We start from the raw sequence: 142,500 nt of genomic DNA, 5'->3' as shown, positions 1-142,500 counted from the left end.
ATATTTTAATATTTAGTGTTTTGTGTGTGTGTGTGTGTGTGTGTGTGTGTGTGTGTGTGTGTTTAGAAGTTTGGTTTAATGAAAGACAACTGAAATGTCTTGAATACTTTTGTGTGTGTGTGTGTGTGTGTGTGTATGTCCGCACGTATGCGTGTTGGTATGTATATATATGTTTTTCGTAAATTTTCTTGAAATTCCTCAAAGTTTGAGATTGATAAATGAAACCAAAAATTTTATTAAAGGCAATATGTGATCTCAACTTTGAGACCTAGCCGAACGGGTCTCTAGCCCACCGTCGTAGATGGGTCAGGTTACTCATCCTTATAATAGTGTTATAAATCCTTCTTCATCCTCCTCCCCCTTTGGGATGTCCTTTCCTCTTTAAGACCCTTCATAAGTGATCCCCCTTCCCCAATCTCACGTGTCCCTCCCTCCTTAATGCCCCTCCTCTCCCATTTTATTTAATACAATCTCTCTCCCTCCCCCACGTGAGACTAATTATTGGCTCCGCCTCTTTATACTTAAATACTTTGCCATTCTATACCCCTCCCTTGGCTCCCCTCCCAACTAATTAATTAATATGATTTTTTGAATGTTAGGGGCACCTATTCTTAAATACTTTGCCATTCTATACCACTCCCTTGGCTCCCCTCCCAACTATTATAAATCCTTCTTCATCCTCCTCCCCCTTTGGGATGTACTTTCCTCTTTAATGCCCTTCATAAGTGGTCCCCCTTCCCTAATCTCACATGTCCCTCCCTCCTTAATGCCCCTCGTCCTCCATCTTTCTATTCTTTAAGGACACGTTCCATGTGTCGCCCAAAGGGTTGTGCCACGTGGTGCCTTGGCCTTACCTCCGCTTTGTGGAAGGCATGCCACATGTTGGATGGAGAGATTTGGCAGCACTTGTATGGTTACATTCCTTCCTCTCTCCAAAATTTTAGCAATTTGTATGACCTGGATCTTTCTAAATACAATTGGGTCAAAATCTTTCTAAATACAATTGGGTCAACATCTTCGTTTTTGGCGATGGAATAGATCCATTGAGATTGTTAATATACTTTGTAGATTGTGGAACTACGGGAGCTCCGTAGGAATCTCCCTTAAAACCATTGTTGGATAGATAAGATTGCTAGAGGTTGCTCAGATGACCATGGCTTGGATGTATGCTCCCACTTGGGTTGCAGAGCACAAGGTTTTGTAGGTTTCAAAGGTGCACTAATTGGGGAGGAATATTACCTTCTAGACTCTGGCTATCGAGATGAAGTTGTTGAACGTATACGTATTAGATGGGCAAGATCATTTTGGATGCTCCCAAAGAGTCGGTTGGATGTGAGAAAGAGTTTCAAAATATTCAAGAGCCTACCTAATTAGATGCGAGAAAGAGTTTAAGAAGATTTAAGAGGCTACCTAATTTTGAAGGGATGGTTCGATTGAGGGGATTGCCTAAAATATTGAGCTCTATGAGCAACACCAAGTAGCTAAGCTCTACAAGGATATCTTCTGAAAGCACATTAGAACTTAGATGAAGGATACTAAGATTGGAAAGCGATCCAAGAGCGTGAGATGGTGCTCAAGAGGTTGTATCTCAAATCAACGAGGCTACTAAGATTGGAAAGCAATCTACAAGATGGGGGGATGGTGATGAAGAGATTGTTATAGCTCAAATCTGGTGAGGATAGAGCTGAGCAGCGTGTAAGCTAAGAAGGAATGATGCCTTAGAGGTAATTTTCATGAAGGACGAGGTGAGCGAGAGTAGGAAGGAGGCCCAACTAGGGAGGGATGGGACCTGAGAGATTGTTGAGGGACAAGTTGAGGTGAGCAAGGAGGGGGAGGTTGGCGATGTGGGAGAGATGGAGCTGGAGAGGCAAAATGAGGCCACGTCGAGGGCAAGAGGCAGGAGAGGAGGACGGGTCGCAAGAGATTCTGGACCAAAGGAGTAGAAGAGGAGGAGGTGTTATTCCAGGAGGAGTAAGTTTTCCTCTCAAAAGGAAGCCATTTTCTTGCCCTTCGTTGTGAAGGAGACCATAGTCGTTCGAAGCCACACTTCACTTCTTGATTTTTTATACATTGTCTTGCTACCACGATGACAACAAATCATTTACACCTACTTCAGTGACAAGACTATGATCCCTTTCGTGGAACCCTGACCATGAAGAGAAAAATACAAACTCAACAAGGTTTGAGGAGCCAGCTTTGGTGACAAGGGGATCCCCTACATGCACTACATACAATGGCCACAGGATCAATATCTGCATCCCTTGATTGAAGCTAATGATACAATTAAGATATCAAGTGATACTAGGTTAGTGGTGGAGTTCATAAAGTTCATCATTGTTATGGTCATTAGTCATCATAACAAAGGAAGAGTTGGTGCCATCAAGCATCATGACAAGCATAAGGGAAGTTCGAAATAGTTTATGTGCAAGATGTAGTTGGGCGAGAGTTCACCACACGATGGAGTAACATGTTAATCACGGGATGAAAAATATGTTGAGATTTTTATGTTGGGTGTTAAGCTGCAACATAATGTTGGAACTTGATTGCTTTGGATAGTCTCCAACTTTGGGGTAGAATTTTGCCTTAGCAATAGCCTTTAATCATCATCTTTGAATTCTTTGCAGGTCTCTAGATCCTATCGTCTTAGGAGATTACCCACCAATCATGCATAAGTTGGTGGAGGAGAGAAGAAAGATTCAACATTCAATAGATATCTTGGTTTGTAGACTATGAAGTATACTGTCAAAGAACCCGTGACACATTTGTTCCTAAGAACAAAAGATCACCATGTAACTCAATCTCTTTTACAGCTTTGATGCATCAAATTGAGAACGTCAATGTAAAGAAGCCTAATGAAAGATTCATCAACTCTTATCACATTTCCTCTCCCTTTTCCACCGTGGCTTTGCCACAAGTTGCCACACTAAACATACACACATTTTCACAAAAATGGACACACATGCATATACTAAAATCACATGCACACACAATTACACACACATGCTCAACTATGTGCATACATGTTAAGTGCACATGTGCATGTATATCTGTGTGTGCCTACGTGTGCACACACATGAGAGAGTTTGCATGTACATATGCAGATGCGTATGTTGATTCTTTAGGCATGTGTGAGTGTGTGTATATGGCCTATTATGTGTGAGATACACGTGTTTACAAATGTATGCGTGCACGTATAAACTCAAACACAAACATAAACAGATGCAAATCTGTATGTTGATTCTCTAGACATGTGTGAGTGTGTGAACATTATACACACAAAGATACACATGCATTTACAAATATATTCATGCATGCATAAACACAAACACATGTACATGTCAATAGCAACATACACACTCAAATATGCCCCAAGGATAAACACACATGTGCATGTGCATAGATATGCCATGACACATGGGCACACATAGGCAAGAATTTACATACACATAGGCGCACACATGTACACTTATATGAGCATACATACACTAGAGAGAGAGAGAGAGAAAGATATATATATATATAGAGAGAGAGAGAGGGGGGGGGGGGGAGACAAGGGGATTTTTTATGCAAATGCTTTGCCCCTTGATCTGTTAACATCACATGGCCACTCATCTGCCTAAATCATTGAGTAAACTGAGCATAGAGCCAAGCCAAGCGATGAACAGGTTTTGAAACTTGAAATGAAAGACATTTTAAGAGTTGACCTTGAGACCCAGGAGTGCAGGTCTCTAACCCGTCTATGACGGGTCATACTACTCGTTTTATTTAATTCTCTCTCTCTCCCTCCCCCACGTGAGACACCCCCTTCCCCAATCTCACGTGTCCCTCCCTCCTTAATGCCCCTCCTCCCCCATTTTATTTAATTCAATCTCTCTCCCTCCCCCACGTGTCCCTCCCTCCTTAATGCCCCCCCTCCCCCATTTTATTTAATTCAATCTCTCTCCCTCCCCTCCCCTCCTTAATGCCCCCCTCCCCCATTTTATTTAATTCAATCTCTCTCACTCCCATGTGATTTTATTTAATTCAATCTCTCTCCCTTCCTCCTTAATGCCCCTCCTCCCCCGTCTTATTTAATTCAATCTCTCTCCCTCCCTCCTTAATGCCCCTCCTCCCCCATTTTATTTAATTCAATCTCTCTCCCTCCCCCACATGAGACTAATTATTGACTCACCTCTTTAATTCTCATCTATGCTCCCTACCAATTAATTAGTTTGTTTTGATCCATTAGAGGCTTAATTAAGCTATGTTTATCTAAGGCTTAATTTATTTTTTCTTTGATTAGGTTATGTTTCTCTGTGCGTTAATTTAAGGCATATACTATGTTCAAGGGGGCTTTCCCAAATTTTCAAGAAAAGGATGGAACTCAAAACCTTTCTCCTTTCACATGTGAGCCCTACCACTAAGCTCTAAAGTAATAACATGTAACCTATCCTTATAGTAATATTATACAATGATCCCTCATCCCTCTCCCCTCTTTTGTGAGCCCTACCACTAAGCTCTAAAGTAAAATAACATGTAACCTATCCTTATAGTAATATTATAAAATGATCCCTCATCCCTCTCCCCTCTTTAATGCCCTTCATGTGGTCCCCCCTCTCTCTTTAATACTCCCCCCTTCCCCTCTCATGTAAGCTTCTCTCCCTCCCCCCTCTTTAATGCTCCCCCTCCCCCACCCCCTACCCTTAATTAATACTCCCCCCCTTAAGTTTAATTATTCCTTATGCCCCCTCCCCAACACACACCCGTAACTAATTAATTGATTTTTACTTGGCCAGCACTAGGACGTTTTTTCAAATTTTGAAATCCTGTGCTTCCACATGGCACAATATACACCCTTAGATTTTTTAAATTCTGATTTTTTAAATTCTGAAAGCCCAAAAGCTTTGAAAGCTTTTGAAAAGCTGCGTAAAAAGCCAATTGCGTAAAAAGCCAAGGCAAAACCTTTAAATATAGGCGAAACATAAAAAAACATTGTAATTTCAAGTGTGTTGCTGTTTGTTCATCATCACCATCAGGTTTGCTTCTACTTCCTTACTTGCCTTCAACTCATTTATTAGATCATCAATCGTTGTTTGTGCTTGGATTCAAAGTAGCCAATCGTAAACAGATTTTTAGTGCTTCACTGTTGCAACTTCCCTGATCTCCCACTATTTCTTTAACTCTCTGTGAACGATTCTTCTCTGAGTGCACAACCAACAGACTTCAGCTAACAATTTTTGCTGCCTCTAGCCCAAACTTGAAGCCCTTCCATCTCATTCGCAGTGCCCTTTTTGAACTCCTCAAGCTTCAATGCGAATCCACTTGTTTTCTGGGTTTCATGTCCAGAATTCGTTGCATGTGTGTTCTCGTTGTAGGATGCATGATAATTGATGATGTTGACGAATTGCTAGGTGAGCTTAAGGAAATGGCAGTATCATTTTGTGATGACGAGGGCAAGCTCACGGTATCAGAACGCTGGTCCGGACGAAGTCTTTCATCTAGACCTTCTGAGGTCCTGGACTCGATAGTCAAAACATGCTCATGATGCAAGCATACAGAATCCCGATCCATAAGCAACGGGTATGTGTCAGTATCTTGAACTTCCAAACTTAAACCCCTGCAGCCAGCAGCCATGGACCTACAGAACCCCTCCTTGGGAGTGAAGCCAACTCCACGCAGTTTCACTCCACATTTGCCTTGAAAATTATACCGTCCTTTTCTGTCTAATGTGCTGAAGTACCTTTAGCAAACAAACTTCTGTAACAAATAAGCCTCATTCCCTAGGAAAATTTGCTGTAGCAATCCTAAGCTCGGCTTCGACGCAGTAGGAGCAAAAACTTCATCGCAGTTTGTGAAACGTCGAGGTTTGATAACAGCAGTGCCGTAGAAGAGAATTCAAGTCCTACCAAGAGCCAAACGCGTCGGAAGATTAAAAAAGAAACGAAAAGCCAGACCGGCGGTGATAAATTAGGAAATAAGAAGAAGGAAGAAGCCCTGATCCCCATGGATTGGAGCAATTTCACCTCCATTGTTGGATCTTGTCTAACTGGAAGAAGAGGGCTAAGAGCGAGGTGAATGTAGGGAAGGAAGAGGGGAAAGGAAGGAAGGAAAAGCAGGGAGGGGGAAGGGAGTACCTGAAGGGAAGGGGTGCGATGTCGATGATGAGAGTGGAGATGGAGCTGAGGAAGATAGCTATGGCGATTGAAAGCTTCAGAGCTCCGCCATAGCTCAACAATCAACACAATTACATAAAATTAAACTCTAGCTCCCATTCAACCCCTTCCTAATCCCTCCCTTAACCCCCCCCTCTTTTCTTAATCCCATTTTAATCTCATTTTATCGCCTTTTTACTTGGCCAACTTGCATTTTCTTGGTTCCCACATTGAAAAGTTTGCCTTTGTCTTGGTCCTCTTTCTTCACCTCTTCTCTAAGCCTTGGCTTTATGTCTTTTGTGCCTCCCTCGTTTAGGTTGAGTTGTGGTGGCATGGGAATGGTCTAGCTTTATAATGTCATCAATGCCTTTATGTAAACCTGGGCATGCTAAGTGACCTCACCATCATTAAATGATTGTAATCTTGCAAAGGCAAAAATTGTAACTACAACTGCTCGAAGATGTGTGAAGATGATTACCTTGATGGTTTGAACATCTTTGATCGTTGGATTGTGTATAGCTTTTCTGCTTGAATTTTTCATCTTTAGGAAATTGCACATATGCTAACCAACATATCCAAACATGCAGAACATGAGGAATGCATATTGACTAATGATGATTGTTTTTCAGATTCCAACATTCCAGCAAAGAAATAGGCGACTTCTCGTCGAGCTGTGGACGTCACAAAGGATACTCCACGTAAGTAGAATGTACGGTCATTTCAATTCTGAAATGTTTCTGCACCGTCTGTTGCTCTGGTCCGCATTAATGCGCTACACCTCCAACACTGGAGGTGACTATTCGAAACGGGGGGATGGCACGTTCCCCTATGATATATAATTTTTGGAGAGACATGTGCCGGCTCTCCACCATACATTACGTATGGTTTTTTTTTTTTTACACCTCATCTTGAGCACGCACACTTCTTCGCACATTCTGTTTTCGCAAGGAAACATTACATTTGCTTGGTTCGACCAACATACTAATCATGTCTGCAACACTTCTGTTTTCGAGATGTTTGCAGCCTCCAAACGAGTGTCTTCTCCTAAAGGTACGCACAACAAAATGTATTTGCTTGATTCAAGTTATTTTATCAATTCTTTCACCTTCTAAAGATAGAGGTTCAGTCCATTTTGTTTTTCCTGTTGCGTTTAGACAAAACCACGTGAGTGAAATTGTAGCAAAGTTTCGGATGGTTTTTATTATTAATCCCTGTAGGTGTTTAAACCCGAACATAAGACATCGATTCATGTCACGATGTAGAAATGACCACCGGAAACTCCTTCGAACATGACCATTCGTCAACGCTCAGAGCAGCCAGAGGTCGAGCTATTCAACTTGATATAACATGAAGAAAGATGTCCTTGAGGCCAGCTACGTCATCGTGGTTGACCATCGCAAAAGAGAGAAGTATTCATCAAGAGCCCAGCTGGCCAAGCACTCTAGTTCAAGCTGGGGTCTCCTCCTCGAATTGGTGTGTATTCATAGGTTTGCCGCTCAATCAATTGTACTATTTTAAAATCACTGTCTTAAAATTAATGTGGCGAATTCCGTCAAAGGATCTTCATTGTTTCTCTGTCAGAGCATTCGTAGAGGATAAAGATGTGACGTGAAACGATCCGTGTTTAGTCCTCTGCACCTGTCACTGCATCAGTGATCGACACCTGTCTCCTGCTTGAAATTTTTTATGATACTGCCAGCTTTGCCGATCACGCTACGTACCTTTCACTTCGGGACAAAGAATGTGAAAAAATCGAGAGAAAATAAAGTACAGTAGTAGGACGCTTTGTCAATAACGAGAGCTTTCATGGCTTTCATTCACCCTTTGCTCGTCGTACGCCATCGCTCTGTTAGAACATCTAATCCTAATCCGTTTGCTTATGGACGTTGGTTAATTCCAAAGCCAAGGCCGATATCATCCTGCACTGCGGAGACACGAAAATTCAACTAGTGCACTCCCTCAAAAGCTCTAAGGCAATCTGGGATAAGTTGAAGGCAACCTTACGATCACATTGACATTGCCACACAAGTACATGCGCACAGGCAGACACTGATGCAGTCCCAGACTTTCTAGACCGTTGGCAAGCGCTGCTTGATGAGACGGTAAATGCCAGACTCACCATTCCTATCCTACAGCAAGTAACCATGCTGCTCTCAGCGCTTCCTCCCTCATGGCGCAGCTTTGTTACCACTCAAAGCAACCTTCAGTCCATAACCCTTCCGTCCCTGATAGGAAAAATCTTGCAAGAAGATTCAATGCGCCGCATCTCTGACTTCTCGAGGGCTGCAGCCCCCTCTGCTCAGAGATTCACAAGGACGGACCCCAAGGTTCCCCAGAAAGCAGAGAACCTTCACTCCAACCGGAACGAATACCTTCGCCATCGCAGATGCCACGACAACAAACCTCCGGCCAAGGTCGTCGAGGTCCAAGGTGCAACGAACAAGGTTTCCGACGCCCCAACGGTGGCTCGACACGCCAGCACTTTCCACAATCTAATCTTGCCCAAGTGGAAAACACTCCCCAACCGTTGTGCACCACCGTTGGTAACGGCCACCCATTCGACGTGCCAATTGGTTTCTACACACAGGTGTGACGCGGGACATGACCTTTGACAGATCACAGTTTGTGGATCTGCAGTCATTCTGGAAGCCTCTCCAAGTGTACCTTGGAGATGACACGAAAATGGCTCTGGCAGTGTACACGTCAGGGCCCCTGATGGCTCAGCGTTGTACACGATGTGCTACACCTGCTCAGTCTCAGGGAGAACTTCATCCCAGTGTTCGCACTGACCATCCAAGGCTTCAGTCTTGTGTTCCACCACGATCATTGCTTCATTCAAGCACATGGGTCAACACCCCGTTCCGTTGCAATCAAGTCTATGGCCTCTATGTGTTGACACATGGCAACACCACCGCTCAAGTTGCGCTCAGTGCCACCACGCCCGGGGACGCTCACTTGTGGCATCATCACCTCAACTTCCGTGCTCTTCAGTCTCTCGCCATGTCGCGGTCAGTTGAAGGCTTGCCACATCGCCTACTCACCCGTGATCCCTTCTGTGAACCCTATGCAATGGGTAAACAACACCTAACCACATTCTCAAGACTTCACGGGACCCGTGCCACATACATTCTTCGACTAACATGTGCGGTCCAATGCGCACCTGGTCATTGGGGGTTGCTCTTTACGACCTTTTCTTCATCGATGGCTTCTCAGGCTACATGATCACATACTTCCTCGATAGAAAGAGTCAAACATTTGCCAAGTTCCAAGAGTATCATGCCATGGCAATCACACAAGTCGGCTCCCCTCTCAAAACACTACGAACGGATGGAGGAGGTGAATTCAGTTCACAAGCCTTTGAAGAATACTACCGCATATAAGGGATAATCCATCAGAAGACCATCCCCTAAACTTCTTCACAAAATGGTGTTGTACAAAGAAGCTTCGCACGATCTCCAAGTCCTCTGGATCCAGGCTCTTCGCAGCAGATTTACCACCCACATTCTGGAGTGAGGCTGTAATGACAGCTACCTATGTCCAAAACGACTATTCGAGGACCTGACAGGATCACGCCTTTTGAGGCCTGGGCCCTGGACTGGGGTGAAACCCGTTCTCAGCCACCTTTGAATCTTCGGCTCCAAAGCCTATGCACATGTTCCAGACAAGAAAAGACACAAACTGGAACCCAAATCCCAACTCTGGATTCTGATAGGGTATGGTCAACCCTTTGGCGTCAAAGCCTATCGATTATACAATCTGAAGACTGGTTCAGTGTTATACTCACGCAATGTTCAATTTCGTGAGTCTAAACAGCTCAATCACATAGGAGATCAACGCGAACCCAACTTAGTTCGCACAGTGGATGAAGAGGTGACCTTCACTCCACCCCCAACAGCACCACCACCCCCTTTACCTCAAGTAGTTGCTCCAGCGACGCCGTTTCCAAAAGCGGCCCCTCCTTCCAACAGACCAAGAAATATCACGACAGGCGATCCAGATGCAGGCCCCCACTCGAAGGCTCTCCTTTGACATCACCAACACAAGCGACAATGAAACGGTCAGCCTCAACACTGACGACACCTTCACAAAAGAGTTTCTTGATGCCCTGACAGAAAATCCACCAGAATTGATCGACCCCATCCCCATAGCCGATCCTTAGACTCAACATGAGCAGGTACCTCGACGCTCATCACGGTCACATGGGGTACGTATGGAGAACACTTTCACGATTCAGCCTACTCACTGGCTGCTCAAGTGTCACTCCAACAACAATTCAGGCATTCTTGGTCGATGATCACGTTCCATTGGATCTTGCACTCCATTCTAATGAAGCCCCGTTCTAGCGTAATGCAATGGATGACAGTTTGAGTCTCTGACCTAGAACCGTGCTTGGATCCTGGTCGACCCACCACCCAATCGTGAGATCGTGGGATCCAAATGGCTTTTCAAAAATAAATCCAACTCCGATGGATCTATCTCACAATACAAGGCTCGGCTTGTCGCTAGAGGTTTTTCCCAGTTCCAGGAAGTCTACATTGAAACCTATGCCCCGGTAGTCAAAATAAAATCCTTTCGAGTGATCATCGCCCTGAGCTCCCTGCATGGCCTCTACCTGCATCAGATGGATGTCAAAACGGCTTTTCTTAATGGAGTCCTACCCGACAAAGAACGGGTCTACATGAAGCAGCCACCAGGCTATGTCTCCACAGGCAACGAAGGCAAAGTCTGCCCGTTGCTCAAGAACCTCTACGGCCTTAAACAGTCTCCACGAGTGTGGTATCAAAGGCGTATGAAGTTCGTCCTCGAAATGGGGTTCCGCAGACTGTTTTCTGACTCCAGCGTCTACATTAAGCAATCCAACCTGCAGTTCTGCATAATTGGATTATATGTTGATGACTTACTCCTGGCCTGCAAACAATAACCTTGACTTTCTCACGCAGGTAAAACTTCAGTTGTCCCTTGAATTCTCAATGACAGATAATGGCAATGCCCAGTACTGCCTCGGCATTCAAATTGAACAAGATCTCACCCTCTCTTTCGCTTCACTCCTTCACACCCTCAGCCTGCCACTATGCCTCCTCCGCTCTCTTTCGCTTTAATTTATCCAAACATAACAAGGCAATAATGAAAGCATAAGCAAGAAGTAGAAATGCTTACAAAATTTTCTAATGTGCCCGTCGGAAGACAATATGTGATGTCTCTGAAGTATGAAAGAAAATTGGAAAAACGTTTGTGGAGTATCACTTAAAATGCCCAGACATCCGCCGCCCCCTCTGACGAGACAAGAAACTTTTTTGGTTATGTGATTCATAGCTTTTTCTGTAATGGAAAGAGATGTGGCCATAGCTTGTGGGAAGGCAGCCATGAGCAATAACATCGAAATTTGGCTAGCAGTTGGAAAAGGGAAGACATTCGACTAGTGAATGTAAGCGTCCTGCTTGTAAAGGAAGCAACCATGCCTGAAGATTCAAACAAAATTAAACTTTAAAGGCAGCCCGTGGTCGAAGGCTTGACCTAGTAGGGAACAAGCAACAAGATAACAAGCCATCAAAATAAGGCTGGCCGAAAATAGCCCGTAGGACGGTTTTATAATAAGATTTTGTATATGTCAAAGGTGTGCGACTACACTCTACAACCACAAAGTAAGCAAAATAGTGTAGAAGATTTCTATGTTGATTATCCAAGCGTCCCTTGTACATGATGCTCATTGTTGCTAACCTTGTCGAAAAGCATATGCAAGCTCAATCAGGAATGAAGATGGCTGTAATATCATCTGATGCTCATCACAAACAATTAAGGACAATCTCTTTATCGGTGCATGCGATAAGTCTAGGAAGGTGATGGCAGTCCTGTCACAGAAGAGATGTGGCCATATCTTGTGGGGAAGACAGTGGCCGGAAGTTGAAAAAGGAAAGATATTCAACTAGTGCATGAAGTGGCCTATTTATAAGGGGTTATGTCCATGCGTGAAGATTCGAGCTAAATTGAAGGTAGCCCATGGTTGAAGGCTTGGCCAATGGTTGAAGGCCTACCATGGTTGAAGCTTGGTGAATGGTTGAAGGCATCCCATGGTTGAAGGCTTGGCCTGGTGGGGGAGAAGTGGCAGGCTGATGAGTTAGGAAGAATCCACATAAAACTTTGCAAGCACTTGAACCTTGCTCAGAATAAGGCCTCTACAAAGCATTATACCCATCAAACATACACACACATCAAAGAGCCCACACTAATGCATATTTTCCAAAATGCAAGGTCAAAAACAAGAATATATGCATGCCTAGCCATTCCAAATGATATCAAACCACATAAAACTTTATGAAATGATGAATCTTACTCAAAATAAGGCATCCACAAAGTATGATACCCATCGGATGCACACATATATGGTAGAAGCCCATGGATGCGCATATTTTACATTTATGCATGATCCAATTTGGTCAAGAACAAGGAAATATGCATGCCTAACCATGCAAGAGAGAGAGAGAGAGAGAGAGAGAGAGAGAGAGAGAGAGAGAGGCAATGCGATGAGGGTGGCGAGGGGTGAGAAAGGATGGGGAAGGGAGGAAGGGAGAGTTAGCAAGCTCCAACGCATAAGGGGAGGTGACACAGTAGGACCTGTAGGATAGAGGTAGCCAAGGTAAGGTAGTGGTCGAGACAGTTGTAAGAAGGGCCGAGGGGAATAGTTGAAGCAACCAATACGGGAGCCAAGTTGAGAAGCAGGAAGACAGTGCAAGGAGGAAAAAACACACTATTCAAAATTTTTGGACTTTCCCTCTTGGTTTGGACTTTTTTTTGGAGCATATCCTCTCCACTCAACTTCACTTAGTGAGCTAAAAAATTGGGTTTTTTAGAGCACTAAATGGGTCACTTATATACAAATATGGCCTTATTAAGCTAAAAAGTCAAGTAGTGACCTCTAATTTTAAAAAAAATGGCTCAAGGAAGCTATAATTCCCAAACTCGTGCATGGTGCCCCCATCCAATAACTATAATAATAATAATAGTAGTCTCCTAACTCAAGTTCAATTTTAACACTATGAAGTGAAAATATGACACCATATGAAAAGAGTTTGTTGAATTCAACATATAAGTGGTGTATAGATACACCATTTTTTTTTTTTTAAGAGTTTGTTGAATTCAATATATAAGTGGGGTATAGATACACCCTTTCTTTGAAAAACAAACCATACAATAAATTATTTTATTGGTGGTGTATAGATACACCATTTGTATGGAAAAAAGCATACAAAACATTATCTTATGCATCTGAATCTCGTTCAGAGTCATCAGATTCATGTAATGTATTTGTGCTTGATGGGTCAAGTCTTGCCGAATGATGTTTAATATGGACATGACTTGGATCAGGGATTGTGATACATTTTTCAACATTGTATCCATGCTTCTTTTTAAAACTTCGTGTCCTCGATTTCCAGCAATGAATAATACTAGTGACTTCCACCTCTGTTAATCCCTCATTATTTGGAACCCATTCATGTTTCTTTTGCAAGCATCCCTCATAGAGTTGTTTTATTGTATATCTTCTCGGGAGATTTTTCAATGGCTTTGGTTCATACCATAAAGTTGTAAATGTTATAGGAGTTCCCTTGTCATCCCTTTCTATCTTACCAACCTTTGCAACCCAAATTGGGCCACCTTGGTCATCCAACTCTGAAACTGGATCAGATGCCCAAACTGTAACAAATAGGCCCTCTTCAATCTCATTAGATGGTATAAACTCTAGTAAGGGTTTGTCTCCCTTCCTGCCACAATATTTTCGAGGTAAAAGGCATTCCTCTGCTTCCTCCATATCTACTAACATATTTATATCCAAAGGAAAACTTGGTGACCTAGCTTGTTCCGGCCAAAAGGATTCACAATATTCAATGCTCATTAAGTTCACTTGTCTTTCTAAAGATTGGATAAGTGCTTCAGTTGATTTAATTGTCTCCAAATTCTTAGTTGATTGCTCAGGATATTTCTGCATCATACTTTGAAGATGTTTAATGAAGGCTTTCAAGCCTTTCATTTCATCTATGTCAAGTGATTTGTTTTTTGCAAGAACAAATCTAGTTTCCTCCAATGGAATTATTCATTGTAATAAAGCATAAGACTCACTCCATAAATGATCTCCATCTACTGAGTAGTGCTTCCATTGCATCACTGGAATATTGTTATGCATGTGAAACCGAAAGTAGTGTGGATTTGTGTGTCCTATTAGGGCATCATCTCCTGTTTGTAAATGTGGCTCTATGAATGCTCTCCAATCTACCATCCTCTCTAAGATAGTCACTTCTGATTCTTCCTTGCGAGAACCTCCAATTTTTTCCCCAATTTGAAATAGCATATCCTCCATTGTCAAAACATCCATTGCCTTCAACTCACCAAAGATAACACTGAAGATTTGATGTATGTCTTCATGTGTATGGCCGACAAGAAGAAGCCAACTTCCACTTCTTCAAATATTTTCAAACCAACCAGCATAGAGCATAAAGCAAATATATATTTATTCTTGTTCTCTCTCGAACAATTATCAGCTTGTATTCGCAATAATGTGTTAGGCAAACATCCGTGAGCATCTCTGACCTTTCTTATTGCTTTCATGATTGATGTAACAACCTGGTTACTATCATGGTCATGCAAACTATCAATCCATACATCACAAAAGATTCGGTATCCATGTACTAATACTCCACACAAGTGTGTTTTTAGTCCACGTTTACCCTCCAATGCCAGTGGGATACATCTATATCGTGGCAAAGTGGTTGTATTCTGGTCCATGCCATCAATGGTGATGCACATGGACTTATCGACATGTGAAATAGCTTCCTCTCTCCAAGAAGCATACAACTTCGAGCATCCTGCACATGACGTAAATGGATTGATCGCCATTTAATATATATTCCTCGTTGCTACTCACATTTACTATGTTCAATGGCATTTTTTAATTCATCACATGTCTTACATTTTGACAACCTTTGCTTTGATGGTGTCTTAACATGGCAAAAATCTCTACGTTAAATTTTGTACAAGGTTGATCGTGAAATCATGCTCTCGTCTCTGTCTTGTAAAGTTTTATTGACAGTTTCTAGGACAACCTTCTTTGTCATTCCCAAAGGAAGATGTTGTTGGCATTCGACACGTCCATTTAGCATTGTTTGTTGAAGATGAGGCTACAGTAATGCATGGTCTTCGAGAACTTGCTTTAATGTTCCGGTTGCATTTATAGTGCTTCCATGGCATTTAAGCTTGTAGGTATTTCCATGAATTGTATGAATAACTTTTTCTTTCACCTCTGCCCAGATGGTCCAGTATGTGCCATGTGATAGTCCAGTTAACCATTGATATCCTCGATTGCAAATGGGTCTCCCATTAACCATGAGTTTCAATCTAGGTTTACAGTGTCTTGTGCTCAAATCTTGATTAGTGCCTTGATGAAGAAAGCATGAAAACTCTTGAAGAAGATAGTTATGTCTATTAGGCGATGTCTTACTCCAAATACCAACGCGTATGGCTGCACAATCATCTTTCCCAACTTTTCTAATGCAAAGTCTCTTGCAACAAACTCGCATAAGCATCCTTTCCATATTCTCCTCGGATAGCATCACATGTCTCTTTGGTTCTGGAATTGATGCCATGATTATTCGCCTCTTCACACTCACATTCTTTTTGTAAATAGTGTCTTGTGTTTTCAGTTGTAAGACCATCAAACCTCGAATCCATTTCCCTTGAATCTTCATCTTTATAATCAAATGCCGTGTGGGCTTGAGAATTATTTGATACCTTATAATATCTTGAAAATGGCAATCTAGTAGACATGTTCATTGATGTCAATTTGTTACTAATGCCTCTTGAATTTTGTGGTTGAACTGTTTCTCCTTCGTAACTCAAGATTCTCCCATCTATATTCTCTGGCATGCTAGCAACAATATTACGAACAACATGATAAGTCTCAGATTCTCTGCCCCTTTTGCCTTGTGTTCGAGTGGTAACATCATGATCATTGTCACTAATATCATCAATTTCTATTATTGCATCACTTATCCCATCGATCTTTACATGTATTTTTCTTTGTGGTCCCATCTTATTATTCTCAACACAAGACAAGTCTTCTATATCAATAAGCATGTTTGAGTCACTTGCAGCACAAGACAAGTCTTCTATACCAGTGAGCCTATTCGAGTCACTTGCAATACAGGACAAGTCTTCTATACCAATGAGCCTGTTCGAGTCACTTGCAACACATGACAAGTCTTCTATACCAATGAGCCTGTTCGAGTCACTTGCAACACAAGACAAGTCTTCTATACCAGTGAGTATATTTGAGTCAGTTGCAACACAAGAAACCTTTTCTACATCAACATCTATTACTATAATGTCCTCAAACTTGTGAGCATGCCACTATGATACTCTTGATTACTACTATAGCTTCTTATCAATTTGGATCCCATTTGTGTTATAGTCTTTTTCTTCTGATAATATTCTGTTGTGTCTTCCATGACATTGAAGGAAACTGTCTTGGGCAAACTTGATTTCAAGAAAGCTAACCCCCATTTATAAGTACTATGAACTTGTAGTTGAGACGTAGTATTATGAACGTCTAATTGTGAAGTACTATCCATTGCATTTTGAATGACACCTACACTAGTCAACTTAATTATCTCCACTATATAGAGAAAACTCTGAGCATAGCCCTTAAAGTTGCTAATTGCTAAAACTTCTCTGGAGCAAGATAACATCTCTACTTTTTCCCCCTCAAAATAAGTTTTCTTGATATCTTGCAAGTATGTCTTTGGAATAATTTTGTCTTGGTCCCAGAGTGTTCTGTGTGCTTGCATATCAAATATGTCACATTGTAAGATATCTCCCAATGTTTCAAAGTCTCCATGTGGATATTTTAAATGTACTTCAGGATTTACAACGTTGGTGATTATCACTACACATCTCTAACCACAACATTGGAAATGACACACATTCATACGATCAAGACTATGAATTCGTCCAAAAGCCACCACTTCATTCTTCTTATATAACACCACATCCATACCCTGTGTTAGGGTGAATACCTATTTTATGTACAAAAATAGATTAGCAACTCAAAATGAACATAATAAATAATCATTGAGCTTATTATTACTTAATAACTTCTATATCAAACCTAGCAGACAAGGCATTAAACCTAAACCCTACATCCTAAACTTTAAATAATTAATACCAAAACATCTTAACCACCGTAAATCCTAAACTTTAAACATTTAATTCCTAAACCCTAAACCCTAAATCCGAAACTCCTAAACAATAAATCCTAAACTTAAACCCTAAACTCTAAATCCTAAACCCTAAATCTTAAATCCTAAACCCTAAATCTTAAATCTTAAACCCTAAACCTTAACCCTAAAATACAACAAATTTGTGCAATAGGTTGGATATATCCCCCAACTTGTTGCTTGAGCAACAGGTTGGATATATCAAGCAACAGGTTGGGGGATATATCCAACCTGTTGCACAAATCAAGAATTTTTCTTATTTGTGTAACAATTTGATATACAGTTGGGGAATATATTCAACCTACAACTCAAAAATTTTCTTGATTTGTGCAAGGTTGGATATACCCCCAACCTGTTGCGCGAGCAATAGGTTGGGAGGTATATCCAACCTATTGCACAAATCAAGAATTTTCTTGATTTGTGCAACAAGTTTGGGGTACCCCCCAACCTGTTGCTTGAGCAACAGGTTGGAGACCTGTTGTTGGATATATCCCCCAACCTGTTGCTCAAGCAACAGGTTGGGGGTATATCCAATCTATTGCACAAATCAAGAAAATTCTCAATTTGTGCAACAGGTTGGATATACCCCCCAACCTGTTGCGGATATATCCAATCTGTTGCACAAATCAAGAAAATTCTCGATTTGTGCAACAAGTTGGATATACCCCCCAACCTGTTGCTCAAGCAACAGGTTGGGGGGTATATCCCACCTGTTGCATAAATCAAGAAAATTCCTTGATATTTGGAATAAGTTGAGTGCACCATTAACCTATTCGACTTGCAACAGTTTGGAGGATATATCAAACCTATTGCACAAATTGAAAAAAATCATAAAATTTTGATTGTATTTTAGGGTTAGGGTTTAGGGTTTAGTATCTAGGGTTAAGGATTTAGGGCTTAGGATTTAAGATTTAGTGTTTAGGGTTTCGTGTTTATGATTATGTTTTTAGGGTTTAGGGTTTAGGATTTAGGGTTTAGGGTTTAGGGTTTAAAATCTAGGGTTTAGGGTTTAGGATTTAGCATTTAGGGTTTATGATTATTGTTTTAGGGTTTAGGATTTAGGTTTTAGGCTTTAGGGTTTAGTATATAAGATCGTGAGCTTAGAGTCTAGAATCTAGGGTTTAGAATTGAAAAATTAGGTTTTAGAATTTAAGTTATAGGGGTTAGGGTTTAAGGTTTAGGGATTATAACTGTTATATAAGTTTAAGAGCTTAGATTGTATAACCTAAGATTTAGGGAACTTTAGGATTTAAGATTTAGGGTGTAAGATTTAAGATATATAGACTATATAAAATATGCATTCTAAAGTATTTAGTTTAGATATATATAGACTATATGCTTTCCAAAGTGTTTTGTTTATAGGTACGATCCATTGCAAAGGCTTTACCTAGTCAAAGTAGCACGTAGGCTAAAAGCACACCGATTCATATTTTCTTACATTCATGCTGCATGGTGTATCAAAAGGTACGATCCTTTGCAAAGGCTTTACTTTAAGTAGTTATAAGTCTACCTAGTCAAAGTATCCTACTGATTAGAGACAAGTACATAGGCTAAAAGCACACCGATTCATATCTTCTTACATTCATGCTGCATGGTGTATCAGAAGAAATGAAAAAGTATGTGATAAGAAATATTCAGAAGAAATATGTATTCCATATCATGGATACCATGGATATCTTGTGGTTGCTAAAGTAAAAAAATGATATGGATGCAATGATACTGTAGTCTTCTAGATTCTATGGTTCTAGATTCTATGGTTTTAAATACCTACCTTACAAATACATTATCTAATTTTTCATTCTTCGACTAACTAACAAGTACTATACACATGGAATAAAAGCATACATGCTAAAAGTAAGTGTGTAAAATTTAATATTTTCTTATTTTTTAAATTAATTCAATTCTTTTATTGACTACTTTTTAAAATTGAAAGATTATTAGTATATAATCTACATAATTTTAAATGTTATTAATGTATAATATTAATTATTTATATATTTATTTAAATTTATATAATAATTAATTTATATTTATATTAGTTTCTAAGTTAATAGAATAGCAATATATTCACTAATTCTTCATTGTTTTAAGAGAAAGTATTATATAAAGCACATATGCTAGAAGACCTCCCTTTCAAGTTATATTTTTTAAATATTTATATTTATATATTTATTTATATAATATTTATATTAATTTATAGATTAATAATATATATTTTTAGCAAAATTATATTTTAACATTAGTTAATAAAAATTTATTATATTATGGAGTAAAAATATTATAAATGGATTTCTTATATTAATAAAGTGTCGTGAGAAGAGTTTTTTGGAAAGATTTATGATTAAATTTTGTTTTGAAGTTATTGCATACGCAATAGGTAGGAACGTTTGAGTGATTTTGAGGTTGAGAGAGAAATTTGTAATAAAGTGTCGTGAGAAGAGTTTTTTGGAGAGATTTATGATTAATTTTTGTTTTGAAGTTGTTGCGTACGCAATAGGTAGGGAGGTTTGAGTGGGTTTGAGGTTGAGAGAAAAATGTTTAATAGATTGTTTTTTTTTTTTAAGGAGTTTTTTGGAGAGATTTATGATTAAATTTTGTTTTGAAGTTGTTGTGTATGCAATAGGTAGGGAGGTTTGAGTGGTTTTGAGGCTGAGAGAGAAATTTGTAATAGATTGTTTTTTTTTGTTGATGAGTTTTTTGGAGAGATTTATGATTGAATTTTGTTTTGAAGTTGTTGCGTACGCAATAGGTAGGGTTTTAGTGGTTTTGAGGTTGAGAGAGAAATTTGTAATAGATTGATTTTTTTTTTGGAGGAGTTTTTTGGAGAGATTGATGATTAAATTCTATTTTGAAGTTGTTGTGTACGCAATAGGTAGGGAGGTTTGAGTGGTTTTGAGGTTGAGAGAGAAATTTGTAATAGAATAGGTTAGGAGAGAAATTTCTGAAAATAGGTTGTGAGAGTTTGAGGTAAAGAGGAAAATTTGTGGGAAAAAAGATTTAATGCAAAAACGGTTTTTTAAGTTATTGCGTACACACAAGTTTTTGAGAAAAGAATCGGATCTGAAAAAAATTCAAATTTATAAAAACTTGATTCTTAGAAGTTCTTGTGTACGCAATAGGTTAGAAATGAACTCACCTCTTGCAACATTTTGAAAATTTTTTAGAATCCTGCAACAGGTTGATGAGAGGAGAGAAGCGTGGAGTGTAAACGAATGATCTTTGAATGAAAGAGAGAATGAAGAATGTTCTACTTATAGTGAATCTAAAAGAATTAAAAAAACCTTAAAAACTAAAAAAAACTGACTTGACCTAAAAGCTACCCATTTCCTATAAAACTCTACTTCTCCTCATTCTCTCTCACAACTCTCTTCATTCTCTCTCACAACTTTCCTGGAGCTCCACCACCTCTCCACCCAGGTACTCCCTCCGTCCCTCCCTCTCGTCCCTCCCATTCCATCTTCTCCTGCTTCCTCTCTCCCCTCCCTTCCCCTCTCCTCCCTCCCCTCCCTTGCCCTCCCCTCCCCTCTCCTTCCCCTTCTTCTCCTGCTTCCTCTCTCCCCCTCCCTTCCCCTCTCCTCCCGCTTCTCCCCTCCCTCCTCTGGCTTCCTCTCCTCCCCTCCCTTCCCCTCTCCTCCCCCTTCCCCTCTCCTCCCTTCCCCCTTCCCCTCTCCTCCCTGCCTTCCCTTCCGCTTCCCCTCCTCTCCCTCCCCACCAGCCCTTCCCCCTCCCTTCCTCTCCCTTCGCCTCCTCGTAGGCCCCTCCCTCCCTGCCGTCCCTCCCTTCTCCCCCTCCCCGCGGCCCCTCCCCCACCGCCCCTCCTCGCCCTGCCGCCTTCCCCTGCCCCCGCCCTGCCCCTTCCCCTCCCCCTCCCCCGCGCCCGCCCTCCCCCTGCCCCCGCCCTGCCCCCTTCCCCTCCCCCGCGCCCGCCCTTACCCTCCCCTGCCCCGCCCCGCCCCCTTCCCCTCCTCGGCGCCCCCCCTCCCCCTCCCTCGCCCCCTTCCCCTCCCCCTTCCCCCCCCTCCCCGTCGAGCCGATAGAGAGGGGCGGAGGGGAGGGGCGCGGGGGCGGGGTAGGGGCAAGGGAAGGGGGCGGGGCGAGGGCGGGGGCGGGGGGAGGGGGAGGGGGTGGGGTGGGGGAGGGGAGGGGCAGGGGTAGGGGCAGGGGAGGGGGCGGGGCAGGGGAAGGGGAGGGGGCGGGGGCGGGGCGGGGGCGGGGGAAGGGGAGGGGGAGGGGGCAGGGCAGGGGAGGGGAGGGGGAGCAAGGGGGAACCCCCCACCTATTACGTGCACAACAGGGGGGGCCCCTCCCCTACCCCACCTCCTCTTGCTCCCTGCACCCTCCCCCTCCCCCTGCCCCTTTCCCTCCCCTGCACCCCTCCCCCGTGCCCCTCGCCCTGCCCCCCCTCCCCCACCCCCTTCCCCCCCCCTCTGAGGGGGGGGAGGGGAGGGGCAGGGGGAGGTGGCGGGGTGGGGGCAAGGGCGAGGGTGGGATGGGGGAGGGGAGGGGGAGGGGGGGGATCCCCCCCCCCACCTGTTGCATGCGTAACAGGTGGGGGGCCCCCCCCTCCCCCTCCCGCTCCCCGCGCCCTCCCCCACCCCCCACCCCTTTCCCTCCCTCTCCTCCCGGGGGAGGGGGAGCTAACGGGGAGGGGGGGAGGGGAGGGACGTGGGGGAGGGGGAGGGGGCGGGGAGGGGAGGCGGGGGGCCCCCCCTGTTGCATGCACAACAGGTAGTGGAGGGGGGGAGGGGAGGGGCGCAAGGGAGGGGGAGGGGGCAGGGAGGGGAGGCGGGGGGGAGGGGGGAGGGCGAGGGGCACGGGGAGGTGGAAGGGAGGGGGGCACGGGGAGGGGGAGGCAAGTGTGCTAGGGAGGGGGAGCGGTCGGGGTGGGGAGGAGGGTTAACCCCCCCACCCACCTGTTGTGCACGCAACAGGTGGGGGGGTCCCCCACCTATTGCATGCACAACAGGAGGGAGGGGGGGCGGGGGCGTGGGAGGGGAAGGGGCGAGGAAGGTGGGAGGGGAAAGGGAGGGGAGGGGGTTAATGGGGAAATTCCCCCCCACCCACTTGTTGCGCACGCAATAGGGGGAGGCACGGGAGTGGGAGGGGAAGGGGAGGGGCATGGTGAAGGGGTGAGGGTGGGGGCGGGAAGGTTGGGGGGGAGGGGAGGGGAGGTTGGGGGGTTGGGAAGGGGAGGGGCAGGGGAAGGGGCGGGGATGAGGGAGGGGCACAATGAATAGGTGCAATAACAAGCATTGCATGTGCTAACTAGCATCTGATAGTGGTAGATGAGAGTGCTAATAAGCATTGCATTTGAGCTAACAAGGATTATAGGTGCTAAGAAGCATTGCAGGTGCTAGCAACCACAAGTGGTGCTGGCCAAGAATTATAGGTGCTAACAAGAACTGCATGCGCTAACTAGCATATGGTAGTAGCAGATGAAAGTGCTAATAAGCATTGCAAGTGCTAACAAGGATTGAAGGTGCTAACAAAATCATTGTAGGTGCTAGGAGCTACAGATGGTGCTAGCAAGAATTGTATGTGCTAACAAGCACAAGCATTTCTTACTAGCACATGCCAGCAAGCACATGCAATTCTTATTAGCACATGCCTCTTAAAGCATGTGCTAACAAGAACATGCAATAATAGGCATTGCACATGCTACTAGCATCTGGCAATAGTAGATGAGAGTACTAATAAGCATTCAACTTGTGATAACAAGGATGGAAGGTGCTACTAATAAGCATTGCAGGTGCTAGCAACCACAAGTGGTTTTAGTAAGAATCATAGGTACTAGCAAGCACCGTAGGTGCTAGCTAGCATATGGAAGTGAGTGCTAATAAGAATTGCAAGTGCTAACAAGGATTCAGGGTGCAAGAAACTATAGGTGGTGTTGGAAAGAATTGCATGTGCTAACAAGCACAAGCATTTCTTGCCAGCACATGCTAATAGTATTAGCACATGTAAGTCTTGTTAGCACGTATCTATTATTTGATGTGCTAACAAGCACCTAAAATAGCATGCATTGCATGTGCTAAATAGCATGTAGCAGTGGTAGATGAGAGTGCTAATAAGCATTGCAATTGCTAATAAGGATTGCAAGTGCTAACAAGCATTGTAGGTGCAAGAATTGCATGTGTTAACAAGAGCTGCATGTGCTAATTAGCATATCACATTGGTAGATGAGAGTGCTAATTGCAAGTTCTAACAAAGATTTGATAGTGCTAACAAGCACTACAGGTGCTACAAGAATTGATTGTGGTAACAAGCATTATATGTGCCAAGTAGCCTATGACATTGGTAAAAGAGAGTGCTAATCAAAATATGAAAATTATAACTAGCATATGGCAATGGCCTAAGGTTAGTGGGAAACCATCCCATGATTTTGCTTAATAGCACATGATAGTGGAAATCAACATATCATACTATAACTATCATGTTAGTGGGGTAAGTTACAAAGTAGGCACTATCAATCATGCACTTTAGTAGGTTGTACCTGAGGCTCCTCAAGAAGGTGCACTGGGTGTAATTCCCTTTGTTTCATCAGTGATTGGGCTAGTGCAATGTTGCTTCCAATGTGCAGCCAATGAGAATACCCCATTACCATCATCAACCCATCATAGGCTATGGATCTTGCCTCATACAAGCCATGCCTAGGAACTTGAAGCACTCGAAACCTTTGCTAGGGGAATGCACTGATTGGAGTTCATTAGCATAGTCAATGCACTTTTCTTAAAAAACAACTCATCCTTGGAAGCTGGTTTCTTTACAATGGCCAGTGTATTACAAACATTGTCAATGAGGCATGCTTAAAAGCAATCTTTTTCTCTTGATGAAAGGCCACGAAGGCATTGCACCCAAGGATGTTGTAGAATTAAATTGAAAAGTTCAATCTTGAGTTTTGCACCCATGCTACTCGTCATGTTATCAAAAATTTCATAGTTTTGTTAACAACCCTCTGCTTCTACAAGTCATCAAGTCCATGTATAGTAGCCTCCCTCTTGCATTTGTGTCTTGCATGTTTCTCTCTTTTCTTTCCAGCTTCCAGGGATGTTTTTATCAAAGCTATGCTCATATATTAATATAAAATCTTGGAGAAAGTTTTCAAGCTCCTTTTTTTAGTTTCACAATATCGGTGCAATTCAGTACCTTTTTATATATTTTCTTTTAAAATTTGAAGGAAAAAACATAAATCTAGGAGAAACTTTAAAATTTTTTGCATAAAAGTTTCAAATCTTGGCAAATGTTTCAAACTTTTGTTTTTATTAGAGCATACAAACTTTCGATGCCAATATAAAATTTTAGCTTCTTAATAAAACTAACTTGAAAAAATCATCCATGCTAGCTTCATAATCCCTTATGACATTGTCATGTATACTTGGTTCAATGGATCTTCCCATGTTGCCTTGCATTGGATCACCTCATTGGTAGCTCAAATGTAAACCCCAAACCTACAATTCAGTGCAAGGTGGAACTAAGAAATGCTCTGAACGATGAACAATAGAAACTAAGAATCCACACAATTTTCTATCTCAGCTCCATAATGTGAAGTCTAAAAAAGAAGAAAACAACTGGAAGCATCAAGATCTCATGACTGCGGTGAGCATACTTACAAAAGATTCAAGAAAGCATACTGCATCTCAACAAGCATTCTTAGTGATGGAGAAGGTAGGAGGAAGCCTATGCATGTGTGTGTGTGTGTGAGAGAGAGAGAGATAGTCTAGGTGCTACAATGTCATCTACAATAGCGGCAGAGTGAATGAGATGGAGGACAACAATTCTTGGTAATGGAATAGGCAGGAGGACGACTGCACCTTTGTGAGAGAGAGAGAGAGTTGGTGATGGAGTAGGAAGGAGGAAGGCTGCACCTCTCTATGTGTGTGTGTGATATACATACATACATACGTACATACAAACAAACAAACAAACAAACAAAACCCCCCCCCAAAAAAGAAAAAAAGAAAAAAAAGAAAAAATATATATATGGATAGATAGAGACACAGAGAGAGAGAGAGAGAGAGAGAGAGGGGGGGGGGAAGAGTGAGGGTGTAACCACAGTTCAAATTCAAAATTTGCAGAGTGGGTGAGAGAGACAGCCCACATATGGGCTGAGTGTAACTACCATTCAACATTATGCCCACTTACAAACAAGCCAAAATGTGTTATTCAATGGTGCTTCTTAGCATTGTCCATGGACATGGTTTTTTTAGTAGGTTAACAAGCTTCAACCCTTAACTTGTTAATAATTTAAATAAACAAAAATATTTTCAATCCATGTCAAAAGTGTGTGTGTGTACACACACACACACACACACAATCTTTTCAGTAAAAATTTCCACCACCTCCCTTTTTTCCACATCTATATTGTTTGGTTCTTGTTTTAAAGTTTTGAAAAAAAAATAAAATTATTAATTGCCCCCCCTTCAATTTAGTATCTAATTCCTACTTTTATTTCTTTTTTACATTCTAATTGTTTCTTTTTTTTGCTTTAAAAAAACCCCCCTTTTATTAACTCTTTAGAACTTCAATTATACTTGTAGAACTTTAGAGCTTTTTTCTTATATACTATATATTTATATTTAATTAATTTTACTAGTGACAAGAAGACCCCCCTTACTTTGATTATCCATATACTTTTTTCCCTTTTACCCCCACATTAATTTAATGTTAACTTTTTTCTATTTACTTTCTATATTGGTTGGCTTTTTTTCTTAATGGTTGGCATGTAATTTAATTTATTATCCCTAAATTATTGGCACTTCATCTTTTAAATTAATTTAGTTTTACTTAGCAACCTCATATATGTATATTACACTCTTTTACCTCTCTAAATAATTCTTTTTATCTTCTTTTTAATTGCGATCATTAAAAGCCCTCCTAAACTTCTTCAAACAAACCCTTAAAAACACTAATTACACCCCAAGCACTTAATTAAACCCTAAAAATCCCTCTCGTACCATTGCGCACATTCTTACATGGTGGTTTTTCTTTCTAATGCTCCCCTTACTATTTATCCTACCCTCCCCTACTCCTTTTTCATCTTTGTAAAATGAGAACGTCTTCTGTTGCTTCATTACCTATCTCTGGCACTGCATTCCACCAACCTTTTTTCTTGATTGCCAACCTACTATCATAATCACCTCTAATTCTAAGGACCACCCAAGATCTTTGCAACATTGGTTTTTGCCTTTCTTATGATGTGCTTTTAGCCTGAACTTTTTTACATAATGTGATGCATTCGATTAGTCGACAGCAGTAGGCTCGTTCAATGAACTCCCCTTAGTACTCCTTCTTACCGGCTTGCTCTTAGCAACTCTCTTACTGCACTATGGATGGGTAGCATTTCGATGTGTGCAACGATTCTCTAACTCTTCAGTTCACCACCTTGCAAGACTGCCTCTTTGCTGCTCTTCATCATGACCCATTTCCTTTTCTTATTCTGGCCATCACTTCTCTTTCGCCCTTTTGTTTTGGCTCTTTGTAGAAGGTCAACCAAAAGTTTGCCTCAACAGTCTGCACGCTTGTCCTTGCCAAGTGGGCTCATTGTGTCTGACTACGTTGGCGTCTTGGAGCTTTGTCTCTCTGACCACTTCTGCTATTAGCATAGTCACATGCTTTATGGTTACCCTTTTATATTTCTACTAACTTTCATTGCTCTAAGCCCCTCGCTTGTTCTTTGGGGCACCCGTGCACTTAGAAAAACTTACGTAACAGAATTCCTTACCTACATACAACTTATTTACAACCTCCTTTCCTAGTCGTGGCCAGGAGATGATGCTTGTTGAGATGAAAGCTTTGTTTATATATGGGTGGTTTGCTGTATGAAACAATGGAGGTTTTTCTATAGAAAGCATTCAAACTATTTTGATCGTTTGTGGCTGTGAAGTTTTGCACATGTTGTCTTTACCACCTTTGTGCCTCTTGCTTTAAAGTTTTGACAAAGGAAGGTCTCATTCAGAATATGGTAATGCTATGCATGGCGGCGGCTGACACCTTGCACTCATCTTCTTACAATCAACCTTCATTGATTTATATATATAGTTTTATAAATTTGTTTATATAGATTTATATATATAGTCACTTTGCTTTATTTTCTTAAGTTGGCTCTATGTATTTTAAATTTTTTGGGCCTTTATTTTCAATCACTTTATCTTTATTTACATGTGTGTTATATATATATATATATATATATGTATGTATGTATGTACATACATACATATATATATATATATATAGATATATGTACATATATATATATATATGTATATATATATATATATGTATATATATATATATATATATATGTACATATATATATGTACATATATATATGTACATATGTACATATATATATGTACATATAGATATGTACATATGTACATATCTATATGTACATGTACATATGTACATGTATATATGTACATATATACATGTACATATATGTACATGTACATATATATATATATATGTTTCATTCACTTTTAATTCCCCTTTGTTTGGGATTCTTTCAGTAGCATAAAATATTTGGTCAGTTCTTTGTGATTTTATCTTAGATGCTTTCCTTTTTCATTTATTTGGTACTCATTTATTGAGGTTTCCCCAATTTTTCTTTTTAGTACCTTTTCTCTTGATTTGTTCTTTAGGCTCTTTTATTTTTGTTTTAGTTAATATAAATTTACGTCCTTTTTAATTCTAATGTGTTCATTAAATACCTACAATAAGTAGTTGACTTAATTTCCTTTATGAATTTACAAAAAATCTTCTATGAAAGGATTTGTTGCTTATTTATTTGCAAAATAAAAAGAAAAAACATTAAATAGGCCTAAGATTAAGGTCATCTTATTTTAATAGTAATTTAATGAAATTCTAGGAATTCTTTTTAGGGTTGTATGTCCACCCTTTTTATTGTGTATAGGCCATTGAGTTATACTCTACATAATGTTGTGGGCCATTAGTTAACTATAGTGGGATTATTTCTTTCTTTCTCTTTGGTGCTATAGTTGATTTTCTTATAACTTTCTTAAAATAATTTTTGTTGCTTCAAAGAAGGGTGTGGACAACCCCCCTTTGACTATCCTTTTTTAAGTTAGTTCATGATGGTGTCGACCACCCCCTCATTCCTTCTCATTGTGGGTGCGGAATACCCCCCATGTACAATAAATTCCGGTAATCTATGATAATTTTCTTTCATGTACAAGAGTGTGGTTCACTCCCCTTGTTTGTTTTTATATAGAATTTAACTTCTTCCCTAACTTTTAATGTTTTGACACCCTATTTTGATCATTTTATACTCTTGATAGGTGTCTTACTCCATGGTATAAGCGATAACAAGTTGGGGTTTATAGGAATTACCTATCTTCCCTCACAAAACCATGATGTTCTAACACATTGTTTTGTTTGGATGGTGACAGGTAAGTGGACCTTGGCCTTGGAACCTAGACTACTTGATCGATTCGACATTTTTATACTAATTATTTGCTTAAATTTGCATATTCAATAAAAAGATAAATTATAGTGTCAATTTGGTGGCTTGAGTCCTTTAAAAAAAATTATTTGGATTGCAATATTGTCATAAGTTACTTCAATTTAGTTTTCTTTAAAAAGTTCAATCCATGTATCATATGCAATGTTTTATAATTATCCAAATGATTGAATTAATTCTATGGTTCATTTATTCATGGGATTATTAATTCTACACACACACACACACACACATACACACACACACACACACACACACACACACACACACACACACACTTACTATCCTCTTTTTTCCTCTTGAACATACTAATTACTTTTCTTCCCTTTATAATCCCTTGAAAACCCTTTTATACTGCCTTTCCCCCTTTCTCCCTCCCTCTAGATTTTTCCCTCACTCTCTCTCTACTATTTTCTCCCCTCTCTTTCTCCTAACCCCCCCCCCCAAGCCTCTTAGTTTACCCCACTCTAGCACCTTTTTAAATTTCATAGTTTTCTCCTCATTTATTCTATTCTCCTCTATTTTCCCCTAGTTCTTCCTATTTTTTTTCTAATTTTGCTAATTATTTCCTAATTCTCCCTATTATTTCCATTATTTCTAAATTTATTTACTTTTTAATTCTTTCCTAAATAGTTTTCTAAAATTTTCTTTACTTTTCGAAATTTTCCTAAATAGTTTTTGTTCCCCCTTATTTTCCTAATTTTTCCCTAATCCCCTAATTTTTTCCTTATCCCCCTCCCCCAAAACCCCAACCCCCTCTTCCTATCTTTTCTATCACTTTATCCCAATATTTTCCTTTTTCCAATTCTTTCTAATATTTCCCTTTTATTCAATATTTTTCCTAAAATTTTTCCCTAATTTTTTCCATTATCTCCCTATTTTGTCACTAAAACACACACGCACGCACGTGCGTGCACGCAGACACACACACACACAGATGTAGAGTGGGTGATTCAATGGTGCTTCTTAGCATTGGCCATGGACATGGTTTTTTGAGCAGGTTAAGAAGCTTCAACCCTTAACTTGTTAATAATTTAAATAAACAAATATATTTTAAATCCATGTAAAAACTCTGTGTGTGTGTGTGTACACACACACACACACACACACACACACTTTTTTTCACTTGGTCATCTCTTCACTTACACACACACACACACACACACACATGCCTTTGCATGCATACCTTTCACCCACAAGCACATATAACAAGACATGCACCTATTTCTTAAGAAAGTTTATCCCTTGTGTTTTCACAAACTCACAACTTACAAATCTTTGGCTTGATATAGAATACCATTACTTTGATGGATGAATAACACTAGGCACTTGCCTTGTTGAAACTTGGTTGAATGGCAAAAGATGATTAAGAAACCCAAGTAATTGGTCTTGGTAATGTTGCAGATATTCCATTTGATACTACTTTGCATTATAGGATAGTAACTTGGGCAAGTTGCATAATGTACTGAGGATGGTGAGATGCCGAAGGAGCAAGCATGATCTAAACGTGGTTCTTGACAATATCATCTTCTTATCTAAGTGGATTTTTTATTAACCTCTAAGCCTCCATTTTAAATTAATATTAACCATGTAATTATGTTTTAATTTACTTTAAATTTAGACTTTTGTATGTGGGTACTCTTAGTATAAGTTGGGTGGAAAATAAACTAATCATGCTTTAAAAAATGCAATGTTAACATTGTTAAGAATACTAATTAAGGATCAAATGGTTGGCAAAATGGAAAATGCATAATTATGAAGATGCTCATGCATACATAGGTTGGCAGCAGTGGGATTTAATGCTATAAACGGTGCTTTGTCTATTTGATGGAACAAAAATGGAGCATGCGCTTAGTCATTGGAACGAAAATGGACACACACTTAGCCCTACAATTTCTACAACCCTTATATATATACATATGCTTGAGACAAGCACCCCCCTTATTGTCTCCCTCCCTATTTATATTGCTACTTTAACCCACACCTCATTCCCTAACCCCCTTAAACAATCTCTAACCTTGATTTCTTCTGAACCACCCCCTAACCCCCTATTCATGCTAACCTACTATTCACGTTCTCACTCCTTATTTAGTTCTATACCCTTATTTCCCCCCTACTCACCGCCCAACCCCTAACCACAACTACCTACTCCCCTCATGCACGTCCTTAATCTACACGCTCCTCTTGATAGAGTTTTATGATTTGCCTTCCTACCACTCCCTATTTAGGTGCTCTAGTATCTCTCCACTCACACAGTTATTCTTTTAACACACTATTCAAAATTTTTGGACTTGTGTAAAGTCCAATTTGAGAAATGGACTGAAAAACAGTCCAAAATTTTTGAATATACTAATAATGTTGTTTTTTGAACTAGATTTGCCAACTCAAAACAAAAGATGTGATGATTAAGTACTAAGAACATCAATGCATAACCAAATCTCTTACAAGGGTGTTCTACATAAACATCTTCATAACTTCACAAAAATCTCTTACAAAGTGGTCTACATAAACATCTTCATAACTTCTTGTGAATTGAGCTACTATCACCTAAGAACATCAATAGATGACCAATAATAGATGACCAATTCTCTTAGAAAGGTGGTGTAAATAAACACCTTTATGACCATTTCTTTTAGAAAGGTGGTGTACATAAAGCCCTTAGAAAGGTAGTGTAGATAAATCCTTTTATGTGTAAGTGGTGTACATATACACCACACTTGGTATTAAAAAACACCCTTAACTATAAAAATGCATTTGACATAAAGTTTAAAATACACCATTAAGTATAAAATGGCCCTCATAAACAATCTTTATACACAATAATAAGAGTAAAGAAATAAAAAAAGTAGTAAACTTTTTATTAAATATTCGCTTTACATAGAAGTTCAAAACTTGTGATAACAAAGCCGTCAGCCATCATGTTACTCAGTACCAATGTCCTCAATGCCAGGCCCTTGACTACCAGGGTCCTGACTAATAGGCTGCTCTAAGACTGGAGTCTCAGTAGCAAGGTCCTCAGTAGTTTGCTCTTCAGTTCCAAGCACTTGACTAGTAGGCTACTCTAGAGTCTCATGACCAAGTTCTTGGTGAGTAGGGACCTGGCTACTAGGTTTCTGACTAGTAGGCTGCTCTGGAGTCTGTAAGGTCATGGTTGAAGAACCATCCATGCCTCCTAGTAACTCCTCCTAGTCATGCTTTGCCTCGTCCATACCTTCTTTGAGTAAGGCTTCCTTGCTTGATCCACTTGCCTGTCCTTCACCCAAGATCAAGGGTGCCTTCCTCATTTTTAATTTCAAGGGAAGTGCTTCCACCTTTTTAGCCTTACCTTTTCCTATGATGTGCTGTACTACTGTAACTTCTTACTGCCGCGAGCCTTCCCATATGATGAGTGGAACCTCCTTGACTCTAGTTGACAATTGATCACCCTTATTCTTTGTGCGAATTTCTTCTTGCCGTAAGTCATCGGATGCATAGCTTTCATCCTCATCATCACCTGAGCTAGAATCATCACCCTCAGACTCACTGCCCTTTTCTTTGACATTTTCCTCTTCAAAGAAGGTAGTGCAACTGTAATATGTATCAAAGAACTCAATTTGATGGGGGGTATCAATGACATTTACATTTCTACCTTGGCGTAGCAATTTCTGAGCAGCAAAACCCATTCGATACAATGCTACTTCCCACCCATCATTCAGTAAATTCTTTGTCATCTCTAGTATCACATCAGGATCCATAGGCTTTCTATAATCCACCATTGCTGCATCAAGCATAACCTTATTGTCCTTAAAGTAATGAAGCTCGAGAGTCCTTAAAGGAAATTGGATTAGATTGCCACCACCCCTGGATAAGAAGCACATCAAGAAAGGCTGCAAGACTTGAATGGCAGTGCCTTCCAAGACAGTCATATGATTACATAGGACTATACCATGGTGTACTTTTGAAAGTAAATACCCAAATGCAGATGTCAAACTCACATACAAGGCATCCCTTTGTGATTATGTCATGAATAGGACCAACGTTGATCTTTTCTTATCTACCATAGGACCTATGATAAACTGCACAAGTTCAACTATCCGTGACACTGCAAGGTCTTGCAATTCATCTATGAAAAATACGCATGGCTTCTTCCAAGCATGACCGCTCATTGTTATGAAATGCTATGTATCAATGCCATTGATGTGTGCAAATTTTGTATCATTCTCTGATAGCAGGATATCATAGGAGAAGCTGAATGGAAAACCATCATCTAAACCACCAATTGCTCTACCTTAGGTAGTGGACTGCAAGGCCTTTTTCTTGATGTCCATATATTCTGTCTCAACAACCTTTGGCATTTTAGCTCTTAGATTCTTTGTTGGTGTGGCATCTGCATCCATTGAAGCCAACCACTTTCTAGCCCATGTCTTATCAAGGAGTTGACCTAGGCTAAGTGCTTTCTTCTTATCCACATTAATTGACTTGCCAGCTAACTCATCATCAGATTTTAATAAAAATAGTAGTGCCAAGAGAGCAGCCTCACTTTGCATCATTCGGGTGACCACTTCATCCAAGTTGCTATGCTTGCTCTTCTTTCCAAAGAAGCAGTCACCACTTAGGATCTTCTTGCATACTTCTTCTGTTATTGCATTTGAAACAAACCTTAATGCTCTCCACCAAACAATAGACATCGGTTTCTTTATTTCTTTCCTCTGAGTTGCAATGTGCTCTGGTGCCTCAAAGGATATCTTCCTTGTTTCATATGCTTGGTAAACATCCACGATCCTCTAAAACACTGAGTCCTCGTGGAAGACAATGCAAGTAACATCCCTGTATCTTGCAACGGCAGTGTTCAAATCCTTTGCCTCAACCTTATTACTTGGTATGCCTTGCATATTGCTTACATCACCTTTCAAGTATCTATAGAACCGAGTCCTCTTTGCCATGTACTCAGATGTAGGTCTCCTGCCTTTCACTGTTTGTGGCTTTCCACAGCCCATCCATAACTCCCTTGCCTTTATCAAGATTTCAAAAAGAGAAGAGCTTTTTTTCAACCTAAATGGAGCAGAATTCAGCCTTTCTGATTCTAGAATGTACTTCGAGTCATCGTTAAATATGCATATATGACAAATGACCCGTTGAAACTTTTCCATCCACTCAATCTATGGCAAGTTTCCTTTTCTTCCCTCATCAAGGGCGATCCTACAAGCTTCACAAAACTGTTGCCCATCAATGGGCTCAAACCTGCATCTTTCCAAGAATCTATTCTTTGTCAGCATGTATCTCTTCTCGATGTCAATCCCATATTGGCTTTGGTACAAAACCTCTCCACGAACAAAGTCACTCCTTCTAAAGTTCTCAAAAGCATCGAGAAAGTCCATGCGCTCTCGAAATGTGACATCAGGCAATGTGGGATCATCTTCTTGAAGTCTCTTAAATGCCATAGGATGAAGAGTGATATTAGTGGCAGCTGAAGTTATTGTTTTCCTTGTATCTTCATACAATTTGCATGCAAATGTCTTATCTAGCTTTCTTTGATTCGTCAACAACGAAGCTCGATCAATAAGCATTGTGGCCACGCTGACTTATGAAAATCCCCAAATGTATCCCTCATCCTCTAGAAAGTCTGCCACACTTATAGAAAAGTCTTCGATTCTTGTATCTTCTTCTTGCGAATCCTCCTCTTCATTGCTATCCAATTTTTTGCCTGGTTTTAAATAACCTGCACTTGAACGATCTACATGTGGAGTAGGAGTTATTTTTGCTCTCTTTCTGGGAATAGCTATAGAACTTGAATCTGCTCCACGATCACTCCTTCTTGTTCCTGTAGTTGCAATAGTCGATGCTGTAGGTACACTTGGAGATACTATAGTTACACTTGGAAATGCATCCCACATTTTCTTCAATGCTTCTAAGGCACTAAGTAATTCTTGGGATCCCTCAATTGAATCTGGTAAGGGCTTCAAGAAGTGCTTATAAGTAACTCATAACTTGTAAACCACCTCGTCATTCTTTCCTTTGCACACACCTTCTATCAAATTGTTTTCTTTAATGTTGATGTTTGAGACCATGCCACCATTTCTTACTACCTCTGTAGAATATTTCACACTTGATACATTCTCTAGAATATTTCATGCTTGATTTTCTCTACAGTGATCACCAAAAAATACTTTGATTTGCGCTCCATAAAATACCAAGCATGTTCAAGGTATTTGAAAGGCACCTTGGAACCAAAAGTGGAAGCCATAGTTTTCTGAAAAATAATCAAAAATAAAAAATGAGAATTACAATGATTTTCAAACTCAAAATATTAAATAAATTTCTAATTAAATATTATTTTAAGTTTTATTTATTTTTAGTTTTTAAAATAAAATAAATTAATTTATTTTTTTCTTTTTTAATTATTTTATTTTAATTAATTAGTTTATTTTTATATTTAAAATTTAATTTAATTTATTATTATTTTTTTAAGTTTTATTTATTTTAACTTTTTTATTTTTTTAAATAAATTAAGTTAATTAATTTTTTTCATCCGCCTCCCCTTCTCGCCTCCTCACCCCCGTCCCTTCCCCACGCCCCTCCCCTTCCCCTCCCCTCCCCGCCCCCTTCCCCCTGTTGCATGTGTAATAAGTGGGAGGTTAACCCCGTCATTGATTTGCCGAACATAAAATGATGTAACCTTCCATCGTAGGAAGTGTTTAATGGGTGAGTGCAAGGCTTGTGGCATAAAGAAGTTGGCCTACTACTCCTTGGAGACAACCAAAAAAGGAAAAACCATCATTGTAAAAGTATTTGAATATGTGGATGCTACAGACAAGCATGGAAGCCATAAGGAGAGGAAATGTCTTGTGAACAAATATATGCAGTTTTGGGAGTTTTTAGAGTTGTTAAAAAGTAAAATGAATCACTTTATTAAACACAACTACATAGCCCGATGGTTGCAGGGGCTTCAATTCCGGGAGTGCATTCTCAAAATCCCTAATGATGTGGTTGTCTTAGTTGTAGACTTTGCAAAAAGTTATGCTTTCAAAGAACAGAATGAGATTCAATCCATGCACTGGCATTCAATACAGGTCTCAATTTTTGTGCATAAAATAGTTCATTTCTTCATTTCAGATGATAGGAAGCATGGCACATTATCTGTACAACATTGTTTCATGTTACACGAGATGTGGTTAAAACAAGAGCAAATGACAGATGAACCATGTGGAAATGCATGTTTTTTGCTTGAAAGATAATACAAAATGGTACACATAATAATCTTATGTTTGTAGAAAAGACCTTATGTTTGTAGGTTTTGTACAACACATACACCACAATTATAACATGACCTTATATGACATCCTATTGTTCCTTTGCATCCATTTTATGTTTCTTTGCATCCTTTTTGTCTTCTTAATGATGAATTCATAATTTTGACAATCTCCTCATCATTGAACAGGTTGTGCTCAAACTATGTTGTGTATGCTTGGCGATCCTGGCATTAAAGCCAAACAAAAAATCATGGTTGTACATCCTCCATCAATTACCACTGCATTTATTGATAATCCTATAGCTCAAACTTAGGAAGTATGCACCATGTACCGGAGAGATTTTGGTGAGCCTTGTACAAAGAATCATCCAAAATACTGGTGTTAGCTGCATTTAAGTGCATGTGCCAATCCCATTTTGTTTATAGGTCCTTGAAGAAAATTGGCTTGTCACCCAATGCAAATTTTGCTTTATGACACTATTCTTGAGCCAATATATTAATTTCCTTGTGGCATGACAAACAAGCATGAAGAATTCAATCAACTTTAACTCTTCGAGAAGTGCTCCAAACAAAAACTTTGAGCAAGTAAGACAAAAATATAAACCTACAAGAGCATCTTTCCTATTATATATAGCCTGTCCCTTGGACTCTTAACGATGTTCCATGAGGGATGCATATGGTGGGGGAGATTATCCATGAAAGGACTCTATGATTTTCACCATTCGAATCCAACACAATTGCTCTCCGATCTTTGTGGAGAGGTGTTGGGACAATCTTCGATGGCGTTGCAGGCAAGCATAATGGTTGAGAGTGATCCATCAATGGAATGGATACCAACCTAGATGGATGTGTCTGAAGTCTTGATAAAATTCTCATTTCCCTTCTATGAATTTGCTCCCATCTAGTGTACTTGATTGGTCACAAACACTTTTGGTCGGGCATGAGAGCCAATAACATCAAGTAGACCTATACGAAAAGGTTGGTTCTACAGTGTTTAAAATAAATCTTCATGTACATCATCAAGAGCCATACAGATATATAAAATCAAGATGAGCCATATAGATTCAGAATGAACCATATAAAATAAAAACGAGCCATATAAAATCATGATGAGACATATAAAATCAGTGATATAACATCAAAGATTTAAAATCAGAACGAACCATATAAAATCAAAATGATTCCAAGTATCAAGGGCTTCTTTAAGTCTTCCTCAAAGCATTTACCATAGGTGGGGGTAGCGTATCGAGCTATAAATAGCCCACAATGAGTCATATAAAACTAGACATATAAAATTAGACATATAACATCACATATAAAATCAGCATACAGACCTATAAATATCCCTTCTATTACTTAGCCAAAATGGGTTCGATACAATAGCTATGTATTGTACTCTACACACCCCAGTATATAGCCCAAACAGCTTGGATACAAGTCTATAGGTGGTGAAGGCAAGGCAATGATAGGTGTAGGCATTAGTGAGAGTGTGGGAGAGGGAAAATAATCAATGTCAAAGAATGTAAGATCATGCTAAACCTAGTACAACTTATTGAGTAGAAGACTACGGGGGCTCAAAGCATAGAAGAAACTCCATGAAAGAGATGATGAGCAACTATGAATCAATCCATTCCAAATCTATGCTTTTGCAATACAAGAGATAGGCTTCTTAGAAAGAGAGCCCTTAAAATAGTCAACACATGTGGGATCCTCTGATCCACACCTCTCCTTGTGGATATCCTCAATCCACATCTCCACATCATGTAGTCCACATCCTATGGTGGCTACTTTAATACATTCCTTATCACATACCTTAGCCTCTAATTATGTGCTCATGGCACCACAATTCTCAATACCTCCCCTTGGTGCCATGATCCTTTTGCTACTGCAAGGTGGTCAGATGTGAGTTACAAATCCATCACCTCCCCTTAGTGCATGTATTGCTACTTAAGGTGGTCAAGTGTGGTTTTTACATGTCAATACCTCCCCTGGGTGCTTACATGGCTACTCTCAGGGGGTCAGGTTTGATTTACAAACATATAAGCAAGGTTGGCAAGGTTTTTTTTGTTTCTCAATACATTCCATTGATGTCACCTTTTGGCTCATGGCTTGATGACGATGCTATGTAGTTGACCTATTGGTTCTGCAATCTGCAATATTCTTCCTTGTGTAGCTTCATGCATGATGCTTCCATGTGCCTTGATGCTTTATGTGTGGATGCCATGCTTCATGCTATGGTCATCTCATGCACTTGTGCTTTTGGCCTTATGACAACGATGTGTGCATTCATGCTTGCTTTTGTCATTTGTTGCAAAGGTCTTACCAATTGATTTCTTTCAATATTGGCAGTGTCTAATTGCTAATAATGATTCTGACTTAACAAGTGCATAGAGCTCAAAAAGACGATCACTTTTCCTTTTTGGAGCGTGGCCAAATTCTTCCTGGATTGCAAGTTACGGCGTGTCAAAATTTTGATCGAGAAATGGCTCTTGATGATGTAGCACAGGGATTCACATGCGTAATTCAAACTGTGCTTGACAAGGGGCAATGTGCTTAGGTGGCACTGTTGAATGTGCATATTGATGTGGCATGATTAATCCTAACTCTAACCATGGTCGATTAAGTTAACCAGACCAAGATTGCGTCTTCTCTGCTAGGTGGCAAAACTTTGACCAAGAACATTAAACTAAATTTAAGTTTAACCACGATCTGGTACTGCCACATGGATTTTTGAGAACCTTAGGAAGACTTTGTGGATTTCTAAGGTGATCCAACGTCGAGGAGCAATGGCGATGTGGTTTGCTTGTAGGAGCACTGAAGCTTCTGCCACATTTGTTTGGTTGAAGTCTTCATTGTAGAGCCATCCGGTCATGGCTGGAGCTTGTTAATGGAGAACCTTTCTTCCAACCGCCTCACAGATTAGAGTCTTTTCCTTAAGACAAACACACTCTCTTGAATGAGATTTCTCAAAGGATGAAATGGAATCCTAACAATGAAATCTCAATGCTAATCAAAGAATTTCCTAACTAAGAAAAACATCTCTTTCTCAAAGAACGAAAATCTCTATCTACCTAAGGATTCTTAGATCTATCTCTCAATGACCTTAATCTAATCTAGGCTTAGCTAAACCTACTCTGATACCATGTCAAAGAATGCAAGATCATGCTAAACCTAGTGCAACTTATTGAGCAGAAGACTACGGAGGCTCAAAGCATAACAAAAACTCCATGAAAGAGATGATGAGCAACTATGAATCAGTCCATTCCAAATCTATGCTTTTGCGATACAAGAGATAGGCTTCTTATAAAGAGCGCCCTTAGAATAATCAACACATGTGGGATCCTCTGATCCACACCTCTCCTTGTGGATATCGTCAATCCACATCTCCACATCATGTAGTCCACATCCTAGGGTGGCTACTTTAATACATTCCTTATCACATACCTTAGCCTCTAATTATGTGCTCATGGCACCACAACTCTCAACAATCAGGACAGGCAACAAGTGGTACAACTACTCCTGCAATGGAAAGTACAAAACTAGGAGCGAAGTAAGGTGGGAGAGCACATGCCAGAGTGTGCGATGGATGAACTACAAGGTATGGTGGTTGTGCATGTGGCTAAGGATATGGGGGAGCATGTGCAAGGAAAGGGAGGATGACTACTAGATGTGGAGCATAGAAAGTAAAGTGGAAAGGAGGACATGGAAAGATGGCTTGTGGTGTATGCAGTGGTGTTTGTGGTGGATCAGGCTATGCTTGAGAACAAGTGGAACGGAGCAATATGCATCCCCTTTGCCTTTGAAGGCATGCCATTCATTTTTTATGTACCAACTTGTGCATTTATGGCAAGACCCTCCCACTTCTTATCACAATTGTTGATGTCTTGCTCTATTTGATTGAGATGTCATTTCATCTCTAAGACAAAGCGATGCATGTATTGATCTCTAGACTCTTTGTTGAAGACATCTAGAAAATTTTCACACAAGGCCCTTACTCCATGCTCTATCATGGAGGTCGCAAGATCGCTTTTACCATTTTTGAAAGCCATCTCAATGATGTCCTAGTTGATGGTCATCAAGAATTCAGAATTCTTTTTATTGAGGACCTTCCTCTCAAGTTTACTAAGATCAAGATTTTTGCAATGTCAAAGGAAAAAAAACAACATGTAAACAAACATGCGATAGAATACAATGATGGAGCTACAAATGCAGAGGAGTAATCGATTCTAAATGAAGATCATGCTGGATTTCTTAACATGAGCACAAAGTATGTGTGGGGGTTAAAGGCCACTGTACCTTAACCCCAGTTATATACAATACTCAAACACATATATATATGGATGATGTAGAAGATTAGGGTGTCATGCACCCAACAAAACTTATGTGGCTCTCTCTTCTGGCTCTCCCTCTCTCTCAGCTTCTTCCATTCCACTTCCGTTGTTGAGATCTCTCAACTGGTATCAGAGTGTAGGTGTTCTAGCTGAACCTGGGTGTGAGCCTCGAGCTCAAAGTCAAGTGCTACAGGTCTGTGGGAGGAAGAAGAAGCTCCATTGGGTGACTTTACCTGCATCCTAGTGTGCAAAGTCCTTGCAAAAACCTTTGGAAAGTACTTTGAGTGGTTTCTTGCAAGCCAACAAGTGGTTTTGGAGGTGAAAGACAGTCTATTTTAGACCTTAGTGTAAAGAAAAAATATTTCTCTAGAAGCTGAATATCTCCCTGAGATCAAAATTAGAGTTGTAGAAGACTTTGAGCACTTCATTTTTCACTTTTACATCTCTATCATCAGTGAAAAGATATAGCTCCTGCAAAAAGGGACAAAATTCAATTTCTTGCATGGATTTTGTGTGTTGAATCTCCATATCCAGGCCACCATTTGTAGTTCAGACACTCCCAGTGGATTTAGAGTAGTCCAAAACTTCTACCTATGAAGCTGCTTCCGATTTCGTGAAGTTCTAAAGCTGTGTCTACTCCAACATCTTCGTTTCATCATTCTTGTGTGAGTGGGATCTAAACATCTGAGCCTCCATTTGCAGAGCTGTTTGTGCCATTGGATCCGGGACTACCTGAAACATCTGTCTATAAAGCTACTTGCCATTCCGTGAAGAATTGAGGGAGTTGTGATTCTTTGTGTTTTTTCGTCTCGTCTCTTTGAAAGAAATTTCTCAAAGGTTCCAAGACATTCTCATTGATTGCTATGTGGCAGACAAGGCTACCCCTTATGTTTTAATCTTCCTAAGGTTCACTTTTTGCAAGTAAATGCAACCATTAACTAGCTCTTACTCCATCCTCGGATGAGATTTTGGAGTTCTAGTAGATGAGAGATTTTTGCAGATTGTCTTGTTGCTGAGTCCGATTATGCAGTGACGCCCATGTTTTGAGGCATCCCAAGTAGGGAAGCCAGAAAACTTCTCAAACAAAATGGTAGTTGATTTGGAAGACTCCATGGCTGGAAAGGTGCAGGTACAACAAACTTACAAATAGAAGAGCAATGAATTGATGAAGGTGGAGATCAAGATAGTAACAATAGGCTAGAAACTATCATCCCATGAGCTCAAAGCCTAGATCTTTGCCCAAAACTACCTATAGTCCATAGCTCAACCCAGGAATATGCAGATCTGCCATCAAAGAGAGGAGTAGGCAGCTCGATAGTGAAGCAATGTAGGAGGCAGCAACATAAGGAGAATGGCGAACATGTCACATCAGCACGGGTAGGCTAAAATTGTTCGTACTATATTGAACAGTATGTACATCCTATACAGACATCCTGTACAGACTGTACGATAGGCTATACAATGGTCGGTATGGCGCAACACAAGTAGGAAATAGTCCCAAGGTAGTGCAACTTATTGTTCGAGCTAATGGCGCCGCTTTTGGTGAGGCATTTGGAGCTAAAGGGGTAGTTGATGGCGAGGTAGATTAGCTCCTATTGATGAGGCTTGGGTAGGAGGAGAAGAGAGCTCAAGGTAGGAGAGAAGAGGGTAGCCTTCCAAGAAGGAGGAGGGAGAGTAGCTTCATTGGCCTCCCTCACCTCAACCTCTTGTTAGGGAAAGGGAAAGGGAAAGGGAAAAAGAGAGCAGGACTAGGAACATGGCTTTGATACCACATGAAGGCACATGGCACGGAATGGAAAGGAAATGGAAATACTAAAATGAAGATACAAGTGCAAAGTAATGATAACCAAAGTACTCACATGATAGAAAGCTTGATGTTGACTGATATGAAAAGACTAGACAAGTACAATGCCTTTATAGAATAGGCACACACACTCTAGGTGTCATATGTATATGGGATAAGTCCCATAGTGACATGTGGCACACTAGGATATAAAGTAGTCTAGTACTACTCTAGAACTCAATAAAACACACTAGAAACACTCACTTTGACTTCATGTTCTAACACCAAGAAGTTGGTATAGGAGAATTGACAATTATTTTGCTGATTTGGGATACATCAAATCCAATGCAGATCATACTCTCTACTACAAATATTGTGCAGAAGACATGACCTTTGCCATTTTGTACATAGGTGATCTGATTGTGATTGGTGTTTCATCATCAAGATGAAGCAAGAACTATTTACACAATTTGACATGAAAGATCTTGGATTTAGGCATGGTTGTCTTGGCACTTGTCTTGGCACTGAGTTTTGGAGAGATGGAGACAACACCTATATGACCCAATTAAAATATGTGGATAGCCTTAAAAATAAGTTTCATATGGAATATTGCATGATTGCAAGTCAATCCCATGGAGCAAAATCTAGAACGCATAACGGATCTAGAAAATCCTTAATAAATGGCAAGTTCTATTGATAGCTCATTGGATCTCTTATATATATGATTATCACAAGGCCAGATATTTGTTATGCAGTAATAAGTTCACTAGCACAACCCAAAGAGTCTCATTGGGATGCATGCAAGAGTGTACTAAGATATTGTAGGGATATAACATAGTTTAGAATAGAATATAGACATAGTCATCTAAGGTTGCATGTATGTTATGACTGATTATATATGAGACCATGACACCAAGAAATCCACTCGCAAATATGCATTTTTTATCCAACCATTTCTTTGTCTTTAATAGAAGGAAAATATATCTCTCTCACAACATGCACCTATTATGAGAGCTCTATATGGCTCAGAAGACTATTGCTAGAATCACTTTATAGCTCACAAGACTATGCTAGAAGCTCTATATGGCTCAAAAGCACATTATTTTGATGACCCAAAGCCACCAACCATATCCTACGATAATCAATCAGCTCAAAACTTAACCAAGAGAAATGGTATCACTTGTTCGTGAGATCACATTGCAACATTATGACAACAAATGTAATGTTGTAGCATTGTGATAGCAAATATAATATTGTAGCTTCTTTACAAAACCACTTGGGAAATACTTTTCAAGAAACACCGACAAGCTCTTAGTTTGACTCAAAGGAAGGGGGTGTGATGGAATATAATGTTCATCCCTTATTCATGCCATAGAGTCATCATTTTGAGGGAAGGCCTACTTATGATGTTAATCTTGAGGAAAGGTGTTGAGGATTAATCTCAAAATCATGTTTCATATTGTGAATACATAGTAACACATAATATTCTAAAAAGGGTCCTACCTCCACCCTTTTTCCTATAATAGAGTCCAACTCAAGATACTATTTGTTTTTACTTGAATTTGTGTGAAGTCCTTAGCCATTGTGGACTTTCTATCTTGAACACATCTCTCTCTATGTTTTACATGGTATCAAAGCCTTGGGTTTTCACATAGCACTTTATTCACATAATGCTTTATTTTTTACATGGTAGAAGCCAAGATCACTTTGGTCCTCTTTCTTATAGCAACTTGTACATTAATTTAGCTTTGCTATAGCAAATTGCCTTCTCTATGTTGTAGGGAAATTCTTCGTAATTGAAGTGTCTTCTCTATGTTATAGGGAAATTCTTGGTAATTGAAGAGTCTCTCTCTCTCTCTCTCTCTCTCTCTCTCTCTCTCTCTCTCTCTCTCTCTCTCTCTCCCCCCCCAACATAGTTCCAGTTGATGAATTTTTCTTTCTATTCTTATCAATTTCTCTCCATTTGTTTAAACATGATTCAAGCTACTCTCCTTCCCTCCTCATTCCCTATCCCCACCCTTTTTGGCTTTGACACTCTCCATTCATGAGGTCTATTAGAGCATGAATTGTCATATTTATTATATACCAAACATGGAAAATTTAGCTTGGAACATCATGTCTAATTTGAGGAATAGTTGCTTGATGTTTGTTCTTCCAAAAGCACAATATGCTATTCTAGCCTCCCTACTTAGTTAGCATAACATGGAGGCAAATAGCTAGCAAAGATTTGGAGACGAGAGCAGCTATAGTTGGAGAAATGAGGGTATGTAATGAGGATACCATGCCATCAGCATGGAATGCAAGAAGCATGTACCCCTACATAGGGCCTAATTTGCATTAATTCATGCGAATTTTTTTTAATTTAAAAAAAAAAACAAAAAAGCATGTTTTTGTTTTATTTAAAATGAATTGGACGAATTATCCCATTTCATTCATACAAATAAAAAGTTATCTATACGAACAAAACTTATTTGTACAAATAATTTAGTATTAAAAAAAGTGATGAGATTTTTTTTTCATTATTATATGAATGAATAGAGCTACCTCCTTTCTACCTGCCATCTTGCTTGCCTTCCTTCTTGCCAGCATAGTTGCGTGTCTATCACTTTTTCTTTGAACTTTTCCTCAGTCTAGCACTGATCTCTTTGAGAGTTGTGTGTTGTAGTCGGAGTTATATGTTTGTATGTTTAATATGTTTGCATGTTTAGATAGGTTTACTCTCAATCTAGCACTCATCTCTCTGTTTGTGAGAGTTTTGTGATGCAATCTGGGTTGTATGTTTAGATAGCTTTATATCTCAGTCTAGCACTCATCTCTCTGATGAGAGTTGTGTATGGAAGCAATGCATGGATAAGCTTATGTAAAATAAGATTGGGTTCACAATCATCTGTGAACATGAACCAAAAAGGATTTCCACCAATCTGATTTGAGAGCTGGTTTATCTACTTTTCACACACGGGTGTAGATGGGTGAGGCAAAATCCCACGTGGGCACACTCAATGGACACTTTCTTGCATGGCCTCCCAACACTACACTTGTCTACCTGCAAAAGTATAATGCAATCAATTCATTCCAGCAAGTATTCAAACCATGACATAAGAATCACAGTCCAAATACCCTACCACCAAGCCAACTATGATTAGTGACGCTACATGAGAGCATTTAGTACATATTTTGAACTCGTCCACCTGTTTGTGAATCAAAGGGTGGGCGAATCAGCCCTAAGGTAGCCTATTTGTATAAGGGGTAGTGCATGAGTCTAATCCCCCTTATGGGGATATTAGGGCTGCCCAAGGACATTTTTGTATGATATTATTATGCCCTAATTTGGGAAAGACATTAAGGTAGGTAACGATCCTTTTTTTATTTAATTTTTAGGGTTTTGTAGCCTGGATTTTATTTTATGGTCATGAAGCCCTATGTTAGGTGCAGCTAAGCCTATTGAAGGCTACAATACAACATCCACCACTACAAGGGGGATGATCCTATTAGAGGGCCTTTTATGATCCAACAACAAACTAGTCAGCTATTGTTTAGTTGGCTAGATAGATCAACCCAACCCTAACTAGGTGGGCCTAAAGCAGGTTTAGTAGAGTATTTTAGGGTCTCTTCCAACCCCTATAAATAAGCTTCTAGTTCATCCTCTCTAGACTCATCTTCCCCAAATCTACTGTGGGAGAGGAGAGCACACACAAAGGGATAAGGAGACACCAAAAGTGGAAGAGCAAAAGCTACTCCAGCTTATTCCTCTTTCATATATATATGAGTATACATGGGCACTGTACAAGTGGGTGGGCACACTACCCTTTACCCCAACAACCTCCCACTTAAAGGTAGTGTGCCTTTAAGGGAGTATAGTACACATAATACAATCAACCATAGGCTAAAAAACAAGATGACTAGACCGTCATCCTATGCCCATCGGCACTTTACAATGTGCAAAGTGCATAGAGGATAAGCTGCTAGCAGACGCTGCTAGCAGACATCAGGTTTGCAGGATAGAAAATGACAAGCTGTAGATGCCTATCAACCAAGATCTCATGCTAGATCTCATGCCAGATCTCACTAGGAGAGTGAACTCTCACCACCACGTGCTCCTGTGCTAAGTCCATAGCACTCAAACTGTCACTGTGCAAAGAAAATATCTCTGTACCACCTGTGACCATAAGCACATGCCCTATAATAGACCTCTACCGGTCTACCCAACCTGCATCACCTGCATGCTGCTCCTAGAAGCATAAGGACCTAATGTCCATGACCACTTCCCTACTGCCAAAATCTACCATAATCATGCTACCAACTCCCACTACAACGGAAGCAAGAACCGGAAGTGTAGCCCCAATGGCAAACATGTGAGAACCAAGTCTCAACACAGTCATGGATGCATGAAGTACTATGGCTGCCATATCAACCATAACTTGCTGCTCATCTTATATGTGATCGTCAAACTATTGTGTTTTAAGTATGGAGCCAATACAGGCAATGGAGTACTCAGTAACTTCCCCCTCTCCATACTGAAACAACGAAGTATCTGACAAACATCATCAAGACCATGCAGCTCCCACTGCAAAGCATCCCTGTCCATAAGGAACCATATGGCAAGTAACCTCAGAAGGATAGCAACCTCCTGAATACTGAGACCATAACCTGTCTCATTGCGCATCACATCTTGAGCTCTCATACTGGTATCAAACCTATGAAGCCAAGCTCGAGGGGATTGCTTCTGGCCATGGAGGCACTCACGAAGCAAACATCAATGATTCCTGCCCATGCGCAATATGACCCGAGTCAATAACTGCAAAAACCACATCTGTCCTGGCAAAACCACCCAATGGATCAGACCGAGCATCATTAGCCAAGGTATCCTCCTCACCATGCATAGCCTCATCCTCATTTGCAAGAGACACTCTGCATCCTCGGAGTAAACCGTAACTGTCCATAGAAGGTGCATCAACAATCTCCGTAGGAGTATAAACCTATGGAATACTAGAGACATCTGACCGTCTTTGACCAAAATCAGGAAGTAATCATGGCTGTCCCAACTTTATAACCTGCTCACCATGGGAAAAACCTCCCACTCCAAGGGATATGGGCTGTCCCTGCATAGAATTCGGAGGTATCAGTGCACTTACACCCTCCTGGAACACCACTCTCTTGCTATCCACAGTCCTAGGCTATCCAAACATAGCATCCTCTCTGAAATAGACATTATGGCTGCGTATCAACTCTCTAGTTGAAGAATCCCATAACCTGTAGTCCCTATTGGACTCATTGTATCCAAGGAAGATGCATCTCCTCGATCGGGAACCATGAGCATAAGCCTCGTAGCCAAATACACGTAAATGCTCATAACATGGTGCCCTGCCTGTCAAGAAGTCAAATGGCACTCTACCATTCAGAGATCTCCTGGGTGACCTGTTAAGCAAGTATGCAGCTATCTTTACATGCCTCAGCCTAATAGCATTCGGTAAGACCTGCATATCGTAGCATGCTACCAATCTTGTCTAATAGAATCCGACTTATGCCTTCTGCCAAGGCATCATGAGCAGAAAGATGAGGAGTGGTCAACACCCTCTTGATACCAAGTGTATCACATAGATGCTGAAATCTTGAAGAGGTAAACTCTGCATCACCATCAGTCATCAAGCTCAATAGCTTCTTTCCTGACTGATTTTCAACATTACCCAAGAAGCGCTGAAATGTATCATATACATCATGCTTCTGCCAAATCGGATATACCCATATGTACTTTGTAGCAGCATCAATAAATGTCACAAAGTAAGAGGCGCCACCCAGTGAAACGGTAGGCATAGGCCCACAAACTGCACTATGAACCAACTGCAATGGCTCAACATACCCCTCACTTAATGTCTTCCTCACAAAAGAGGATCCTAACTGCTGATCATCATCACAATCATGACATAAAATTTGAGAGACATCCATAACAGGAATGTATCTCAATATTGTAAGGGCTTCCATACCTGCAGTAGACATATGTCCAAGTCTGGCATACCATAAACTAACTGATGGCTGCTTACTAATCATAAGCATCTTATCCTAGACACCTGATACATGCAATGCATAAGAGAATCCAACCCGTGATCCCCTAGCCATAACCAGATTGCCTCTAGCAATCTTCCATGCATGATCACAAAAAGAGACATGATAACCTGCCTCAACCAACTGTCCAGTATTGATCTTGCTCGTAGCAAGTCCTGGTATATGTCTAACCCTCTATAGAACAAGAATAGAGCCACTAGGCATAATAAGGTGGATATCCCCATAACCATAGACATCCATAGAATGATCAATGCCCATCAAACCACTCTCCACAATGCATTCCTGATATGCACTGAACCATGACCTATGAGGGGTCATATGACATGAAGCACATGGATCTAACATCCAATCACCGAGAATGGGTACATCAGTGGCCAAGAAGGAGGTGTCAAACATAGACAAAAGAATGCCTTCATCACTGCTACTGTCAGTGGAAACCCTAGCATCCACACCTTGAAGCTCAACATGCTTTTTCTCCTTCTTCCTGTCATTCTTAACCTTGCTCTTCTTCTTGCATTTTCTTAGCCATTTCCAGCAGTACTTTTTCATGTGGCCATACTTTCCGCAATAGAAACATCTAACATAAGTCCGAGAGCTAGACTTGCTCTTGGAATTCCCCCTTGAACATGACCTGCTTCTACCAATTGATCTACCTCTGGAGTGCATATCAAGGCTGTATTTCAGCACATTAGGGCATTTCAACCCATCATGCTATAACATAACACTATTGTGGTCATACATCCGGCATATACGAGTATAGAACTCATATGCATGGCAGTCTACACCCATTACACCATCCTGTACCTGCAAGTAGACTGACTTCGAGAGTGATGACGAAATGATAGAGCATGCTTGCTCATCCATGTCATCCCCATCACTCTGTTTAATGCTATTAGGCTTGACACCTTTGCATTGAATGGGCTTATGCTGCCTTTTCTGCACTAACACATCATAAATCTGCTCTTTCCAATACTGAAAGTTTGATCCATCCAACCTCTCAATATCAAAGAGGGCACTACCAGCTGTAGATGCCATATCTGTGGCACAATAACTCACAACCAAAGAGCAGTATAGTGCAATAGGCAACCCAAATGACCAAAAAATATAGTGTTGTCCAGACCAATTAGGTCTCCAAATAAACTGGCTGATCCAATGCTAAAAAACACTCAACCATAAGAGGCATAAACAAGAATATATGTAGCTCAGTAACCTGCCAATGCCTGGCAATCCAAGTAAGAAATGCACTAAACCAAATGAGCAATGCCTGCTCAACCAATGGCAATAGGAGCCCAGCTCAAGTATCCATAAACATCAGTGCGGCATCCACTAATGCAAATCCATAATGCATCGAAATGGCATTTACTGCATCACCTCAAGTGTGCAATCCTTTGGCAACAAAATCAAGCATTCACCACTTGCCAAATGTGCCAAAGTGACTTGCCAAAATGCCAATAATGCCCTTGGATTGAAGTGAGATCCCAATCACTTTTTGTAATTTACTATGAGTTCCCAATCCACTATTGTGCAAAAGAAATTCCTACAACAATACCTCACAGCCACTTTGGGCAAAATAACATGCTGTCCTTGTTTTTGAACAGCGATATCTTTTTACTGAAAGACTGGATGCCAAAGCTGTAAACAGCAAAGTTGTAGCTTGTAAAAAGATCTACAACTTATCAGTTGACCTCGAGCCAAATCCTTGTGGATTCTCAGATATTCTCACCTAAAAAACAGCTTCCTGCACATTGGTCACAAATAGACAGTAGACTACAACTTTTTATGGTTTTGCAGAGGATGTAACGCCTGCATCTTACACCGGATCAACTTACTTCCAAAAGCAAAGTTGTAGTATGTTCTATAAACTACAACTTTCCAGTTTGGCACAAAGTGCAATTCTACACCAGGAAAGAGATATTTAGTCCTGAAAATGATTGTTTTGTCATAAAAACAGCAACAGCAGCAATTGTAATGTCCTGACCAATGGCAAACACAATGCCATAAAATCAGCCCCGAATACGATAACAAATCAGCCCCAAAATGCTAACAAACCAGCCCTGAAACAGCTCCAAACAATGCTAATCTGACAGGATCTCAATACATCATTGTACCACCGTATGTATCCAACATAGGCAAATAACGATGCATCCAACGAACTGTCAATGCATCTCAACCAGGCATGTACCACTGTCAAAGCATGTGTCACTGCATGTACCTGCAAGAAAGATATGCAACCCACTGACTAGAAAGAGAGAGCCGAGCTCTATGATGAGGGAATGAAAGAGGCTTGGGAGATGATTGTATGGTATGAATGCAGGGTGCTCGAAAAGAAGAGTGTCGATGAAGACCATTTGCTGGCCAAAACCACTCAATTCCATAGTATAAGCAGTGCCAAGAGCATCTGAAAACAAATGCATTAGCCTTGCAATCCACTACACTGCATGATCAATGCATACAGCATCCAAACCGGCCCAAAACGACATTAAATTACATCCAAAAAATGCATCAAACGGGGGCTCGAAATGCAACACTTTTGCACTCCGAAAATCAGCAAAAAATTGCTCAAAACAATGCCCGAGATGCCCTTCCTCTTCGCCGAACGTAACAAGTACAACAACCCCAACGATTACTGTAAATTCAACAGCCAAATCTTCACCACTTTCACTTCTTCACTTCACATCGCTGGCCCACACCCTCAACAACCAGCCTGCTCTAGCGGCTCTACACAAGCTTCAACGAATGCCAGATCTATGCCCTAGTCCTTAGCTCAACTCTATAAGGCAACCTCAACAACTGGCAACTCAAACGACTCCACCCACACAGCAAACCACCACACAACTTCAAGTAACAAGCAGCGCACATCTACATAAAAAATGTGCATGCTCCGACACTACATGGCAACGAGCTCCAATTGGCGACTCCAACTAGTAAGGCTCCACAATGCAAAGCTCCTCCGAAATAGCCTAGCAACTCATGTAGCATCCTCCAATGCTAGACTCCTTTGCCAACTCCTCACCTCCATAGCCAACCTCTTGGCCCAAGCCAACAAAGAAGCAAAGCTCCATAAGCAGCTTGCTCAATGAGCTCCTCTTCCAAAACACCATTCAACAAACACGACAAGTAGTGCCTCAACCAAGTAGCACCTCCAAGCTCTCCAAGCCTTCCTCAACAATGGCTCCTACAATAGTGCTAGCCACCCTCATAGCAAACGGCCGACTCCTAGCACCAATAAGCTCCAAAGCTCCATGACCGCGCTTCATAGCGCTAATGCCCTGTGCAAGCTCCTGTGCGACAGCCACTATGCCATCAACGATGGATGTTTCATTTCTCTCCTCCAAGGATCTCTAAGAGTCCATTGCCAAGCAGCACCCATGCCTCACGAGCTTCTCCTTGGCTCTGACACCAGTTGTGGGAGAGGAGAGCACACACAAAGGGATAAGGAGACACCAAAAGTGGTGGAGCAAAAGCTACTCTAGCTTATTCCTCTTTCATATATATATGAGTATACATGGGCACTGTACAAGTGGGTGGGCACACTGCCCTTTACCCCAACATCTACTTCCCATTTTTCCTTCCTTTCTCGCCTACTACTACCTAGTGAAGCTTCTCCTAGGGATACACAGAGTAGAGGTTGACTTGCAATAGCAAACCTTCATCTTGAGGAAATTGTACTAGGATCATGTTCTCATTGAGAGTTGAGATGAGTTTCAATTTTGTGGCACTGTTACACCTTATTCCACTCCACTTCCTTCCTACCAGACTATTAGAAATCAAATTCATGACAAAAGTGAGATAAACTCTATGTTATGAATGAATCCAAAGCCCAATGGTTGGCCCATGTAATATAAAAATTTTGCTCTAGATCTACTCAAATGTATGCTAGTCTTTGCTGCTATGCATGCCTCCTTGTGAGCCTTCCAATGAGGGTTGTGGGTTGCTATATATTACTGTCTATGTGGCCTTTCTCTTGTCGTTTGTTGCTATCCTCCATTTGCCTATCCATGAGGATAGATCTTAGCCCTATGCTAAGTAAAAAATTTCAAATCTATGATTCAAAAAATTGGGATAAATTATTCATAAGAGCTAAAAATTGATGCCACATCACGTTTTATAAGTGATTCATGATGTCATCAACCTGTATTTATTCGTACGAATAGTCATACAAATAAAAAATTGTACGAATAAAATATGAAATATTTATTTGAATATTTACAACTATAAAGGCTAGAAGACGAGCATCATATGCATATCTCACGCTTGGTTCTCTAGCCTAGCAAAAGAGACCAAAGAAGGAAAAGAAAAGAAGGAAGGCCTCATAGGTTACTCTAGCAATCTTGAAGGTCTGAACTAAAATGGAATTTGTTTTTTTGTTTGTGTGTGTTCTAAGGGTCTCTTTTCTAGACTATTTGATCTCTTGTGTGAATTGTGTTTTTTATTCTTGTTTGTGTGTCTAGTTTGTGTGAGTTCTTAAGTCTCTTTAGAGATTCTAAGATCTCGTGTAAATAGGGCTTTTGTAATCTGATAGAGTTCTTAGGATCTAATTTTTGAGTTCTTAAGATCTCTAAGATAGGGTACGTAAATTGTGTTTTTTGTAGTTTGATAGAGTTTTTAAGATATCCTTTTTTTAGTTCCTAAAACCTCTACATGATTATGTTTTTAAATTTTCCTCTTATGTAAGTGTTCAAAAGTATCATCCATAAGTCATTCCCTTATAAATTGTTTAAACTCAAAGAGAGGGGACGGTAATGAAGAGAAAATATACATAATTATTTAAATATCTCCACTCATAGCATCTTGTGATGTCTTGGTATTATTTGACACCAAGTAGAGTTAACAACTCTCTAGCCAATACACTATTTCTCCAAGGACCCAACAAAAGATTTATTCACCAAAGCTCTTCTACCTTACGGGGAGTTTGAGAAATTTAAGATGTATCTTTCTCAATTTTATGTAAAGACCATCCAATAATGAGGAAGTATTGATGTATAGGTCATTGGTTGGTCAAGCACCATGTATACAATGTGTGTGCAATATGTTGTATACATGGGACAAAAATTAGGAGTATGGAAACCCTTGTAGGACCTAAATCAACTACGAACATCAGGTTACCATGCTATTACATTTGCATTTATGCAAAATTCATAGACAACACTTTCAATCACAAATAGCATGAGAATAACATCATGGCATTGGTACCCAAAAAATTTTGATAAACTAGTAATATTACTATCGATACTCTAGCAGTATTGCTCATAATAGTTTCGGTAATATGGCCTATGTTGGCAAGCTTGCAATACATAGCTATTGACAATAGTAATAATACCATCAGTAATATTAATAATATTAGTGGCAATGGTATGACTTAAACCAACAGTGATGTTTCTGGTTTCCCGTTGATTTTTTGCAAACAAAAGCCTTGTGAGAGCAACAAAAGCACCCGTCATTCAACAAGATTATACTGTACCTAACTTGCTAGGATAAGGAGACCACAATTGTCTTATGAGAGCAAAGGGTGAGGAAGAGGGTGTTCATTAGTTGCAGAAGTGGTTGAATACTTCAATATCTAGAATATTAAGGTAAGAGTTACAAGCTAATGAATACAATTAAGATTTATGGAGTACTTATGCATCCCTTAATCAAGGATGAGGTGTACCCTCTTCCTCCACACACGATTCTTCCATTTTGACCACACAACTATAGGTAACTCTTCACATAACATCTTATGAGAGGGATATTCTAATAGTGACTGTCAAATGCACAGCTATCAAGTCTAATGAACTAGTAAACCTAGTGATCCAAGAACAAGATTGAGGGATGGCCATGTTGAAGGCACAATGGTCTCCGAGATGCGCAATATAGGCAAGAAGCCTTAGAGGAATACACAGAAAGGTGAAAATTCTAAGTCCAAGCTTGGACAAAACAAGAATTATCAAAGCCAACAAAGATGATAGTCTTTTGCTAAGCAAAATCCATGTGCGAAGAGCAAAGGCAAAAGCTAGTGGCAAGACGGGCCACATTACTAGAGAATGTTGTAGTAAGCCAAAGGCTATATCTAGCAACAAGGGAAAGAAGGAATGGAGGGCACATGCAATGAAAGTTAAGTATTCTTTTGATGGGTCAAAAAGGGTGATGCCTAAGTGAAAATGTGTTGTGCAAGGACAAGAATGTTGTTTGTCACAGACATGTCATGCGACAATGTATACATCAAGGAAATCAAATTATACACAACATTGAGTGCATCAAATAAAACTAAAAAAGTCATATGGATAGCAAATGTAGGTGCATCACAACACGGGTTGTAGATGTCATTGGTTCAAGACACTTAATCTAGATAGGGGATCTCCAAATGTTTATGAATGCATCCTTCCAATACAAGCTACTTGTCCACATCTTAATAGAACCACCATAGACCAGCTATTTTGCAACTTCCTGTAGTATAAGAATCTCCTACAATATAAAGTCAGACTTCTTCAAGTATTTGTCCTAATAGAACAAACATTCATGCAAATCATGAAGGCCTTCCAAAGCAAGGATACCATCGTATCTCTAGAAAGGTACGTGTCTTTGCGGAGCATTCCTCTTAAAAATTTAGCCAAGGAAAAAGCATCCACACTATGAGCAATTTAAGTCAATACAATAACAAGATTCAAATGGATAGCATAATTACCCAAAGGAATGGCAATTGATTAATTTGGTTTGAAATGCAATTGTATGAAAGTCATGTGGCATGCATGAATCAAGAACACTCTAACAACACACTTGACACTCTAGACACAGTAGAAGACTGATGCACAAAACCCATTGCCAAGGAAGCCCATGACGTAACTCTTCAACAAAGAGAACGTGCAATATTCAAGATTGAATTTGTATGATACACTTGGAGCTCAATAGACATACAATGCAGTCCTCCAATTTTTCAATCAAGACAATAGCCATGTGCACTAATGAAAAGAGCTTAGCCTCATTCCAGAATTACACCAGATACAGGATAGCACAATTGAAGAAACTGCAGTCAAAAACTTTGTTTACATATGCATCCAGGGACAAGTCCCAAGTGACACTAACTGTCCTTCCCTCTGAATACTCAATCTAGCAGCTACCTTTCACTCAGCTGGGCCATTCCAATCCTTGTACCCACTACCAATTTCTGTAGAACCTAACAATCAACAATAGTAATATTTTACAATTCAACAGGACTGTTATTCAACAAAGAGTGTGTACAATACTAGTGTGAACTTCTACCATATACTTTAGAGCTCCACAATACCTACACTGTAATTGTCCAATAGTAACTGTATGCACTTGCTTAGATACTTCAATCAGGTGAGCATGTACTTCAATCCTTCAAGCATGACAACGTAAGTATAGAATATCTTGTAATCCCCCAACATTCATGCAAGAATACTGAAGATCACTTCTCTGCATGTCAAACAAATAAAAACTTTTATCTTATGTTCAAAACTTAAGGTCCTGATGGGCCTTGTCAACACTGCAGTAACACTGTTAAACCTTGCATGGTCAACTTATTCACATTCCGGTGGACTCCCTTGTATACTTTGATATCGCTGCTAGCCTTCACTTCCTATAAAGACTTTTTCAGATGAATCAACTGGACATGCTGAGACTTTTCAATCCTGACCCCCGCATTAATTAAAATTTCCCTTTATGATGTGCTTTAGAAGCCCTTCACGACCTAAAAATGATTCAAAGTCCCCAATCAACAGACTGTACATACGTAAATTCTTACTTAGTGGACTTGACTGCAGTCATCACAGCCCTCAATCACAACATATGCATGCAATTCACTCTCTCAAGAATGAAAACATTACTATGGACCACAAGTAGTTCCCCGGCCTTCCTGAAAAGAAATACACAAACGATCTCTGTATATTAGTGATGCAAAACATGATGCAGTAAGATTTAAGGGTTTAATGAGCAGTGTCAACTCCGAAGTAATTGTGTCACTGCTTGCAGGGTCAGCTTACTCGCATTCAGGTGAACTCATCTGCCTCGAATACTTTGATCTATCCACAAGCCCTTACTTCCTAGCAAGAATTACAGATCAGTCAAGTCCACAAGTTCATTAGCTCAACTGAGCTATTTCAATCGTTACTTTACCAGAAATAAAACTGCACAACGTGCCTTATGGTATGCTTTTGACCCACCGCTTTCAGACCTAAAGTAGCTTCCAAGTTTCCCAATGTCAAACATGAGATTTGTTTACAAGCATGTCTTTCTGTTCCTCCCAAGGCACGATGTCAATCAACCCTGTACTCAGGACTCTGGAACAGAATTTTCCATTTTATACTCTTAAAAAACCTAGTGTTTCTGAGTACTTCCATGAAACTAAGTCCAAAACAATGAGCATGCTATCTGCCACACTAATTTCGCCCCCAAGAGTTTGAGCATTGAGAAAGTATCATTGAAAGAAGGTGCAAAGCATCATAGCAGAACACATGCACTTATAGACACACCCACAAGGGTGGGATGTCATCATACCATATGTGAATTGCTTCATGATCATGAGCAAAAAAACGACAAAAGAGCTGGAGATTACTAGAAGCAACATCACAATCAAACATTTTGCAGCAAGACAAAATTATGCAAATTAAAATCCATTTCAGGTCTTTGCGTAACAATCATTCCTCAAAGCCAAACCCTGAGTTTACAATTTCTGATACAACCGTGACACCATTGCAAATACGAGATGGGTATAACTCACCCCAAAAAAAATCAAGCCTTCCATATGACATAATGAAATGCATGAATCAACCTGCACCACACACCAGCCACAGATCTTAGGTACCAATTATAGACCTCGTATGGATGTATTCCACATGCGCCCGTGCAAAAGCAAGTACATCCGAATGCGTCAATTAGCATGCCCACATGTATAAAAGAAAAGGAAAAGCACAGCCTCTTAATCTTCTCTGTAACTCATAATGATGATGTAAGCTCAGACTCATACATACACAAAACTCCTTTTTTAGTCATTCAACTAATGCCCATTTGTCAGTCATAACAAAGAAAACGAATATTCCACATAAATTAATTTCTTCCCTACATGAAATGGCATGGATTATTTATCTTCCTTGCGCTAATTTTGATGTTATCATTCCAATGACACCAAAAGAAATCATTTTACCTTGTCATTAAGAATACAGCAGTGGAAAATGCAAAGACAACCACTGTAAGTTCCAAGAGCTAAGCTAGTATTTTTGAAATAGGCTGTATATGCCAAAATGGACATGTTCATGTCAGCGACTATGATGAGAGGCATGTAGCACCAAGTAGTGAATGCAATCACTTCATGCACAAAATTGCATGCAAATGCGTGCGACTGGGAATATGTGGGGCACCTATAGGCCTTGCTTCAATGCTCAAGGGTGAGGAAAAGCTATGCGTTGTTCAAAGTATACACAGATACTGTATGAAGAAAGAAAAAAACAGAAAAACAAAGACGACTGGGAATATTGTTTTAGGGTGGGGCACCTATGGGCCTTGCTTCAATGCTCAAGGGTGAGGAAAAGCCATGTGTTGTTCAAAGTATACAACAAGAAAGAAAAGAACAGAAAAACGAAGACATTCTACTTTTAAAATATGGCTTCTACTTTTAGCTCAATCACCCCAAACTCCTTTACTCAGGGGGCTTTGGCAATATTTTCCCTCTTTCAAGCTCAATTTCCCCTAAAAAATTGCGGCTTTTGGGTCTACGCAAGTAGATTGCAAAATATTCTCAGATTTGCAATTTATTTTGCAACATTTGCACACATTGCAGTGACATTTGGCTGCTTTGATCTGAAATTGGGGGGTTTTTCATTGACATTGGCTAGAAATTGCAACACATTGAGTCACATTTGCAAAAAAGCATCAAGTTTGGACCTTTTTTCAATTCGCCCTCTTTTTGGCATTTTTGCCCACTATACATTTGGGGCTTTTGCCAGATTTGCTGTCAATTTGTGTGACATTTGCTTGATTTAGCCAAATTTGGAATTTTCTTACATTTGCCCTTTGATTGCGTAATTTGTCCTTCAAAATTTGGGGCTTTTGTATCATCTGCCCTCCATTTGGCACTCTTGCTTCAGGGATTGCTTTCCAGAACATTCAGCCACTATTTATAGACAGATTCAACTCATATTTGCATTGGACAGATTTGCAGACATTTGCCCTTTGATTTGGACTGGTCACTTTTGTAGGATAGCCTTTTGCAAGCCACTGTTTTCTTGGACAGATTCTTGCAGCAGAAGGAGCAGAGACGTCAAAACAGGGCTGCGTATATTCATGTAGATCATGCATTTGCCATCGATTAACTGGGACATAGGCAAAGGGGGGGAAACTTACAGCAAGCCCGGACCTTCATCTGGAACATCATCGTCTTTTCTTGCTTGTGGGAAGAAGCAGCAGTGCTGTAATTATTGCAAGAAGCGCAGCTATGACATCTATAAATGTCGCAAGCATATTACTTCCGAGAAGAAAAAATAGCAGCAAGTTATAGCAGTTGCAAATGCTCCTGCTGCCCATGATCATCCTCATGAGGCAGCAAACTTCGCTCAGGATGAGTGGGCATTTGTTGTGACCTGCCACTACAATCTGGAGATGCATGCTTCAGCTTTATCTATTTCAAATTCGAAGTCAGCCTGGTATTTGACAACGGTGCTTCTAAGCACATTACCTCCTGCAAATCTCTATTTCAGTCCTTGAGCGATGCTCCACATGGAGGCATTGTCACTTATGCAAACAATGCAGCTTATCCCGTGAAAGGGATTGGTGAGGTGCTGGTCACATCAGTGCCAGGTGATACAGTGACACTGGTGGAAGTTTTGTATGCTCTAAGTATCAAGAATCAACCAATGGCTTCAAAGTTCTTTTCACAGTCATCGTTGTGCCATGTATTATACCCAATATGATAACTGTATTGTACTCACTGGGACACTTGCCATCGGGCTGTATCACCTTGATACCTTTGAAAAGCATGCTGCTATAGAAGCTAATGCCATTGCTGAATCTGTGACTTCCAATACTCGATTATGGCATGAGTGATTGGGGCATCTAAACGTAAATAGTTTGGTGAAGATGCATTCAAAGGATATGGTGGTAGATCTCCCACCCATGCATGCAATCATAAAACATGTTTGTGAGGGCTTCTTATTGAGGAAAATGCATCGGTTCCCATTTCCAAAAGACGAGACCCTTAGTACATCCAAGAACCTCGTACATAGTGATGTATGTGGGACGATGTGGATAGCATCAGTTGGAGGATACTACTACTTTGTTACTTTTGTGGATGACTTCACCAGATTCACTTGGATTTATCCCATGAAATTAACCTAAGATGTCTTCTCTATCTTCAAGCATTTTCTTGCCTTCGTAGAGAATGAGAGTGGGAAACACTCTTGACTACAGGGGGTTAAGTACTTGTCCCGGGAATTTTTTATTTTTTAGCAGCCCGGGATATCATACATCAATGCACAATGCCATACACTCCACAACAAAATGGACTTTCATACTGGAAAAATCGAACAGAAATGGAAACGGGCAAGTGCATGATTAAGGGAAGTCTTTGCCCAATAAATTCTGGTTGGATACTGTTATGTGTGCCAACTATATGCTCAATCGAGCACCCACTCAAGCATTGAAGACCATGACCCCTTATGAAGAGTGGACAGGGCGCTAGCCTGTAATTTCACACATGCAAGTGTTTGGATCTCTTGCATATGCACACGTACCCTCTCAGCTGAGGCATAAGCTTCATGATAAGGCCATCAAATGCATTTTCATTGGCTACAGCTTACAAAGCAAAGGATATAGGTTGTTTCAACCTAGCACATGCAAGATAATTGACAGTAGAGATGTGGTTTTTGCTGAGCATGCCCCTTTACCTTAGCTCATTTGTAGAAACAGCCATCAATAGAAGCCACTGATGTATTTGACGCCATACTGCCCTTCACAGATTCACATGACACTTTGCAAGGTTCGACTCCAAATGCTACTAGCAGCTCACCGCCGCTCCGGTTGCTAATGTTCAGCCTGATTTGCAGCCACATATTGATCATGCTATTGAACAGGCAGTTACAAAGAAACGGGCTGTCATTAGACAGCAAAACGAGTTCCAAGGTGGCTCTTGGATACTCTACCGGACAGCAAGCATGGTGAGCCCTTGGCCACCCACAACAGAGGTGGTCAGAAACAAATGGATGCCAACTTGCTTCATGTTGCTTTGATTGCTACTACCTACAATGAGGAACCTATCTATCATAAGGATGCATTTGATAGCAAAGAATGGATGGATGCCATGAAAGCTGAACTTGATTCCATTCATGCAAAGTCACCCAACCACCAAGCTTTGAGGTTGAAGATTCTGAAAACCAGGTATGCAGGCTGAAGAAGTCCCTCTATGGTTTGAAGCAAGCACCCAGGCATGGTATGCCAAGATACATTCTTTTTGCAATGCCTTGGATTTCAAAACAGCCCTACAAAGGCCACTCTTTATGTCCAGAAAAGTGAATCAGAATTTTTTATTTTAATTCTCTATGTGGATGATGGACCAGACACTCAAAAAATTACAGATTTCAAGGCAGATTTGCAGAAATCATTTGCAATGTCAGATATGGGCTGATTGCACTACTATTTGGGCATTCAGTTTGCTAATGTTGAGGGGGGCATAATGATGAGTCAATCCAAATATATTGGACAGCTCTTGCAGCGCTTCCAATTTGAAGATTGTGAGCCGGTTTCTACTCCATTGGAACTTGGCTTCCGTTTTTCCACCGAAGATGGAACTGCCCCATTTGATGCCACTCTTACTAGCAGGTTGAGGGCTGCCTTATTGCTTATGTCATTCCCGGCCTGATTTCCAATATGTCGTTTCCCAATTATGCAGCTACATGCACAAGCCCAACACATACCATCGGCAGGCAGTGAAGCGAGTCTTTCGTTACTTGAAGGCAACGAAGCATTTGGGTTTGTTTTACAGTGACCAGCCTTCACTGGATATGCATGCATTCATGGACAAGATTGGGCAGGTTGTTATGACACCCGCGTGCCACACCATGGCAATTGTTATATGCTTGGCTCTTCATGCATCCCTTGGTTCAGCAAGAAGCTGCCACTTCTAGTTGTGAGGCTGAGTATAGGCTACAGTAGAGTGTGTTTGGCTCCGTAAGTTACTCTCAGATCTTCATGTCAACCAAGACACTTCTGCGATCACCTACACTGACAATCAGAGTGCTTTGTCTCTTATGTGCAATCCTGTCTTTCATGCACGTACCAAGCACATAGAGCTGCACTACCATTATGCTCGAGGGTACCTGTTAGCTGGAGATATGCAGTTGTCCTACCCTCCCACAGAGGATAGCTTGACAGATCTCTTCATGAAGGCTCTACCACGACCCAAGTTTGAGGCTTTTCGACACGCCTTACACTTGGCACCATTTATTACGTGATGTTGGCCTCCCTGTACTATCATAGGTTGCTATATCCATCTTGGACGAATATGTGCAACCATGATATAATTCAAGGTATACCTGAGATGTATCCAGGATACTTGAGCCATACCATGGAGGGGGATTTGTTAGCACTTAGCCCTAGTATGGCCTTGTAGGCCAGTTAGGATCAGTCAACCCTCAATTTGACTTCATTGGTCAACACTTGTGGTTGACTTTGAGCCTATATTGGCCAACACTTGTACTTTCTCATTATCCATTTGCAAGTACTCGAGTTCTCTCATCTATTGTTTGCCTCCCTTGCATTACATCTCCATTCTATTGCTCCCTACACCCAACAAATGCATTATGTGATCCATTTTCAGAACATGAAAAGAAAGATTCTCGTCATATTGCAAAAGAACCGCAAGTACGCTACAATCCCAAGCCTTAAGTAGTAAATTTCATCACATAAGAGTGGTTACTTCCCACCATAGGCAAGTCCAACTCCTACACCAGAGACATGTCAACAGATGAGCACTTACATTATCAAAGAGAACATTGACTTGCCGTCCCTATATGAATCCATGCATCAATATAAGATCAAGTGGTACAAACGTCAAGGAAAAGAGATCACAACTATCACAAATCATGCAAAAGTACACAATTCAATACTGAAAATTTCAGCAAACATACACAGCATACAAACTTCAGCCACATGAACCACTTTACCTTTAAGCCATTCATTATTTTCCTCGGGGGCCACAAAGGGGTACAATCCTTGGCAATATGACCCGACTTGTGACACTTGAAGCATAGGAGTTGCTTCCTATCCTTTACAAAGTAAATCCTTTTATTGCTGCTTTTAAGGAAAGTTTGCAGCAGTAGTATTGGTACAGGGACTCTTTGGTCCGATTTTCTTCTTTCGACGACGACCTTTAGAACCACCCTGTGACAACCACCAAGTGCATCTTTGTCGCACGACAGTATCGTCTTAGGTCTTCGCGGCGGCGAGGATGTAAGTTTATTGTGGCAAATCTCCTTTTAATGGTCTCATGGGAGACCACTATAATAGAATAATCGTCACACCTGGTCAGAAAAAGATGGAAACTTGGATTGCGACAAAATGAAGTCCTCATTATATGCTTCCAAAGTTTTTCCCATCATGACTTGTCTTTGAGTTTAAAGAAATTTTCAAACTCATCATGTTCCTTTGAGAACTTCTCTATGAAGTTTACCTTGAACACAGCCCAAGAAGGAAGTGCTTCTGATATCATCTTTGAATCTTAGAACCAAATACTTACATTATCATGCAAGTAAGCCTCCACAATAGTAACACAATGAACTTCCGAATAGCTCGTGTGCATCCCAATGAGTAAGCCAGGATTGCATATACTCAGTCTTTGTTTCCTTCTTTTCCCAAGAAAAGGAATCACGAGAAAACGGTGGATGCCCCTATGGCACAAAGGGCATCGCAATCTATTGTAGACGATGTTGCTGCTGTTGCAAATAAGCAAACCAGTGGCTCAGATAGTTTATCTAACCATTAGTTGACTCCGGCAAAGGTAGTTGAGGAGGGGGTAACTCATTACACTGCACGGCTCACATGCCTTTACCACAAAAAGTGGGGGCTGTTTTTAGCTTGGAGGTCTAAAATCAACTCCACAATTGAGTAAAGTAAAGCAAAGTGCCAGAAGTAAAACCCAGCCCAAAAGCGACTGCATGCAGTCCCTATGCACACGCATGGCTGCCTGCAAACTTACAGCACACGCATGTAACCATGCACACTTCATCTGCAGTCCAGATACTACTGCACATAGACCTCATGCATGCCCAAAATGGGTGGACGCTAGGAATCATGTATTGTTAATACTTTCAGATGCGTGGCTTTCCAGCCTAGGCAGGCTCACACACACATTTTACTATACACGCGACATCAGACCAGAATCAGTATAGGATTACAAATCAAGACAAAAGCCTGCACGCAACCAATCATCAGCATTCAAAAGTGCACAACATGCACTTGCATCTATTTCCAGCACATGCAAACTTCGCACCTGTGCTTCTTTCCAAAATCTCTCTGGTCGTTCAGAACAGCAGCCTACTGCCTTGCTGAACCGCAACACCTTCCTTGATCTGCACATCTGAACCTTTCTAGTCTTGTCACAACCTCCAGAAACAAAGCAAGCAGTCCAGGGATGAAGAATCTACAAATTCACACCTTCCTCATCCTGTTCAAGCTTGCAAAATAGCCTTCACAGCCAATGATTCTGTTCAGCCTGACAAAAGAGGACTGAGCTCACAAATTGACTACAGCTCAATTCGCACTGCTTCACAAACGTTAAGACAACCTTCAGCTGCCATGATCACAAACAGTTCACAACCAGTGAGCGAACTCAAAATGTCCCTTCGCCATCAGGCTCCCTTCGGGAAACTCAAATCGCAATTCTTCTATCCAGATATAAATCTGCAATTTCATCAAATCCACGACCTAGAATTCTGTCAAATCCATGACCTGAAGCAAAGAGGGACTTGTACATTCCTGTACCAAATCAAAACCTCCACAATCTGCTTCGACACGCTTCATCCAGTAGAACAGATCTCCACAAAATGAGCTCAGAATCTTTAGAGAAGCCTTTGGCAACCAGGATTTAGAGAATACAATGCAATGGTGGACTTGGACCTGTGTTACAAGCCATCCCGCTGAAGAACGATGCTGCATTCTGGCTGCACGCTTAGAGAATAAGCAAGGACAATAGTCCTACGTAAATGTTCGCTTCATTCAACGTGTTTCTTATGTTTTAGTATGGGATGGCTTTGTTCACCTTTTTGATTGTATAGTGTGCAGGTTCATGTGAGCCAGGAAGCCCACAATTCGTCAAAGGGGCATAGGCAGAGACTTTGGCAAGGTAGTGCTGTAACTGTTATGTGCTATACATGGTAGTACTAAGTAATGATATAGCACTGTTATAACTACAACCGATCCTTAATAAAGAAAGATTTCAGATCTCACAATAAAAACTTGAATGCCAACTCACTCCATGTGCTTGTAGAGAGAACACTTCGGTACGGACACACACATATTCAGCCAAACAAATCTCATAAATAGAGGTGATGCCCAAGTACAAAATATAGCCAATATTATTGACAAAACCATAAGCAAACATATGCTGAGGTAAGCCACCAAAAACAGGCTCTATTTGCTGATGTTAACTGTTGTAGACCTCTCCTAGATCATTGTGTGTCCTCCATAGACTTCAGTGGCTACTCTAGGTGAGTCTGCTACTACTCTTCCTATGCACCGCAGTCCGTCTCTCCTACGATGGATAACTGTGGACTCCTGCAGAATGACTACTGTGAGAACTTCTGTTGCTGCAAAAAGCTAAGTATTGCACACATGCTCACAGTGGCGACACAAAGAGTTAATATTTTCTGAGTTTCTTTGAATTGCCAGCCAAGGAAAGAGTGTGTCTTTCTTTGGAAAACATCTTTGATCCAGTGGAGTGTATGATCAGCCTCAACTGGCTGAAAGAAAGTGTTCTAGAATGGAAGGACTCACTCTGCAGATCAAATTCTACGGCTTCAAGCAAGCAGACAGGGTCTTAGCAGCCAAGATCTGTGATGCTGTGTGCGATAACGTGGGAATTGGATGTGATCGGCATGAAGAACAGTTACAATCTTCCTCAACAACTCTCCTTTGCTCTCCAATAGTATGCTGGTCTGTACCAAGGACAAGGCTGAAACGCCTACATGGCCGACCAGCATGCCGAGATGACCAACCAACCCACAGACTGGGCCAATCCAGTCTGTACCTGCTGTACCTGTTGCTCTTGCTGTACCTGCTGCTGCTGTTGCCGTACCTCCTGCAGTACCTCCTCCACCACCCAGGTACCTGCCCAGTCCTTTTTTTGCCCTATGGACTGCCATGTGTCTTCTGAGTGCTGCTTATGTGGCAGCCTGTTTGCTGCCCACATAGCAGTCCTCTCAATATTCCTGTAAGTGTCAAGCCCCTTTGCACTCCTCTATGGGGGCTCCTCTATTCATGGAATAGGGTTTGATTTCGTATAGTCATTTTCTTTAGTATCCTATATATAATCCACACATTCTCAAAAGACACATCTTTCTTCAAAGATATTAGTGAAGAAAAAGGTGAATTCCTAGGCCGAATCAAACCATGTCCAAGCAACTCCTGAACTCATCCTGAAGTCCTGCCTCTGAATATCATCCTATTGGATATTATTCACACAGTAAGTAGGCCTATCAGGTTGTGTACTTCCACGAATTAAACCTATGGGTAGGTCTACGAGTCTCCCAGGTGGTACATTCGCAGGAACGTCTTGTAGGAACACACTGCTTAAACTGCTCCAAGAACTGCCTCCTACCCATAGAAAAACTATCCTTGTTTTCCATTTTGTCCAGCTCACATACAAAGATCAAATAAGAGCAAAGTGCATTCTTTCAAACTTTTACCTGAATATGACTGTTACATAAGGATCAAACTCCTTAATGCTCTTACCTAGATGGTAACATTGTGATCACACAGTCGCAATAAACCTATCTTTGCATAAGGCTGTATCTCATCGAATATCACATCAATCTTTGCAAATGGCCCCACAATATAAAGCCCTTGTGGTCTAACTAGGCCACATATGAACTCAAAACTTGCTACTGAAAGCAAATAAGAACTGAGAGTATGAATGAAGCTCCCGAAGCACTCCTCGCTTGATCTATGTCTGGTACTACACTGACAGACGTGACAACAGCGGTGAATCAAAGAGAGAGAAGCCTGTCTTAACATGTCCCCATATGCCTTGACAAGAACATGAGCTGGATTATCCTCATCTATCATTAACTGTATCTTTGTTGTTCCATTTTTAGCCACTGGTTTCACCAGTTTTTGCCCCTTTTTTCCCAAGCAAGATAAGGACACTCTTACAACGGTACATAATCACTCCATTCCAGTATGACAAGGATCTTTGTTTCAAGACACTCTGACCATTCACATGCAGATTCCAGAATCTTTCAGCATATGTGTGATATGGGTATTAGAATGCATGAGTAAGGTGAGCTGAGACATTATGTCTTAAGACCTAAGCCTGTGGTATCACTTAAGCCCATGTGAGAACTTGCTAACTCTTCAGTAGACTGGAAGAGTTAGGACAAAAACGAAATTCAAAGCACAAGAAAATAATTGGACATGCAAGGACTTACATAGACAGTTAACCAGGTTTGGAATGCACTGCAAGAATGTGATTGAAACAGAACATTCCAGTATGACAAGGATCTTTGTTTCAAGACACTCTGACCATTCACATGCAGATTCCAGAATCTTTCAGCATATGTGTGATATGGGTATTAGAATGCATGAGTAAGGTGAGCTGAGACATTATGTCTTAAGACCTAAGCCTGTGGTATCACTTAAGCCCATGTGAGAACTTGCTAACTCTTCAGTAGACTGGAAGAGTTAGGACAAAAACGAAATTCAAAGCACAAGAAAATAATTGGACATGCAAGGACTTACATAGACAGTTAACCAGGTTTGGAATGCACTGCAAGAATGTGATTGAAACAGAACAGCAAGAGGCGGTATCAACTTATCTCCCTCGCACCTCCAAAAGCCCAGATCTGCAAAAATAAAATAAAAATAAGTCACACAATAACTTGATCTTTCAAGGCAGGTGATTTCTTTCCAAAAGAATGATCATAAATATATACACATGAACAAAATAGACATAGAAGCTGAACCAACCTTGAGACTTCTGTCCCAACTTCCAGTGCATAGCGCACTTCCATCCGAGGACAAACCAAGGCAGCTTACGCGACTTGTATGTGACATTGGTAGGGTTTTTAGATTAGCAACCACCTGCATTCTCAAAGCCATACAGGATAACAAGAACATTAAACCCTTCAACCTTCAGACCCTTAGATATTTAATGTAATACTGTTAAGTAGGTGTATGCTAAGTCAAGCATGTAACAGAGGTTGTGCTCGTCCAGTGTGAACTAATCAATGAAGCTGTGTTGACATGCAAGTTCAGCATACTACAGTAAAGATGGCCATAAATGGGATAACCTTCACTTGACAGTAAAAATAAGTTATCACATATTCTGTTTTTTTTTTTTTTTACAGTCCACATGTCCATTAGAGGATGCTAAAGATCGCATCAAAGACTAGCAGTCTGTTGAAAGCTTGTCAACCACAATAAAAACCATTCCAGAGATAATTGCTTCTTGTCTTTCTTATCACCTAAATCATCCTTTGAAGAAGGTTTAAAGGATGCCTTTGCATCCTCGGCCTTACATGTCTTTTTATGCCCCATGTCCAAAGAAGTCAGCCCCATAATTGTAGGCCATCTTTTGGTGGTTCTAGTGATGCCCTATAGGCCACGTGGTATGTGTTGGAAATAAGTGTCCCACTAGGAGTCCTATAGAGGGCCCTAAGTGAGTTAGAATAGAATAGGCTTTACGTGTGAGTGCCATGTGGCACCTAGGGGATTATCCCATATAGATTTGTCTTTTGTACCTTGTACCTGGCCCTATATATTCAAGGGTCACATCATGAATAGTACTTCAGCTTGCTTCATTCCTCTTGCATTCTTCCCCATGTCTTAGTTTTAGTATGATACCATGCTAGATTTCTAACATGGTATCAGAGCCATGTTTCCACCTCTTCCTCTCAGCTCTCTCCTAGTTAGCCTCTTCTCTTTCATCTACCTTCTCCATCTTCAGCCTTAGTCTAGTCTAGTTCTAGTTCTATCTTAGATCTAGCTCTCTTTATCCTAAGTCATCTCTGCTCCTCATCGAAATAGCTGTCAGTACCTTTGTTCCTGGTGCGCCTCAAGCTACTAGCTGCGATTTCTCCTCCAGGGCTGTGCCCCCTTTCCTTCTTGATCGTTTTTCTGTTTCAAATCTATGAGTTGGCTGCTGGTACAAGGATCACGTGCTGCCCACAATATGGTCTCTACTATCCAGCTCGTCATTCTTTGGTGGAGGTGTCTGTTGCTGATCTATACGCCTATGTTTACTTCTGCGCACACTTGTTCCAGGCAGCGACCCCATTCCCTGCGTACCCCTATCGATTCTATGTTGCGCGTCTTGGAATCTTCATCGCCCTAGTTCGCTGATATTTTGGAGCAGCCCGTCACTCTTTCCTATCGCTATGCTATGTCTATCTACAGTCAGGCTGCGCCTCTTCCTCCCACCATGTTCTCGGCAGAATTTCGACATGCTACTCTATTGCTGGCTGGTGCCCTTATTCTGCCGCATATTTTTTCTGGTCTTCGACATCAGATGTGAGATACGTGCTACAACTTTCTGGCTGCCCACTTTCTTACTCTCCTTGGGCTGTCTATCGCCTCTTGACGAGTCTGCTGGTCGCTTCTATCTCTGATCGAGATCAGCTCGACATAGTTCTACTTCACCTTGGCCAGGCATCTCCCTAATCTGCTGCGCGACCAGATTCAGCCCAGGCAGTTTTTACCATGTTGACCGTCATCTTCAGACAGCTGCACTTCTTCCTACGCCATGTTCTGTTGCAGCTTCAGGTTATATTTCTGCCCCAGCTCCTCGTCACCGAGCTGGATGTCTCACCAGAGCAGCCCCTATTATATTAGGCTTGGCGCACAACAGCATGTTAGTAATCTGATTTATGGTGCCTTTCTTCTCGCGATATATGCTCTTCCAGGCCGTCTTATTCTCAGCATGAACATCTACCTCTGTATCACGATATGGCTGTTGCTGCTCGATTTCAGCTTCTTTCATTGATGAACATACAACTCGTTTCTAAAGAGAAGTGTCGAGCCATCTCTTTCCCGACTCGATATGATTTTTTATTGTCTTCTCCCATAATATTCTCATGGCATCCCATCATCTATTCAGTTTTCATTCTCATCATATCATCTGAACTGAATTTCAATTTTGTAAGGGATTAGACACTGCCCTTAACCGGGTAAGACCATCCCATCTCTCATTTATGGACTTGCTCTTTTTGTTCCTACCCTTGGGCACCCCCATTATGAGGAGAGCTTGCCCTTGAGGAGGGTTATGTCACAAGGTCCATCTCATTATTTTTCAGTGCATTGTCTATTGTGGTCCAACCACCACTTGTTTTATGGCACCTTCAACAGCCTTCTATCAGGAATGTCTAACAACTTCCTGAATCTCTTGGCTGTCTATCTGTCTCATCTATGTGCCTATCTTTTTGTGGTTTAGCAGCCACATGTCTTTGGCACTATCTGTCTGTTTGATCACCTCCTCTTCTGTCTGTTCTTTCCCTTCATATCTGTTAAGACTCTCCATCTGATCTGGGAGATAGTCTTTTTGAGGGATTGTCTTTGAGGAGGGATCCTATCTGTCTGATCATCTGTTTATCTTCAGATCCATTTTTGTCTCTACCCTTGAGAACCCATATGAGGATATCTCTTGAGGAGGGGTTTTGGATCGTGTCTATCTGTCATCTGTCACTATTTGTTTCTTTTGTCTCCTCCTAGTGTTCCACTTAAGGAGGGTGTTGGAAATAAGTGTCCCACTAGGAGTCCTATAGAGGGCCCTAAGTGAGTTAGAATAGAATAGGCTTTACGTGTGAGTGCCATGTGGCACCTAGGGGATTATCCCATATAGATTTGTCTTTTGTACCTTGTACCTGGCCCTATATATTCAAGGGTCACATCATGAATAGTACTTCAGCTTGCTTCATTCCTCTTGCATTCTTCCCCATGTCTTAGTTTTAGTATGATACCATGCTAGATTTCTAACAGTATGTGCCTTGTAGGCATAAGTGTAGGCACTTATAGTGTTAGTGTCTTTTAGGCCACATAGGACACTTAGTCCTATGTGACACCTAGGACACTTAGTCCTAGGTCTAGGTACAAGTACTTTGTACTTGTATGTTTTTTATTATCTAAGATTTTGACGTGACGGCTGTTCTATTACGACTTTTGCTACCTGCACTCTCTCTCTCTTCTATCCGATCCTACAGTGGTATCAGAGTAGGTATTGCTCTTGTCTTCCAGCTCTCCTCAGCCCCTGAGTCCTCCATTGCTCATTGGAAGTCTGCTGCCCTGCTAGTCGACACATCTCCAGCCTGTTCGAGGATCTTCAACTGTTGTCTAAGGCTTCCAAAGCCATTTTTGTCGCCATAATCTAACTTATTGTTGCTTCTAGCAGAGGCGACTACTTCTAGGCCCTGCTGCAGCTTTTTCGAGTCGTACAGGCGTACAGAAGGTCTGGTACCTGTTCCATGCTGCACACAGTACCTGCGCCGTACAGCCCGTACGTGAGCAAACGTAAAAATCCTACACACGTACATCGCCGTACCTGCGCGTGGAAACATACCTGCACACGTACATCGCCGTACCTGTACGTGGGAACGTACCTGCTTCAGTACTTTCGTACCTGAGTTCAATACTGCGCGTATATTGTCCGTACATCGTACCTACGCTGTGCACCGTATAGCGTACAGCTTCCGTACAGCGTACCCGTTCCGTACGTCACCGTACAGGGGTCCGTACAAGTTTCGTACAGTTGTGCATCTCGCATCCGTACAGCCGTACATTGGTTCCCGTACTGTTCGGTACGTCACTACAGTACCTACGTTGTACATTGTACTTGTTTCAGGATTTGATTCATTGTGCCACATCATCACTCAGGACATTGAGTCAGATTTTTTAGACATTGAGTCACTTCTGCAAGACATTGATTCAGATTTGCATACATTGGGTCACATTTGCAAAAATTTCAGCAAAATTTGGGGCTTTTCTGTATTTGCCCTCTTTTTGGCCTATTTGCCCTCAATAAATTCCTGTCACAGTCACATTTGGGTCAGATCTGCATTTGCCCTTTGATTTGGGTCTGAAGTTTGCAGATATTTGCTGTCATTTTTTGGGACAGCCAGCTTTGGGTCAGATCTGCATTTGCCCTTTGATTTGGGTCTGAAGTTTGCAGATATTTGCTGTCATTTTTTGGGTCAGCCAGCTTTTTTGCAGTGATAGCCTTGAGGCTTTTGGGTTTTCAGGTCTTTTTCAGGGTATCACATTTACTATGGCTCGGAACAATCAAGATTTATTTGGAGTTCTTCGTGAAGATGATAAGTTGGATGGCACCAACTATCCGATGTGGTCTTATCTCTTTCTTGTTGCAAAGCATTTGTGGAATATTGTTTCTGGGGCTGATCTGAGGCCAGCCAATGCTACAGTGGTTGCCTCTACTGCTGGTCCTTCTGCAGGGGGTACTCCTCCTGATGCCTCTTCCTCTAGCACTCCTGCTGCTGCTCTTCCAACTCAAGAACAGTCAAGATGGGATGCAAGGGATGCAAATGCACATTCATGCATTGCTTTATCATGCAAGAGAATCATTATTCCACACATCCGGTCTTGCAGGACAACAAAGGATGCTTGGGATAAATTGGCTTCTCTCTATCAGATTCGCAATGAAGCTCGTGTTGCATATTTGAGAAGGTAATTACAGGAAGTCAATATGAATGAAGGTGAGTCAATGGATGCATACTTCACAAAGGTCAAGGACCTCATGGAACAGCTTGCCAACATTGATGAGGTGGTGCCAAATTCACAGCTTGTCAGTACCACATTGAATGGACTGCCAGATACATATCAAGGGTTTGCTACAACCCCTCGATTAGTGGCCATGGGTAATCTAGACCACTATTCTTTTGATCAGCTAGTTACTTTGCTTTTGCAGGAAGAGCAAAGTAGAGCAAACAGACAAGCCATTATTCCTGATCATGCATTTGCTTCACAGCAGACAGGAAGAGGCAAGGCTTCCAAGCCTATGGGCAAGCCAAAATCTGCGCATAGCAGCTGCAATTCCTCCCATGCATCTAAAAATACAGCAGATAAGGCAAAGAAAAAAAGATGCAACTATTGTCGCAAGCCTGGACATGACATTTCAGAATGCAGGAAGCGCATTGCTTCGGAGAAAAAGAAAGCAGGATTGACAGTTAATGCCTCACATGCTATTGAATCCCATGAGCCAGCAGATGCTTCACATGCACATGCTCTTCAGGATGATTGGGCATGGGCTGTCCATTGCTCATTTGATCCCTCCAAAGCTGATGCACTCTTTACTGCTAATGATGCTCAGTCTTGGTACTTTGATAGTGGTGCTTCCAAGCATGTCACATCTTGCAGACAATTGTTTCATTCTCTAGCTGATGCACCTCGAGGGGGACTGTTACATGTGCTAATAATGCTTCATATGCTGTAAAAGGAGTTGGAGATGTGCAGCTCACATCCATTTCCAGCCATCCTATCACTCTGACAAATGTTCTTTTTGTGCCTAGCATTGAAGTCAACTTGATTTCAATTTCAGCAATTGCTACTTCAGGTTTCAGAGTAGTTTTTTGATGGCTACAAATGTCTAGTTTATGATTTTCGTGATGACAATGCCATAGTTCTCACTGGCACTTTACAAAAAGGGCTTTATCACCTTGATCATCATCCAGCTGCACTTTCTATTGAAGCATTGGCTATTTCAGATTCACAACTTGCTGAAACTCATCTTTGGCATGAGAGAATGGGCCATCTTAATTATAGAGCTCTTGCAAAGCTACATTCACAGCAGATGGCAAATGATGTACCTCACACTCACACAGTTTCCAAACATGTGTGTGAGGGTTGTCTTTTGGGTAAAATGCATCGATTTCCTTTTCAAAAGAATTGTCCAAAACTCTCACAAAGGAAATTGCAGCTAGTACACAGTGATGTATGTGGCCCAATGAGGACAAATGCCATTGGGAGGTATAAGTATTGCATGACTCTCATTGATGATTTCACAAGATATTGCTGGGTATATCCTTTAAAGGCCAAATCTGAAGTTTTCTTATGCTTTCAGAGATGGCTGAATATGGTTGAGAATGAATCAGGAAGCAAGCTTGTCACCCTCAACACAGATAGGGGGGGTGAGTATATGTCAAAGGAGTTTGATGCATTTCTGTCCTCACGGGGCATTATTCACTCATGCACTACTCCTTACACTCCTCAGCAGAATCCTGCTTTTGAAAGAAAAAACAGGTCCACAATGGAGATGGCCATATGCATGCTCAAGGCCAAGTCTTTGCCCAATAAATTTTGGCTTGATGCAGTAATGTGGGCCAACTATGTGCTGAATAGATCACCTACACGGGCATTGAAGACTATTACACCTTATGAAGCATGGAAAGGCAGGAAGCCTTCACTCTCACACATGAGAGTTTTTGGGTCTCTTGCATATGTTCACGTATCATCTCAGCTGAGACATAAGCTTGATGACAAGGCAATCAAATGCATATTTATTGGTTACAGCCAGGAGAGCAGAGGGTATCGGTTATATCAACCAAATACTGGGAAGATTATTGTCAGTAGAGATGTGATCTTTGCCGAACATTCAGCTTCTCCTCTTGTGGACTGCAAAGCAAAGCCAGATGTTGACATGTTTGATGCCTTTGAATCTTGGTTACCTCTGCCATCATCAGAAGAGGATTTTGAGCAGCAACATGAGCCTCCTGCAGGCCCTCCACTAAGCAATAATCAGCCACAACCTCATGCTGATTTGCAGGTTTCTCTTCCGGCACAAAATGATCCCACTACTCATGATGCAGTCATTGAAGAAAGAGCTGTCAATAGACAGCAAAAGCAAGTTCCCAGATGGCTTCTTGATACATTGAGGGACAGCAAACAAGATCAGCCTTTTGCTGCCCGGACAAGATCAGGGAATAGACAGCATGGTCACTTTCTTGAGTTTGCACTCCTTGCTACAGCTTGCAATGAAGAGCCTGTGTGCCATAAAGATCCTTTTGACAGCAAAGAATGGATGGATGCAATGAAAGCTGAGTTACAATCTATTGCCAAAAATGACACATGGGAATTAGTAGATCTCCCTCCCGGCAAGCATGCCATTGGAACGCGGTGGGTCTACAAATTAAAAAGGAAATCTGATGGCAGCATAGATCGATACAAAGCCCGTCTTGTTGCAAAAGGGTATGCCCAACAACAAGGCATTGACTTTGAGGAGACATTTGCTCCCACATCCAAGATTACTACCATTCGATGTGTCATCCCATCATCATTGGCAAGTGCACCAACTTGACATCAAGACCGCTTTTGCAGGCACCCAGGGCATGGTATGCCAAAATTCATGCACACTTACTATCCCTTGGTTTTCAGAATAGTCCCACAGAACCCACTCTTTATGTCCGTGGAAGTCGATCTGATTTTTTAGTGCTGATTTTATATGTGGATGATATGCTCATCACGCGCCCAGATACTCAGCAAATTGCAGCTTTCAAGGCTGATTTGCAGCAGATTTTTGACATGTCAGACATGGGACGGCTCCATTATTATTTGGGCATTCAGTTTGCTCATGTTGAGGGGGTATCATGATGTCTCAGTCCAAGTATATTGGACAGCTCCTCGATCGTTTTCAGTTTGAGGATTGCAAGCCAATCTCTACTCCAGTGGACCCTGGCTTCAAATTCTCAGCTCATGATGGGAGCCCACCATGTGCTATCACTCTTTATCAGCAAGCTGTTGGATGCCTTATTTATTTATGTCACACCAGACCTGACTTGCAATATGCAGTATCTCAGCTCAGCAGATTCATGCACATGCCAAGTTCACAGCATTGGCAGGCAGTGAAGAAAGTCTTCAGATATCTCCGAGGCACTCAGGATTTAGCCCTCTTCTATGGTGATCAGGGTTCACTTACCATGCATGCTTACACGGATAGTGACTGGGCAGGATGTTCCGACACCAGAGTGTCACATACTGGCAATTGTTTTTTGCTTGGCAATTCATGTATCTCTTGGCTCAGCAAGAAGCAACCAACAGTTGCCACGTCTAGCTGTGAGGCTGAGTACAGGGCAGCTTTCGCCACTACAGTAGAGTGTGTTTGGCTTCGACAGTTACTTACAGATCTTGGTATTGGCCAGACATCCTCCACTATTGTCTACACTAACAGCCAGAGTGCTTTGGCCATTGTGCGTAACCCACTGTTTCATGCGCGTACCAAGCATATTGAAGTTCACTATCATTATATTCGGGAGCGGTTGTCAACAGGAGACATAGAGTTGTCCTATCTTCCCACAGAGGATAACATCGCAGATATGTTTACAAAGGCACTTCCTCGTCCCAAGTTCAAAGTCTTCCGATAGGCTTTACACTTGGTTCCCTTTGTTACATGATCTGACATTCCTTGTACATTCATAGGTGGCTATATCCTTTTGGATGAACATGTGCCACCATGACCAGAAACTACCAGGTATTCTGAGACGTTTCCAGAGTACTTCAGCCCATCCCATGGAGGGGGGTTTGTAGGCCATCTTCTGGTGGTTCTAGTGATGCCCTATAGGCCATGGTATGTGCCTTGTAGGCATAAGTGTAGGCACTTATAGTGTTAGTGCCTTTTAGGCCACATAGGACACTTAGTCCTATGTGACACCTAGGACACTTAGTCCTAGGTCTAGGTACAAGTACTTTGTACTTGTATGTTTTTGGTTATCTAAGATTTTGACGTGACGGCTGTTCTATTATGACTTTTGCTACCTGCACTCTCTCTCTCTTCTATCCGATCCTACAATAATAAAATCCATGGCATTATCTGGTGTTAAAGTACTAAGTGACCCCTTTCGAAGGGTCCAATGCTTGGACCTAGCCGGACTTTGTTTGCTAGCTCATTTTATAACTTGGGGTCACAACATTTCTCTCACCACAAGACAACCAACACTAGGAAGTTTTTATTGGGGGATTAGACCATTTTGTTGGAATTAAAGCCTATTGTCCCACTTGTAAACCGCCATATGAGGAGAACACAAAGACATGATACCAATGTAGGATTAGGGGGTTTGAGAGTCTATTATGTGTACATCAAGTTTGGATGTCACATGGCCGGATCTAGGTGGAGGGAATCATCCACAAGCAAGTATGCAGGTAGCACTGTAGGCGCCACATGGGCTGCCACACAGTCCAAGACTTGGGGCTGGCAATGGAGAGGGCATATCTGTATGGAAGATACAGCAGCAGGTACGCGCTGTACAGAGGAAGTTGAAGGTCCTCCTGGAGCATCCAAACTGGCAGAAGACCCATTGCAAGGTGCAGTCATGGTGGCTGCCGTAAAGGACAGTGCAGGTCCCGGAGAAAGGTCAGAATGGTGGGCTACTGCAGGGCCAGAAAGGCTACAAGCTGGCCAGCTGATTTGGAGGGCTCGAAAGGCTGCAGCAGGGCTGGAGCAGGAGCGTGCGCACAGGCAAAGGAACAGGACAATCCCTGGAATGACAGGATGCAGATTGGAGGCGGCCTTATATAGGCCTGGTCTATTTGGGTCAGCAACAGACTTGCTCGGCCCAGTCTATGCTGGTTGGCTGGATCTACAGACTGGGTTGGCCACAATCTGTAGCTGGTTGGCTGGATCTACAGACTGGGTCGGTCAGTCTAGGGGGCCTGGAGCCCTCTATAAAAGGCCTTTAGGAGTCCAGACTGGAAGCAGCCCTCACCTTCTAGAGCAGATCTTGGTGCATACGTACAGCCATAAGGAGATCACATGTATGTAGGAGGGTGCTGTCCATGGAGCTTGCACTACAAATGGTCACTAAAGCTCACTAAGGAGCACGCAACTTGAGGAGTGCAAGGAGAGAAGTAGGAGAAGCGTTTGTGCTCCCAAGAAAGAGGTGCTTCAGCAATCCTACTCAATCCTTGAGCCTAGATACTTGCATTATTACGCCAAGTATGCTTGCCTCCAAACCTTTTCGTTGCATCACAAGCCTTTGAGTTTGAAGAAATTTTCAGACTCATCAGGCTCTTTCAAGAAATGCTTTGTGAATTTTTCTTTGAACTCAGCCCAAGAAATGTTAGAAACATGGTGAAGAGGTGGAGAGAGAGAGAGAGAGAGAGAGAGAGAGAGAGAGAGAGAGAGAGAAGGTTGGGGTGTGAGGAAATGATACTCAAATGAAGACACAATGAAGGCTTTCATTCATTCATCAAGTATGACATGACACGTGAAGTACAAGCCTTATATAGGCTACTCACTCACACACTAGCACCAAGTGCATAGGATAAGTTCCATAGTGACACGTGGCACTCACACACATGAACTAGTACTAAAACTCCTAGTACTACACACCAACACATCACATCACCACACTCTTTGGCTATGATATCTCCAACAGCCCCCTTCAGAGCAAAGAGTGTGAGACCCAACACGCAAGAGTAGACCGATCCCCCCTCCACCACAATACTACAAAGAGCAAGTCCAACTATCCGACACCTCCCGTGTGATAGCGACTTCTCAGTCAGCTTGCGACCGGCAAGGGCAAACCATCACTTGTCACCCCCCTTACTCTGAACTGGGTGGTCAATACCATCATACCAAAGTAAAAAACCATACAATCATTTTTGGGGGACAACCCAGGGCAGAGTACCCTTATTGACTCCAAATACATTCAGTTTAGAGGGACAACTCAAGGCTGAGAACCTTTAATGACTCAACATAAACACACATAGCATAAAGGGCTAGAAAGCCCAATCCTCGTCGTATGGGTCCTCATTCTCAAGAGAGAGGCCGTGAACCTCTGCTCTCTTCATAAGGACAGCCATCTTATCTTCGTCATTTGGCGCACTTTCAAGCTTGATCACTCAACTCAGCACTCTCTTCCATTTTCAAATCATAAAACTTGAGCTTCAGAAAGACTTTAGAGTTGGTGATTTTATTACCAAACAATGTCTCGAGGCCATCCCAAATCTCCTTAACTATTGACTTGAAGTCCACATGATGGATAAGCAAGCAAAGACCAATGAGGGCAATGGCCTTAGCATCATACTGCTTCGAAATCCTTTGGTGTTGTTGATCAAGTAATTTAACCTTGTCATCCTCAACATCCCAAACACCTTCACGCATAAGAAGCAGCTGCATCTTGGTTTGCCATGTGGGAAAACCTTCCCCTTTGAGCTTCTCCATGAGCAAAGACTGGAAGACAATGAAGTCATGATGGCAAAGACCTTGATGAAGGCGACAGCAAGCCCGAGATGCAAGGAGGCAAAAGAGAGCCAAAGGAGTGCTCCAAAATGCAAAGCAGCTGCTAGAGCAGCTCCAAGATGAATGAGAGGCAAGGAGCAGCCCCGAAAATGAGTGTGAAGGGGGCGGCTCTGCAATAGTAACCCCAAGACAGCTCACAAATGCAAGCAGCTGCTCCAAAAATAGGTCGAAGAGGCCTCCAAATGACTAGAGAATCTGCAAACACTGTGCGTGAATGGACAGTTCTGCTGCAGCGGTGAAAACCCTAAAAACGGGAATGAAGATGCTCTGAAATGGCTCACACGTGCAAGCCTAGTATGCTCCAAAATGCACACAGCTCGTGGAGAATGCTCTGAAATGCAGAGGCTGGCCTCCACGCAGCACTTGCAAGGGCTGGAACGACTCGAAGATGGAGGTTATGGTGCTGGAACTGAAGGATGAGGGAGTGAGTGAGAGCAAGAGAGATTGAAAGTGCAGGAAGCTTGGAAGCTGAAGACGTAGTTGCAATAGAATAAAGTGTAAAGAGCACAACACAAAGTGAGAAGGATAAGGTTTTGTCCTAGTGACAAAACCTTAGTAGTCACTAACCATAGTTAGTGAACTAACTGTAGTTAGGGGGAAAAACCTCTTAGTGAGGGAAAAGTGCCCCTAACTAGCTTATTATATTACATTGGTCACTGCTGAATTATATCTATAATTCTAACACCCCCCTGCAGTGCCAATGTCATGTACAAGGCTGATCAATCACCAAACGGATATAAGTTCAGGGCACTGCGAAATGCCTCAAACTTCTCACGTGGTGGCGCTTTGGTGAAAATATCTGCAACGTTGTCATGTGTGGACACAAAGATCATACTGATCTCTCCTGCATGCAACTTCTCTCTGACGTAGTGATAGTGAACCTCAATGTGCTTCGTGCGAGCATGAAACACTGGATTCTTTGCCACTGCAATGGCACTCTGACTATCAATGAGAATTGGAGAAGGACCCTCCAAAGACAGATGAAGATCAGCAAATAAACGTCTCAGCCAGACACATTCAACTGTTGCTGTGAAAGCTGCCCTGTACTCAGCTTCACATGATGAGGTAGCCACTGTAGATTGTTTCTTGCTCAGCCATGAAATGCAAGACTTACCCAAAAAGAAACAATTGCCACTAGTGGACTGCCTAGTGTCATAATCACCAGCCCAATCTGAATCACTGTAGGCATGCATCTGCAAGTCACCCCCCCTGCGAAATAGTAAGCCAAAAGACTTGGTGCCCTGCAAATAACGGAAGATGCGCTTAACTGCCTGCCAATGCATAGTTTTTAGGCTGTGCATGTACCTGCTCACCTGAGATACTGCAAACTGAATATCAGGTCTAGTGTTGCAGAGATATATGAGGCATCCAACAGCTTGACTGTAAAGTGTGGCATCAACTGATTCTCCTGCAGCATGCATTGTGAGTTTCAGCCCCGGTTCCATAGGAGTAGATATGGGCTTACACTCTTGCATGTTAAATCTGTCCAAGAGTTTCTGAACATACTTGGACTGAGACATAACAGTGCCACGTCTCTCATGAGAGAATTGGATCCCCAAATAAAAGTGAAGCAGCCCCAAATCTGACATGTCAAAGTTGGTCTGCAAATCAGCTTTGAAATCTGCAATTTTTTCTTCATTGGACCCTGTGAGCAGTAAGTCATCGACATAAAGAAGGATGACTAATATTTCCCCCCCATCCATCTTGATGTAGAGGGTGCTCTCAGTAGGACTATTGTGCAGCCCCTTGCTGGTCAGAAAGGCATGTATCTTAGCATACCATGCACGAGGGGCCTGTTTCAGCCCGTATAAAGCTTTATTGAGTTTGCAGACTTGAAGTGCATTTGCTGTAATTTCAAAGCCCGGAGGTGGTTTGACATACACCTCCTCCAGCAAGTCCCCATTTAAGAAGGCTGTTTTTATGTCCAACTGATGAACATTCCACTCAAAATGGGCAGCCATTGCAATTACTGATCGGATGGTGGTCATCTGGGATGTAGGAGCAAATGTCTCCTCATAATCTATGCCCTTTTTCTGAGCATAGCCCTTAGCAACCAGCCTGGCTTTATATCTGTCAATGGAGCCATCTGGCTTCCGTTTGACTTTAAATACCCATCGTGTGCCAATAGCATGTTTACCCTGTGGCAAGTCCACAACATCCCAAGTCTGATTTTTTGCAATGGACTGCAACTCATCGTGCATGGCATTCATCCAATGCACATTACCTTTTGCTTCTTCAAATGTGGCAGGCTCCTCCTCATCAAGGAGAGTACCTGCATATGCTGATTCCACTGAATTAGCACCTTCCATGTGCCTTGCTGCACTGCGAGTCCTGCCAGGTAACGGAGCATCAAGTTTACTCTCCCTGAGAGTCTGTAACAGCCAGTTTGGGACTGTTTTTGCTGCATGTATGTCTGCAATTTCTTGCTGCACCACTTGTTCCACTACCTGTGGAGGAGGCAAGACATCCTGTGGCGGAACTGAAGCATTTGAAGGTTGCTGTAAATTCTGATTTGGATCAGAAAAATCAGCAGGGGAACCCAAAGCAATGGGTAGCAACCCTTGAAAGACATCTTCTGAAGATGAAGGCATTTGAAAATCAGCCTGAGTGTGAGCTGAATTTTCAGAAAATATCACATCTCTACTTACAATGATTTTGCGCGTAGCAGGATTGTAGAGACGATACCCCTTGCTTTTTGCACTGTATCCAACAAATATGCATTTGATGGCTTTATCTGACAATTTGTGCCTAAATTCAACTGGCACATGTGCATAGGCAAGGCATCCAAAGACTCGGAAGTGATCCACTGAAGGCTTCCTGTCATTCCAGACCTCAAAAGGAGTTTTTGTTTTTAAAGCCTTAGTGGGAGCCCTGTTCAAAATGTAATTGGCACACATCAAACCCTCTAACCAGAATTTATGAGGCATGTGTTTGCTTTTCAGCATACATCTGTCCATCTCCATGAGGGTTCTATTTTTCCTCTCAGCTTTGCCATTTTGCTGAGGGGTCAGCCTGACTGTGAGCTGATGCACAATACCCTTTTGCTTGAGGAAAGCATCAAATTCTGCAGATAGGTATTCCCCAGCTCTATCCGTGCGTAATGTCTGTATCTTGAGTCCGGTTTCATTTTCAACCATGGCTGAAAAGTGTTTAAACACTGTGAACACTTCAGATTTCTTTTTCAGCCCATAAACCCAAGTAAAATTGGAGTAGTCATCAATAAATGTGACAAAGTAGAGATGACCACCCAATGACGGAGTCCTCATGGGACCACAGACATCACTGTGTATAAGCTGCAATTTGCGAACAGCTTTAACTGAACCATCCTTCTTGAAGGGAAATCTATGCATTTTACCTAAAATGCACCCTTCACAGGCATGTGGAGGAGGTATCTCAAGAGGTGGTAAGGCATCAACCATTGAAAATTTCTGAAGTGTCATTAAGCTATTGTAATGCATGTGGCCATATCTGGCATGCCATAATTCTGCATTTTGCATGGCAGCTGTAGGGGTAGAAATTGCCAAAGCATGGGCTGCTCTTTTCTCAAAAATATCAAGCTGAAAAAGCCCACACAGCAGAGTACCAGATAACATTAAGGCATAGTTAGCTTCCCTGTCTCGGACAGCACATTTGTCATCCTCAAAGATGACCTGAAATCCCCCTCTGTTAAGAGTGGACACTGAAAGGAGATTTTCGGTTATGCCAGGCACATATAAGACATCAGAAAGTCTGAAAATTGAGCCATCAGTTGCAGTGAGCTCAACTTCTCCTGTGCCACGTACTGAATATGAGGAGTTGTTGGCACAAGTGACTTTCTTACCAACAGGAGGTGGATGCAAGGAAGTAAAAAGACACTTCCTAGAAGTGATGTGCTTGGATGCACTGCTGTCAAAATACCATGTGTTCAGTGTTTCATTAACACTGAAAGCAGATGCATCTGTAGAAGAGTCAAAGCTGCAAGTCAAAAATGCATATGTATCATCACGGCAAGAGGCTGTACTATCCCGAGCATCTGGAACAGCCAACCTAGAATCAGAAATGCAAGATAAAAAGGCATAATCTTGACCAACAAAGTTGGCTGCAGCATCCCCACTGTCAGATGCACAAGGGGCTGAATCTGAAACAGCCATTCCTGAGCTGTTTTTCTTTTCTTTTGCAATCCTTTTCCTGCATTCTGCTATGTGATGACCTGGCTTTTTGCAGTAGTGACAAAAACCCTTCTTTTTGGGCTTACTTGCATCACTTTTAGCCTTTTGTGAAGGCTGTCCTGACCCACTGGAAGGCTGATTTGCTGTTGTCTTTGCCTGTCCCTTTGTTTTTTATTTAAATTTTGAGAGCATGGCTTGTTCACCTGCACGTGAAGCCAAATTTTTCCTGGTCTGCTCTTCCTGAAGCAGAAGTCCTATCAACTCATGAAAAGAGAGAGGATTTGCACCCCCCCTCAATGATAAATTCAGCGAAGTGTGAAAGCTGAGATAAGACTCAGGAAGAGAATTCAGAGTGGTTGTAATCATCTCTGAATCAGGAATAATTTCATCTATGTTTAACAACTGCTCTCTGAGATCCTGTAGCTTTGTGAGGTGGACTGACATGGAGTCACCCTCCTCCATATGTGTATTGCTCAACTCTCTTTTTAAGAAAGATACCCTGGCATCATTCCGTGCTGCATACATGCTTTCCAAAATATCCCACGCTGCCCTGGAGGTCTTACACGACCGGATATGCGGAATGATTGATCTTTTCACTGAAAGAGAGATGCATGACAAGGCTAAGGCATCCCGTGAATCCCATCTCTTTTGCTCTGGAGTATTGACTGTAGCTGCACCAACAACTTGTCCTGCAGCTGCACCCTGTGCACGACCTCTTCCACCTCCTTGCTGAGGAGGGGTAGCAGGTGCAATATCTGCTGGTCGGATTTCATCCCCATTGACATAATCCCATAAATTGCGAGAAATCAGAATATTACGTACCATGAAACTCCAGAGGGAGTAGTTGGTACCATCCAACTTGTCTTCCTGTGAAAGACCACCGAACTGGAACTCATTCTGATTTTGATGGGCCATATCTGAGAAAGAGATTGAAGCAGATACAAAGCTGAATTCCCTTACTGGGAATAAAATGCACAACTCCCAAAAACACAGCCAAGCACGGGCTGTATATGCAACTTAGATTTCTGTACTTGAGCTGTCAGAAATCTGTCCAAGCATCAAACACTCTCCAAAATCTGCCAAAAGTGTTCCAAACACTCCAAGAAAGGCAGTATGTACTGAATACTCCAAAAAATGCTCTCCCAACACAAAAGCCCCAATTTGTGGCTAGAAATTGCAGCCAGAAAGGGGCAAAATTACTAAAAGCCCCAAATCTGCAATTTTTAAACAAAAGCCCCAAATTTCAGACTAGATCTGCAATTTTGCTCCAGATGTAGTTCCAAACTTGCACAATGATTGCAATGTCTGCAATATGCAAAATGCCCCAAATGTACTCCAAAACAACTGCACCAAACTGTAGTTTTCTGCAGGATGAGCCTGTCAAAGAACACCCGAGGCTGACAGCAACTGGTGTAGATCTGCACGTACAGACTGTACGAACTGTACGGTAAGTGTGGAACAGACCGTACAATACGGGAAGCAAGAGCTGTACGGGACTGTACGGTTAACCGTACAGTCTGGCGACGATGTACGGCTTTGAAGTGCGGAGCTGTACGGTAACCTTGTACGGCTTCCTGCGCAGGTACGTCGAGCAGATACGGGAGCTGTACGAAAAGCAGGTACGGATATTGTACGGCGCGCAGGTACGGGAGCAGAGCGCTGGTACGGTGGCAGATGGCGACACGTACGGAGCTTGTACGGCGATGTACGGTGGCAGATGGCGACACGTACGGAGCTTGTACGGCACTTCACGATGTACGGGGAGCAGGTATGTACGGCGCACCTGTACGGTAGAATACCGTACGATTGTACGGGCTGAAGCTGGACGGGGAGGTTGGAGCAGAATAGAGCAGGGAGCACGGAGCTCTTTAACCTTGCTCTGATACCAAATGAAGGATGAGGGAGTGAGTGAGAGCAAGAGAGATTGAAAGTGCAGGAAGCTTGGAAGCTGAAGACGTAGTTGCAATAGAATAAAGTGTAAAGAGCACAACACAAAGTGAAGGATAAGGTTTTGTCCTTAGTAGTCACTAACCATAGTTAGTGAACTAACTGTAGTTAGGGGGAAAAACCTCTTAGTGAGGGAAAAGTGCCCCTAACTAGCTTATTATATTACATTGGTCACTGCTGAATTATATCTATAATTCTAACAGGAACTGCATGGGAGTGGCCGACTATGCTGTAGAGACCCAAACAGAGGCAGAAAACAGCTCTTGAACAGTCCGGTTGGAGGCGGCTATGAAGAGGCAGGCTATGGAGAAGCTGAGTGGGCACAAAGGAGAGCAAATGGGCTGCAGGACAGAGGCGAAATGAAGCTGGGCTGAGGCAAAAATGAGCAGAGCTGAGGCGGCTGCAGAAAGATAGGTTAGAGCAGAATTAGTGTTTCGGATAAGGGTTAGGTCTAGGATGGCGTGGCAGCTATGGCAGGGTGAACCTGCTCTGATACCATGTTAGAAACATGGTGGAGAGAGAGAGAGAGAGAGAGAGAGAGAGAGAGAGAGAGAGAGAGAAGGTTAGAGTGTGAGGAAATGATACTCAAATGAAGACATAATGAAGGCTTTCGTTCATTCATCAAGTATGACATGACAAGTGAAGTAGGGACAAAGGAATGGAGAGAAATTGAGAGAGAGCCATTGAGTTAGAAAGAGAAAGCAAGGAGCTCAAGTAGATTAGGAGGGACAAAGTGTCAAATAATATGTTACTATAAATGAGCAGGACTGAGGGGTATATAGTTCTCCCCCTCATCCTCCTTTTTCGCCCTCTCTTACTAAGATGGCCCCTAGTGCTAACCCCCCTGACTTTCCTTGTTCATAGCAAACAACCAATAGGGTCATGTGCTTGGGCAGAACTTGCTTGCGATACTGTATATTTGGCTATCTACTTGTTGAATTACAGAATTGAGCAGATAAAGAACTTGCAATTCCATTTTGACGCTAGAAGAGTAAAAATTGTAAGCTTGGTATAAAGACCTAAGTTGAGCTTACAGCTTCTAAAAGGAGGTCCACAAACAAATTCAGCCAAAAGAAGTTTGATAGGTGCGTTATCACTTTGGACATATATGGAAATCTACACTTTTCTATCCACTGTCACTTTCCATCAGCTGGATACTTTAAAGACGGCTTCTAGGTACCAACTCACTGTGTTTCCTGTTCTCCAAAGCGGACAAATCCTTCGCTCAACAAAGGCTGTGGTGCACCCAATTTAGTAACATTCTGTGTTCAATAGTCAAACGTAGCATCCAAGCAGGAACAGACTCAATCAGAGTCTCTAGCATCAACAACATATCGATTCTACCATGTCTGCCCCTTCATGGCTTCCAGTACACAGATATTCACCTATAGCTTTGCACCTATCCAGTAGCACCTATGATTCAACCCCTAGCCAAGATGAGCAATGGCTCAGATCACTCTCCTCCCAAAAAGGGGAAGGCTCTAGTGTCACAAGAGGCTGCCATCCTATACCCTCAAAGCCCAATCGGCAATGCACATAAACCTACATATGGGGCATAAGCAGGTACTCATGCTGCTTGAACCTAGGAGTCTTCACACTTGCCCTCAAGGCCCACTCAAGACTACCCTAAGTTTCCATCCCGACTTAACAACCATAGCACTTGCTCACTGTCCATTGTTCTCAAGTCCCATTCCTAGGGCAAACACCCTTGCAGAGGGAAAAACTTAATCACTATCTTATGCAACAGCTACTAAAAATATTTTATGGTCTAATTCAAGCAAGAAACTGAAACAATAAGATGGAACTACATGGCTATCATGATTGCGCTTTAGCATCATCTTCAAATACAACATGAAGCATACCACAGTAGCGGGGTGTGCACATGAAGAAGTGCAACCCAAAGAGGAGAATATGCCCATTACCAAAAAGGTGAAACCTAAAGTACAAATATTGACAGATTTGTACCATTTTGAATGACAAGATCCCTCATGACAGCTCCTTGTCATGCCCCATCATGAGAAGTCTTGTCCTATACCAAAGTCAAACCATCAATCGATATACCTTTGTAAGACTAGAATATATCCAATCGTATGAATTCAAATCGTACAAAGTCAAACCATCCATCAATGCCTTTTATATAAGAATATAACCCTTCCCTTGCAACAATTGGATGTAATCCATCTTTATGACAGGAGTTCTGACAACTTTAGAAAGCTAATGCATGCCCTACTGTAAGATAAAATGCATACTATTATCTATTTACTTATCATTAATATACACTGAATCATACAGATTGGTAGCAAAAGGCAAATCCAAGAACCAATTGAAGTGGTTTTCCAAAACCAAACATAAGATGCAATGGCTAGCAGCAGATATATGAACAAAAGAATTCCTACCTCAGCTGTAATAGTGTCCCATATATAGCAATCTGCATTTGAATATGCCGCAAACAGAAGACGGCCTGAGTGTGAGAATGCAACAGAAGTCACAGCTGCCCTTTGACTACCCAGATCGGGTTCCCTGTATACTTGTAGCTGATGCCCCGTACGCGTATCATAAATTCTGCAGGTGCCATCATCAGACCCAGTTCCAAACCTTAGGCCATCTGGAAAGAAGTGCACAGTGTTCACATCACTCTCATGACCTTGATAAATTTGTGCTGCTCTGCTGGGGATCCTTGTGTCCCATAAGCGCGCCGTGCGGTCACATGAACCCGAGACAAACAAACGTGAATTTGCAGTGCTTATAGACAGGCTGCAAGCACAGCAGAATTAGCACTTTTTAGCTTCCTTTACTACTTAAGATGCAAGCCACTAGCTGCTGTGGTCAAGAATATATAAACACCCATATAACATCTCAGCTCTGTCTCCAAAATACTAACAACTACCTAAAAGGACATCATCACAGATACAGATAATAGCCCAAGAATGGAACACATCATTGGCAACTCAGCTTACATTTAGCCTACTAAGTCAGACAAGAAGAAGGACTAGGGTTGCTGCAGGACAGTGGACAGAGCACTTTTTCTTGGAAAATCACCTCATTACATCTGCAGTGTGACCAGATGGCGCATCCCCACCAAACACAGACTTTCTTTGACAAGTTTCCCACTCCCACAGAGCACAAGTGTGATCTCCAGAGCTTGTAATAATCTGTGAATCTGAATCTGGAGAAAACTTGCAGCAAGTAATGAAACCTTTGTGCCCCATTAATGTTTTTGGAGCTGGAAGATCCTGTTCCTGCTGAGAGTTCAACACATAGACCGAGCAGACACTGTCTAGCCCTCCACAAGCTATAGCCTGGCCACTAGGAGAGAATGCGCATGTCATCACCCAAGAACAAAGTAATTTAATCGCATGTGTCTTTTGACTTGTCTGAGCATTCCACACAATAAGATAGCCATCTTGTGAAGCACTTACAATTCGATCCCTTTCCCCTGACCAATCTAGAGAATATATCTGAAAAAAGAGAAACAAAAATACCAAAAACAGCCATTTAAAAATCCAGTACCATTGCCATTCGATCAGATAGTATCGCAAAATACTGAAGGCTGTCAAACAGCCATTTAAACATCCAGTACCATTGCCATTCGATCAGATAGTATCCCAAAAAATTGAAGGCTGTCCTTTTTAAGCATTCCATGCAATGTTGATTGGAAAGTAAATGCAGGAAGAAGGCCTAACAGAAATATTAACTATTTATCCTTGGAAAGAAAGCATATCCAATTGATGTTCATTCGTGTACAGCATGTAAACTCTATCACCATGATCACCAAACTTGTGGACAATTAATCAGAACTTCTATGCACCAGTGAGCATATTAAAAGAATGTTCTGAAAACTAGAACAAAAAGATAGTCATAAGAAATTGTGGATGAGGAGACCAAGGACACGAGCAGAAAGCAATGCTGGGCAGTGCCATGACCTCCTGCAACTTGCTACAATAACTCCTAGCCAGAATCACCCTGTCCAGATGACTCGCTCGCCATTCAGAGCCGCTAAAATTGCCACTACGTCACCCTCTACAGCAGTGATTTCTCGAGGGTCTTATAACCTAGTTGACACAGGATATATGTACCAAGCTTGGTTGCCAATCTTTGAACTGATTCCACTCAGCCCACCTTCGTTGACAAATAATATGATCAGGAGTCTACAGGGTTTTGACACAGACTTTAACCAGCTACATCCATACAATTAACACTTTCTAAACTTACATACTGAATCCCACCTGTGGAATCAGTTTTGGACACATGTACATGTTCTTTTATGTTATGCCTGATGCAGTAGGGTTTTTTTGGGTGTGGGGCGGGGAGGGGGGGCGGGGGGACCCTAAGTGGGAATGTAGAGGTATCTAGTACCCCTGTACAAGTCTAATTTGGGAACTGAAACACAAACTGCGGAAAGGAATATACTCCATGTGTCTAGAGACATTCCTGTCCCATATTCACCCAAGGATAATTTGAGCTCTCTGTGGGCCCAACTATGTTAGAAATCGACCAACAGAGGGTACGCAGAGGGTACGCACAGCGGAATACTGATAGAATAGCCCAGGAGCTCACACAATATGTGTGGGGTGTGGAATCACAAACTTCTTTACTTAATGTGCATCACATAGATGTGCAAACTCATCAATAGACAATTATCCAGTCAGATATAGAAACCACCAAAATAATATATTTCCGTCCAAAGCTATGGACACAACACAAAAGAGATAATCCAAAGTCCCACCAAAGTGTGGTCCTTTGATCTTACCACAAGTACTTCTACTATCTGCCGGATATCTCTAGACTCGAGCCCGCGTGCTCCACCTTGAGTGTATGTAGACTCTCCGTCCTTTGACCTCAGCTCCTTGCTGCCCTAGGAGACAGCCAAGGTACCAGCCCTCTTGAGCTCAGTCTGCAGCGACTCTTTGTCCTTGCTTTGCCTCCTGAATGTAGGCCCAAAGGTGGGGCTTGTGCTGCTCCTTCTGCTCCTGGATTTGCTGGAGTGCTGGATGAGAAGTGAGGCCTCAAGGACCTCCTTTTATAGGGCACAAGGCCCTCCAATTACCACCGACTGAACCCCCCCTGCTCGCCGACTTTGCTGGTCAAAATCCCGACCCAGGTGGAGTCCACTGGCCGACCCAGCAGTTCCCCCCCTGGTACACAAAACTAGGCCCATCAGGGCCGACCTGCCACGTGGCACTGCGCCATTGGCCAGGTCCTCTTTGCCTCTGTTTGGTCTGGTTCTAGTCCTGTTTTTCGCCATGTACCAGCTCCATAACCTGCGCGTACACCTGCGCTTCTGATGTGCCTGCATTGCGCCTTTGTTCCAGCTATCTGGCCATCTGTTTCTACTCCGTACCTTGCTCCCAGCCCTCCGTACTATCCCGTACAATTGTGCTGTTAGCATGTACATCTGCTGCAGACACAAGCAGCCCAAAGGTATCATTCCAGGCTCTTCAGGTCGCTTGTGTTCCTCCAGGTATGAACCCTGGCTTGCTGCCCACATGGCAGCCTGTGTGCTGCCCATGTGGCAACATTTTTTCTGCCTGTGTGCTGCTCACATGACAGCCATGATGCTGTCCATGTGGCAGCCCCTTTCTGTGAGGTGCTGTCCATGTGGCAGCCCCCTCTCTCTCTTTGTTGTCTGATTAGTACCCACAAGGCAGCCAGGATGCTGCCCATGTGGCACTCCCTCAAACTCTAGGTTCACCCCCCCCCCCCATGCTCTCCTCATATGGGGGCTTACAGATGTGGAGGTGACCTTTCCAACACCCCCTCTCACCGACACGTCTGGGCCCAATGCCAACACGTTGATGACGATGCTCCAATAACTCCCTAGTTGTAGTCCTATGGAACATTTCGATGTCGAAATCTTTTCCTGGTTTTTCATTCAGTGGCTCCTGCTCCACCTGGTTTGGTTCCGCTTGCGCACACCATCCTGGTACACAAGTCAATCTCTGGTAGCGCCTCCTGGCACCACCACCTTTAGTCACGTTCCTACCATTGAACTCAAGCAATCCAGCCGCCACAATCTTCTAGTTGTCCCCCTCATAATGAGTGAACAACCTGGAGTCTTCCAGGCACCATGCTCCGAGGGTCTGTTTCAACCCGTCCTTCAGTACACCTTGTCCATCACCTTCCAGCAATCTGTGTCCAAGATATGAAGAAGCACCCACACTTCCCTTCTACCTTCGAAGAAGGCCCATTCCTTCCAATCTCGCATTACCTGAGACATATGAAGAGCAGATTCTCTCCACAGCATGCTATAAAAGCTCAAATTAAGAACATCAAGTACATACCAGATCGTCGTACTACTTGTGTGCTTGCTCTGAAAGCAAACCATGCACCTCATCGCGGCACATACCAAAAACCTGTGTAATCTTGTACGGCCCCCTTCTGAAGTACAACAACCATCTAAACATGAAACCCTAGGGCACTCCATGGAATCCACCCTCGTGTCAGTATCAACAACCATGCACCTGGAAGATACCAAGCCCTCCATGTTGTCCTTCACCTTCACAATGACTCCTCGTCGACCCACATCTCAATGTCAGACATCATCATTGTGGTCTCGTCGACATATCTGACCTTAGTAACACACGGAGATGTCACCAAGAACAGTTCTTCAAAAAATGGCCTGGCGTGTCACAGTAGAAGCACTTCTTATGCTTCTTCTTGGAGGTGTCCTCGTCATCAGAGTCATCCTTCTTGGACTTGCCACCGTTAGGTTTGCCCTTCCCTTTGCCAACGTACTTCTTCGCCAGCAATGCCATCTTTGTCGTTGTTGTAGAGCTTCTCCCTAGCTTCTTCCTATAGCAGTTACGGACCCAACTCCTCAAGAGTCAGAGGTTTGGTCCTCTGTCCTACTGTCAGAGTCGTAACAAAGCTTTTGAAACTCCGACGTAGGCTCCTCAGTACCATCAAGGCCAACTGGCACGAGACCACCTTCTGACCAATCGATGGTTGTTGATCCCTTACCACCTTGACATTCGTCAAGTAGTCACGTACCAAATCTCCCTCATCCATATCCAGGTTGTAGAGCTGATGCTGTAGAAGCAAGATCCAGGATGTGTTATCTGTCTCGTACAGATCCTTCAGAATGGTCTATGTCTCTACTAACGTGTCCGCCATCTGGATGTGAGGAAGCACAAAGTCTGCCGTAGTCCCTATGATCAATGCCAAGGCATGGACATCTCTGTCTTCCCAAGCTTTGAACTCCTCTCCATCTACTGGTATGAGTATCTTCCCTTGTTTGTCGAGACTCAACCATATCCTCTGGCTTCGCCTCCACTCCCGTTGTCAATTTCCGAGCCACTACTTGTTGGGATAAGTGTGACCAAGGGCTTGCTTTATGGTGCATGTGTGCATCTAGGGGAGTCACATGTGTGTGTGTGTGTGTGTGTGTGTGTGTGTGTGTGGTTGTAGAGGCACATCAAGTGCTATGATGTGTCTAGTGTGTGACCTAAGAGATGATGTAAGCCAAAGGTCCCCACATGGGAGGTTCCTTTGATTTAGGCCAGTCCCACTAATGTAGGGGCTGATTGCCACTGATGTAGGGAAGGTGCCTTTGATCTAGGCCACCTTCTCCCCATTTCTATAAGAGAGAGTCACCTCTCTCACATTCAATAGTGAATAACATTTTTTGTTACATCTTGTGCTCTCACTCCTCTTCCAAGATGCATCTATTCTATCCCACGTGTTTCTACATTTGGTATCAAAGCTTTAGGTTCTAGATCTAGCTTAGCCTAGCATTAGATGCTCCCTAGTAGGAATTCTTAGACTTTTTCAAGCTTCTACCATCTTCACCATTTCTTCCCCATATTTGTGAGAGCTTGTTCTCCCTCGTCGTTTCACCATTCTCCAAGCCCTTTGTGCTATAGAACAATCTCTGTAGGGCGCACCTTCAGCTCGAAGCTTGTCGCGAAATTGTGCCTCCATCGCTTGTGCCAACAAAAAAAAAATCCGCCAATGTATCGCGTAATTCCGCCTCTGTGTTCACTCATTTCCAAATTCCTCTGAGCACAAGTTGGGCGACGCTACAAGAAAGCTGCTGGTGAACGTTGAGCCCATTTGGTCAAGTATTGGAGGAGAAACAGACAAAAAACCAGTCAAACTTGCTAAGCTTGGCTATGGCGACCTGGCACAACATTGCACACTTCCTTGATTGAGGACCTTCTCTCGTATAAGGCCTTTATTTCTGCATAAAAATCCCCTTGAATAGAGCTACGAGCTATGCAAATTGTGGCCTCCAATCTACCTTGGTCTCTGCTGGCAGAATTCTTCATATTTTGGTCAAAGGGTGTTGAGCAATCACCATAAGTTTGGGGCTTCTATTATTTACTGCAAATTTTCATTGTTTTGCTTGTACTTGAGTAGTAGAACTCAGTCATGGAGCTCATGAGTGTCCTTATACTTTGCATTTAGAATGATGACTATGTGATTCTCTTTGACCATGATTGATGAGTACTTGAATTGTAAACATGACTAAGCCCGAGCAAGTAGAGAAGTTTGATGGAACTAGTTTCCATACTTGGCAAACAAAAGCTAAGTTTGTGCTTATGAAAAAGGGAATATGGAATGTTGTGAATGGAAAGGAAAAGACGCCTACAAAAGAAGAAGCTAATTGGTTGATCAAAGACAAGAAGGCTCTTGCTAACATTGCTTTGGGATTAAGTGACTCATACATTCACCACATTGATGGCTTTGAAACTTCACATGAAGCTTGGGATCATCTTCACACAGTATTTGGTGCACAAGGGAAATGCTTCAAATATATCTTGCTTATTAACTTCCTTTGGCTACAATTGAAAAACGGCGGACTCCGGATCTTCACCTTCCAGATCGGGTAATTTGTCCCATCCAATTTTCTAGACTCTCCAAAGTTAGGGATGGTGAAAGAAAGAAATCTGGGAGAGGAGAAAGGGAGAGCAAGGGCTAAAGAGGCTGAAGATGCTTCTGTTGGAATGGTCACCTCCCCATCTGTAAGCCCCCATATGAGGAGAGCATGGGGAAGGGAGACCTAGGGCAAGAGTTACCACATGGGCATCTGTTTGGATGCCATGTGGGCAGCATGCCTAGAGGAAATAAAATGGAGAGGGGGCTGCCACATGAGCAGTACCTCACAAGAAAAGAGAGAAAGGGGCTGCCACATGGACAGCATCATGGATGTCATGTGGGCAGCACATCTAGAGAAGTACCTAGAGCCATCTGGGAGTATGGATCAGCACCATGGATAAGGCGACTGGCAGAAGCAGGTCCAGGAGCAGATCAGTGGCGATTAGCTCCAGCCAGAGGCAAGGAGTGACCGTATGACGGCGGCACAGGGCAAGGTACTTCACCATCAAAGGCGCACACGTGCGGGGCAGGTTTGGAGCCTGCACAAGGGCCTGTTGATGGCAGGACAGCAGCAGCAAAGGGGAGCCTAGCAGCAGCCCAAAAGGGCCTAGCTAGGGCCGGGCCCTTATATAGGGCTGGTTGGACCAGCCAACCAGGTCGGCCAGCAAGCAGACTGGTCGGCCAGTCTGGTCGGCCAGGATGAGGCTGGCTGGCCGGTTTTTATGACAGGCCCCTGGGCCTATAAAAGGAGGGCCTCCAGCCCTCATAAATCATTCTCTAGAGCAGCCCTCTGACAGCAGACAGGAGCAGCAAGAAGGCAAGCCTTGGGCCTATACACAAGAGGTCAAGGTGACCCTGAAGGAGCTGCAGACTAAGCTTGAGTGGCAGCCCACCTAGGCTGGTTTCCAGACAGCAAGGTGGAGAGGATCGTTCTGGATGGAAAGTCTACAGACGCTCGAGGTGGAGCACGCAGGCTTGAGTCTAGAGATAGCGAGCAGATAGGAGAAGTACCTTGTGGTAAGATTAGAGGACCACACCATTGGTGGGACTCTGGATCAATCTCTTTTGTATTGTGTCCATAGTTTTGGACGGAAATATATTATTTTTGTGTTTCTCTATCTAGCTGGTTCATTGTCTATTGATGAGTCTGCACATCTATTTTATGCACATAAGTTAAGAAGTTTTTGATTCCACATCCCACACCACACTGTGTGAGCTCCTGGGCAAAGTCGAACAAACTCAACCTTCCGTGGACTAGAACTCCTTAAACCACACAGCAAAGTCGAACAAACTCAACCTTCCATGGACTAGAACTCCTTATGCACCTAACTGAACCTGAGTCACCCTCCTTCTCGCAAGGCATTGTCCTCCGGTCACGGAAGTCGATTCCCAAGAGCTTCTGAATCAGGGTCGTCCTTCAGCAAGGTCCATGCCTTCAAGCTCCCACACCTGTGAGCCTCCTACTTGGACTCTGATACCATGTTAGAAATCGACCAATACAGGTACACACAGCGGAAGACTGATAGAATAGCACACAAGCTCACACAGTGTGTGTGGGGTATGGAATCACAAACTTCTTTACTTGATGTGAATCACATAGATGTGCAAACTCATCAATGGACAATGATCCAACCAGATATAGAAACCACCAAAATAATATATTTCCGTCCAAAGCTATGGACACAATACAAAAGAGATAGATCCAAAGTCCCACCAGAGTATGGTCCTTTAATCTTACCACAAGGTACTTCTACTATCTGCCGGATATCTCTAGACTCAAGCCCACATGCTCCACCTCGAGCGTATGTAGACTCTCCGTCCTTTGACCTCAGCTCCTTGCTGCCCTAGGAGACAGCCAAGGTACCAGCCCTCTTGAGCTCAGTCTGCAGCAACTCTTTGCCCTTGCTTTGCCTCCTGAATGGAGGCCCAAAGGTGGGGCTTGTGCTGCTCCTTCTGCTCCTGGATTTGCTGGAGTGCTGGATGAGAAGTGATGCCTCAAGGACCTCCTTTTATAGGGCACAAGGCCCTCCAATTACCACTGACTGAACCCCCCCTGCTGGCCGACTTTGCTGGTCAAAATCCCGACCCAAGTGGGGTCCACTGGCCGACCCAGCAGCTCCCCGCCCTGGTACACACAAAACTAGGCCCATCAGGGTCCTTTGCAGGGCCCACCTGCCACGTGGCACTGCGCCAGGTCCTCTCTGCCTCTGTTTGGTCTGGTTCCAGTCCTGTTTTTCGCATGAACCAGCTCCATAACCTGCCCGCACACCTGTGCTTCTGATGTGCCGCATTGCGCCTTTGTTCCAGCTCTCTGGCCATATGTATCTACTCCGTACCTTGCTCCCAGCCCTCCGTACGATCCCATACAGTTGCGCTGTTAGCATGTACATCTGCTGCAGACACCAGCAGCCCAAAGGTATCGTTCCAGGCTCTTCAGGTCACTTTTGTTCCTCCAGGTATGAACCCTGGCTTGCTGCCCACATGGCAGCCTGTGTGCTGCCCATGTGGCAGCCTTTTTTCTGCCTGTGTGCTGCCCACACGACAGCCATGATGCTGTCCATGTGGCAGCCCCTTTCTGTGAGGTGCTGCCCATGTGGCAGCCCCCTCTCTCTCTTTGTTGTCTGAATAGTACCCACAAGGCAGCCAGGATGTTGCCTATGCGGCACTCCCTCAAACTCTGGGTTCCCCCCCCCCCCCCCCCAATGCTCTCGTCATATGGGGGTTTACAGATGGGGAGGTGACCTTTCCAATACTTCCCACCTGGAGAGGAAACATTGCTTGCTGATTTGACGATACAAATACTGCTACATGCAAGTGACATAGTCCTCCTATTCTCTTCAACAGCAAGCCTACAAAGACAACTACAAGTGTCACCACAATGTAAATATCCTAAGTCAAAGTACAGTTGACCATTTATCTGATCATAATTAAAGAGTTTTCATATGTGTTAATTATGGTCAAAGAGTTCTTTTAATGGTCAAAGAATTGACTACGGTCAAAGATACTTGACTGTGGTCAAGTAAGCTTGACTTAAGTCGGGGAGACTTGGTTTATTGCCAAGAGGGTTAACTACGGTTAACCAAGATGTGCCAACTTCGGTTGGAGAGTTGTGCCAACTTCGGTTGGAGAGACTTGACTATAATTAAGGCGCCTCGACCCTTGGTCAAAGCCTCTTAATTATAATCAAGAGCATTGACTTTGGTCAACCAGAGAATAAATATATATTTTTATATTTGTTATGTATGCACACGTGTTCGGTGGGGACGCCCACCGTGACTAGAATTAGTCCACAGTGTGTTATTTGCATGCAAAGCGCTAACAATTAATGGGTACCATGGTGGTGCGCTTTAATTAATTGTTGCAGGTACTAGGAAGAGTTATTTTCCTAAGTGCAATGGAGACTAACAAGAGTCTAGGAGGCGGTTCGCGTGACCAAGTGCTTCGAAGACTCCAGAGTTGCCCTTAGTGGCATGAAATTAGGAAAGTAATGTAGAAATTGACAAGTGGCTTGTTGCTAAGAAGGGGAGCCTGAGAGCTCATGTAATTTGAATTCACGTTTGGATTTTGTATGAACATCTTCCACGCTGAACTCATGTACCGCATTTTCTCTCTGATGAATAAAAACCTTCGGGGGGGTCCAGTCCGACAATTGTCCTGGGCCCTAGTGTATCTATTGAGAGAGGGAGAGAGGGAGAGAAAATGAGAGTGTCTTTGCTGTCTTTTACGAAGGAGGTTTCATTGGTATTAGAGCCGGATTAAAGGCTTTCTCAAGCCTTTGACGATCCAAGCAGAGTGTTGCTAGTTTACGTAGGATTGCATTACGCAAGAGCTAACGGGGACCCTGAATCCTGACGAGACGTTGATGAAGGCAGTTGTGGAAGCACTCCTGTTTCTTGCGTGGGTAATAGTTGGCCTGACGGGGATGCACCGGTGAAGCTTTGGAGAAGTGTTCACAACCTTTGAGGGAGCGCACGGGCTCCGAGTGTAATTTGTGACTAACAGCCCCGACGGACAACGCAAGCTCCATAAAACTTCTGTGTGCACAGCGCGTCGTGATGCAAAAGCTCCTGCAGCTGGAACTCTTCCAGGCGTGAACTGAGGAGAAGCGATGGCAAGGTGATAGCCTATGATTGGCGAAAGTTGAAGATGCTCACGCTCACAGCGACGGTCACCGAGGCGCGGGCCTGGCACTCTGTATAGGCTTTGCTGAAGGAACAGGGCACCGGCGCAACATGCGACATCGACCAGCCAAGCTAAGGTTCAACCTTAGGCTTACGTGGCAGCCTGTAGGATCTTTGTTGACGTGGCATTCAGGACACCAGAGCTGATGTGGTGCACACGTGGCAGAGGTAATCTTGACAGGTCAACAGACACGTGGCACATAGGTGACGTGGCGGCCACATGTGTGAGCTGACTTGGCAGCCAGGTGGCATGCATGTGCAGGTGCTGACGTGGCAGACAGCTCAGTGGATGACATGGCAGGACATGTGGCAGCTGACCTGGACTGCCAGCTAGACAGCTGAGGTGGCAGACTTGAGGCTAAGCTAACCTAGCTTTGGTTAGTGGACTGGTTAGAGGTCCAATTAGTTGACCCAACCAGACCAGTCTGGTCACTGTAACCAGACTGTGACCAGTCCAATTAGTCTAGTTGCAGACTAACCAAACCAGAACCAGCCAGTCTGGTTAGATTAACCAGCAGTTACCCATCTGGTTACTGTTCCAAAAAAAAAAAAGACAATTGCAGAGACTGTATCTGCTAGCAGTTTTCACCTATCTGAGAGAATATTTACTGTCAGAAAAAGCAGAAATCAGAGAAAAATTAGAGATTTGCACAAGTAAAGGAATGCATGCCTTTGTGCTCAGAAAAAGGGAATCTCCTATCTGAGAGAGTATTTACTGTCAGAAAAAGCAGAAATCAGAGAAAAATTAGAGATTTGTACAAGTAAAGGAATGCATGCCTTTGTGCTCAGAAAAAGGGAATCAGATGCAGACTCAGTGCTTTTTGCAGCAGCCAGAAAAGTTGTTGATGCCTTGGCAACTTTGTGGGTATATGCCTTGAGTTGACAGCCCGGTACTGGCATAGATTGTGAATGCAAGACACCTCTTGTTGAGGTAATTTTTCTCTTTGAAAAGCAAAGGCAGTGTGCATCAGTCGCATACACAGTGTGTGTGAGAAACTTGCAGATCTCAGACGAGTTGTAAGAAAATGGCCCAATCACCTATCCAGTGGGATTCACAAGATAGGGATGCACATCCAAGACAGAGAAGTGTGCAGCAAAATCAGCAAGAATTTGAGCAGATGGTACACACCCATATGCAAGAGATGGAAAATATCAGAAGGGATCCAAGAGCTCAGCATTTGTTTCAAGCAGAAAATGTGCCTAATGCAGCTTATGATGTGCCAATGCCAAAGGCACACTCTCGTGTACAGCCCAAGAGAGAGGGATTTCATAGGGGACGGTCTCATAGCAGGAAGAGATCGAGGCACCATCACCGATCTCCAAGTCCTTCATCGTCTACCTCGAGCTCGACTTCTGTATCTTCTTCTTTATCAGATAAACCATCCACGAAAAGAAGGAAACACAAGAAGTCTAGGAAGAGCAAGTCTTCCAGAGAGACCAAGGAATTCAAAGATGGAGGTAGATCTATCAAGTTTATGACCTATAATGGACAATATGGTCATACAAACAAAGCATTGCAGTCCATCAGGGAGTTTGATGCTACATTTGGTACAGAAAAGTTTTCAGAATCCTCCAAGTTAAGAATGGTCAGTTTGCACTTGACAGCGACAGCTAGTGCATGGTGGAGTGCACATACCACAGATGGGTCAGCCCCAAAGAGGCGGAAGGACTTCAAGAAAGCCTTCTACCAGCAGTTTATGCCTAAACAGTTTAGAGATCATGTTCTTCAAGATTGGGGCAATTTGCATATGGATGCAGGAGATACAGTGGATGTGTACAACCAAAAGTTTTGGGATGCTTATTTGCAGGTTGCACCTTTCAAAAAGATCTCCAAAAGAACCCAAATGAGAAAGTACAGAGCAGGTCTCAATCCAAGAATTCAGGCAGTAGTGAATGCTTTGGGGGCAAAGAACATTCAAGACCTTATGCATTCAGCTTCAGTAGCTAGTCTTGTGCCGTTACAAGATCCATCCACAGTACTCCCAAGGTTGAAAAGAAAGGGTTTCAGCCTCAGAAGCCGCATATAAAGGCAAATCCCCATTCACTCCTGAACAGATAGCTGAATTCCGCAGAGATGGGAAATGCTTTAGATGTGGGAAAGAGGGGCATATGGCTGCCTAGTGCCCTGAGAAGCCTTCGGGTTCTAAGGAGCAAAAAAAGCCACAAGTACCACCAAAGCCAATGGTGGGAGCAGTCCCAGATGTTTTGGGGAGTACCTCAGACCCAAAGGAAAAAGAGCTTTTGCTATCATGGGGAAAGATAAGAGATCAGCAAGTATTAATCCTATTTGATCCAGGGTCTACAAACAATTTCATATCTGAAGATTTAGCCCTGAGATTAGGGATAAAAACTGAAGAGCTAGGCAAAGCTCTTGATGCTGATCAAATGTTCCAAGGGAATCCAGTGCAAGTTACTCCTTTGATTGAAAGCTTCGTGTCCATGTGCAGAGCTATGTAGATCAGGAGGACTTCTTAATCTCTCCTCTCAAGCAGCATGATGTTGTACTTGGTACATCGTAGTTCCATCGAAAGGAAGTAACAATAGAATACCCTGAGAGGGTGCTGAGTTTTATCCATAGGGGGAAAAACCAGCGTTAGTTGCCAGGAATAAAGGGGAAACTATCCCCATTGTATCTGATGTTACATGTGGTAAAGCAATAAAGTCTGCAATTTCCGCGTACATGGTTTTTGTAAAAGAGAAAGATAATGATATGCATGCTGAAATGAATGATGCAAACAAAGATAAATTTCAGTTTCTTGTAAACTTTAAAGATTGCTTTTCCGATGCTTTGCCAGGGGAGTTACTGTTGGGGTAAAGGCACATTGCCTACCCTTAATTAAAGAATTAAAAGTTAGGACACCTATGACTGTCTTAAGACAGTCATAGGGTAAACCTAATCCTAATAAAACTTAAGTGAGTTTGTGGTGTGACTCACTCATCACTTCACACCCGCACTAGTGTGTCTCTCTCACTCTCACTCTCTTGCTCCCTTCCTTCTCTCTTCCCCCCTCTCAACTGGTATCAGAGCCTACTTTGCTCCCCCCTTCCCTACCCAGCCCCCTCTACCTCGACCTAATCCGTACCGTACGGACGTACGGACAGTTCCGTACTGCCGTACTTCGTCCGTACGACCGTACGGACCAGGGCGCAGAGCCGTACGACGGTCGCGAACTGCAGGGCGGCCAGATCTGCGCGGGCATCGTCAGTTTGTAGGCGGCGCGTTTTTTCGAGGGCTTCAGAACGGCGGTGCATTTTCGCAGCTAGGGCACGCAGGGCGGCGTTTTTTCGCAGCTAGGGCACGCAGGGCGGCGTTTTTTCGCAGCTAGGGCACGGACGGCGGCGCATTTTCGCAGCTAGGGCACGCAGGGCGACGTTTTTGCGCGGGCTGCAGGGCGACGTCGCGGGCACGGGCGTCGTCGGATTGCAGCTGTACAGCGACGCTGCAGCAGGCAGCTGCATAGCTGCTGTGCGCAGCTACTCATACGGCAGCCGTACGGACTGTCCGTACAGTCGTACGGACTGCCGTACAACTGTGCGTACAACTGTGTACGGGCGTCTCCTTCACGGTTGTACGGACGACTCCTTCACTCACCCAGGCAGCTGCATAGCTGCTGTGCGCAGCTACTCATACGGCAGCCGTACGGACTGTCCGTACAGTCGTACGGACTGCCGTACAACTGTGTACGGGCGTCTCCTTCACGGTTGTACGGACGACTCCTTCACTCACCTGCAGGACTCTTTTTTTTTTTTTTTGCTGCAAAAACTCGTTTTTTTTTTGGGGGAAGTGTACCTGCTGCAGGGACAGCCGTACAGCAGGTACTGCTGCAGGGACAGCAGTACAACAGGTACTGCTGCAAGGACAGAAGTACAGCAGGACAGCAGGAGCTTTTATGCATTCACTGAGTGAAATTCTCAGTTTTGGGTGATCTTATCAAAGGGCTTTTGCCTGGATGTGTTTGCAGTCTATGCCTTGAGGCAGTGTGTAGCCAGGGAGCACACATTTGCTTTATTTCCGCAGTGCATTTGGTGACATTTGTTGCAGGTCACATTCTTTGTACACACTCTGAAAATCTCAGTTGAGCCACGCTTGGTCAGGGCGCATCGAGTTTACTCGGTCCCTAACTGCCCATCGTTGACAGTGCTCAAAAGATTTTCTTCTTGGTGTCTGTACGTTGTGAGTTGTGTTGTTACTGATTACACAGGGGCAGTCTATGCTTTGCACATTGTCAGGTACAAGTGTCAGAGAGATTTATCATATTGCATGCTACCTCAGTGTTGAGGTGTTCTCCACTTGATTCAGGTGTCAGATCAAGGGGCTTTTGCCCAGACCTTGTTTGATAGCACTTGGGTTACCGACAGAGATCTTCAGATGCATTTTCTCCCCTTGGTATAAGGGTGATTGCTTGGGATTTATCCCATTTACTGTTGCAGGTTTTGTGACAGGCTGAAGGGTCATTTACTGTTTTTGGGGTGTTTGTCAAGTGGTTTCTGCAATTTGAGTCAGTGACATACCTCATCTGAGGTGGGAGAAGTGATCAGTACAGTCAGTACAGCAGAGTTTACAGCAGTGTTGGTGGTTTTGTCAGATAATTATGCACTGTTAAGCTCTTGTTGAGCAGCAGCAGCAGTCTGAAATTACTGTTTTTATGCCTCTTTGAGCTCAGAACAGTTTGTCAGAAGGTACAGTATTTGCAGGGACATTTACTGTTTTGCTGCAGATTTTACTGACAGTAAAAACAGCACTTTTGAGAGTGCTTCTGGCTCTTGAATAGAGCAGGCTTTTTCTGAGAAATCAGAACTTTTATTCAGTCTTTTTTACTTCCAGGGAGTCGGGTACTTTCCTCATCTGATATGGCATCAGGGGGAAGTGATTCTTCAATTCTGAACATAAAGAAACTGGAAGGAGCACACAACTATGCATTATGGGCAGAACAGTGCTTAAATGTACTTCTGTTAAAGAAAATTGCTAAGCCCATAAGGGTAAAGGGTGTCAAGCCATCTGACATGGCAGCTGATGATTGGGAAGAGCTTGATCTGTCTGCGAGGGCAGCTATCATGCTCACTATTTCAGACACTCTTGTGTTCAATGTACAGGCTGAAAAGACCTCTTATGGTCTATGGCAAAGACTAGAAGAACTGTATGCCCAAAAGAGCTCAGCCAGTAAGGTTTATTGGCTGAAGAAGCTGGTCGATCTTCGCATGAAGGAAGGTACAGCTATGACCTCACACTTGAGTGAGTTCAATGCTATCTTTACACAGCTGATTGCACAGGGGTTGAACCTTGATGAGGAGTTCAAGGCTACTTTCTTGTTGTGTACTCTTCCTGAGAGTTGGGACACTTTCAAGACCACCCTGTCAAACTCAAATGCCACTCTTATGTATGCTGATGTAGAGAGCTCTCTCCTTATGGAGGAGATGAGCAGGAAAAATAATGCGGGCAGCAAGTCTTCAAATGCTTTGCAGGTACAGGATAGAGGCAGGACTCAGCAGAAGGGGAGATCTGCTAGTAAGTCCAAATCCCGCAGTCAGTCCCGCGGCAAAAAGGACATTGAATGTTTTTATTGTGGCAAGAAGGGACATGTGAAGTCGAAGTGCTTCAAGTTCATACGGGATCAGAAAGCCAAGAAGGCTGAATCACAGGATGCAGGAAATGCAAGCAAAGGCAAAGGCAAGGCCAAGATAGTTGAATTGGATGCAGTGAATGTTGCAGCAGAGGACAGTGACAGTGACATACATGATGTTTTATGCTCTTCTGCTGTAATAGCACATGCTTTGGTTATTGATGGCCATGACATGCACACCTGGCTCTTGGATTCAGGTGCCTCTTTTCATGTTACACCTCACAGGGAGTGGTTTACTTCCTACACAGGTACTCATGGAGTTGTTCATCTTGGGAACAACTATGCATGTCAGATTGCAGGGATTGGCAGTATACAGATAGTATTTCCTGATGGACAGTCATTTCTGCTTGATGGTGTTCGCCATGTGCCGCAAATCAAGAAAAATCTGATTAGCACTGGCTTATTAGATGACAGTGGTTACCACACCACATTTGGGGATTCCAAATGGGTGATTACTGATGGCCAGACAGTAGTGGCTGAGGGTTTTAAGAGTGATACCTTGTACCCTCTTTATGTTTCCAGTGTGGGTAATCATGTTGTTGCCATAACCGAGCTGCCAAAGGTTTCATTGTGGCATAGCCGGTTGGGACACATGTCTGTTAAAGGAATGCAAGAACTGTCACGTTTGGGTTATCTGCCGTCTCTCTCTTTTTCAGATTTGCCTACTTGTGATCATTGTATTTTTGGTAAGCATTCTGTGACTCCTCATAAGAGGAGAACTCCCCAGAATAGAGCACCACTTGATCTAGTGCACACTGATTTGTGTGAGATGCCACAGTTATCACTAGGGGGTGCCAAATATTTTATTACTTTCATTGATGATGCCACACGTAAGGTGTGGGTCTATTTCTTGAAGCATAAGGGAGATGCCCTAAATGCTTTCAAGAGGTTTGTCGCTCAGGTTGAAAATCGGACAGGTCGTAGGCTGAAATGCCTCAGATCCGATAATGGGGGTGAGTATGTGTCACATGCTTTTGTGCAGTTTTGCCAAGCTAAGGGCATCAAACAGGAACTCACAGCCCCTCATAATGCATCTCAAAATGGTGCAAGTGAGCGGATGAATCGAACTATTCAGGAGAAGGTTCGATGTATGTTGTCTTATGCTGCATTACCCCATGGCTTTTGGGCAGAAGCCGTGCAAACAGCAGTTCACATTATTAACAGGTCGCCAAACAAGGCTTTGGAGTTGAAAGTGCCAGAGGAGGTGTGGTCTGGCAAGCCACCCTCATATAAGCACTTACGGGTATTTGGCTGCGAGTGCTTTGCTCATGTACGCAAAGATCTACGCACCAAACTGGATCCAAAGTCTATCAGATGCATCTTTATGGGATATGGTGACGAAGGTGAAATGGGGTACAGGTTATGGGATCCCGTTAAACGGAAGATTATACGCAGCAATGATGTCATCTTTAAAGAAGATAGTGTACACAAGGAACCCGTGCAACCTGTGGAATACAGGAGGGTTATTTATGATGATGTTGGACAGCAAAGAATGCCCATTTATATGCAGCAGCAGCCTGCTGCAGATCACCCTGTTCAAGAGGGTATACAGGCTGACAATCAGCCAGATAATTTTGCCAATAATGCACCACTGGATGTGCCAACAGATGGGGCTGTAGAACAGCCAGATACGGTGGTACAGCCACCTGATATGCATGAAGAACAGGCTGGACAGCAGCCTAATCCGGAACAGTTTGTTAGGAGGAGCACCCGTGCACAACGGCCTCCTGCCAGGTTTGTTCCAGGAGCCAATAATGTGGCTGATTTTATCATGCTGACAGATTGTAGTGAGCCTTCCAGCTTCAAGGAAGCTATGGGAAGGACAGAGAAAAAGAAGTGGGAAAAAGCCATGCAGTCAGAAATGGACTCTCTACTTCAGAATGATACATGGGACTTGGTGCAGTTACCTGCAGGCAGAAAAGTTTTGCCATGCAAGTGGGTTTACAAAGTCAAAGTGGATTCAAATGCTTTACCGAGGTATAAGGCCAGATTGGTTGCCAAGGGATTTAAGCAGGAGAAGGGCATTGACTTTGATGAGATCTTTTCCCCTGTAGTCAAGATGACTACTTTGAGAGCAGTGTTGGCTCTTGTTGCTCATGCTGACATGGATTTATGTCAGATGGATGTGAAGACAGCTTTTCTTCACGGAGATCTCCATGATGAGATCTATATGAGTCAGCCAGAGGGATATGCTGTTAAAGGGAAAGAGCAGCTTGTGTGTAAGCTCAAAAGGAGCTTGTATGGACTCAAGCAGGCGCCAAGAGAATGGTACAAGAAGTTTGATGCATTCATGCAGTCCCAAGGGTATCATAGGTGTGAGACCGATCATTGCTTGTACACCAAACGGGCAAAGGATGGCAGTTTAATGCTACTCATTCTATATGTGGATGACATGCTTATTGCCAGTAAATCTCAGCATGAGATTAGTGCTTTGAAGAAACAACTGCATAAGTCTTTTGACATGAAAGACTTGGGTGATGCAAATCATATTCTTGGCATGCGTATTACTCGTGACAGGTCCAAGGGACTTTTGTTTCTGTCACAGAAAGAGTACATTGACAAAGTACTGCAGAGGTTTAAAATGGAGGGGGGGAAGTCCATTAGTACCCCGTTGCCTCCACATTTAAAACTCAGCAGTAAGGACAGCCCCAGATCAGATGATGATAAGGCTGAAATGGCCAAGGTTCCGTATGCATCTGCAGTTGGATCTTTGATGTATGCCATGGTTGCCACTCGTCCGGATATTGCTTTTGCGGTGGGAGTCATCAGCAGGTATATGGCAAATCCAGGCAAGCGGCATTGGGAAGCAGTGAAAGGTGTCTTGAGGTATCTCAAAGGTACCAAAGACTTGTGCATATGCTATGGTAGGCAGGATGCATTGGTGCATGGTTTTACAGATTCAGACTATGCAGGGAATGCAGATAACCGGAAGTCTACTACCGGTTATATTTTTACATTTGCAGGAGGTGCTATATCATGGGTGTCTCGGTTGCAGAAATGCGTTGCACTGTCAACCACAGAAGCTGAATATGTTGCAGCCACTGAGGCTTGCAAGGAAGCAATATGGCTTACTCGGCTGGTGGGAGATTTGGGCATTACAGGTGACATACCAGTTTTGCATTGTGATAGTCAGAGTGCTATCATGTTGGCAAAGAATCCGGTCTTTCATCAGAAGACCAAGCACATAGAAGTGAAATATCATTTCATCAGGGAGGTGCTGGAAGACAAGCGTCTTGAGCTTGTGAAAGTACATACTGATGATAATCCTGCAGATTTGCTCACTAAGAGCTTGCCTACAGAGCGGTTTGCACATTGCCGCCACATCATGGGATTAGGATGAGACCATTCTTACTTTATGGTCTAGTATACAGTAACTGTATATTGCTGTAATTTTTATTCTTTTCTCCCCTTTAGGCACATTGGCCTTTAGGTGGGAGGTTGTTGGGGTAAAGGCACATTGCCTACCCTTAATTAAAGAATTAAAAGTTAGGACACCTATGACTGTCTTAAGACAGTCATAGGGTAAACCTAATCCTAATAAAACTTAAGTGAGTTTGTGGTGTGACTCACTCATCACTTCACACCCGCACTAGTGTGTCTCTCTCACTCTCACTCTCTTGCTCCCTTCCTTCTCTCTTCCCCCCTCTCAGTTACCCCCAGAGAGACCAGAAGATCATCAGATAGAGTTAATGCCTGGTAGTGAGCCACCAAATAGACCACCTTATAGAGTCAGTGCGACTCAGAGAGAGGAGATTATGGCTCAGGTGCAAGACTTGCTGCCCAAAGGGTTGATTCAGCCCAGTTCATCTCCTTTTTGCTCACCAATACTTCTAGTACAGAAGAAAGATGGTTCTTTTCGAATGTGCATTGATTAACATGCATTGAATAAGATGACCATCAAAAATAGATTTCTGATACCATGCATAGACGATGTGCCTGACCAGCTCAGAGGAGCAACAGTTTTCAGCAAGATAGACTTGAAGAGTGGCTATCATCAAGTCAAAATACAACCACAAGATGTGCATAAGACAGCTTTTCGCACTACATTCGGGTTGTATGAATACTTAGTGATGCCTTTTGGGTTGACAAATGCTCCAGCCACATTCAATAGAATGATGGATCGCATCTTCCAAAAGTACAGGCATTTCACGGGTACTTTCTTTGATGATATCCTAGTCTTTTCAAAGACAGAAGAAGAGCACAGGGAACATCTTGCTTTGGTATTTCAAGAACTTTGAAATCATCAGCTTTTTGCCAATAGCAAGAAAAGTGAATTCTTTTTGGAAGAGATCCATTATCTGGGGCATATAATATCCAAGAATGGGATACAGATGGATCCTGCAAAGATCCAAGCCATCCAAGAATGGCCTGAGTTGAAAACTGTGCATGAAGTCCGTAGTTTTTTGGGACTTTGCTCCTACTATAGGAGATTCATCAGGCATTTTGCTGATATCGCAGCTCCATTACATGACCTTACTAAGAAAAATGCAGCCTTTACATGGGGAATATCACAAAAGAAAGCACTCAATACACTCAAGGAGAAGTTGACTACAAAGCCTATTCTTGTAGTCCCGGATCTTTGATGTTGATTGCGATGCTTGTGGAGAGCATGTTGGGGCTGCATTACATCAAAATGGACATGTAGTAGCATACGAGAGCCGAAGATTGTATGATGCTGAAAGATATCTGGGAATCTATGAAAAAGAATTGTTGGCTGCAGTTCATCCTGTGAACACATGGAAGCACTATCTTTTGGGTGCAAATTTTACTGTTAAAACAGATCATCAAAGTCTGAGATATTTTCTAACTCAAACAAAACTTTCCGAGAAGCATATGAAATGGGCAAATATGCTGTCCATGTATCATTTTCAGATTGTCCACACCCCAGGAATTCGGAACAGAGTGGCAAATGCCTTGTCCCGAAGACCCCAGGTCAACAATGTGACTATTGCTTATCATCAGGACCTGGAAGGCATGAGGGAGCAATATGCTAATGATGCAGATTTTGGCAAGATTTTACAGCAAATGCAAGAGGGGCAGTCCACCAGTCACTATTCCCTGAAAGATGGGTATCTAATGAAAGATGACTGCCTATGCATCACCCAGGAGATGAGGAAAAAGATTTGCTTTTCATGGCACAGATCTTTAAGCATCATGGTATGCCTAAGTCCATTGTTAGTGATCGAGATCCCAGAATGACCAGTCTATTCTGGAGAGCTTTATTTGATAATATGGGGACGAATCTGAATTTTTCTTCTTCTTTCCATCCCGAGACAGATGGTCAAAGTGAAGTAGCAAATTCTACAGCATTGGATATGCTGAAATGCTACGTGGGTGACCAAGATTCAGACTCGGAAAAGTACCTACCATTGGTAGAGTTTGCCTACAATAATACAGTACACAGCTCTACAGGGAAAGCCCCCTTTGAGGTCATCTATGGAAAGGTGATTCTGCCACCTATCCTGAGGACCAGGGACGAAATATTTGCAGCTGATCAGTTTGTGAGAGACCTTCAGACAGGTTATAGCCAAGTCCGGACAGCAATTGAAAGGTCTCAAGAGAAGCGTAAAAGAGCTGCAGATAAGCATAGGAGACAATTAGATCTCAAGGAAGGGGATTGGGTACTTAAAAATTCGAGAAAGCTAGGCTCCGTAAGTTCAAAGGCAAACAAAAAGTGTATGCAAAGTTATCTCCCAAGTACTATGGCCTTTTCAAGGTTACAGAAAGAATAAATGAGGTTGCATACAAGTTAGCATTGCCAGAGCATTGGAGGATTCACAATGCATTCCATGTGAGTCTTCTAAAGAAATTTCAGGGGCCAGAGACTACAGAGCCAATATCAGAGGATCCCCCAGAAGTGGATGAGCTGGAGGAGGTCCTTCATCCAAAGCAGATTGTGTACCATACTGTACGCAAAGGCCCTCAAGGCAAGGAGTTTTACAAGTATCTTGTAAAATCCAAGAATTATACGGCATTGGATGCCAAGTGAATGGATAAAGACATGTTGTCAGATCATCCACAACTTTTGGATGTTTACAAGGAAGCTTTTCAGTTGAGGTCAACTGAATAGAAGCCGAGGGGATGTCACCACAATGTAAATATCCTAAGTCAAAGTACAATTGACCATTTATCTAATCATAATTAAAGAATTTTCATATGTGTTAATTATGGTCAAAGAGTTCTTTTAATGGTCAAAGAATTGACTACGGTCAAAGATACTTGACTCTGGTCAAGTAAGCCTGACTTCGGTCGGGGAGACTTGGTTTATTGCCAAGAGGGTTAACTACGGTTAACCAAGATGTGCCAACTTCGGTTGGAAAGACTTGACTATAATTAAGGCGCCTTGACCCTTGGTCAAAGCCTCTTAATTATAATCAAGAGCGTTGACTTCGGTCAACCAGAGAATAAATATATATTTTTATATTTGTTATGTATGCACACGTGTTCAGTGGGGACACCCACCGTGACTAGAATTAGTCCACAGTGTGTTATTTGCATGCAAAGCACTAACAATTAATGGGTGTACCATGGTGGTGCGCTTTAATCACTTGTTGCAGGTACTAGGAAGAGTTATTTTCCTAAGCGCAATGGAGCCTAACAAGAGTCTAGGAGGCGGTTCGTGTGACCAAGTGCTTCGAAGACTCCAGAGTTGCCCTTAGTGACGTGTAATTAGAAAAGTAATGTAGAAATTGACAAGTAACTTGTTGCCAAGAAGGGGAGCCTGAGAGCTCATGTAATTTGAATTCACGTTTGGATTTTGTATGAACAACTTCCACGCTGAACTCACGTACTGCATTTTCTCTCTGATCAATAAAAACCTTCGGGGGGGAGCCAGCCCGACGATTGCCCTAGGCCTTAGTGTCTCTGTTGAGAGAGGGAGAGAGGGAGAGAAAATGAGAGTGTCTTTGATGTCTTTTACGAAGGAGGTTTCAACAAGCCCTAGGGGTGTTTTGCAAAGAGACAGATATGACAATCAACCTTGGCAAGACCAAGGTTATGATCTTCAACACTTCACATGCAGTGCTTTAGACATAATATCACCTACTGAGATCGTGAAGTCATACACTTACCTAAGGACAGTCTTCACGGGACTAGTTTTCACGATGGTTCATGCAACCCGAGTGCGGTTTACATGAGGTCAAGGAGCTCTGGCCTGGCTAGAGCGACAATGCTTCTAGACCATAGTTACCAGGGAACCAGAACGTTGCGAAAATTTGAGCTTCGGAACTGGAACGTTTCGGAAAAGAACAGGAACCGGAACGCCACGTCATACACGACACATCATCATATGACATAAAACTATGCTAGAAAATGAAAGAAACAGACGTTTTACAGATTTAAACTTTCTATACAAACTCTAAAATTTCAAACTTTCAAAGAGGGGAAGGGGGGGGGGGGGGGATGTTCCAGGGCCGTTCCAGTCCCTGCTTCCCAAAACGCCGTTCCAGATGTTGGAAATTCCCTGGTAACTATGTTCTAGACATACTTCCAAGACCCCCCAACGAAGGGATGGCGTTTGATACGCTAGTGAGGCGACACCCATGTATGCAACACCCTGCTGCGATAGTGATCTCTTGACGAATTAGAAGATATCTGAGATGCTAAAGGTCACTATGGGATCGCGGCTGATTTGAAGTAAGCCCTCAATTCCTTATCAGAGAGGTTGCAGGTGATGATGGGATCTAGGATGTTCCCCACCAGATCATACAGGCAGAGTTCGGCATGACATCACTCCAGGTTGATGCCATCTTCCAAACGGTCACTTATCTCCATAGGGTTTGGGCCTTACCTAGAGGGAGATTACCGAGATTGGTGTTAAAGTCGTCTATATGCCTAACTGAGAGGGGAATGAGCATGGCATGGTATGCACACATATTTTCACAGCCAGGCGTCCAAATGGATCGTCTCACCCCCTTTCAATATAGCTTAGATGCTCCTGATCACCTGATTCCATGGGATGAGATCAACCATATTATACGGTTGGACCTACTTCAGTTCCACACATCACGGGCTTGGGAGGGGGTTCCCCACCAAGATCCGATTCTACTATGATCATTTCCTTAGAGTATCGGTAGGTGGTGTGATTATCAGACCCCAGTACTTTGAGGACGAACAAGTCTCACATGCTTTGAGGATCGCCATCATGCAGATGTGGTTCTCATCTCATCTGCTGAGGATTAAGACAGGAAGAGCCATAAGTACACTCACAGAGCAACGGATCTACGGATTATGCACCTTGGAGGAGATGGAGACAAAGGAGCACTTCCTGTGGAAGTACATGCCCTGTATACTACGATTTCCAAGGATGATATCATTGCTTATTTCAAGAGGGGCATGGGTTTGGACCTCTGCCCTAGTTGATCCATTTTCAAGATCAGGTCTGTGTTGGTCTCCATTTGATGGGGATGTGACGACATAGAGAGACCCTGATGTGCCGCACTAGAGAGCAGGAGAAGAAAGCGGCTCTTGCAATCAAGACAGATAGAACCTAGCCTTGGGATGTGGATGTGCAAAGTTTCCTCTTAGGGATTGGTGCCTTGGGGGTGAATTTGGGGTTTGGGCCCAAGAGGGGGCAAAGGACCTTTAAAAATTTAAGTTGGTCATATCCAGATCTCCAACAGCTCATCAGGCAATAGCTGCAATAGAACGCAAGGAAACCCCCTCTGGATCTGCCACGTCATGACGTCCAAACAAAATACATATTGGTAACATACTTACTACCACCTGAGTCAGCGAGAACAACTCTTTGTGGTTTGAGGTCCTACCTAAAAGCCTACCTTGATCAAAAACTCCTTCGCCACTGCACCTGTCTTGACAAGTACCGCTGCCACAAAGTTCAAACAAGCAAGCAATCCTCCATTTGGATCCAGAAAGCCTGCTGGTAGCGCATCCTCCCATGTGCTACTAGAAGGCTGATACAAACGACTGGTGGCCGCAAAACCGTCCTTGTGCTCAATAGTCCCCTCACTGATCCTCTGAGGACACTGCCGCCAATTGTGACCTTTCTAGCCACACCGGTTACATGTTGTGAGGGAAAGGGAGATAGAGTGGAACTAAGGAGACAGAGAGAGAGAGAGACACAAAATGTGTGGGTGTGTCAAAAAGTGTTGAGCCACACCACAAACTCATAGGTTTTATTAGGATTAGGCTTTCACCCTATGACTGTCTTAAGACAGTCATAGGTGTCATAACTTTAACAAAAGGGTGGCAATGTGCCTTTACCCCAACAACCTCCCACCTAAAGGCCAATGTGCCTAAAGGGGAGAAAAGAATAAAAAATTACAGCAATATACAGTTACTGTATACAAGACCATAAAATAAGAATGGTCTCATCCTAATCCCATGATGTGGCGGCAATGTGCAAACCGCTCTGTAGGCAAGCTCTTAGTGAGCAAATCTGCAGGATTATCATCAGTATGCACCTTCACAAGCTCAAGTCGCTTGTCTTCCAGTACCTCCCTGATGAAATGGTATTTCACATCTATGTGCTTGGTCTTTTGATGAAAGACCGGATTCTTTGCCAACATGATAGCACTCTGACTATCACAATGCAAAACTGGCATATCTCCTGTAATGCCCAAATCTCCCACCAGCCGAGTAAGCCATATTGCTTCCTTGCAAGCCTCAGTGGCTGCAACATATTCAGCTTCAGTGGTTGACAGTGCAACACATTTCTGCAACCGAGACACCCATGATATAGCACCTCCTGCAAATGTGAAAATATAACCGGTAGTAAACTTCCGGTTATCTGCATTCCCTGCATAGTCTGAATCTGTAAAACCATGCACCAATGCATCCTGCCTACCATAGCTTATGCACAAGTCTTTGGTACCCTTGAGATACCTCAAGACACCTTTCACTGCTTCCCAGTGCCGCTTGCCTGGATTTGCCATATACTTGCTGATGACTCCCACCGCAAAAGTAATATCCGGACGAGTGGCAACCATGGCATACATCAAAGAACCAACTGCAAATGCATACGGAACCTTGGCCATTTCAGCCTTATCATCATCTGATCTAGGGCTGTCCTTACTGCTGAGTTTTAAATGTGAAGCAGCGGGGTACTAATAGACTTCCCCCCCTCCATTTTAAACCTCTGCAGTACTTTGTCAATGTACTCCTTCTGTGACAGAAACAAAAGTCCCTTGGACCTGTCACGAATAATCCGCATACCAAGAATATGGTTTGCATCACCCAAGTCTTTCATGTCAAAAGACTTATGCAGTTGTTTCTTCAAAGCAATAATCTCCTGCTGAGATTTGCTGGCAATCAGCATGTCATCCACATATAGAATGAGTAGCATCAAACTGCCATCCTTTGCCCATTTGGTGTACAAGCAGTGATCAGTCTCACACCTATGATACCCTTGGGACTGCATGAAGGCATCAAACTTCTTGTACCATTCCCTTGGCGCCTGCTTGAGTCCATACAAGCTCCTCTTGAGCTTACACACAAGCTGCTCTTTCCCTTTAACAGCATATCCCTCTGGCTGACTCATGTAGATCTCATCATGGAGATCTCCGTGAAGAAAAGCAGTCTTCACATCCATCTGACATAAATCCATGTCCTCATGAGCAACAAGGGCTAACACTGCTCTCAAAGTAGTCATCTTGACTACAGGGGAAAAAATCTCATCAAAGTCAATGCCCTTCTCCTGCTTAAATCCCTTGGCAACCAATCTGGCCTTATACCTCGGTAAAGCATTTGAATCCACTTTGACTTTGTAAACCCACTTGCATGGCAAAACCTTTCTGCCTGCAGGTAGCTGCACCAAGTCCCATGTATCATTTTGAAGTAGGGAGTCCATTTCTGACTGCATGGCTTTCTCCCACTTCCTTTTCTCTGTTCTTCCCATAGCTTCCTTGAAGCTGGAAGGCTCACCACAATCTGTCAGCATGATAAAATCAGCCACATTATTGGCTCCTGGAACAAACCTGTCAGGAGGCCATTGTACACGGGTGCTCCTCCTAACAAAATGTTCCAGATTAGGCTGCTGTCTAGCCTGTTCGTCATGCATGACGGCTGGCTGTACCACCATATTTGGCTGTTCTACAGCCCCATTTGCTGGCATATCCAGTGGTGCATCATTGGCAAAATTGTCTGGCTGATTTTCAGCCTGTATACCCTCTTGAACAGGGTTATCTACAGCAGCCTGCTGCTGCATATTAATGGGCATTCTTTGCTGTCTGACATCATCATAAACAATGCTCCTGTATTCCACAGGTTGCACGGGTTCTTTGTGTACACTATCCTCTTTAAAGATGACATCATTACTGCGTATAATCTTCCGTTTGACGGGATCCCATAACCTGTACCCCATTTCACCTTCGTCACCATAACCCATGAAGATGCATCTGAAAGACTTTGGCTCCAGTTTGGTGCGCAGTTCTTTGCGTACATGAGCAAAGCACTCGCAGCCAAACACACGTAAGTGCTTATATGAAGGTGGCTTGCCAGACCACACCTCCTCTGGCACTTTCAACTCCAAAGCCTTGTTCAACGACCTGTTAATTATGTGAACTGCTGTTTGCACGGCTTTTGCCCAAAAGCCATGGGGCAATGCAGCATAAGACAACATACATCGAACCTTCTCCTGAATAGTTCGATTCATCCGCTCACTCACACCATTTTGAGATGCATTATGAGGGGCTGTGAGTTCCTGTTTAATGCCCTTAGCTTCGCAAAACTGTACAAAAGCATGTGACACATACTCACCCCCATTATCGGATCTGAGGCATTTCAGCCTGCGACCTGTCCAATTCTCAACCTGAGCGACAAACTTCTTGAAAGCATCTAAGGCATCGCTCTTATGCTTCAAGAAATAGACCCACACTTTACGTGTGGCATCATCAATAAAAGTAATGAAATACTTTGCACCCCCTAGTGATAGCTGTGGCATCTCACACAAATCAGTGTGCACTAGATCAAGTGGTGCTCTATTTTGGGGAGTTCTCCTCTTATGAGGAATCATAGAATGCTTGCCAAATATGCAATGATCACAAGTAGGCAAATCTGAAAATGAAAGAGACGGCAGATAACCCAAACGTGACAGTTCTTGCATTCCTTTAACGGACATGTGTCCCAACCGGCTATGCCACAATGAAACCTTTGGCAGCTCGGTTATGGCAACAACATGATTACCTATACTTGAAACATAAAGAGGGTACAAAGTATCACTCTTATAACCCTCAGCCACTACAACCTGGCCATCAGTAATCACCCATTTGGAATCCCCAAATGTGGTGTGTAACCACTGTCATCCAACAAGCCAGTGCTAATCAGATTTTTCTTGATTTGCGGCACATGACGAACACCATCAAGCATAAATGTGCGTCCATCAGGGAATACTATCTGTATACTGCCAATCCCTGCAATCTGACATGCATAGTTGTTCCCAAGGTGAACAACTCCATGAGTACCTGTGTAGGAAGTAAACCACTCCCTATGAGGAGTAACATGAAAAGAAGCACCTGAATCCAAGAGCCAGGTGTGCATGTCATGGCCATCAATAACCAATGTATGTGCAATTACAGCAGAAGAGCATAAAACATCATGTCTGTCACTTTCACTGTCCTCTGCTGCAACATTCACTGCATCCAAGTCATCTGCCTTTGCCTTTGCTTCCACTGCCTGCATCCTTTGTCTCAGCCTTCTTGGCTTTCTGATCCCGTATAAACTTGAAGCACTTAGACTTCACATGTCCCTTCTTGCCACAGTAAAAGCATTCAATATCCTTTTTGCCACGGGACTGACTGCGGGATTTGGACTTGCCAGCAGATCTCCCCTTCTACTGAGTCCTACCTCTTTCCTGTACCTGCAAAGCATTGGAAGACTTGCTGCCCATATTATTCTTCCTGCTCATCTCGTCCATAAGGAGAGAGCTCTCCACATCAGCATACATAAGAGTGACATTTGAATTAGACAGGGTGGTCTTGAAAGTGTCCCAACTCTCAGGGAGGGTACACAACAAGAAAGTAGCCTTGAACTCCTCATCAAGGTTCAATCCCTGTGCAATAAGCTGTGTAAAGATGGCATTGAACTCACTCAAGTGTGAGGTCATAGCTGTACCTTCCTTCATGCGAAGGTCTACAAGCTTTTTCAACCAATAAACCTTACTGGCTGAACTCTTTTGGGCATACAACTCTTCTAGCCTCTGCCATAGGCCATAAGAGGTCTTTTCAGCCTGAACATTGAACACAAGAGAATCACTGAGAGTAAGCATGATAGCAGCCCTAGCGGACAAATCAAGCTCCTCCCACTCATCATCTGACATCCCAGATGGCTTGACACCCTTCACCCTTATGGGCTTAGAAATCTTCTTTAGCAGCAGTACATTCAAACACTGTTCTGCCCATAATGCATAGTTGTGTGCCCCTTCCAATTTCTTTATGTTCAGAATTGAAGATTCACTTCCCCCTGATGCCATATCAGATAAGGAAAGTACCTGACTCCCTGTAAGTCAAAAAATGACTAAATAAAAAAGGAGCCCTCCTCTACCTTGTTCAACATCTCTTCCACCATTAGCCTCATGTTGCTGTAGTTCTACCTTTGAAATTGTCACCCGAAAGCTGAGATTTGCACTCAGCAAAAGCATAAAAGCCCTCTGCAAAATCAAGGCATCTGACCTCCCCAAAACAAAATAACTGTGCAACCGCCACACACTGTGGCAATAGTCACCTCAAGCACGAGGGACACGAGTGTACTTGCTGTACCTCAAACACACAGTTTTAGAACTGAACAAGTTCCGGGAATGAAGAGCAGAGTGCTCTCTCTTTTCCTTCTTCCCCAAAACAAAATTTCTGTGCTTGCTGTACCTCCTGTACCTGCGCAGGGTACTTGCTGTACCCTGTATCTGCAAGGGCACGAAATCCCCAAAAAAAATTTTGACCTGAACCTCTTACGCAGCGTCCGTACGGCGACGTCCATACGGTACGGTTGCCTGTACGACGTCCGTACAATCGGTACGGATGGCCGTACCTGTCCGATCGACGGGTTGTGAGGGGCTGCACGCAGCCAAGACTGCGCGCTGCGCGCGCCTGGTAGGCTGCTGCCGCCGGTGCTGTGCGGTGCGCAGCTAGCAGCAGCTAGCTGCTGCTGCGTGCGCGCCTGCTGCGCGTGGCGGGTCGCGCACCTGCTGCGCACGGCGGCGCCCTAGCCTGATGCTGTGCCGCTGCTGCGCCCAGGCCTAGCTGCTGCTGCGCTGCCCCGATCTGCTCGCGCTGCTAGCTGCTGAGGGCACGAGGCCCGAGGGGAGAGGTAGAGAGAGGGGTGGACCGGAGAGAGGGGGAGAGGTAGAGGGTGCTCTGATACCAGTTGTGAGGGAAAGGGAGATAGAGTGGAACTAAGGAGACACAGAGAGAGAGACACAAAATGTGTGGGTGTGTCAAAAAGTGTTGAGCCACACCACAAACTCATAGGTTTTATTAGGATTAGGCTTTCACCCTATGACTGTCTTAAGACAGTCATAGGTGTCATAACTTTAACAAAAGGGTGGCAATGTGCCTTTACCCCAACACATGTTCGTGAGGCCTTGAGTGCTCCCCATTCCTTAGCAGTCAGCTTCTTCCTACCTTTCTACTCAACTACCAAAGCCTCGGATTGACTGTCATAGGTACGATCTACAAATCTCTCCTCTTAGTCGAGCACCATCGGGAGCAATTCCGCCTAGGTCAAGGTATTCATCCTTCCACTGGTTATCAAGGACAAATAGAATGCAACGTACTGAGAAGATAGTTGGGACAGCAATGTTATGGCCATGTCCTCTGAAGATATCTGCTTCCCTGCGTGGAGGATCTCTCGTTAAAGTTCCCGTAACTTGTTGATGTGCTCCCGCATCGATGAAGACTTCTTGGGATCCAACAATCCCATCTAGACTTCTAAAGAGACCTCTTTATGGGAGAGGTTCAATTGTACAAGGACGCCAAATGCTCCAAGATATTTTTGGCCACTGTCATATTCTTCATGTGATTAATCACCTGAGGAGTACAGTTTAGAAATGTGAATGACCTTACCCTCGCATTGACACGGTCCCACGGCCGCAATTGAGTCTCAGCCTCTCTTGTTGAAGGATCCCTAGGTTGGACGCAAGGGGATCAGGCCTGTCAACTCCCACCGATATGAAGTCAGCCAAATCATACGAATGTAGCACGGACTCCATCATGACCCGCCAAACACCATAATTGAGGCCATCCAACTGACGGTTGATCGGGAAGGTCCGCAAAACTGGAATTTTTACCTTGCTCTCTACCATCTTAGCCAAGGTAGACATGTCAGAGAGAGGACTCAGGAGAGAGTCAAACTGGAAGAGAGCGTGGATGTCACGATCTGTGACATATTCCTTTCTCTATTTCTAGACTTATGGATGGTTTGATGAATGGACACTTGTGGAAGGGTATGCCCTTTCGACGGGACACTTCCTATGAGGCACAACCCTTCACAAGAGACATTCTATTGAAGAGACATTCCTATGTACCCTCTCATTTTGCAAGGGTCACACCCTTCACAAGGGGTACACACCTCTTCATGCACATACACTTTGAAGTACACACCTTTTCATGTGTGACTCTTCACTCTATATAAGAGAGGCCCAATTGTATGGATGACACACAACAGATACCCTACAGACATTCAAGCAATACAATTATTCCTTATTCTCTGCTATTTCAATCTCCTTTCTGTTCCTTAGTACATTTCTAAATATAGTAAATCTAGGATTTCTTACACTGGTATCAGAGCAAATTTCGCTCTTGCCTGTAGGAAATGCCCCCCACCTTCTAGCGCCTATCTAATACATCTCTTTCCGCTAGAAGGACATCCGTGCACAGTGTGCATGGAAGAGATGGAGAGAATGAGCGTAAAAATTTTTAGCGCCAACCCTGCCTAAAGTCATCAATGGCCTCTCCATCTCCCACACAGTTGATGTGAATGGACACGACAAAAATAGTGTCTTTTCATGTGCTTGGGCTGTCCCAAAACCAAGGGACGCACCTTTTCCACCATCGGACACACCTTTTGATGAAGAGTCTTGACTCCTCACCCAAGGGACACACCCCATCGTGGCAAAAAGGACACACCTATTCATGTGGGGACACCCCTTTTAAAAACAGGGACACACCCCTTCATGAAAAGGTGCACCTATTCCAAGGGTCACACCCCTTCACATAGGCACACCTTTTGGCACCAAGCACTTATAAAAAGGGTACCTAGAGGGGTTAAAAAGGAAAACCCAGTCCCAAACCTTAGGTCTACCCTAGATACCCAAGGGTTAAATAAACCCACCCTTTAAATTGTTAAGCAACCACCCAACCTAAGGCAGCACAAACGAAAAGACAGAAGGGACGATCCAATTTCAACGCCCGTACAGTTTTTTCGTCAAACAGGTTGGCCTCCTTGCGCAGCCCCTGCCCTCGCCATTTCGCTGCCCTGCCCCCTCGCCATATGCAGCCCCTGCCCTCGCTAGGTTTTCAGCCCTGTTTCCCTGCCAGCCTGCAGCGCCAGATCAGCGCCAGTCCCTGCAAAGCCTGCAGCCTGGTTTCGCCAGCCTCCATCGTGATCCAGCCTGCAGCTTTTGACGCCTTTTATCACAATCCAGCCTGCAGCCTGTTTCGCCATTGACAGCCTGCCCTCCCCCCCCCCCTTTGTTTCGCCAGTCTTTATTGAGATCCAGCATTGGACATCTGCAGCCTGTTTCGTCATAGACAGCCTGCCCCCCCCCCTTTGTTGCGCTACATTATCTGCCACATCAGCAGCAGTTCAGCCCTCCTCTCGCGATGAAGACAACCTGTTAAAAGTGCCCTGTTCCTATTTTCCAATCCGGACCAGCCAGGCCCAAATCTGCTCCTTGCAACCCACTGCAACATGGACCTTTCCGGATCATCAAGAAAAATTCACCTTTAAGTTACAAATTGGAATTACCACCATCATGGGGTAAAATCCATCCGACATTTCATATTTCTTGGCTAAAGACGTACATTCCAAGCGATGAAGCAGTTCCTCCTGCAAGTGATTATGTTCCAGAAATCGAAGACGATTATGTTCTCCTTATTCCTGAGTGTATTCTGGACCATCGACAACGAGAGACTCGACATCGACTTATCACGGAATTCCTTGTTCTTTGGCGAGATCTGGACGACTCCGACGCTACTTGGCAATCTGATGATGACTTACAGCAGTACCCTGACATTTTACATCAGTATTTTCAAAATTTTCCGTGATATTTTCTACATCAGTTCATTATCTCCACCAGGGTCTTCTTTTGAGTGGGAGGGGATGTCACGATCTGTGACGTATTCCTTTCTCTATTTTTAGACTTATGGATGGTTTGATGAATGGACACTTGTGGAAGGGTATGCCCTTTCGACGGGACACTTCCTATGAGGCACAACCCTTCACAAGAGACATTCTATTGAAGAGACATTCCTATGTACCCTCTCATCAAGGGTCACACCCTTCACAAGGGGTACACACCTCTTCATGCACATACACTTTGGAGTACACACCTTTTCATGTGTGACTCTTCACTCTCTATATAAGAGAGGCCCAATTGTATGGATGACACACAACAGATACCCTACAAACATTCAAGCAATACAATTATTCCTTGTTCTCTGCTGTTTCAGTCTCCTTTCTGTTCCTTAGCACATTTCTAAATATAGTAAATCTAGGATTTCTTACAGTGGATGGGAAAGAAGATAGAGACGGGGAGTGGCAGGAGAAAGGAAAGGAGAGGGCTGAAGAAGATGATGAAGAGCCTTGGGCCTTGGGGCCTATGTACCTTCACACCTTTGCTGTCCCGACCCTCAAGAACTCCTTTCGAATCTGAAAACGCCCTTCAAAGACACTCCTTCATTGACACCCATACATTCCACACCTCCGCACACTCCTCCTCGCAAACACCTCTGAACAGCAGCCCTTAAACTCCTCTCAGTTTGCTGGCTCAACACTCCTTCACGTCTCAAGCCAATCATGGCTCTGATACCATGTGAGAAGTGCAGCAGATCTAAACAGAAATGGAGAGAGGGAGCAAACTACACATGAACTGAACCGAGGAGGGAGAGAGACCAAGAGAAAATGCAAGGGACCTCAGGACAAACTCCCCGTACGGTGGGGAAAACCTCTGCTCTGTAGATAGGCACAACTGCTCCACAAGAGATGAGAAACAAGTGGGGGAGGGGGGCCTAGCAGGCTGGTCTGTGGGCTGACCCCTGCTGTAGGTGGGCCAACCCCTACAGTAGACAGGCTAACCCCCTCTCCTGCCCTATGGGGGCTGCACACAGCCCTATAAGAGGGCTCTCCCTCCCTGCAAGGAGGGAGGTGGGCCTACCCACCAGCTCCTAGGGCTGACCCCCTCTGCATACAAGGAGGCTTTCTTCAGAGGGCCGACCCCCTCTGCACATAAGGAAGCTGCCATCCAGCCCTACAAGGAGCTGCCCCTCCTGCCATGCTCTAGCCGACTGGCCTGCCCAGCCACATGGCCTATAAGAGGGCTGCTACACAGCCTCTAAGGGCTTACCATATGCCCTATCCTGCCTGACCCGCAGGCCTAGGTGGCCGATCCACAGGTCGGCCCAGCTCTGCCCACAATGGGGCAGATAAGGGCGACTACAGCATCAAGGGGTGGCCACGCAGGCCCCCCCAACAAATGCCAGCACACAGCGCCTCCATCTGCGCTGCCACGTGGCTCCAAGGGGTCCTGAATAGTGCCATGACCCACTAAGGAACAGCCGCCTGCCTGAGCCACCACGGGCTGCCCAGTGCCCACAGGTGGCGCCACCACAGAATCTGCCTTCAGCCCTACCCTATCTACCCTCACGGGGGGCAGGCATACCCGCACAAAGGCCCTCACTCAGCCTACCCTAACCTCTCATGGGGCGGGCACACCCACAACCAAGGCCCTCTCTCTCTACAATGTGACATCACAAGATGTTGACCTCAAACAAATGCCCCACCTGTAAACCCCCAAATGAGGAGAGCTGAGAAGCTTGACACCTGCATAATATTGTGAGTAGATGGATCAGTAGGGGGAAGGGCAGAGGCTGTCATGTGGGCTGCACCTTCCTGATATTTTGGGGCAGCCCAAAGGGCTGCCTTTGAGAGCTGGCTGTGGGAATTGAAAAATGCCCAGCCATGAGCCCAAATGGAGGGCCCGAGGTGGGCACAAGGGAGGCCCAAGTGGGGGCTTTATAGGCCCCAGCAAAGGCACCTGGTTCCCCTGCTCAAACAGGCTGCCTACAGTCAGCATGGTTCGAGGAGAAATGGAGCATGTCAGCCTACTCCAGATCGGCTGATCTGGGTCGGCCAGATCTAGGGGGCTATCCAGTCCTATACATGGGCCTTCCTGTCAATCCAGCACTAAGCATTCCATGGCACTTCCAGCCTGCAGATCAGTGACCTGCTGGAGAGCATCGTGGAGGGCAGGAGTGCAGCAGTGTACCTGGAGATCACCATCTTAACAGAGAGTACGGTGCAGGAGCGTAAGTCCCTGACACTGAGTAGGTGTAGACCTACAAGTGTAGGAAAGCACAAGGAGTGCATGAAGGGAAGCTTGTCTGCAGTACACATCAGAGCATACTTTTGCAGGAGTGCTCAGCCTTGAGCAGCTACCAAAGTGTACACAGAGGCATGTGGCAGAACAGAAGATGGTGCAGCAAACAGAGCCACCTTTTGGTACCCTACCTCGGCGACTGTCTGCTGAAGAGGTTGGTACAGCTTGTCGTGTACTTGATAGCTACCATGATATACATTTGGGTTCTGAGTTGTCCTCTTACTGTTGTGTAAAGCACAAGTCTTTCGTTCCCAGGGTACACAGTGTGGGAGTTGGCATTTATTAACGAACTTCCCTCTATTTTTCTACTTTCTTATAACAGCGCAATTCCCTGCGCCACAGGCAGCATGCCAGTCCATGAATAGCATTACAAGTTTCATGGAGTGGTGACTGCAATGTGCAGATCACTGGGCAACTTCAACATCTTGCATATCCGCACAAACCTCACCATCCATCTAAAATGTTTAAAATGCAACGTGGCTCGTTACAAAACTCCACAGACAGTAGGAAATAAGGCCAATATACAAAAAGTTTGCTTGTATTTTGACTATGGCACATTCAAAACATTTGATGAACGCTTATTCGTGGGACATTACTGCCAACCATAACCAAATTTCAATTAACATACTCTGCCTGTGTGCCCTTGAAGTGTTCTGGAGCAAACAAGATCATCTGAGCTTATGCGGATTCTCGAATGCCCAATTTGTCTTGCATACCTAGCAACTGCAAACCGTGAAAAACAAATCTTATAACCAACCCCAACATTGAAAATCAAATCGTAATAAACTTTGCACAGACAACTAAGAAGCGAAACTATTAAGCTCATTAAGTGAGAAGCCTCTCAAGGAATTTTACACCATAGAATGTGACCAGAATGGAACGAAACCGGTGTGGCCACCAAAATCTAGCTAGTGATATTCACAACGAAGAGTATTGAATCCACCACAGAAGTGTTACCGCATCTCTCAAACAAAAGAGGCCCACACACAAATAGGTTTGCTCTTAAATCGAAATAAATTCACGATGAACGCAAACACTAACCATCGGTATCGGCGAGTTGAGCACGCCTCTCTGCCAATTGCTCTTTCAAAGTGTTAACCTGCATCTTTGCCGCTGAATGTCGCTCTCTCAAGTCTGTTAAAGACATCTTCTTTCTGGTTCTAGCACCTCCTGTCGCTTCAAACCTTCTGCGCGTAAAGCGACACAAGATCTAAGGTGCAGCACGATCTGCCTGAAACGAACTTAACAGCCATCCCCCCTTTCAAAAGTGCTTTTGTCTGGCACCTTTCATGCCCGCGAGCAGCCCAGCGTGTTCTGAGGTCCTCCCAGTAGATGCAGACTAGCTGCAATCGCGTCGCTAGGATACCTCTTTCCGAACGAATGAAAGCAAGAGCACATTTGCAATTCTGTCCTCCAGCAATTGCCAAAAAAGGGAGAGATGCCAATTCACCTACACGGAAAGGCCAGCGGCCTCCGGAAAGCTGCAAAAAATTATGAGGGACAAGCGGATGAAGAGCTGAACATTGCGAGTCCGATCTACTGGTAAGCGATACGACAGGATGATATATAAGCGGAGGATGAAGGAAATGCAATGTGGAAAGGGGTAGGGAAGGGCAAGGTTGCTGGCTATGGCAATGATGCGGAGCGAGAAAGCGATGCAGGGGAAAGGTCAAGTAGCTAGCTACTAGCTAGCGAGTCAAGCAGCAGAGCACAACACCTTTATGCCAGCACTATGTGCTACCCCTCCCACATGCTTAAAGCCATTTTCGAAGTATCATCATACTTTTAAAGCTCAATGCGCCCTTCTGATGTAGAGTCTAGTTTGATGAGAGCAAGCCTCAACGATGCCAAATCTAGCGGCAACGACCAATTGTCATGTCAAAAGCGCAACGCTTTCATCGGAAGCACCATGATGTCACCTCACCACAATTCAAGTACATCAAGCTGAATGTTGGAGTGACAACCTAACCACGGTCCCGGGGTGTATCGCGCAGTTATCCTTGCAAAACTTCGCATCTCTAGGGCAAGTCGAAGGCACAACATGTTCATGTGAGTGGTGATGGGTGCACCACAACAGCCCTATTGAGGCTTCACGATGGCCACTCGAAATCTCATTAACAAGGCGACATGGGGTGCTCAAAGCACTACACTGAAAAGCTAGGCACAAAGTGCGCAGAAAGAAGCAAAGACATTCATTGCAACACAAAGAATAGCACTAGATAGCTATGAAACGGTAAAATTGAAGTCGTGAAGCATGACCTTATCGAAACTCAAGCATTTCCATAACTACTCCCTTAAGGGCTTTGCTAATAACTTACATTACAAGTGTGGTGGAATCAAATCTCCGCTCATGTTTACCTCCCCACCATTTTACACTTAGTTACAAATTTTGTTCGTTGCTCTTTCTCATGGTTGTCTCATCCTTAAGGACCTTCACATCGCATAACAATAAAGGACCCCATGAAAGGCTCTCCCAAGTCTTGAGGTCTTTCCTCGCCATCCACATGCTACACTCTTTTCACACCATTCAAGCCCCTCATTCTTATGCTTTTGCTACAGAGTGTCTATAAGCGCGTCCTACTGTTATATAGACGCAGGTTTAGACACACTAATATAGACGCGCCCGTCACTTTTAATTTAAGTCAAAAAACACGCCTATGGTCACTTTTCCTTGTTGTGACAGTAGAGGTAAATCCTTCCAGAAAATAGGTATTGTGAGGAGAGAGTCTAAGGAGGAGGGTTCAAAGGATGAGGAGAGTTTGCATGAGCAATTTTGTCATTTAATACTTCAACAAATCTGCCATTTTTGAACTTTTGCAATTTTGCCATTTTCTATCTCAAATCAAATTTTGTATTACCCTCTTTCAAAGGAGAATTTTCTAACATGTAGCAAGATTTCAAAGTTCATGTAAGCTTTAATGGGGAGCCAATGGCATCTTGTAATACCCTTTTAATAAAAAACATATGATTGTGAGGCTGAATGGGGTTGAAACAAGCCCCATCTTGCTCCACAAATATATTTTTTGGTTCTGTAAAGCGGTGTTATATAACGACGGCTATATCGACACTGGAACAGACACTAATACCGACGGATATACCGACTAATCTTTTTAGACGAACATACTGATGTGGATAACAACACTTCTGACTTTGTTAAAAAATAATCAATGTAATTTAAACTTGGAGGCCACTCTCCTTTTTCTCACCTTCCATCACCCCATCATCATGCACCATAGTCAGCTTTTTGTGGCATAACAAGAACACCTCATATACGCTCATGAGAGAGATTCTCGAAGCACAATAATGGTGATTTTAGAAGCATTCATAGCACCTCAAACTAGAATTGCCTTTATCTTTCACAGGTGGCCCTTTACCCAAACTTGAGAATGTTGCCACCCACTTTTATGTTGTAGTACCAAATTAGAATTTTAAATCATTTCAATTTGGATATGAATGCCATGACCGACTGCATGCAATCATTATTTTAAATGTTTAAAACATTTCAAGGATTAGAATATGCATGCGATGAACAAGCTCTCATGTAATTGATATGTAAAACATATAAAACATGACGAATATGTGTGAACTTTACATGGTGCCCATATCCCTCAAGGAAGCATCACATACATGTAAGTAGGTCATGAAAATGATTCCCATTGAATTACAAGATCTTTATCAATTGAGAATGTGAAGCTAGAACTCCTATTAGAGTTATCAAAATCGTGTTGAGCGCACAACGTAACAAAAGGCCACAAAGAGGGACACTATTAAATTATATTGATGTTGATGGTCATGTTGTTGTGATTTTCTATTTAGTAAGGTGGAAAATAATATTGATCCTCATCTCTTCCATCATGCAAGGAGACCGTATTCAAGATACTAACAATGATGTCCTTTCAAAGTATAAAGGCTTATTTGAGAGAAATGTTCAAAGTTGCTGTATCCCTATATCGTTCAAGGGGAGGGTTGAATATCCATATCATTTAGGACAACATGCATGGTGACCATTCTTGAATAAACTATCACTCATTTAATCCCTTTCTCTTTTTATGTTGAATGAAAAATAATGCATTGAGAATATCATCAGAATGGCAAAAATTGCACTTGAGAAGAACATTTAGCTTGGATATTCTTGACTTTCTTGCAGTTCTGTAAATTCAAACCTCCTAATGACTATTTTAAAATTACTTAAATGACAATTCATGTAATTCCATGGTCCAATACTATCCACTATTACTCATGACTTGCATGATCTCGAAAATCATCCTTCATGGATCAAAATATTAAGAGTAGCAACAGAAATGGGTAGACTAACCAAAGCTCTTTTATTGTAGGCATTAGTATTTTGTGCATGGGAGATGTAAGACAAGTATACTTATTCATTGATTCTATGACTCACTATAGCTTCAATTTGTGCAAATCATTATTAGTGAGAATATCCTTTCTTGACCCATGGCAGTGTTTCTGAATGAAATATACCTTTTTTTGAATCAATGGATTCATTATATGCATCAAATATTAGTATAAAAGTACACTACAATGTTAGAATATGTACATAAGGCAACATAGTAAAGTTGTGCTTGCATGTTACAATCGCATTGCTCTTTTGACAATATTGCTTAGAAATTCAATGTATCGATGCAAAAATTGGCGAGCATCATGTATTCCTTCTTAGTATATGTCCTACCCCTTCCAAATTCACCATTTAACAAACCTATAAATTATTTTAAACACAACCAACCTATGTAAACACTTACTTTTAGTTTCTTTGGATCCTCCCTCATGGATTATTGATGTTTAACGCAAGTCATTATGGTGGATGTTGTCATAATCCTCTATCGAAGCATGGTTTTTGGATCATTTCTTAAGATTCTTTAAATGATGCATTTGCTTCTTTTATCGAAACAAGTACAACGAGTTAATTAATATCACATACTACTTTGATTTTCATTTTCATCTAGATGAAGGATAAAGAGTGTTAGTTATGTCTACCTTTTATCATTGACCTCTTATAAATTTGATCGTATTAAAGCTCTCAAAATCAAAATAAAGCACAATCCTTGGAAGATCCTTATGCTACTCATTTTTTTAATGCTCTATACAACTAAATCCATGAGTTAAAATGAATTTATTATTGTGAAGATCCATCTTAATAGCATTGCCATGAATAGGGCAATGGCACAAATTGCGGCCATTATCTTTATTCGAATTAGAAGCTTTTACCACCATCTTGATCTATATTGCCACCTAGGCACCCATACCTTTTGTAACGAGAGTGACTTGTCGCATTATGCTTGTTCAAGGATATGTCACATAATAGCTCCATGTGTTTGACTTCACTCTTCTCACAGTATCTCTTGTCTCTCTTGGTATTGATGTTCTTCTTTGTTAGCTCTAATTTCATCATAGTCATACTAGCTTGATCCTCTTATAGCCTTTGTCACCTCTTCATATTGGATGTAGGACATGGGCATCCTTGTTTCTAAAAGCATGTTCTATTCCTTTTAATATGTGCTATCTCATTGCACGGATTGTAGACATTTAAGGATAACTAGTAGGGAACCTGTGTAGTGTTATGGCATTATATCGATTGCATGATTGTTTAATAAAGCATAATCACATTTCCCATGGCATTATAATAGGTGACCTGTGTTGTTCCCAAACTAACATACCAAAGGGAAAGATTAAGGATGGGGCCGCTAGAGTCAGGCGATATGAATGAAATATACCTTTTTTTGAATCGATGGATCCATTATATGCATCAAATATTAGAATAAAAGTACACTACAATGTTAGAATATGTACATAAGGAAACATAGTAAAGTTGTGCTTGCATGTTACAATCGCATTGCTCATTTGACAATATTGCTTATTAAAAATTCAATGTATCGATGCAACAATTGGCGAGCATCATGTATTCCTTCTTAGTATATGTCCTAACCCTTCCAAATTCACCACCTAACAAACCTATAAATTATTTTAAACACAACCAACCTATGTAAACACTTACTTTTAGTTTCTTTGGATCCTCCCTCGTGATTATTGATGTTTAACGCAAGTCATTATGGTGGATGTTGTCATAATCCTCTATCAAAGCATGGTTTTTGGATCATTTCTTAAAGTTTTTTAAATGATGCATTTGCTTCTTTTATTGAAACAAGTACAACGAGTTAATTAATATCATATACTATGTTTGATTTTCATTTTCATCTAGATGAAGGATAAAGAGTGTTAGTTATGTCTACCTTTTATAATTGACCTCTTATAAATTTGATCATATTAAAGCTCTCAAAATCAAAATAAAGCACAATCCTTGGAAAATCCTTATGCTACTCATTTTTTTAATGCTCTATACATCTAAATCCATGAGTTAAAATGAATTTATTATTGTAAAGATCCATCTTAATAGCATTGCCATGAATAGGGCAATGGCACAAATCGACCATTATCTTTATTTGAATTAGAAGCTTTTACCTGGTTACCACCATCTTGATCTATATTGCCACCTAGGCACCCATACCTTTTGTAAAGAGAGTGACTTGTCACATTATGCTCGTTCAAGGATAGGTCACACATGTTTGACTTCACTCTTCTCACAGTATCTCTTGTCTCTCTTGGTATTGGTGTTCTTCTTTGTTAGCTCTAATTTCATCATAGTCATACTAGCTTGATCCTCTTATAGCGTTTGTTACCTCTTCATATTGGATGTAGGACATGGGCATCCTTGTTTCTAAAAGCATGTACTATTCCTTTTAATTTGTGCTATCTCCTTGCATTGATTGTAGACATTTTTTCTTTCAAAGAAAGGAACCTTCTATTAATGCTCGAAAGATTTCATACAAAACAATAGCCTCGAAGGTGCTGAGTATGAAAAAACCAGAAAAGGATGAAAGAAAAATTGGTCTGTTCCACAGAAGCCCAGCTCACTGCCTAGGGGATCTCTGGAGCTGGGGCTAACAACCAAGTGGGGGGACTATGCAGCCATCGAGTCCCTCCTGGAGTGAAGATGTAGAATACACCTACAGGCCAAGCCTTGCAAAAACGAGCATGCCTCTCAATAGTCGCCTTGGAGCCTGGAGTCCCACACTCCCAGGTGGACCGTAGAGTGTAAATGATATCCTGCCAAATGGTAACCAAGGTAGCCGAGGGTGGAACCGGGTGCTCTCCCATCACAAGACTGCACCGAGCCACCCAAATGTTCCAAGCCGTGATGCTGGCTACCACCTCCCAAACACTGTCCTCCCTAGGAGAAGGAGGAGCTAGGGTGTCCAGGGGGACTGCCTCGTGGAGTGCAATCCTTTGAATGCTCTGACCCTGTATCCGGTAGGCTGGGGAGAACTCATCAATGTGAAATGCATGTCCTCCCTGTGTCAACCAAGCCACCATCCCTTAGGTGTAATCTCTGTGTATGCTTTGCATGCATGTCATGATTCTAAGGGCTCTCATCCAAATCCTTGCTGTGCTATGACAGCTCCGTGGGTAGTGCGGGATAGTCTCCAGGACACCATCTGAGCAGCAGTGGCATTGCCCCTCCACTCGCATCTGCTCCAACCATAGGCCGATGGGCAAACCTCCGTGGGCTGCCAGTCAGAAGAAGTATGAAATCTTCCTCGGTCGCAAGCTAGACCACAACCGCATCCAAAACCTAGAGCGAACATCCCGGGGCACTGTCTAGGTCACCCAGTGTCTTTCCCTCGAGGGAGTCCACCTCGACGAGTCCATCTGAAGTCTCTTGCCAATCAGTGTGATGTAGGAAAAGAAAGGCACCTCATTTATCGTCTCAGTTAGGCCGCCCTTGGAGGGCCATAACCACTCCCCCGGGTCCCACTGGACCTCCCTCAGGGGTGTACCCTCCCATAGCCACAGGTGCCATCGAGACACGTCCTGCTCTGAGATACTAGGATCAATGTGCCACTCCTTCCCCAAGTGTCCTACCACTTTGATCATATGCCAATGTATCCCATCAAGACTCCCATCCATCTCAGGGTCACTCCTAGTGAGGGGCTGAAGCAGGCCTCTAGGTCCTACACAGAAGAAGCCGAGGTGTATGCTGTCGCGTTGCATCAAAATCCTCAAGGGAACACCAGTACGGGAAAATTGCCCCAACCATCTGCTGTCTCTCCAAATGTGAAGTCCTTCCCACCAGGACTCAGGAATGGCTAGGTCAATCTCGCCCATCTGCTGCCCTGCCCCTCTCAGATGCGCTAGGGCATCAAGCCTCGCCTCTACCTCCATAGGTAGTCTGCTCCAGCGACCAAAAGACCCTGCTGGCCCACTGTCCCACTGTGCCCAGCCAATGTGAGTCCACTGCCCAAGCATACATCCCTCCTGATCTCTGACCTTTGGGTGCCACATAAGGGGCTGGCACTCAAACTCCTCTCTCTGCATCTGGATTGTAGACATTTAAGGATAACTAGTAGGGAACCCGTGCATTGTTGTGGCATTATATCGATTGCATGATTGTTTAATAAAGCATAATCACATTTCCCATGGCACTACAATAGGTGACCTCTATTGTTCCTAAACTGCCATACCAAAGCGAAAGATTAAGGATGGGGCCGCTAGGAGTCGGGCGAGGTGCCAGCGCCGCGCTGTAGGTGGGCGGCTCTATTTAGCTGCTAGGCGGTTGGGCCTTGGCCCTTGCCTTGGCTTTAGGGCCCTAAGGCCCTTAAGAGAGGTTTAGAGGATGGGGGTTAGGGAGATTGGGGAAGAGGGGGGTAGGTGGGGGGGTGGAGGGGTTAAGGAGGGATTGGGGGTGGGGGTTGGGGGGGTTGTGGAGAGGGAAGGGGGGGGGGAGGGGGAGGGGAGGGGAGGGAGGGGGGGTGGGGGGAGGGGTGGAGAGGGAAGGGGGTGGGTAGGTGGGTGGGGTGTTGGGGAAGGGGGAAGGGGGGGGGTGGAGGGGGGGGGGGTGGTGGCAGAACTTGACGGACGGAAAACTTTGATGGAAATTCAAGGGAGGAAGAGATGGTCACCTGCAACACTCTCCCAAGTCTTTCTCGATGTAACAGGATTGTTGAGGGCGAATGGATGGTGGGTGGATCGCTAGGTTATCGCTACTGCGAGAAGGGCTCGAAATAACTCAATGATGAGGTTTCACCAATGAGGATGGGAGTATGGTGGTGGTCGATGGAGAGGAAGGAGGGTCTTGCATAGGGCTCGGAATGGGAGGATGGACGCTAGATGTGGAAGAATAAGAATAAGGGGATGGAGTGAGTTTTTATAGGAATGGCTTAAGGGTTAGGGTCAAACCCTAAACTCTTCCCGAGCCATAACTTTTCATGGTTAGCTTGGATTGCTCTTATGTAAAAAGGCAAAATGTTCGAAATTGCAAGCTCTATGAATTGATGACAATTACCTAGTCTGATTTGTTCTTCAAGTGGCTTCTTTTTAAGAATAAATAAAATTTCTTAAGGGAGTAACCCAAGGTTGATGCTTGGGGTTGATATGTTTGGCTAGAGTCAGGAAAAAAATTTACTCTCCTTGCACGTGAGTGCTATGTTTGTGAAAGTTCGTAGTAGTTTGGTTTTTACACATACTTGCATATGTTTACTCATTACTTGAGATGCTAGTCTCCCCAGTAATGGCACCAAATGTTGGCTCTTTCCCAAGGCTTTCGTAGGAAGAGCAAGGTATTCTCAATATGCAGGGTTTTGAGGCTTTTTGTCACCTATAGATATATCGGAGCCGTCGTTTGTAGTATAAGTGTAGCTTAGGACCTTGGGTCATATTCTGGTGAGAGATGTAGGCTTAAGTGTGGTAACCAAACATAGTGCAAGCATGTGTGAAAAGAACGTGCATCATCATGATTGGGGTAATGAAGGCTTTTGCCTTCATTGGGTTCACGATTCAGAAAGAGGTTCAGGGTTCAAAAGGAGGTTCCAAGGTTTAGAAGAAGGTTCCAAGGTTTAGAAGAGGTTCAGGGTCAAGAAGGAGGATCCAAGGTTTAGGGTAGAGTACATGGCGGGAGAACTCGTCTCCCTCATAGATCATGGAGATCAAGGGTTAAGGGACTAAGGGTTTAGGGGGAGCATAGGAGTGGAAGAGGAAGAAGGTGTAAGAGGAGAAGGGAGGAGGAGAGGGTGGAGAAGGGAAGAGGAGGGAGGAGAAGGAAGTTGGAGAGGGTGGAGAAGGGAGGAGAGGAGGGAGGAGAAGGGAGGAGGAGAGGGTGGAGAAGGGAGAAGAAGGGAGGAGGAGGAGGGAGGAGGGGGAGGAGGAGGGGGAGGAGGGAGGAGGAGAGGGAGAGGATGGCATGTAGGAGTTGCATATAGAACTTGCATGTAGAACATGCATGTAGGAATTGCATGTAGGAGTTGCATGTAGGACTTGCATTCAGAAGCTGCATGTAGGAGTTGCATGTAGAACATGCATGTAGGAGGTTCATGTAGGACTTGCATGTAGAACATGCATGTAGGAGTTGCACATAGGAGTTGCATGTAGGAGTTGCATGTAGAACATGCAAGTTGGATTCCTAAGAGGAGCCTAAGAGGGATTATTCCTAGCCTTATGTAAGTACAAGCGGAGCTTTGCCACTACTCTACACACACATTCTGTGCTACCTAAGTCCATGTTGGCATAGACACAACAATCAAACCTAGGTTACATTTGATGATGCTTGGGTACCGAGAGACTTGATTCTCCCATGTGGCTACATACATGCACCAGATTTAATGCTTGATTTGAGATAGTCATAGGGTGCCGGGGGCATAAAAGCATATAAAGAAAAAAGGCTCACACATGAGCTCTCTCCTCCTCCATGCTTCTACAAGCTTTTTCAATAAGAAGATGAAATAGGGAAGCCTTGAGGAGCTATGAGGGAGATAGAAGCTATTTTCCATTTCATGTTATGAATGGTTGACTATGGTTATTGGGGTTAGTTTACCTTGGGTCAAACCTAGGTTACATTTGATGATGCTATGGGTAGTGAGAGGTTTGACCCTCCCATGTGGCTACATACATGCACCAAATTTGATGCTTGATTTTAGATAGTGGTAGAGCACCGGGCGCATTGAAGCCTATAAAGAAAGAAGGCTCACACATGAGCTAACTCTCTCCTCCTTACTTCTACAAGCTTTTTTTTAAAGAAGATGAACTAGTGAAGCCATTGAGGAGCTATGAGGGAGTTGTGTGCTATGCATTAATGTACAAGGATATTGAACAAGAGGCACTATGCTTTATTCTTGTAGTTGTGAGAACACATAATTGTCTTTTTTGAGTAATGTAAAGGATGTTTGAGTCATGTTGGTTTTTATATCATAGCAATTCTACTTAAGATGAGACGATGGGTTTAAGATATATTCAAAAGCATGCCTGTACATAGCACTACTTTCATTTTGTATCTAAAGGAACAAGAGTATGAAAGCCAAGTTCAAATTATATGTATTGTCAATGTATTATCTTTTCTTTACCCCCAAAGTCAAGCAATGTTAAATAGACTACTTGATTAATTAATATGTTACTCATATTTGAGTAGCTTTGGACTGTCATATAGCATTGGAAAATAATATATTCTATGAAGGAGATGAATCATCATTGTTAGTTAGTTTTATTGGATCGTATGTTAAAGCAAGTGTATAGTTTGTGCTTGGCACTTATAGGTTATTATAACTTAGGCCAGTTAGTCCAAAATGTAGTGGATCAATGCAAGATTGAACATGATGGAATGGTTATAAAAAGGTTCTGATCTATACATAGGGATTTTAGTTAGTGGAAAGGGTTAGTTACAAGCTAGGTTACCCATGGGTTAGTGTAATCCAAATCCTAGTTGCACTTCCTACCTAGGTTAGTAGGCTAGTGGCTACCAAATAGCACCACAGAGGCAGGTGAAACATGTCAGGCCTAGTAGGCTAGCAACGTTTAGTTAGAGCTAAGCTAGGTAGTTCATTCTAAGCTAGTTGGGTTACATTAATTAGTTAGGTCAGTTAGACCAGATGAGAAGGTAGATGGCTAGATGGGTGATGTGGTAGTCTATATAAAGAACCATGTTTAGGTTAGGATCCACTTAAGTTAGGTGAGGATAGCTAGCTTACTCAAATGGGTGCCACATGGGTTTATTGGTTGTGGATAGGTGGTAGAGCCTCCCTTGTTGACACATTATAGATATTCTCTTGATGACACATGGCAAGGTGCCACACTCTTATTCTTAATCCTAACTCAAATAACACCACTTGATAAATTGAAAGTAGCCAGAAGCACAACAATGTAGGTGGTGACACTGATTGGGTACAATCTCCCCTCCTAGATGAGTGGCTCATCTTCCTCATTTATAGTAGTTGAGATCTTTCCTTAAAGCATATGGAACCAAAAATAACATAACCAAAATTATCCGTCTCTCTACAAAAGCTTTTACCTAGCCTCTTGGGGCTTAATTTATCTAATTATTATTAATGTCCTCTCATAAGAAAGTGTTACCCATGGCATACAACATCAATGTAAATCCTATGGGCACATGATATGCACCATGCAACACCTCAATTGCTACCCTTGCAAGATCTCCAATTCTCATCATAAGTTCCATCACTAGTAAATCAAGAGACAAACACAATATTAATAATCAATTGAAGGAATCTCTAAATCAATGAATCCCAATATGATTGCATTCAACATACAATAATCAAACATAACACCAATAACAATAGTGATAGCATCATTAACATGGAAGCACCCACATTACTAACCATCTAGCATAGCCGAATACAGGTTTAATTATGTCTCCCTATTAAACCCCACAAAGTATCCCAATAGAACCCTTGTTGCCTCTAGTGTAGCTCAATGGAGTACTTGAAACACTTTAAGCCAAACACCTATTCTAAATCTTAAGATGTAGCAAACACCATATGCTTTCATTCATATAAAATGTCATAGCTGCCACTTTTAGTGAGCTTTGTATCATTTATAGGGAAGAAAATAACATGGAGAAATAACCATGTTGCTATCTCCAAAGTAGTTGATAATCATTTGGACATGGAGCTAGTTATATTCTAAATTTCATAATCTTAGTAGCTCAACAATAAAGTTAAAGTTTTTGTTACTATTAAGTAACAAAGTCACATGGCAGGTGCCACTTTATAAAAAATGTACGCACTAGAAGGCAAAAATTTTCAATATAATATAAACTAAAACCACCTCAAAATCAAATGTACCAGCATTATATAGACTTGGAAATGGATGATGTAGAGGCCATCTTGTAAACCATCATTGCATGCCCCACCATCAATGAACATTTAATATGTCTAAGACAAAGAAGGAAATATCCATGAGGTCAAGAGCCGAGAGAAATTGAAGTGTAATGCAATACTACAAAATAAATTACATGAATATGTGCAAATGTAATATACTATCTCTATAGCAAGTGTGCAACACTCATAAATTCAACAATGTCATAGGCTAAAGATATACGAACATAATACAATACTTGAATAGACCAAGCACACTTCTATAAAATTAAACATAGACCAAAGAATATACTTCAACAATGCCATAGGCAAAATAATATACAAGCATAGTATAATACTTAAATAGACCACAATACTTCCAAAATTAAGTATTATAGCTCTTGAAGACAGTGCAAGGTCTCAAAGTGAGCTTGGATCTGAAAACCTTACAAAGCCACACAATTGACATGGAATTAACATATTTGAGGGAGGAGAATGAGAATACTAAGTAGGAGAAGCACAATTAAAAGTATCTAAACTAGCGTTAAAGCCAAGCATAGAGCATATCAAAAGAGCATTCGACTATGCAAGCAATTAGGTTGAACTTAGATAGAGCATTGAAGGTAGCACACAAGTACAATGAGTATCTCACAAACAAGGTGGCAAAGCTCTATGTCCCCGCTTTTGACAAGATGGAACAACCTATAAGTCCCCATTTATATGGATAAAAATTACAATAAATCTTTCCAATTACTTGTAAAAGGAAAAGGAAGGGTGTAAATTGGAAGGAGAGGGAAAGAGAAGAAAGCAAGTGGAAGTGAATATGTCCCCCTAGAGAGCTTTGGGGAAAATTCAATTAATCAACATCATCTATTACACATTTAGCAAAGTTATGAGGAGTAGCTCGAATTAAGCTAGTGAGAAAAACCAAGCTCCTTGCATAAAAAAATCCATTGCTCCTTTTGGATCTTTCCATTGAAAAAAAATGTCACTCTTTCTAGATCTTGTCCAAAAAGTCAATTGCTTCTTTGGGATCCTTATGTGCTCACTCCTTGTGGATCTTCGCCACACAACCTGTTACTCCTTCTAGATCTTTATGTGATTGCTCCCCCACTCCTTTTGGCTCACTCCCTACTTCCCCCTTTCTTCTCCTCCATGATCACTCTCCTCTTTTGATTCATCCATCCTCGGTGCTTCCCCTTCATTTTCACCCATTCAGTGTGTCGAGACACGGGGGAGACTAGGAGAGTGAGAGAGGGGGGCTGAGCAGAGGGAGAAAGGGGGAGGGAGAGGGAGGCATGAGAGAGGTGGAGGCATCGCTAGGAGAGAGGGAGACAGTTGAGTGGAAGAAGAGGGAGAGGGAGAGGGAGAGGGAGAGGGAAAGGGAGGTGGAGGGAGGAATAGAGAGGGAGGTGGTGGCTGCTAGGAGAGAAGAGGGAGAGGGAGACAGGTGTAGGGGAAAGAGTTAAAAGAGGACTTTCATGGGAGGACAGTCCCACAAGCTAGATTTTGAGGAATTTTTTACCAAAAAGTACGACTGTGGCCCTTTCCCCACATGGAGGATTAGAGGGAGGTTTAGGGGACTAACCTTGGGTGATATTTTGAAATATGAGAGGTGACTTATGTGGATATGCCTTAATTATGGGCAAGTTAAGAGGGGGGGGTAGATTCCTTTTATGAGAGTGCCCTCATCGGATGGCTTAGATTTAGTTTTGAGCTGACCTCAAAACTTTACAAAGAGGAAGAGGGAGGTGGAGGGAGAGAGGGGGGAGGGAGGGGGCAGTTGCTAGGATAGAGAAGGAGACTACTAATTGAAGAGGGGAGAGGGGGAGGTGTAGCTAGTAGCGAGAGGGGGGCTAAATGAAGAGAGGGCGGCAGTGAGGGAGAGGAGGTGTGAGGGGATCGGGGCTACTAACTAAGGTTAATAATCAAGTCAATAATGTACTTCATAGAACTAATTATTTGATTTTAAAGAACTCCAGCCATTATGTCCCCAAAGTTAATACACATGAGGAAAGGTAGATGAGTGAAAAGAGAGGAAAGGAGAGAGGTGAAAGAGGGGATGGACTACTAAGTATGGTGTTGGCTCTTTCCCATGGCTTCCACAGGAAGAGTAGGGTATTCTCAGTATGCAAGGTTCCGAGGCTTTTTGGCACCTACAAATATTTTGGTGTTGTTGTTTTGTAGTATAAGTGTAGCTTAGGACCTCGGGTCATATTCCGGTGAGAGACGTAGGCTTAAGTGTGGTAAGCAAACATAGTGCATGCATGCGTAAAAGGGACGTGCATCATCATGATTGGGGTAATGAAGACTTTCGCCTTCATTGGAGGTTGAAGGGTTGAGGAGGAGTTGAAGGGTTAGAGGGATATTCCGGGTTTAGAAGGAGGTTCCAAGGTTCAGAAGGGGTTTAAGGGTTAGAAGGAGGATCCAAGGTTCAGGGTATAGTACATGGTGGAGAACTCATCTCCCTCGTAGATCATGGAGGCCAAAGGTTGAGGGACTAAGGGTTTAGGGGGAGCATAGGAGTGGGAAAGGAAGAAGATGTAAGAGCATGGGGGGGAAGGAGAGAGAGGAGAAGGGAGGAGAAGAGGGAGGCGGAGGGAGGAGGAGACAGGAGGAGGAGGGAGGAGGAGACGGGAGGAGGAGAGGGGAGGAGAAGGGAGGAGGAGGAGGGTGGAGGAGGCATGAGGAGGAGGGTGGAGGAGGAGGAGGAGGAGGGAGGAGGGAGGAGGAGAGGGAGAGGATGGGTTGCAAGGTTGGAGGTGAGGGGAGGAGGAGTTGCAATGAACTAAGCTTAGGACACAATGGATGGGAAGCATTGGCTACAATCGTGATCCATGCCATACTGCCAAAGACTGTTTCATGTCTCAAGCTTGTCTTTACAATCTTAGAGCTCTTCTCTTTGTGAATTAGAGTGAGTCGAGCTTGTGCAATGCCTCCATCTGCTGAGCATGTGCAGAGGTTAAGGAGTATAGTAGGTCTGTAGGATTGCCGTTGCTTGTACTACTGCTATCAGCTGTGTTTGGCTTTGGTGAAGTTGGAGTCACATCCCTCACTTCCTTCTCTTGAGCTTGAGAGCTTGGTTCATGGGCACTTCTTCTACCTCCTCATCTATTTGCGCCCGAAGCTCAAGGGCTTAGTTACCTATGAAGCTCAGAGGGGAATACCTTTTTGAAGATATCTAAGACCCAAGCTTCATCAAGCCAGCTAGGGTCCTGTGCTTCTTGACTAAGGTGGATCTATTTGACCACCATTAGAACATCATCACCCCCACCCCATCTTGCATGACTATACAACCCATGGAAGAGAATGCCAAGTAGACACTTATCAAGTTGAATAGCTTGCAACTGCTTTTTTTGTCCTCAATGAAGGGTAAAAGAATTCTACCATCCCAAGTTGCACTGATGGGGTCAAACTAGTTTGAGCACATGGAAGCCATTGCACATTGCTCTAGCAATAGTTATGCCAACCGAATTGAATACCAATAGCTTTGCATGGAGGACCCAACAAAGACCAAATAATATGGAGTACAATTTCATGATAGTAGTTATGGTACAATTGCAAAATAGTAGTTATGGCCCTCAATATTTTCAAACTATGTGAGGGGAAAATCTCTACAATTTGGCTCAATTTATAATGGCACAATTGGAGAAAAGTCCAGTAAGACTCCAAGAAAATAAGACCAATGAAAAGTAGTTGAAATAATTGGTGACTAACTTCTTCAAGTAGGCCATAGACATTAGCTAGCTCAAGAAGCAATGTGAAAGTGGCTCAAACAAGCTCAAGTGAATTTGTAGAGAAAAAAATTCCTTCTTAGTATGGGGCATGAATTAGTGGCACTCTGGAGCTCTGACTTTACATGCTTAATATGTGGTTTTTCACTTCCATCCAAAACTACAAGCTCTATAGAGCTTGTAAGGCAATGCTAAGAAGTGCAAGTGACCCAAACCTAGACCTCCACAAGCTCACTACAATGGCTCTTCTCATGTTTCCCTAATCAATCCACTCCCAGTCCCCAAGGTCCCGATGTAAACCATTCATGGGGACATCTCCATGCATCCAAATCCTCCATGAACCCAAGGGAATATCCTCTAGCCTTATATCCAGGTACTAACTTGAAGCCAAGAAATGATACTTACATGACCCATAACTCTAATTGGCTCAAATCCAACATGCACAAGAAGTGGACACTCAATAGGAGGTGGAATTTGATCTGCTTCTATTTTGCCTCATGTATTTGATTGCATAGGCTCTCCACCCTTGCATTATTGAACACACACTACAATATCACTTTAACACACTCATATAACGTTTGTTCTCCCAAATTGCAGCCCCTCAACCTCAAATTTTCACTCAGTTCACACCCCTTAAGGGGTCACTAATTCCATAGAAATTGAGGGTAAGGTAAGAGATGGGTTACTTACTATTCTTATTTTCCCCCTTATTTGCTTTTCTAGGATTCTCAGGAGTTTAGTAGCCTTAATCTTTGACAGTCTCCTCTTATTCCAAGTTGTTGCCAATGCTTTTGCACTTGTACTCAACATAATAGTTTCAAGTACCCCTTGTGCATGTATATTTTGTAACCCCACACGAAAATACCCTTATGTTGAATGTACGTGCTATCTTAAAACCCTTGGATTTAAATGTCTCTTGCTCCTAAGTTTGGATGAGGAGTTCATGTTTCCTGAGATCTTAGTCACCATTGAATCTCCTTTATTTCACCCACAAAGTCCTTAGAATAGACTTGTTGCATTCCAATATTTTCTAGATTATCTTTATTTTTCTAAACTAGTCATCAATTTTGGATATGCTTGGGCCTCAAAATCAAATTTGATGTAATGGAGAGGGCATCTTTTTCCTTGTTGTTAAATATTGATGCTCATATACCCTTTGATATGCACTCTTGTCTTTTTAGCTCTACCTTTATTTTCATTCTACTCTTTTATTTCTTTTGAAACCCATTTTTGTTGTTTGAGGTGGGTTTGGTGGAGCTATTGGTTCCTATGCAAATTTGCCTTAGTTTTCCTCTAAGTGTAATTTTTGACAATGTCTCTTGAGAGTCAACATGTAAGAAGTAAGAATTATGCACCTTCTTGTAATAGTTGCTTCTCTTTAAATACTTCTCCATTTTTTAGAAAGAATAACGAAGGTGCTAGGTAGGTTCTTAGCTAAATCCATTCAACACACACCTATGGTCTCCCTCTAGGATGGATGAATTGTTCTTGCTCTATGCCAAGGACAACCCCCAAACCTCCACAAAGGGAGGTAGCTTGATTGAAAAAAGACAAAGACAAGGAGAGAGAGAGAGAGAGAGAGAGAGAGAGAGAGAGAGAGAGAGAGAGAGAGAGAGAGAGAGAGAGAGAGAGAGAGAGAGAGAGAGAGAGAGAGAGAGGTCTAAAAGGTCAACCTAAACTATCAGACCTTTTGCTTATCAAGAGAATATTTAAGGAGCTAGCTATCTACTACTAGTTCCTTATTGTCCACAAACGTTGGTGTAGGCTTCTTGTAGCCATTTCATCCTTTTGAAGTAGAAAAACATAACACCCCTTGAGGAGAAAACAAATGTTCACCCATGACTCATGAAAGAAGCTAGGGGATGGGATCTTGGAAGGTATTCTGTCAAAGCATGCATTCAAATCCTCATCCAAAATGCATGTTGAAGTACGACCCTTAGTCCTCATGTTCTCTTCAGCAAGCTTGCACTAAAACACTTAAAATCTTGTTTTTATAGATGGATTAATTACCAAATCAATCTATGGAGTTTATGGTATATAACTCCCTTCATCCCTCTACCCACATTAATGGATCCCAAACTATTAGGCAAGTAGAGTTACAAGCACGTTTCACTATAATGGAATGTCTTCTTGGCATTTTCCTCTTACCTATATATGCCATGATAGTCTTGATTCCTCCTAGTACTCTTATCAAAATATCAGTGCCACCCGTCTCACATATGTGACCACCCTAATATTAACCTAATTAAAAAAAACTCGAGGTCATTCAACCCTTAAACACTCAAATTTATATCGACAAAGTGTGAGCACATGAAAAAATCCATGGAAATGAGGCAAAAGATGCACTAGCAAAACAACCAGAAAGCTATCTCCCCCTAAACCTAGGTGATGATGAAACTAATCCCCCTCATAGCTATTAAGTTTCTACAATGGTCACACAATACAAACTTTAGGACACCCTAAAGTTCTCTTCATTATTTTTTCATATTGTAGAGAACCTTATGATTTACAATATAGGACCTTGACATTGTCTTTATGTTATACTATCTTTGGTGACAAGACTCTCATGGATTCATGACCTTGCAAACTATGGGATATCTTATCTTGTGATTTTTGGGGATTTAGGACTTTCACAAATTTGTGGCTTTA

General features: G+C 42.8%; 1 protein-coding gene across 6 annotated transcripts; it reads right to left on the bottom strand.

The window, feature by feature from the left end:
- Window positions 1-55,294: 55,294 nt before the first annotated feature.
- Window positions 55,295-124,708, bottom strand: AGB1 (GTP binding protein beta 1). Of its 6 annotated transcripts, XM_087390527.1 has the most exons (9): window positions 124,008-124,708; window positions 123,595-123,689; window positions 87,844-88,262; window positions 87,201-87,558; window positions 67,441-67,554; window positions 67,213-67,316; window positions 56,993-57,043; window positions 55,542-55,689; window positions 55,295-55,417 (listed from the first exon to the last, which is right to left on the bottom strand). In XM_087390527.1, exons 1-6 carry the CDS (start codon window positions 124,111-124,113, stop codon window positions 67,281-67,283), a joined length of 1,128 nt encoding a protein of 375 aa, XP_087246653.1. In that variant the 5' UTR covers window positions 124,114-124,708; the 3' UTR covers window positions 55,295-55,417; window positions 55,542-55,689; window positions 56,993-57,043; window positions 67,213-67,280. The 6 variants fall into 6 exon arrangements, with proteins under 6 accessions (XP_087246653.1, XP_087246654.1, XP_087246652.1 ...); XM_087390528.1 differs by lacking the exon at window positions 55,542-55,689 and having other exon boundaries at window positions 55,298-55,426; XM_087390526.1 differs by lacking the exon at window positions 55,295-55,417 and having other exon boundaries at window positions 55,472-55,689.
- Window positions 124,709-142,500: the final 17,792 nt, after the last annotated feature.

Source organism: Dipteris shenzhenensis, chromosome 19, assembly GCF_047967505.1.
Source record: "Dipteris shenzhenensis isolate YYH24624 ecotype China chromosome 19, Dip_SZ_1.0, whole genome shotgun sequence".
NCBI classification, from domain to species: Eukaryota; Viridiplantae; Streptophyta; class Polypodiopsida; order Gleicheniales; family Dipteridaceae; genus Dipteris; species Dipteris shenzhenensis.
The sequence above is the reverse complement of the archived record's forward strand: the minus strand, read 5'-3'. Positions and strand labels throughout refer to the sequence as shown.

Bases quoted from the DNA above. Each gene is read 5' to 3' on its own strand.
- AGB1 (XM_087390527.1), bottom strand. From the start codon at position 124,113: ATGTCTTTAACAGACTTGAGAGAGCGACATTCAGCGGCAAAGATGCAG. The intron at 123,690-124,007 runs GTTAGTGTTTGC...CACGGTTTGCAG, and splicing joins TCAACTCGCCGATACCGATG to TTGCTAGGTATGCAAGACAA. The intron at 67,555-87,200 runs GTAGGAATTCTT...TTGAGAATGCAG, and splicing joins GGGACACTATTACAGCTGAG to GTGGTTGCTAATCTAAAAAC.